The 144,179-nt window shown below is 39.1% G+C and overlaps 8 protein-coding genes across 9 annotated transcripts in view; 2 read left to right on the top strand and 6 right to left on the bottom strand.

Annotated features, from left to right (window-relative positions):
* Positions 1–2,954: 2,954 nt before the first annotated feature.
* Positions 2,955–8,248, top strand: aanat1 (arylalkylamine N-acetyltransferase 1). Its single transcript, XM_026933184.3, has 3 exons — positions 2,955–3,325; positions 4,665–4,819; positions 6,121–8,248. The coding sequence occupies exons 1-3, from the start codon at positions 3,178–3,180 to the stop codon at positions 6,424–6,426; spliced, it is 609 nt and encodes a 202-aa protein (XP_026788985.1). The 5' UTR covers positions 2,955–3,177; the 3' UTR covers positions 6,427–8,248.
* A 1,145-nt stretch (positions 8,249–9,393) lies between these two features.
* Positions 9,394–44,456, bottom strand: LOC113538257 (inactive rhomboid protein 2). The gene is made up of 19 exons (XM_026933180.3): positions 43,980–44,456; positions 35,825–35,918; positions 32,120–32,277; positions 29,377–29,504; positions 28,692–28,875; positions 28,378–28,590; positions 27,734–27,862; positions 27,356–27,471; positions 26,991–27,197; positions 25,605–25,716; positions 25,143–25,217; positions 24,221–24,382; positions 23,067–23,152; positions 22,075–22,138; positions 20,915–21,009; positions 20,454–20,529; positions 19,458–19,558; positions 18,530–18,683; positions 9,394–13,152 (listed from the first exon to the last, which is right to left on the bottom strand). Exons 3-19 carry the CDS (start codon positions 32,255–32,257, stop codon positions 12,733–12,735), a joined length of 2,460 nt encoding a protein of 819 aa, XP_026788981.1. The 5' UTR covers positions 32,258–32,277; positions 35,825–35,918; positions 43,980–44,456; the 3' UTR covers positions 9,394–12,732.
* A 2,269-nt stretch (positions 44,457–46,725) lies between these two features.
* Positions 46,726–67,665, bottom strand: acox1 (acyl-CoA oxidase 1, palmitoyl). Of its 2 annotated transcripts, none has more exons than XM_026933334.3 (14): positions 67,412–67,665; positions 65,440–65,599; positions 59,803–59,963; positions 58,914–59,021; positions 57,877–57,996; positions 56,513–56,628; positions 56,267–56,436; positions 53,854–54,016; positions 52,996–53,186; positions 52,522–52,698; positions 51,923–52,028; positions 51,276–51,419; positions 49,290–49,496; positions 46,726–48,231 (listed from the first exon to the last, which is right to left on the bottom strand). In XM_026933334.3, the coding sequence occupies exons 1-14, from the start codon at positions 67,518–67,520 to the stop codon at positions 48,181–48,183; spliced, it is 1,983 nt and encodes a 660-aa protein (XP_026789135.1). In that variant the 5' UTR covers positions 67,521–67,665; the 3' UTR covers positions 46,726–48,180. The 2 variants fall into 2 exon arrangements, with proteins under 2 accessions (XP_026789135.1, XP_026789134.1); XM_026933333.3 differs by lacking the exon at positions 59,803–59,963 and adding an exon at positions 61,755–61,915 and having other exon boundaries at positions 67,412–67,664.
* A 55-nt stretch (positions 67,666–67,720) lies between these two features.
* Positions 67,721–72,138, top strand: ten1 (TEN1 subunit of CST complex). The gene is made up of 3 exons (XM_026933335.3): positions 67,721–68,017; positions 71,086–71,243; positions 71,342–72,138. Exons 1-3 carry the CDS (start codon positions 67,929–67,931, stop codon positions 71,473–71,475), a joined length of 381 nt encoding a protein of 126 aa, XP_026789136.1. The 5' UTR covers positions 67,721–67,928; the 3' UTR covers positions 71,476–72,138.
* An 8-nt stretch (positions 72,139–72,146) lies between these two features.
* Positions 72,147–93,022, bottom strand: evpla (envoplakin a). Its single transcript, XM_034314899.2, has 22 exons — positions 92,720–93,022; positions 88,785–88,884; positions 88,398–88,552; positions 86,282–86,405; positions 84,846–84,977; positions 84,637–84,678; positions 84,120–84,281; positions 83,916–84,023; positions 83,351–83,446; positions 81,225–81,335; positions 80,828–80,974; positions 79,845–79,999; positions 79,515–79,612; positions 79,221–79,393; positions 78,515–78,693; positions 78,210–78,348; positions 77,846–78,039; positions 77,568–77,718; positions 77,355–77,438; positions 77,150–77,257; positions 76,958–77,050; positions 72,147–76,169 (listed from the first exon to the last, which is right to left on the bottom strand). Exons 1-22 carry the CDS (start codon positions 92,797–92,799, stop codon positions 72,768–72,770), a joined length of 6,033 nt encoding a protein of 2,010 aa, XP_034170790.1. The 5' UTR covers positions 92,800–93,022; the 3' UTR covers positions 72,147–72,767.
* Positions 93,023–100,655: 7,633 nt separating this feature from the next.
* srp68 (signal recognition particle 68) lies at positions 100,656–121,313 on the bottom strand. The gene is made up of 16 exons (XM_026933480.3): positions 121,154–121,313; positions 120,431–120,497; positions 120,227–120,340; positions 118,827–119,022; positions 117,273–117,355; positions 116,277–116,386; positions 114,908–114,990; positions 113,783–113,923; positions 109,242–109,340; positions 109,028–109,095; positions 107,931–108,084; positions 107,255–107,349; positions 106,916–107,045; positions 105,457–105,532; positions 105,238–105,290; positions 100,656–103,230 (listed from the first exon to the last, which is right to left on the bottom strand). Exons 1-16 carry the CDS (start codon positions 121,239–121,241, stop codon positions 103,003–103,005), a joined length of 1,785 nt encoding a protein of 594 aa, XP_026789281.2. The 5' UTR covers positions 121,242–121,313; the 3' UTR covers positions 100,656–103,002.
* Positions 121,314–122,488: 1,175 nt separating this feature from the next.
* On the bottom strand, positions 122,489–132,572 carry polg2 (polymerase (DNA directed), gamma 2, accessory subunit). The gene is made up of 8 exons (XM_026933029.3): positions 131,902–132,572; positions 128,917–129,034; positions 127,623–127,728; positions 125,595–125,780; positions 124,597–124,737; positions 123,952–124,032; positions 122,923–123,023; positions 122,489–122,825 (listed from the first exon to the last, which is right to left on the bottom strand). The coding sequence occupies exons 1-8, from the start codon at positions 132,356–132,358 to the stop codon at positions 122,660–122,662; spliced, it is 1,356 nt and encodes a 451-aa protein (XP_026788830.3). The 5' UTR covers positions 132,359–132,572; the 3' UTR covers positions 122,489–122,659.
* A 3,360-nt stretch (positions 132,573–135,932) lies between these two features.
* The window catches only part of LOC113538329 (probable ATP-dependent RNA helicase DDX5), a 9,061-nt gene continuing 814 nt past the window's right edge, over positions 135,933–144,179 (bottom strand). The window contains exons 2-13 of the mRNA XM_026933300.3: positions 142,587–142,758; positions 142,365–142,461; positions 142,071–142,204; positions 141,619–141,684; positions 141,001–141,142; positions 140,634–140,794; positions 140,351–140,523; positions 140,093–140,203; positions 139,482–139,543; positions 139,340–139,399; positions 137,395–137,616; positions 135,933–136,711 (exon numbers count right to left, since the gene is read on the bottom strand). Of these exons, the coding sequence (XP_026789101.1) occupies positions 136,317–136,711; positions 137,395–137,616; positions 139,340–139,399; positions 139,482–139,543; positions 140,093–140,203; positions 140,351–140,523; positions 140,634–140,794; positions 141,001–141,142; positions 141,619–141,684; positions 142,071–142,204; positions 142,365–142,461; positions 142,587–142,758 (1,795 nt within the window). The 3' untranslated portion in view covers positions 135,933–136,316. The remainder of the gene's footprint in view (positions 136,712–137,394; positions 137,617–139,339; positions 139,400–139,481; positions 139,544–140,092; positions 140,204–140,350; positions 140,524–140,633; positions 140,795–141,000; positions 141,143–141,618; positions 141,685–142,070; positions 142,205–142,364; positions 142,462–142,586; positions 142,759–144,179) is intronic.

Genomic DNA, 144,179 nt, shown 5'->3' on the forward strand with positions numbered 1-144,179 from the left:
CTTGGAAAGACAAGATGATGTTTTCACTATTTTTAGAATTTCAAGCCAAGGATGTGGTCAGCATCAAATTGACATATGCTTTGATTAGCTATTTTAATAAGGTTATAAAACTGCCATGAATAATATCCCATACATTTATGATACATATACATAAAGATTTATATGTAAGTGTGTGGGGAGTTTTGGGTAGAGATAGTACCTTTGTAGCCTGGCAGTTGCACTCTGGATAGGCATACTGGTCCTCATACATCTCCTAAATCTCTCACATGCTAGCTCCAAGCACCACACCCTGGGACACCTGCGGACTAAACAACGTGAGGGGGTTGATGTTAACACTGCATCTCTAGGTGTACAAACTGCCTGGATGAAGTCATTGGCCAGGGCAAAAGGGATCTACTGATCTCAACAGCCAAGTGTTAAAGATGATGGCATGCAACTTCCTTGTGGACTGCAGCTGTGGCCTACCAGCAGATCTCTTCACCTTTGGACAACAATCTGCCTAGAAGAGGGAAACTCTGACCAAAAATCTATGACCTGAGAACCTTGCTATCACCATCCAACTTGTTAGGCCATGGGACATGAACCGAGCTTTTAAAGGGTAGGTCCAGTTTCTCCACCTTAAAGCTCCCCTGTACAGGCATGAAGGAACATATTCACATCCTTCTCCCAATTTACTCCAAGTCCTGCAGCAATGTGTAAGGGGTGAAAATAGCAGGTTGAAGGTGTCACTGGAAGCCTCAATCTTAATCCTGCATGCAGACTCCATAGCTTCCAAACTTGCTGACTTGCCCACAGGTCACTTAAAGAGCATCCCAAGAGTGGACACATGGGCCAAGACTCAGAAACCTGGAAAGGAGTACTTCGGAAACATGGCATTGGGAACTGCAATTACAGTGGGCGCCTCTGTTGGCATTTTGCAGAGCAGCATCTTGTCATTACCAACACCATCTTTCAGCAGGACAGACTGAAAACAACCTGGATACACCCTTGGGCCAAAGAGTGGCACCTCATAGACTATGTTCTAGTGTACCACCGAGACTTAAGAGATGTCCTGCACAACAGAGTGATGCCCATTGCAGAGTGTCACACTGACCACCGCCTCGTGCACTGCAAACTCAACCTCCAGTTCAAGCCTGAGTCTAGGAGAACAAGTGCTCAAAAGAAAAAGTCCAAGGTTAGCCACTTATGGTCAGCTGAAGTCAAAGAGCAAGCAAGATTACAGTCTGCTCTTGAAGATATCAACCGCTCTACACACTCCCCTCCAGAAGAACTATGGAAACACTTGAAAGTCTCTAGCCTGCAGACATCCAAAGAAGTCCTTGGGCTTACATCTAAGAAGAATCAAGATTGGTTTGATGAAAACAAACGGGAGATCAAAAAATTATTGGCAGAGAAGAGATCAGTACGTCAGACTGACCTGGCTCAGCTGTCTTGTCTTCACAGAAAAAGGCAGCCTTCTGCATTGCATGTCTTCAGTACTTCAAGAGATCCAGAAAAATGGTGCACAGACCTGGCAGAGAGGAACCGGCTTTGTGCTGACAATGGCAAAGTGCAGATGGAGAGATGATCTTCGGACTTGTAATCAGAAGACCAAGGAAGAAGACTGAGATGCTCCACCAACCTGCATGCCATAAACAGTACCCCCCTCTCCATATCCTCATCGGCCAGACAAAGTTGAAAGCACCAGTTCACCTACTTGGGGTGTACCATTTCCTCAGATGCCAAAATTCACAAAGAAATTGAAACCAGCTGGCCAAAGTGAATGGTGCCTTTGGCAGTTTCAACAGAGGAGTCCGGAACCACAAGGACTTAAAGAAAGGCACCAAGATTAGTGTGTACAGAGTTGGCATGCTGGCCACCCTCCTATACGGTTCTAGATCATTGCCAACCCAAGATTGTGTTGTATAGCGAGCTGTGTTCTGGCTACTGCAACAGAGGGGTACCACAGAAGAGATTCAAAGACCTTTTCAAAGCATCCCTTGATGCCTGCCACATCGATCTCTGCCATTGATCTGCTCTAGCTGCTGATCATGAGGACTGTTCAGCAGGCTGTATCCTCCTTCTTGAGTGCTCGTAGAGCCAGTCTTGAGGAAAAAAGAGCCAGCGGGATAACTGAAGATACAGTAGATGTACCACTGTAACAAAATACCCATAAGATAAGTTTAAATCATGTACAAATGTTTAAAATTTAATCATTTTCAAGATGTCCCAAATTACCACACATGGTTTGTACAGCATAGTTCAGGTTAATTGGTCTTAAAATACAATAAGCTGAATGAGGAAAAGTGAACTGATATAACTTATATATGAAATACCCCACAACTATGCTTAAAAGATGCAGTGATGGATTTTATGTGCTTTAAGTTATGTTTTTAGGAAGCATCTTAAGAAGCAGGGGAATAAAGCACACAGGGAAATATAGAATTAAAAAAAATCTGTTACTGAAATGAGATTTACTGATGCCATGAGTAAGTATGCAACAAATAACTTGAGGACGAAAATAAAAGCCAATGAATATGTATCCCAAATGACCAAACATGCAATTAAAATGGTTTTCAGCCAGTCTTGACAAAAGGGTAAGCCATGCTTCTTTAGAATATGATATGAATATTTTCCTTCATATGTACATAGTTCACACTTTGAGGATTTCAGAAATGTGTCATGTGTTGGGGGATTTGTTTTATTAACAGTAAGAAAGCTTAGAGAAGTTGAAAATGCAAAAAGTGTCTCAACTCACTCTTTGACAATTAGCCTGCGAGGACACATCATATTTATGTGTGCATACACTTTCCCATTCTGCCTAGTGCAACACTAAAGAACACTTCATTATGCATGATATCTGCAAGAGGAAAAAAACAGGGTTTGTTCAATTATTCAATTTGAATTGCATCCTGCATTTGGTCCACGCGCACAGCTGAACCAAAAGCAGCCGTGTGGGAGTTAAACTCGCACAATGTGACAGCCCTGCCATCACGCCTAAGCCATCTATTAGCGGTGACTAACAGCGTTTAAGCGGCTGAAGCCGTTTATAAATGCGCCCTCACGCGCCGCCCCGCAGCTCACTTTCCACACGCGCGGCGCTCGAGCTGGTCACGCGCTCCTGCTGTGAATACAACACTCAGTACACGGCGAGAACCTGCACGAGTACTCAGGCTTGCAGGAGAGGACAGTGAAAGCATGTCCACGGTGAGCGCGCTGCCTTTCTTCAAACCCCTCCACGCGTCCGTGTCGCCCGCGAGACAGCGGCGTCACACACTTCCGGCCAGCGAGTTCCGGTCCCTCAACACCGAGGACGCGATCAGTGTGTTCGAGATCGAGAGAGAGGGTGAGTGACACACCACACTTCCAGACTTTACTGACTATATTTTCACTAATGATACATTTTTTTAAAACATGTAATTGTAAAATCTAATTCATTGTTTTAACTTACTAATTATCTAAGTTACTAGTCTGATGTTTTATTTTAGGATTTAATGTTTTAACCACAAAAAAAAAAAAAACAGTTCAAACAATAAAAACCTTTTCAAAGCAGACATTCAGTGATTCACAGACTGTACACCCTTCCCAAATGAAATATACTTGTGTGCATAAATAGTATACTGCAAGTATGAAAGGAACTTTTTTTTTTTTTTCAAAAATTACTTTCTGGAAATACACCTAAAACACACCTTTATGCATTTTTCCAAATGAAAACATTTCCAGATTTTAAAGTAATACCTTCACATACTTCAGTATGCTGTGAATGTATTTCTTAACATACTGAAGCACACTTAAACATATGTATACTTTAATCTAGTTAATTTAAACATAGCTTCATTACCATTTAAATACACTTGTCATAAGATGCTCCAAAAATAACACATTCAGTATGCATTAAAGTATGGATAAAGTGTTAACACTGGAAGTATGTACTTCTCATATTAATTCAACTTTTAAAAGTACACATAAATACTTTTCTTTTAAAAAGTCAGGCGCATTTTTGTTCTACAAAACTATAAATATTATATTGTATTAAGTTAATTAATTTATAAATTGTTGTAAATAAGCACTTTGAGATGGTAGAACTAAAATATAAATTGCTATATTAAAAAAAGTTACTTTTTAGTTTTGTCTAAAAATGATCAATTTTATATATATATATATATATATATGTGTGTGTGTGTGTGTGTGTGTATGTATGTATATTCATTTTAATTCTAGAGTATATATGCAAAAGATAGACGAAACTCGATTTTTAAATATGTATATATATATATATATATATATATATATACACACAAACACACACACACACACACCACACATTTCTTTTCTGCCGCTTAATATATATATATATATATATATATATATATATATATATATATATATTATATCGAGTTTCGTCTATTTTTTGGGTATATACTCTAGAATTAAAATGAAACTTTATGAAACTTTAAATTAAAATATTAATTTAAAATTTTTGAATCAAAAGGTATTGCAAGGTAGAAACAAGGTACTCACAAAAAGTACAGCCCTCCATTTATGTACCTTAACAGTCTTTTTTGAAATATATACATTCATTTTCCCAGGTAAATACAGTTTTAAATAAAGGTTCAAATGAGTCTCATGTATTTAGCACCCTTTTTACTGGCTACGGCACTGATTAAGCTGTGTGCCCTCCTCAGCTTTCATCTCGGTGTCTGGTGAGTGTCCACTGCATCTGGACGAGGTGCGTCACTTCCTCACCCTCTGCCCCGAGCTGTCCCTTGGCTGGTTCGTGGAAGGCAGGCTCGTCGCCTTCATCATTGGCTCACTGTGGGACCAGGAGCGGCTCACCACAGTGAGTGCACACTCACACCTCAGCAAAGAGCAGAAACATTAAAACTGAAAAGCTGTTATTTAAAAAAAAAGAAGCACATTATAGTATTAGACAGTAGGTAATTAGGTAAGACATTAAAAAAAAACCTATATTTATGGTTCAGCCTCAAGCAATGGGTTAATTTTAATACTTTAAATTAAATGTAAGAAATGTAAAATAAATACTGCAAAAATAGAATATCTTTTGAAAATAAATTGGTATAAGTGAATAGAAAAATTCTCTATTTTGTTAAACTCTCAATACAGTACACAACGGATACTAGCACTCTATACGGTTAACTGGTTTACCCTCCGAGTACGCCTCCACTTACTCAGACTTCCATTTTATTTCAAAATAAAATAAATACAAATCAGAACGAAATGGATTCAGTGACACGATAAGAGACAAAAAAAGTTAAAAAGGAATAGGACAAGAAAAAGAGCCTGTAGACTGTACACATTAGGAAAACTTGAATGCTTGGAAGAATGAATATGTTTTTAAATTGAATATAAAATTGTCGATTCTGAGGGATGACCAGGGAAAGCTGTGAAAGATAAATTCAGCAACTGAAGAGCTGGGTTTACTAAGCGCTCACATACAGAAAGACAGTATAAAGAAACACTTTATACAATTTTAAAGATACACTTAAGGCAACAATGTAAAATCCTGTTCTCTGTCTGATTGTCCTTTAAGTTTGTCCAAAATAAGCAGTTAGAAGACAGCTGTATTAATGCTGCCTTCTGAATGAGTCCGGCTTTACCTTGGGAGTGCAAACACTGTCCAATAATGCTGCACTGTTTTTAGAAAAAAAAAGTTAAACAGTTAAATCTAGCATCCTAAAATGCTGTTTTGGTTTGTTCCTCTGGAGGAAGCTTTATGCAACAAAAGGATCCACGTAGAACTATCCAACAAAATAACCATTGTGGAAGCCTTTTAATTTAAGATTGTAGGTAGTCTCTCTCTGAATGAAACACAGTATAAAATGATAACAACCCTGCTGAATATTGTGGTTTACATGCTCTGACAGTAGTGTTGCCTATAATTCAGATCACAGAGAACATATAATCGTTTCTACAGACATTTAAGGAAGGAGTCTCCAGTGTCAGTGCTTTGTAACAGTCATGAAGTTTTCCACTTTTCGGTTTCTGACAAGCTGTGTTTATTTCTTATTCACACGGCCACGTCTGACATCCTGACTTGCATCATTAATGTATTGTATATCACTCATCTTGAGACCCTATCAGGAAGTAACCCTATCCTCTTTTGTCTCCCGTTCCTTACAGGAAGCTTTGACGCTTCACAAACCTCACGGCACCACAGTCCACATCCACGTGTTGGCGGTGCACCGTACGTTCCGGCAGCAGGGCCGCGGTTCCATCCTGATGTGGCGCTACTTGCAGTACCTGTGCTGTCTGCCGTACGTGCGCCGTGCTGTGCTCATGTGCGAGGATTTCCTCGTGCCCTTCTACCAGAAATCCGGCTTCAAGGTTCAGGGCCCATGTGAGATCACGGTGGGGCCGCTGACCTTCATCGAGATGCAGTATGCCGTGCGTGGCCACGCCTTCATGCGCCGCAACAGTGGCTGCTGAGTTTACGCAGCTAGCGTTGCTCCTTTCGTTACCCCAGATGCCAAAGCAGGGTGGAGTGGGAGGCTTAGTCTGGCGGGGAAGTTTTGTCACAGCTTCTGCTTCGAGTGTAGGTCATGTCTGTGGTGTCGTTACGTGTTTGTTCACATTTGTAAATGGAAAGTTGATTTAAAAAAAATGAAAGGAGGAAAAGAAAGAAATAAACAAACCATTCGTAACAGCTGGCTTCATAACGAGTACGATAGTGTTGATACATTTTGTTCTTCATTCCATAATCTTTAAAATGATCCAGGAGAATATGTTTTTGTGTCCTTTACATTGAGAAATGTTGTGTTTATCTCATTTGTGCACTTTTGCTTTATTTTTATATCACTTTTTTTTTATATCAGAAAGGAGGCAATGGTGGTAGGTGAAGAGGAACAGACCGTGTGGAGGAAACACTAAAAATTCCAGTTCTCCTCTAATGACATGGTGTTAGGGGTGGGTGATGTGGTAAAAAAAAAAAAAAATCACACTGTGGTGAATTTATAGTTTAAATTATAGTTTTAAAAAAAAAACGACCAGAAAAAGCTTGATAATTGGACATCTGATAACAAACAGCAACGTGATACCACAAATAACAATGCAGTCAGTGATAGAAAATTACCGATACTCTCAGAAATCACACTAGCTATTTATCACCAAATCAGTATTGTATCGTCATATCACCCTGCCCTACATGGTGTACACGTGCGGTTATAAACAGTTCCTCGGTCGTTAAGCTGTAGTGCTATTTCAGCCTTGTTGTTGAGTGTCTTGTGGTTGTTCTAGATGTTTGTTTTGCCGACGCATTAAAGCAGCATTGACTTGACACCCTGCTACTGTGCTCTCTTCTAAGTGGAGACCTAGAATGATTGATTCGAACAAATTAGCAAGTGCTCTGCGAAGGACAACACATGCACAGGTTCCAAATCCTGTCCATGTGAAAGATATTTTTAGACCCTGAGGAACTGCTTAGAATTTTTTTCCCCCATCCTCACATCTAAAAGATTTTAAGAAAGAAATCACTTCATAAATATTTAATTCTATTTAAAAGTTAACTGAAGAAATGCTAGGCAATTCTTTGCTTGCAAGGATGCGTTAATACTGAACCCAGCAAATCATATTTAGCTACAGTGTTTGGCTGTTGCTAAGGTGTAGACGGCTTTATCTGCATTATGGAGCATTACAGGCGGGTTTGGTCCAGCAACCCAAGTAACCTTTCCAAAACCTGTTCATGGAATCCAATATTCACAAGTCACAGAACTGGTCAAGCTAAATATGTCCAATATTATTACCCCACCCCACCCTTTTTTTTTTGCCTTTTGCAGTAGACATCCACCACCTTTGCCTCTGTGGAGTCTTGAATCAAGACATCTATGATTTTTATACATGTTTTGTAAATAGAGAAATAATAAAGAACAGATTTTTCACTATTTTTGCTGCACTATTTTTCATATTGTAGAATAGTGAACAAATTACCACATTTAAAGTTACCAAAAACTTTTTTTTTTCTATATTGAACATAAGCACCTACAGTACTTTCACCTTCTGTGAGAAAACCAGATAATATACAAATGAGAACATCCACAATACTACACTTATACACCTCCTTTCCTTAGTAAAAGTGTTACACAGTCTTAATTTGCATACTGAAACGCGATTGGCTCTTACATCTTTTGATGTAATGACACTGGCCAAATAACAGATTTTTCCAGCTCCACATTTCTTAATTAAAAGCTCTAAAGTCTTACAATATTCGTACTTTACTCAACACTTCCCTCCAACAAAAAAAAAGAACTGATTATATTGTTTTAAACAATATAATTACATTCTATATAATATTGTGTAGAGAGCCATAGAGCTCATTCTAGACATCAAATATGTAAAACAGGAAAGTATTGTAATGACATGACATTTATTTTAAGAAAATTTAATGTTTGGTTGTTCATATAAATATAACAGAAAAGTTACATGAATCAGTTGATAAAGTACAGAAGTTTGGTCCAGTACATTTAATGCACAACATTACATTTTCAGGTTATCAAAAAATGTAAAGATCATCCATTCCCTTTTTACTGATATTTTTATAAGGCACAGTACAATTTTATTAAAGTAGAAAAATTATTTCTAACCAGAAATGTAATGGCAGTTTGATTTTAAAACATACAAAAATGATAACTACACAACAGTAAAAACAATACATTCGGGTTATCTGAAACGCAGTTATGTAAACTTTCGAGTCCATCCAGGAAGTCAAGTGCTGCCTCACAGGCCACAAACAGGACATAGCATTAATTGGTCAGTTCCAGTCAGTGACCTGTATGACACAGGTTAGAACATCCAGTTCTCAGGTGCAGCATTGTGCATTGTGGCCATATGGCAAAGAAGTGTCTGCAGTGTGTCTTCTGTCATCAGATGTGTTGAACAGCAGACGCTAAACCAGCTTTGCTGCATTGCGCTGGTGATTGAACATGACTAATCAAAGCCTTCTGTTGTGAGATTATCACAATCAGGCTATAATCCATTTCGGTCATTGGTTTTTCTCTCTCTATAAGCCAGACACCTACTGAGGCCACAATGTCTCATCACCAGACATGGGTGAGAACGCTGGACAGTTCAGAATTGTCCAGAATGTTCTGAACGCTCAGCTAATATTAGTTGTAAAAACCTAAGATGACTAAATTTCCTAATCAAAGTACATCAAGAGTTAAGAATGCCTCATATCGTAACATCACTATTCCTCATTATGAGAAAGAGTGAAATTATTATTAAAAAAAAAAAAAAAAAAAAAGCATAACGTACACATATGTAAGGAATTAAATAAGTTGGGGTGTGCTGGTCTAAGAAAATAATCAACCCTGAAGTTGATCATTTTCCAATAACACATCCTCAAGTGTTTTATTCCACTTATACCACAGCAATTTTCCAATGCTAACAATGTTTTATTTATTACAAATCAACAAGTGGTACTTTTTATTCATTTATAGTCACATTTAATGTTGTGGAACATCCACAAAACAAGTTCTTGTTAACAATTATGTTATAAACAGTCAATCCCTCACCTGCCTTTCTATTTTCTCTCTATTAAAGTTTAAAGAAACAGCAAAGCCTTCCGTCCTGAAGTCATGTCAGAAAATTTAAAGGAACAGCTTTAACTGTTACAATGCGCTGACACTGGAGACTCCTTCCAAAAACATTAAATAAACGTCTCCTTTTTTAATACATTTACGTGGAGCGTCCACCATCTAAGGCCCAGTGTAAATTGTTACTATGGAAACGATAACAAGAACAAGAGCATTAATATAAACCTTGCAGCAGAAATTGCCAGAGTCGTGCTGTTAAAGAGATCAACACCTTCTGACCAATCAGAATCGAGAATTCAACAGTGCTGTGGTATAAGCAACAACAATTGGTTTGACAATATAAAGCAAATTCCAGCAAGTCACAATATTGTAGTGAACATTTTAAGGTCTTACTACTACTTCTAATCGGAGAAGCTAGGGAATGAGTTTGAGTAAACAAATATCTCCTACTCAGCATGTTAGAAACATGACAGCTAATAAACCTGTATCCTGAAGGGGATTAGTCCTTTCCGGTTAAAAAGCTATCCAGTGAGAACAGATAAACACATGGCTTTTTTGTAAAATATAACACTATGATAATATCAAAACCTGAGGAGATATGTTATTACTGTAATATGAAAATTTTTTACGGTACATGTACACACCATGTTGCCAGTTTATTATACCATCATGCCAACAAGTTCCCATTAGCTTCAAAACACTCTCTTTGACTAAAGTGAACTTTTATATATCTGAGGGGTCCTGATATCTACAAAGGTACACTAAACTAGGACACTATATGGCCAAAAGTTTGTGGACTTGACTATCACACCCATATATGGGACTTCCCCAAGCTGTTGCCACAAAGTTGGAAGCACACAAGTGTCTAGGATCTCTCTGTATGCTGTAGCTTTAAGATTACCCATCACTGGAACTAAGAGGCCCAAATCTGTTCCAGCATGACAATGCCCCTGTGCACAAAGCGAGGTCCATGAAGACATGGTTTGCCAAGGTTGTAGTGGAAGTCAAGTGGCCTGCACAGAACCCTGATATCAATCCCACCGAACACTTTTATGATGAACTGGAACGCCGACTGCGCCCCAGGCCTCCTTGCACAGAATCAGTGCCTGACGTCACGAATGCTCTTGTGGCTGTATGGACACAAATCTACACAGCCACACTCCAAAATCTAGAGGAAAGTCTTCCTAGAACAGTGAAGGTGGTTAAAACAGCAAAGCAGAGATTAAATCTGGAATGGGATGTTCAACAAGCACATATTGGTGAGATGGTCAGGTGTCCACAAACCTTTGGCCATATAGAGTACCTAATAAACTGGCAACTCAGTCAGCTGGGGAGTGTCTTTGCAATTCTCGGTCTCAAGTGACACAAAGGCAAGGTAGTAAAAGGTATAAGGAGTTGCTGCATTGGTAGTGGCATACCTGGTGTCATAAGAGCTAAACATAGATATAAAAAAACTTTATAGGGATGCTTCAGTGTTATACAACGTAATCTCTAACCACTGAATATGTACCACATGGGCTTTTACCTCACACAATAACATTGGCACCTTTCCCTTGAATGAAGAAGGGAAAAAAAAAAAAAAAAAAAAGAAAAGAAAAACCTGTTCATTTAGAATGGAAGACCACTGGCAAAAAATGCAGTAATTTTTTTTTCAATAGTTTTCTTCCTTGTTTGTCATACAGAGGAAATTACAAGTTCATATACAGGAACTCAAGGCCCTATTTTCTGGCCTTGAGTTCCTGTATATGAACTTGTAATTTCCTCTGTATGACAAACAAGGAAGAAAACTATTGAAAAAAAAAATTACTGCAGGAATCTAACCTTGCTTTGACCTTGACCCTGTTTGGATCAATTTCAAAATCCACCACCTAGTAGAAGAGGCACAAAAATTACTAAACTGCACCTTTCATTGTCATTGGGGTTGAACCCTCAAGGGTGCATCTTCTGTTCCTTTAGTACATATCTTTTACGTGGTAACGAATGTAAACTGTAGTGTAACCTTTAAAATAATTTCAAATACATAATTGGACCTTAAGGACCATTCTTGTACCTTCTTGTACTTTAAAGGTACACTACATACAAAAAGATGTACCATTGAGAGTACCACCCCAGTGCCAAGGAAAGTGTATGAAGTGAAAGACGCTATGCAGGCAGCATGGTGGTGCAGTGGGTAGCACTGGTGCCTCACACCTCCAGGTTCCCCAGTTGGATCCTGAGCTTGGGTTACTGTCTGTGTGGAGTTTCACATGCTCTCCACATGTCCACTGGTTTCTTCCGTGTTCTCCAGTTTCCTCCCACCCTCAAAAACAGATAGGTAGCTCATAGGTATACTGCCACTAGGTCTGAAGGATTGTGTGATTCGTATGGTGCCCTGAGATGGACTGGTATCCTATCCAGAGTGTACTCCCGTGTACTACCCTCACGCCGAGTGTTCCTGGGATAGGCTCTGGATCCACCCTGACCAGCAGCAATTACTGCAGCTAAATGAATAATTAATGCAACACCAACCTTATCCATGTCGACCTTCCAACACTGGATTAATACAGCAAAAATTCATTCTTGTTACTTATGCTTTCTGAGCAGACCTACACACCTACGTTGGTAACGCATTACCACAGATACCTTCCTCTTAAAAAAATTCACATCTTAATATATGGTAGATATAGATAATGTTAAATAATGCTGGAGTATCACTTCAACCTAAACATATGGACACAAAAGGCATCATTCAATATCCTCTACAGTGTTATACAGTGTAATAACATGGCACCCACTTGCCAAAGCAATAAACTGCTAGTTTAAGGCAAGGAACCGAGATGTACCCTGATGTAGTATTTGTGTCGATAAGAAATTTGTGAATGATTATAAATATTGTGCCTAAAACCCCTGCAGTAGAAGGCCTGCACAAATCAGTGGATCTCAGAGAAACTGTAAAAGACTTGATAATGCCCCCAAAACTTTAGCAGTAGTACCACTGTAGCATCTGTAAGTCAGCTTTTCTAATCCCTTACTTCTTCTTGGTTCTTTACAGTACTTGGCTTACAGAAACGTATTATCTTGCAGTACTGTTCGCTGGACTAGCATGGCTACAAGAATGCGAGTGCACCACATGGTCAACATTGTAGTGGCCAGGGTTTGCATGCTAGGTAGCACACAGTTAGCAAACCATTTGTCGTCTGGCCAAATGAGCAAAACTGCTAGATTGTTAGTGGCCAAAGCGGTCATTATCATAGCGCTCGCAGAACTTGCTGGTGAAGGGGATGCAGGTGAGATACTCAAGCCAATTCCAGTTGATGGGGTAGATGTAGAACCAGACGATGAGCGAGGAGAACAGCCCCACATACACGAGCAGTGACAGGATGATGAGTATACGCTTGCGGTACTTGTCGAAGGTGCCGAAGATGACGTAGGGCAGGAAGGCGAAGGACAGCAGCAAGCCGCTGAGGAAGCCGAAGATGTGGGCGATGTTGTCAATCCATGGCAGCAGGCCACAGAGGAAGAGGAAGAGAACAAGGCCGAGCAGCTTGAGGAAGGCATTCCATGGCTTCTCCAACATCTGCCAGCCCTGAAAGAGCTCCACAAACAGGCACGCTAGCAGACCAAACTGAGAGCCTGCTGGACCCACCTGCATTACAGAGGAATAAACAGAAAAAGAGAATGATTTCCTGACATTTTTGTAATTTTCTTTCTTGCTTTCCTTCTCTCTTCCTTTCTCCCCAAATGGTTTTTTTCCCCCACAATGTTTTTCTTCTATAATTTTTACTCCTTCATTCTTTCCTTTTTTCAACTTTCTTTCCCTTATTCCTTTTTTATCTTTTACTTCCTTGCTGCTTTTCTACTTCCTTTCTTTATATTTGTGTAATTCCTTAATTCCTCTCCTTCCTCACCTCCTTCTGTCTTCCTCTGCTTCCTTACCTCCTTCCATCTTCTTTTCCTTCCTCACCTGCTTCCTTCTTTCTCTCCTTCCTGTCAGTCTTCCTCTGCTTCCTCACCTCCTTTTTTCTCTCCCTCCTCTCCTCCTTCATCTTCTTTTCTTTCTTCAGCTCCTTCCATCTTCTTCTCCTTCCTCACCTCCTTTTATTCTTTTTCTTCTTCCTCACCTCCTTCCTTTGCTTCCTCACCTCCTTCTGTCTTCCTCAGTTTCCTCACCTAGGTCAGTCTTCCTCTCTTTCTTCACCTCCTTCCATCTTCCTCTGCTTCCTCACCTCTTTATATCTACCTCTCCTTCCTCACCTCCTTTCTTGTTTCTAATTTTCCTCACCTCCTTCCTTCTTTCTAAATCTTTCTCATCTCCCTTCCCTGCCTCCTTCTTCCCCTCCTTCCTTCTTTTAAATTTTCACTTCCTTTCAAAACTTCCTCACATTTTTTGGTTTCTTTCTTCCTTCCTTCTTTTCAAACATTAGAAACAGATGCTTGTACACCAAATCACAGCCATGTGTAAGCTTAATCCATTAGCTCTGACATCATGCTTACGTTGTTATGTTATGTTGTTGACATTAGTAATTCGCAATAAGTGCTCTTTTTATTATTGCTATCAAAAAGCCAGCAGGGCTACATGAAAAACAGGTGCAAAGGTTGTTGATTTCTGATGTCTGCATAAAAGGGATGCAAATGACTGGTGATCTTTTGTTATTAGTGCACAGGGTTGAAGGGTCAAATAGATGACCATCAATTATCTCTCTTTCTGTTTTTTGATAAAATGCACATAGGCAGCAATTACATTCTAAAATGGAAGCAGCCCGAAATAGCAGGATTGAAAAGAAACTGAATATAATGTAATTATCAACATGTGCACCAATCATGCAAATTGAAATAAAAACATCTGCTTGGTGAATTCATCCGCTACTCCCTCGATCAAGCGGCACTAGCGATGCTAGTACACGCTTTCAACATGTGCTTTTCAAAATTCTACTTGTTTCCTTCATTTTTCTTCCTATCAATCATTCATTTTTTTTGCTTCCTTATTTCCCTTTCTTTTAATCTTTCCTTATTTCATTCTTGAGTTAACAAGAGTTTTGTTTGTAACACATCACAGCTGGGCATAGCTTTGTTTCAAAAGGCTAATCATCATGCTAAGAGAGAGAGAGTATATTAACTCTGAGAATCCAGAGAATCCCATAAGTCTGTTCATCAGGTGGCTGTTCCATGACTGATAAGTATGTGCGCAAATGCAAGAGAACCTGGATTTTTAAGAAATGAAACTGACAATTATCATAATTTCACTATATTGACACTTGCCTAATCACAGCACATGTTTTCATTTCATTCCCACAAAACAGAAAATGCTTGGACTAATGGCAGGGCAGAGGACATGCTTGAAGACAAAACCCTCTCACCCCTTTAAAGCAGTAGAACATTTAAAAACAAGCTACTATTCCTGGAATCACTTTAAGATTATGTAAAGCTGTTGACTCAGTAAGACAGACCATAACTGTTCATTTTGACCTGATTAGACTGACGTCAGGGTGGACAGACGGTTAATCTAAGACACCTCGACAAGGACAAGCGAGGTGAAGACACCGGAAAAGTGCGTTTGTCCACACACACACACACACACACACACAAACACACAGCAGGCATTAGCCATTCTTAGAAAAGCACTGACCAGTTACTAAACGACACAAAGTAAGATAATTAGAATAGAGCCTATGGACACTTTGAAGCCATCACAACCCAGGAGAGACACCAGAGAAATTTTCCTTTTTCTTTTCTTTTTTTTTTTTAAAGATCTTTTGAAGTAAGCATATTAATTTCTCTCTTTGATATATGATTGAAGAAACACACCCTACTGCCCAGTAGAAATAAATGATCATAAGCTGAATAAAAAAAATAGAAACGCAAGCAGTTATTGTGACGTGAAAATAAGTGAAATTTACACTATTTTTCCCCTCACGCCAAAGACAGGTTTCATGTTTGCTTTTTTCCTCATATATAGACATGCACAAATCTTCATATACTTGCTTCACAGGCCATCTACCTAGTCTCAGATTTTAAATGAACAACTGAACAAAATAGCTGGGTGGGATAACTTTATTTCCAGTTTATTATGTAGACTTATATAAAGCTCAAGTGGAACGGTATTGTTATCCACATAAATTCCACCTTATAGCTACGATTCTACCTTCATATTTTAGTAGAGGTTTGTACCCATAAGAAAAAAAAAAAAAAAAAAACACAACAGGGCAAACAGTTATAGAATAATAATTAGTGATGGGGGTGGGGGAGGGGGAGTGCATTGTTACCACCAAAAAATTTTCCCATAACAGCACCTTCACTGTTTTAATCCTCTTACACCACCCATTTATGACTTCTATAACTTTTTTTTCCATTTATAGTTACATTTCATGTTGGGGAATGTCTGGGAGAAGTTAGCTCCTATGATCCCTTACGATTTAAAAAAAAAAAAAAAAATGCATGTGTATCGAGAAACTGTAAAGCACAAAATTTACGGTTACAAAGCACTGAAACTGGAGACTCCTTTCATAAAATGTTAAATAAACATCCCCTTCCAGAAAACCTAGCATATCATTGTTGATATGGTGATATTTTTTAAAGAAATTTTTTAATTAGTTTATTATTAGTCTTAGATTACATGGCACTTCCCCCATAGAAGTCTGTAAATGATCTTTTACGATAGAAACTATATGCACTAATATGCACTAATAAACCTTTCATGTGAATTATAGCTGGCACTACTGTCAGAGCTGCTCTTACAGAAAACGAACACTTCTGAGAATTAGAAATTCAATGATTTAACAGCACTGTGGTATAATTGTGTACAATAAAACAGAGAATAATATAGCCACCCTTAATTTTTTTTTTTACGTTTTAAAAATGTGGACTATCCCTGCTATTTCACATTTAATGATGTTGTTTTGAAGCAAATATATGAAGATGAGGCCATAAGTGAAACAAGTTCCACAAATACATTGTGGCTCCTCTCAAGACAAACAACTCTTAACAACCGCATAAATGTGAAGGAAAACTTGAGAGGCAAGAGTAAGAGGATCTCAGTGGGTCAAATCAGGCTAAACCGGGCCGTGCTAACTGGGTAATCCGTCTCAACTGCAAAACATGTGAATGTCCAGTGCTGAGAAATGACAAAGTAGGAAAAGTTGCTTTTGTGCATTTCCTCATGTGCAGCGCTCTGGATCTGAGAATGTCAGAACATCAAATGTGTTTGCGATACTTCACCAACGATCATTAAATCCTTTATGTTGACTGGAAATAAAGCTACTTCTACTAGAGAAGTGGATGGGGGTGGAGTGGTGTAATGACCTCACTTCCTGCTCTAGCTTATTTTAGCCTTTGCTTGTTCAGCATGACATACCTTTTTAACACCAATCATCTAGACGTTACTAATCCATGCTTCTTTCCATCAGCACATGGGCCAGCAGATAAACAGGATTAACTAGGGGTGAACGAGCACAACCGTGCATACTTATAAGGACTTACACTAAGTAATTCTGTTAAAAAAAAAAAACAAAAAAAACACCAAAGTAAGCTTAGTCTTACATACCTAAAGGCAAAAGAAAACATTTTTAAAGAATAGCTCATTTACTTTGAGCAATGTTGTTTATCCATGTTATCAATGTGGTGACATTTTAGCTGTCTTATGAAAACTAACATGCACACACACACACACACACACACACACAACCATTAGGTATGCCATTAATGAAACATCATCTTGTCTGTTACTGATAATTAATTATGCTCGTTAGAGTCTAATTCATACATAAGACAACACCGGAAGATTGGCTTCAATTGGCTTCATCTAGTCTGAAATATTTTTAAGCTAAGTGCATTTAGCTTTCTTTCCAGTCTGCTCTGCTGTTTCTTCCACCTCCCTGTCTAGCTGACAGCTTCCCAAAGCAGCCAATAGCGAATGTAATAGCTGATTACTCTATGCACCCCCTTCTTCTAATGTATAATTCTACCTTCAAACTTTGGGCTACTTCTGTACTTACAGTCTGAGGCTTGCATGAATAACAATAATAATAATAATAATAATAATAATAATAATAGTGCCTTTCTCAGACCCAAGGTCACTTTACACAATAAAATAATATAAGCATAAACGACGAACAAAATACATAAAAAAAATACAATATAAATACAGCCTAAAATCAAAAGAAATTAATAGGTGTGACAGCCAGGCTAAAGGAAAACAGGGTAACTCGCCTAAGAGAAAAAGAAAAGGCTAAGACTTAAAAAGCAAATAAAACAGAGAAAGACAAAAAGAAAGTAGAACCGAGGCTTTACTGGAGGCTGGCAGTATGTTAGCGTAGTGTGAATAGGTGAGTCTTGAGTTTAGATTTAAACAATGACAGAGCTGAACATTCACGGAGGTGTTGAGGCAAGGCATTCTAAAGTTCAATAGCAGCCGCGCTTAATGAACGGTCACCAATGGAAGACATGGATGTGCGAGGAATAGAGAGTAGACCAGTATCAGAGGAACGGAGAGAGTGAGACGGTAGGTAGGGATGGAGAAGTTCTGAAAGGTAGACAAGAGCAAGACCATGCAGTGCTTTCTATGCTAAAAGGAGAAGTTTAAAGTGAATGAAGGAAGTTATGGGAAGCCAGTGTAAGTGGTACAGAACTGGGGTTATGTGAGCAGATTTTTTTAATGAGAGTCAGTAACTGATCAGGCTGCTGAGTTTTGAATGTACTGTAGCAAATTTAAAGAATCTGATGGAAGACCAATAAAGTGCAACCAAACTGTGCTGAGAAAGGAATCGCGTCAGCATCAAGATGGCAGCTACTACTGGCCACTTTCCTACACTAGTGCAAAAAGAAAGGTGCAAACTTGGGACATTGAACTTTAGGGATAAGTGGAATATAGGGGAACTATCATTTTAATGACACCTCAGGAAATGAAGGATTTAGATTCCTCTTGTATGCATGGATTGCCAAATTGTACTCAATATTGTGTGTACACTGTTGCTCAATAAATGATTAAAGCAATAAAAATGTTTAAAAAGTAGGTGTGATGTCATCACCTCTGCTTTGTATGGCAGGAAGAGAGCACTGGCTAGGTTTCCCGTGATGCCGCTGAGGATGTAGATGATGGAGATGCGTAACCAGCCGGCAAGTTTCTCCAGGTCTCTCAGTATAGTCATCTGGAAGACTACGGACACCAGGCAGTGCAGGAGACTGTCAGGAGAAAAGACGTAAAATGAGAAGTTTTAGTGTGATCACACTACAGTAAGAACCACAGCCTGACACTGAGACAATTATTTTAGATTTACATTTATCTTTATCCTGTTTGCTTTCACTTTTTCTCCCAAGTTGTTGCAGTACCATATATTTCATTAAAATTCTATCAAATATAATCCCTAACACAGTGTTAATTGTTGCCTCCACATGACTATCAATTTGCTCCAATGGAGCACACAATATGTTGTTCAAGTGGTTAGTCTTGAGAGCACTGTTGCTAGGCAACTGAATATGAATGAGAAGCATAAGCTAGCTAATGACTGAGTCTTAATCACTGTGTCTCAACTCGTTTACTCGGAGTTAATGAAAATAAAATTTCCAATTTGTATGTTTTTGATACCACAGGATAGGCTCGTTCAAACAGAATCTTGTAATAAAACGCAGTAAACACTATTCCAGTTTAAAATATGGACCCTGAGCATATGCCAGTTAATAACTGAGGATAAAGAGTCTGCTGGCTAAATAGAAGACAGAATCCTGCTTGCCAATTTTACTAGTAATATAAACAGTTCTTCATAGAGAATTCAGTCTTTTAAACCTGACTGTACCGGCAGCATGTTAGATTATAGCTGATTAAATCAATGATTTGTTCATATATTGATAAATTAATTGGGTGATAAACTGAACATTTCCTTATTTAATACATTCACTCATGTATAATTTCTCTTTTTCTTCTTGTACTTGTAGTACTGGGATCAGCAGTCCCCATACCCTGCATGCAGGAACAGAGAGAGCCAGAGCCGGTAGAACTGGTCCGGAATGTCCGGGTTCAGAAACGGCAGCAGGCCACACACCTCGTCCAGGCAATGAACCTGCAATGACACACACATCACATTTACCACAGATGAATTTTTACATACCCTTGGCTAATGGTCAATGGCTAATTTAAGTTTATATTTCACTGGATCAACTTGAAAGAAGAAATAAACACCCGTATCATCTTAGATTTATTAAGTGTAAGCTTTGTCAAACATGCTTATACATGTGTTCATGACATTCTACTTAAGTGCTTCTCATCCCATCCATCCATCCATTTAAGCATCCATCATTCCATCCAAGCATACAGTCAAGCACCCATCCACCCATTCATCCTTCTGAGTGTACATCTAAGCATTCATTTGTTTATCCATTCAAGCATCCATCCATCTGAACATCCAAGCATCCATCCATCCATCCGGGCATACATCCATAAATCAGTGTCCATTACAGAATCCATCCAAGCATACATTCAAGCACCCACCCATCCACCCATCATAGCATCCATCACTACATCCAAGCATACATCTGAGCATCCATCCCTCCAACCTTCCTTCCATCCATCCATCCATCCATCCAATCAGCCATCCATCCAAGCATCTATCCAATCGTCTATCCATTTGAGCATCCATCCAAACATCCATTTGAGCATCCATCTAAGCGTCCAGCCGAGCATTCATCCATCCATCAATCCATTCATCCAAGCAGAAGTAAAGATATCCTATCCAGCAATCACTGTATTGCCATTGCCATCTGGGTTTATTGTTAAACCTGTTATTTGACCACCCACATGTGTTCTCCACGTCTCAGGAGAGTGAGGAAACCAAGAATTACTCCAAAATACAGGCTTTTTAATGTAAATACTAATCCACCGATAGGCTAATGTCATGATGTCATGAACATCACATCATCGTCATTACCATCACCAGCATCAGATGCACTGTGTGTTACCTGAGAGCAGAGCGTGGCCTCCTCATGGAAGTAGCCATGCATGAAATCACAGTACTCTCGCGTGGCGATCTCACACCTGCACACATACAACAAGCAGGAGTCATCACCCATACCATCACCTGTTATGCACACCTGCTTTTGCAATAATATTAAATAAACATCATCAATACTACTAACACTAGTATCAGTATCTGTAAATAATTAATATTAATTAGTCTAGTAATAAATAGTAAATAATTATTATTATTAAATGTGTTAACCTAACATAGAAACATCAAAACAAAACATTATGTAATATCTAACATAACGTCCGAATACAAAAACTAAATACATAATAACATAGTACAACAATTACACATAGTTCTTATGTTTAAATGTTTTAATATAATGAAGTCTGTGACAAAACATTTCACAGCATGCAAATATACAAATACAATAGTAAGAAAATATGGTCGTGTTACCTTCCGTGAGTTCCGATGCAGCATGGACGACCCCTGATGGTGCAGTCCATGTGCCGGTAACCCGTGTGGTTCCATGTGCCTCTGTCTGTACAGATCTGAGAGAAGCAAACAGGACTTCACGACTCAGAAGAACACACAATACAGCAATGAAAATTCTGCAGCAAGCCACATTACTGATATCAGTGCGCATCATTTCCTTCTTTCTTCTTGCTGGTTAAAGAATGCTTTACTTACATACTGAAGGTTTACATTTTACAAGTGACACTTGGCTAGACTTACTGTTTTCATGGGAAAAAGAAAGTACACCCTTTCAATTCTATGTTTTAGTTATCAGGACCTAAATAACAGTTGTGTGGTCCTCATCAAGGTCTATAAGCAAACAAATAACCTCAACAACAGATTTCAATATGAAGTCATTTTTTTTCCAAAAAGTAAACCAACATTCAGAAACCAGGTGGGAAAAAATAAGTACTCCCTATAATTCAGTAACATGCAGAACCACCTCTAGCAACAATAACTTAAAGTAAACGTTTTCTGTAGAAGTTTATCAGTCTCTCACATTGTTTTGGAGAAATTCTGGCGCACTCGTCTTTACAACATTGCTTCAGTTCATTGATGATTGAGGGCATTTGTTTATGCACAGCTCTCTTATGATCACAGCATATCAATGCGGTTGGGGTCTGGACTTTGACTTGGTCATTGCAACACCTTGATTTTTTTCTTCTTTAGCCATTCAGATGTCTGAGGTTCTGAGGTTATTTGTTAGTTTATAAGTTGGTGAAGAACAAGCAATTGTTGTTCAGAATTGAAGGAGGGTATACTTTCTTTTTCCCATGACTGTGACAAGTGAGACAGAATACGAATCACGTATACAGATAAGCAGATAAACCTGAAAAACCACTGCCTTATTATTCAGTTATTCATTTTAAAGCATGTTACTCAGTACTATGAATTATTTAGTAACTACAGTAAAACTAAATTTTTTTTTGCTCAAAGTCTCTCTTACAGTTGTGGGATTTGAGCTCACAACCATACGGTTACCAGCACAGAACCTTAACCCCTGAGCCACCACCATTGAACTGATTCCTCTTTTTTGAGTCTTATTTTCCCCTTAACCAGGATAAAAATAAAACTAGAGAGAAATAGTTAAGATTACTCACTGGCCACCGTGTGATGTCGTCAGGCCATATGTGTGGCTCTGCTGAGGCAGGCTCCTGACATGTCCTAATCCCAAAAAAGAAAAAAAATAAATAAACAGAAGTAAATTAGTAAAATAAATTGACACCAAGATATTCAGTAGTCAGCTAATTGGTTGCTAATTGACTAAGCAGAGGTTCATTACAGGCTGACAAATTACAAGTACACTAGACATTTGCCACAGATACACTATATGGACAAATGTCTGTGGACACCTGACCATCACACTCATATGTGGGTCTTCCCTAAACTGCTGCCACAAAGTGTAGGATGTCTTTGTATTCTGTAGCATTACAACTTCCCTTCACTAGAACTAAGTGGCCCGAACGTGTTCCAGCATGACAATGTCCCTGTGCACAAAGCGAGGTCCATGAAGACATGGTTTGCCAAAGTTGAAGTGGAAGAACTTTAGCAGTATGCACAGAGCCCTGACCGCAACCCCACTGAACACCTTTATGCTGGATGAACTGGAACGCTGTCTGCATGCCAGGCCTACACCGGACACCTCACTAATGCTCTTGTAGCTGAATCCCCAGAGCCACATTCCAAAATCTAGTGGAAAGCCTTCCCAGAAGAGTGGAGGGGATTATAACAGCAAAGGGGGACTAAATCTGGAATGGGATGTTCAAAAGCACATATGGGAGTGATGATCAGGTAAACTTTTGGCCATATAGGGTAACTCTGCTTTTCTTCCTTACTCAATCTTATAAATTTTGCTAACTGTACTTTCCCAGTGTTACATCCTATAATGCAGTGCATTACAGGAATCCCCAAACCACTATAAAAAAAATAACTACTATTTACAAGTTTTGCTACTATCTAGAAATTTTGCTGATTCTGTCTTTTGGTGTTTGGGATGTTTATTTCACTGGCTTCCTTTGTAGTAAGAACTATATATGAATCCTACCCTTTGAAACAAAGCTACAGTTTTGATTTTGCAGCAGGCACACACTACCTGGGGTCCTGATGGCACACCGCCCCCGAGGAACGAATGATATCTACGTTCTCTTTGTTCCACTTAATGAAGGTTGCCAGTGTCTCCTGCAAGAAAGGAGGTTACAAAATAGGTTAAAAAATATTCAGGAATTTCAATACGAATTATTCAGTCAAAGTAAAGAAATGAGAGTGATTTATATAATGTGGAAATATTCACAGCATTACACATAACATTAAGGCTTTGGTAATTGAATATGTTAAATAATTCATAGGTTTGTAAAGAGGATCACAGTCATTGTCTTAGGAAATAGTGTCTTCTCTGATATCTACTTTTACACAAAAAGTTTTACAGGAATAGCCTGGAGTGGGAAAAAAAGCTTATTTACACAATTCTCCCTTTACATTAAAAGTAGCTCATCAGCTGAGATATGCTGGGTGTCTGATTTTGTAAAATAACTTGGATAATTATGCTCAAAGTATAAACACTGTAGGGGTGAATAGATATAAAATTCTTGTGATTGTCCAAGATGGCTGCCACCATGCTACAGTGTTGAGTGTACACACTGCAGGTCACATGATCACATGATTACACTCATTCACATGGTGTCCTAAACCTCATCCGCAAGTCTGAGTAAATACTGAAGAACTGGATGAAGTCTGATCTGAAAGTTCAGGGTTTTTTTGCAGAACAATTACTTGTACTCTGTTTCAAGACATCTAGATCTGTTTTTTTAAATTATCTGTGATATTATCTGTACAAATACATGCGCTTCCCATACTGTCATATTGATATATCATCATAATTCATAACACTGTAATAAAACTGTGTGTTATGATGAATTTTATAATGTAACTGATGTTTTCATTACATCCTCATGGTGGCAGCAAATATCCATAAGGCCAGTGAGACTCCAGGGTAGTTTAGACAAAAGATTTTAAGATCAGTGTCTGTAACAGCGTAATGTATTGTAAAGTGCAGATTAAAACACAATACTATAGCACCCCATCCCAACCAATTACAAGACAGCATGTACAGCAGGTTGCATCAAAACAGGATGTCAACAACACGGATAATACTAAATGCAAAGTAAAAATGGCTGACGAGCCGCTCAGCTGATGTGAACAAGAAGCTATTACATATTTAATATAAACACAGTTTGAGGGCATGTGTACCGAGCAGTCGTCCCGGAGCGTTTGCACACATCCAGAATTATCATTTTGCACGCAGCAGCCAGACTCTTTTTCCTCATCTTTGTCACGTTGCATGCGCTCGGCTATCTTTACGTCTCGTCGAATACAGGGTGAAAACTTCGCTCCCAGGTGGATCAGGTCTACCTGCAATGCAGCACACATGTAAATATTGCAGCAACTCAGTCAACAGTTATCTAGATTAGAAAGTTGACATTGATATGATCTAGGTCATTTACTTCAGTGTGCCTTGAGGCGTCTAATGACTTAAAATAAATACAAGTCCAGCAAGTCAACAAAACAGACAATACGGATCTTTCATAGAGCTGGAAGAGTATTAAAAAAAAGGATATGTTTAGAGATTAATAACACCCTACCTGAAAAGGTCCTTCGTGGCAAGCAGAATAAAAGTCCATGTTTATATCACATCAGGAATATAACTGATTGTTTCACTCTAAATATATTAACATATTCGTTCTGGCTATATTTGTTACTTGTGTTAATGAAGGAACACCTGTGAAATCTAACTTGCATTGGTTTTCATTTCGCAGTGAGACAGAGGCATAGATAGGGGGTGGTTTTTTGAGTGGCTGGGTTCCAGCCAGTGCAGAAAATACAGCTATTAACCAAAGTAGAGGTTTAAGACTATGCTGAGGAATCCAAAACTTAGTGCCAACTTTTATTTTTCTCCAATACCACTTATATTCTCATTAAGTCGTCTTAAGCATTTATTTCTACAATTAACAACTTTTCAGAACTGTATTCCAGGTTTTGACCGGTAGCCTATGCTTTTTAACAATACTGTCTATAATGCCGCTTAGTTATGGCAAAGCTTGCTCGTTTGCTTCTTGTGATGAAGGAGTAAGAAAGGGTTTTGGAACAAGAACTAAACACTGGAGACACTCACGGATCCTGGGCCGATCCAGAAATTCTGCTGCTGAACATACTTCACACTCTCATACACCCCTTTGTTCCTCAACACCTGAAAAACAAAGGTTAAATAAAAATAAAAAAGCAGTGACTCGATGGAGGTAAGGAAGGTGATGGATGAGCCAAACAAAACATTACAACAGTACAGACTGGCAACTTGTTTGTCTCCTTCCGCATACCTCACAGAAACATGAAATATTTACTTACAGCAGCAAATGATGTAATTTGATTCAAAAACAATCCAATGATTCCAAAAATGATTCAAAAAAAGACTCAGTGACACAAAATAAAAAAGAGATTTAATTCAGTGTGGTTTTGATGTGATATAAAGTGATTACACACCTGACTTGCTCAACCAGAACAAACTGTGTGTGTGTGAATCATGGCTATAATCTGAGTAAGAGCTGTGTTTTAAAGCCCAGAAGTAAGTGTTTCTTACTAGTTGAGTGATGGAGTGCTGGGCGAAGCCGATCGGAGCGAAGCCGTACGTACAGCAGGCCAACAGCGTAATGACGATGTGCACGAAGGTGATCCAGTAGGTAAAATACGGTCTGAAAAAGTGCACAGACACAGAGATGATCATACATATGATGTATACTGTAGTAAATAATTTTAAATTAGTGGTTCCCCAGTTCTAATCCACCTCATACAGGTCCCGAGATTCTCCTATGTGCCTCTATCTGAAAGACATAACTAGGTGACGAGTCAAATCAGCCATGTGAGTGAAGAAAATGCTAAGCTTTATCATTACTGTATAATGAAGAAGACTGCATTTAAAGATGAAGTTTACACAATTTCCCCTTAAATATACCTTATAAGGAAATATTATAATATTAGCAAGAGTTTAACATTGTAACAACTGCATGTGACATTCGGCTGAAAAGACATTGTATGGAACTGTACCTAAACAATGTCATTAAGTAAGGAATAAAACATGGCAGAATGTGCTGTTACAAAAAAATAATTAAAGATGCTGGTGTGGTTTTGGTTTAGTGTAATCCTGTTACCACCCTAAAGATTTTCCAATAACATCATGTCCTGAAGTGGTTTGTTCCTTTTATATGTTTACAGTTAAGGTTAGTGTTGTGGAACATCCATGAGACAATTTAATTCCTGCTATAACTTGCATTATAGCCTCTATAGTTGTTCCTTCAACAGCCTCTCTTTTTTCTCTCTTGAAAAAAAAACTGCAGCTTGTCATGTTACTGTGAAAGTAGAAGACTTTCTCATGGCAGAAAACTTACTGAGAGAATGCACTGACACTGGAGACAGCTTCCATAAATTTGAAAAAAATGTCTCCTTTTCTTAATGACATGTTTTTAAATTAATTTATTATTGGCCTTAGCTTATGTGGAGCTTCTGGCATACACACCTCTTGAATAAGTTGTTGCTACAGAAACGATAATATTAGAACGAGCGCATTGGTATAAACCTGTGATTTGCCTTGGAGCTGCACTACTGTCTTGCTGTTATAGAAAACTAATCAACACCTTCCGACCAATAAGATTCAGAAAGTCAGCAACGCTGTGGTATAATGTACACTTTTCTCACAGCTGATACCAGGCTGCGTGTTGAGGAAGTAAGTGGTTTAACTCTGTGATGTCTATTGCATATTTTTAACGCGTAACAATGCTTCACACTAATAGCTAAAGAAGGAAATATTAGGCATGAAACAATTTTTTAGTATGACTATCACTTTAAAGTTAATGCTGAATATCATCAGGTCCTACTCCAAATTTTAATGTAATATCTAATATCTGTTTCTGCAATACACAGCATCTGTGTTGGTGTTTCACATAGTGTGTGATATCATAAAAAGTGATACCTGTGGCTGTGGAAGTCATCCAGCTGTTTTTGCACTTGGCTGCTCAGGCTCCGCCGGTACTGACGGTCCAGCCACTTCCCAACCATGCCCAAGCCATACTGACGCTTGTGCTTATCAAAGGCAAAGTGCTTTACTCGGGACGCAATGCGGCCTCCGCGCCGAAGGGCGGGGCTTACCATAGCAGCTGGAGCTCTGCTGATATCCTTACTGAGCACACAGATAAGAGGGGCAAAAAAAAAGGGGGGGGGGGGGGGGGTATATATACAGATAGGGAGATATTAGTGATGGTAAGAAAGCGTGATAAATTCAGTTCTGCATTGTGTCTAAACTCAAAGTTTGAAATGGCAGACTTTTTGGGAACTCACAAGCTGGGGTAGCGTCCTGCTTCATCTACCAAACCATCCACGGCCATTGAAGCGGAGAGGGGCGGGGACTCAAACACATCATCTGCCATTGAGTAAAAGTCCTCATGTGCATCCATCTGCCATAAATACACACAATATTTCAAAAATGCTTTCCAGCAAGTCTCCCACTCATTCAGACAAAACAAATCGATGCAAACTATTCCAACCTGTTCTGCTTCTTACTCACATCCACCCACAAGCTGGTTGTATGTGCGTTCTCTCTTTGTTTTATTATTATTTTTGGATATTTATTTTGTCTCCTATTTTTTCCTTATTTCATGAAAACCGTACCATTAACAGAATGAATAAGACAGAAGTATAAAGATGGCAGACTCTTGCCTTGCTAAAGAAGACAGAGTCGGAGGTGTCTGCTGTGTCCACTGTGTCCTCTTCCATCCAGCTGGGCCGAACAAAACTCCTCCGGGGAAAACTTCGAGGCACCTGGGTGCCATGCAGGCCGGGCCGACCCTGCACACACAAAACCCCATGCATACACACATTCATCTCACCTATGAATACAGCCAACAAATCCAAAAAATAAAAAAACTGCATGCAATATAATAGTATAATGTATAATGTAGCAGGAGTACATACATGAAAGCAAAGATAAAAATAGGACTCATTTTTAAATAAGTTTTAAACAAGGGCTTTGGGAGAATCCTAGTGGGAAGGACAGGCCAGATTGGAAAGAGTTAGTCCCCGCCCCCTAATGGCCACCCATGTCACAGGTAGTGTCGCTGTGATAGTAGTCAGTTTTAAGCTAATTTGTGTCACTCATGTCCATGATACAGCCGTGGACTAGATCAGAAAACATGTTCAGTCTTTCTGATCCCCATGATTGCTGACCTAAAAACCACACCAAGTGGAACTTGGATCCCAATATTAATAATGTAAACCCTAAATTTTACCAGCACTGACAGTCTTGGGACATACGCATACATGCAGAAAGATATACACAGACAGACACACATACACACACACACCCTGAGTAGGTTGGAGGCTGCGCGGATGCTCATGCGGGCCACAGACTCTCTCTTCCTACGTGGGAACCGAGAGTAAGTTGAGCGCTGGCTGGTGAAGGAGCACAGGGAGGAAACACCTGGGGTCTGAGGGGCAGGAGCGTGAGAATGTGGCGTCCTGGGCCGATCCACATCGTCGTAACGGAATTGACGTCCACGGGCCAGAGGGTCCACAATCTGAGACAAAAAGAAGACTTATTAATAAAAAAATGCCTTACTTTCCTGTGTAAACACTCCAAGTACATACTTTCAGAATGACTCTGTAGTCATTTTAGTACCTTTGGCATCTTGTGAGTGGCAGGCGAGTCGAGGCTGTGGTCGATGCTTGCTGCCTCCTGTTGGTCTCTGTACTGAGGTTTCAGACGGCCATAGCGCAGGCTACAGTGGCGCAGACTCTTCCTCTGCCACACCTGCTGCTGATTTTCACAGTCCGTACCGACGCCAAACCACTGTGCCGTGTTCCTGTAGTGTACGCACAAACACACACATGAACAGACACACACACACACACACACACATAAGAGAAAGAGAGGGAGCAAACACAGTCTCATAAGATTGGTTTGCAGGAAAGTGCAAATATTTGCATCCAAATTTCTCTTAAGGTGCAACTGACAATATTTAAATTGTTTCTAGACCTGTAATAATGATATACCTCCCAGCGCTCGTGTCTGTGCTGGTTTCTATGAACGTTTGGTGATTACTGGGTGTTTCTATAAACTACTGTACTGTTTAATAAACAAACATAAAATAAAAAAAAATAAACAGGCAAACACACAGTCATGGAGAGACTGCAACTCACTCACCATACATTCTTCCCTTTATTTTTATCTTTACAGATGCTATCTTGTCAATGCCATATTTGTGATCTGAAATGTTGCATAACAGGTAACAGGGAAACCTCACTAGTGAGATTAATATGACTTTGTGTCTGGTTAGAAGGCTCGTGAGTGTGTCTGTGGTTACCTGCGGATGCTCTGAGAGAGAGACGTCTGTCTGCGGAACGTCGCTCTCCTCTCATTTGTCCCGCTGTCTGACAAAGCCTCATTTGATTGCTGCATACTGACGCTTTTCTTTACTGATGGCCTTAAGGGCTGGAGAGTGCACACACACACACACACACACAGACAATTCTTAAAAATGGAATCATATGATGGGAATACAGCAATGGGAGCAAAACACAAGAATATGGAGGTACACACAGACCTAATGAAAGGAAAGAAAACAACAACAACAACAAAAAAAACTAAGAGTGCAATCAATAACACACAGTATTTCACTGACACTGGTGATTCTTGAACAGCACTGGCTTTCAGGCTTAAGGACAGCGGTTATATCTGGGGGCAACTCATGACTAATGGTGACTAAAATAACAATGTAATACAAAAAAAAAAAAAAAAAAAATTGACAAGCAAACAATCTCACTATATTTGAGTGACATTAGCGTTACATAAGTGTTATATCCTAAATCTCTAGGTAACCCCAATTTAAATTACTGACTTTTTCTGTATTACTCACATTCTTGTTTTTTGAAGTAATGATTATTCTGTCATTTTACCCTTATAGTTAGTCATAAATCCATAAAGGAACTCATCAGTGTGTGTTATGTAGCAAATTGTCAGCTGTTACTGTAACGGTTAGAACTGAGCTGTGCACATGACACAGGCGGAAAATAAACTCAAGCCTCACACATCCTTCTATCTACCCATCCATCATGCTGGCATGTAGGACTAACTAATAGCTTGTTTTTGTGACTGACTGTCAGCTTGTGTCTGTACATTTCTGTGGTATTAATATCCATCTCTGGGGAAAGTGATCTGGGACGCATGAGGCCACATAACATTTGTTTTGTGAACGCAACGCATCCTGATGCATCCCGGACAAGCCATGCTCACTAGTGTTGCCATGTTCACAACTTATACACCGATCAGCCATAATATTAAAACTGCCTACTTAATATTGTGTAGCTTCCCCTTGTGCTACCAAAACAGCTATGACCTCGCATGGGCTCCACAAGACCTCTGAAGGTGTGCTGTGGTATCTGGCACAAAGACATTAACAGCAGATCCTTTAAGTCCCGTAAGTTGTGAGGTGGGGCCTCCATGGATCAGACTTGTTTGTCCAGCACATCCCACAGATGCTTGATCAGCTTGAGATCTGGGGAATTTGGAGGCCAAGTCAACACCTTCAACTCTTTGCCATGTTCCTCAAACCATTCCTGAACAATTTTTGCAGTGTGGCAGGGAGCATTATCCTGCTGAAAGAGGCCACTGCCATTATAGAATACTGTTGCCATGAAGGGGTGTACTTGGTCTGCAACAATGTTTAAGAAGTTAGTATGTGTCAAAGTAACATGAACGCCAGGACCCAGAGATTTCCCAGCAGAACATTATCCAGAACATCACACTGATTCCGCTGCCTTCCCTTCTTCCCATAGTGCATCCTTGTGCCATCTCTTCCCGAGGTAAGTGACGCACACGCAGCCTGCCGTCCACATGATGTAAAAGAAAGCATGATTCATCAGACCAGGCCATATTCTTCCACTGCTCCATGGTCCAGTTCTGATGCTCATTGTAGTGCTCATTGTAGGCGCTTTCGGCGGTGGGCAGGAGTCAGCATGGGCACTCTGACGGTCTGTGGCTACGCAGCAAGTTGTGAAGAACTGTCTGCTCTGACACCTTTCTATCATAGCCAGCATTTTTTTTTTTTTAAAAAAAACAACTTTTTAAGCAATTGGTGCTACGGTAGCTTTTCTATGGAATCGGACCACACAGGATTTTCTTCGTATTCCATGTGCATCAGTGAGCCCTGGGTGCCCATGACCCTGTTGCCAGTTCTCTGGTCACTTGGACCACTTTTGATAGGTATTAACCACTGCATACCAGGAACACCCCACAAGACCTGCTATTTTGGAGATGTCCTGACCCAGTCGGCTAGCCATCACAATTTGGCCCTTGTCAAATTAGCTCAGATCCTTATGGTTGTCCATTTTTCCTGCTTCCAACACATCAGCTTCAAGAACTTACTGTTTAATTCCTGCCTAATATATCCCACTCCTTGACAGGTGCCATCGTAATGATATAATGAATGTATACACTTCACCTGTCAGTAGTTTTAATGTTATGGCTGATCGGTATATACACCTCATAGAAATTACACCTCCATGCTCGTCATGAATCCCCCATCTTACCACGTGCTGCAGTTTCCAAACCGTAGTTCCAGAGAGTGCTGCTTTCATGTTGTTTTGTTTTGGGTTCACATCATGTGAGTTTGTCTGTTTTGACATTTTTTTGGTTCTAGTCTTTTTTTATGGTTTGTTATCCCACTGTGTTCACCTGTTTTGTGTTAGCCCTTATTTAGTCTGTCTATTTATATCCTGTGTTCGTGTTTTGTTGTGAAGTCTTGAGAATTAAATTCATGCATTTCGGAGCCTTATGGTTTCTAGTTTCTGTTCCATGTTCTGACCCTCACTTGTGTTACTGTTTATGATTTTGGGATTATCCTAGTTTGTTGCTGCCTGCACTCTGACTCGCACTTTCACTTCTGACTATGACTCCCGGATTGCCCCTCATAAAGAACATGTGTGTTTACACATTTGTATCCTGCCTGTCATCACACTTTATAACAGGATGTTTAAATCTGCAGAAAGTTTTCTTGTTTCAATCCTTCAGAAAGCTAAAATAGGGATCTGGAATATGCCAGTTTATACCTGTGCCTCTGTTAAAGTTCTCTCTTGATCCTCGCTAGGCGGGATTGCAATCACCAGGCTGGGTGGCTTCTTGTTCTTCAACCTACTGTCTGATTGACCACTGTTGTCATTTGGCTCCTCCCCTTCCTGGGATGCCATTTCAGTTACTTCTCCTTTCTCTAAAAGCAAGAGGTGAAAAAGAAGAGCATATTCAGTGCTCTAGTTTGTCATTCATACAAAAGACTCTTAATAAAAGTCCAGAGTAATGCCTTCATCTATTCATGCCATACAGATTACAATAAGCTGTATGATATTTGAGAAAGAAATTTTCACACACCTAAACACAGTGGAACAATAAAAGTGTGTAACAAAACAGGAAGTGTAAATTTCTGTACATGGTATCCAATAGAAGCCCTGGGAGATCTAAAAAGACCAGGTCAGCAGACCACAAAATTTAAATTTCAGCTAGTGAATTTCATAGCTTTGAAAATGCAAGAATTGTTTAACTGTTTCAAGTTTTTAATTAATAAGGCTTACCAGATATTTCCATGTGTTGCTTTAGTTTTGTACTGGATCTACACCAATATCGTGGCTAATAAGTATAGCCTCCAGGTCAGCACAGTAGAAACTACATGTCTAAATTCAATTCAGTTGTATTTTTACAGCACTTTTAACAATAGGCTTTGTCACAAAGCAGCTTTACAGATATCCAGACAAAGATATAGATTTTTAGCAAGCTAGAGTTGTGGTAAGGAAAAACTCCCTGAGACTTCATGAGGAAGAAACCTTGAGAAGAACCAGACTGAGAAAGGGAACCTGCTCTGTTCGTGGGAACCCACTCATCAGAATAGTGGGAGTTAAAGGTTTTATATGCTGCCTTAAGCCATTGGCACAATAGTCACAGTTTATGTATCTGTGTGAAATGGGCTTGACAAGAAGAAGGAGAAAGTCCCATTCTTCCAGTTTCATAAAACAGAATTGAACTTTCCTCAATGTCCTGTGTACACACAAAGTTTTATACTTTGTGAGTTTATCTACCTTGCTTGTCAACCTGTCCGTGTTGGTAATTTAGCTAACTTGCCAACCATCTTCAATAAATAAATAAATAAAATAGAAGTTGTACACATGGGGTTATATACTGTACAATTCAGCCCTCCAACAGACTGTAAAAAAAAAAAAAAAAAAAAAAAAAAAAATTAGAAAAATTGAACCAATTAGATAAACTACAGCAGCACACTGTGTAAAAAGCTTTAGCAGGCGTTCTCTGATTGCAAAATGCCAAAAGCACTTACCCAAACCCAATTTCCTTCGTAGAGATTATTCAATAACCACTTCCCTCACAACTCATAAGGCGCCTTCAAAGCTGATTCTTAAAGAAGTACATCATTGTAAGAGCCCTCTCTTCCCGTCTCTATAACACAAACATCGTATCAGCGCCACTCGTGAAAACCAAAAGCCAGAGATCGATAGCAAGCCCTCAGCACTGTCCCTCAGAGACACATCAACATCAGCAGCTTTGCAGTAACCTGACACGAGGGCGCTCAATGTCAAACTGTTCGCTATTACAGCATGGTCAGGGTCAGTAATGAGAGACTGTCTGCACTGTATTTTCCACACTAGAAGTTGCATCAGAGCAGAAGATAAACAGATGTTGCTACATTGTATTAGCTGCATTAATATACCCGTCGTGTCTCTTTACAGGACAGCTTCTACGCAGCATCAGTGGCAACTTTGTACATGCAGGAAATATTTCACATACAGAACCGTTCCTCTTAGAATTAAGCTTTCCATTTGAACTTTTCTATGAGACCATTTAGGCTATAATTCAAACCTGATCTCTCTCACATTATCAAACTAGACTGTCATAATCAGGGTGCATGAAAGAGTATGACAGAGAGCATGAGAGAATATGATAGTGTGCATGAGACGGTATGATAGTGTGCATGTGAGAATATGATGGTGTGAGAGTATAGCAGAAGAAGCCTTTATCGGTCACATTACAGCACAATGAAATTCTTTTCTTCGCATATACCAGCTTGTTAGGAAGCTGGAGTCAGAGCACCAGATGTCGGTCTACTTCACTAATAAGCCATCCAGAGGCAACAATGGCAAGGAAAAACTCCCTGAGAAGAAATGAGGAAGAAACCTTGAGAGGAACCAATAGCAACCCATTCTCTTCTGGGTGACATGGGATTGTTGGACTGTCATTTATGGTCATATAAAGAAAAGGCAAAAAGTATGTTGAAAGGAATGTTGCATATGGTCATATTGTGAACTGTGAGCATGAGGTTTTTGTTTTTGATTAGAAGTCTACACTATCCAGTTAAGGTGGTCTTGCTCAGGTTCTAAATGAACTCTAGCATTGTTTTGACTGCAATGAGAAAGTGATATGACCCGAAATCAACCCGACCGCAGGAAGTGAACCAAATATGCTGCATATTACAACTAGCAGGCAGCATGAAGTGCAACTGAAGTGCTGCAGAAATTCGATTCTGGATAGCTGGACCAAAGAACAGCCAGAATGTGTTTAAAAGAGAGGCAGTACTAGCATGAGCGTGGGTTTGGACATATGGGGATGTGTTGGCATGTGGGTGTTGGATGTTCAAGGATTCAAGGATTCAAGGATTCAAGGATTCAAGGACTCGTTTGTCAAACAGCAGTTTTAAACTCCCTAATGAGACACCTATTGTTGTTCCCCAGGACCAGTCCATGGCCCTGTGTTTGTTACCAATCTTACCAATTTTAACCATATTGGACAAATATTTCCCTGAAATAGGATCCATCAAGTTTAAGATCCAATATGTTATTGTTCTGCATCCATAATGCATAGCATGTGATCAACCTTATGAATCGGAAAAGCATTACTTTCTACATTACCACATGAAAAAGACTTTTCTTAAAGACTAACTCCTTTCCTTCTTAAAGGCTGTAACCTGTTGAAACACCATTTGCGTCACTGACCACTGACCAGCCTGAAATAATCGCTGGAAAGGCGCTCCATGTTATTTATTTACTGGTAGAAGCTGAGATTGAGATGAGTGTTGAATAAATGACGCTTTCTCTGAAGCAGATTTTGCCATGGAAAGGCTGGTTATTCTTCTGCACTGAAGCCAATGCAAAGGGAGTGTTTACGTGCAGCACATGTATGTGTAGTCACACTGACATTCTGAGTGTGACTACAAATACTACACATTTTCCAAAATCCAAAACGGCAGCTGCCTGATTCATTGCAAAACCAAATTATTGGCACCTATTTGTACCCAGTTCAGCGCGTTCAGCGATAAATTTGGTGATTTGAAGACATTTATTTGCACTGCAAATCAGCTAGACCTTTTCTCGTCTATTCTGCCTTACAAAGGCAGACGGCAGTAACTATGGCAACATTTAAAATGAGACAAATAGCTCCAAAGATAAAACAAAAGTTTCTTTTCAGGTCATTCGATTTGGACCAAAATTTGACATACAGCACTTTGTCTTTGCAGTGTAGTATAATGCTTCATTGTGCTTATTTTACCGTACACACATGAAGAAAAACTGAAATAGGAGTACAGAATTTCCTGATTGGGGAACAGACACACACACACCACACACACACACACACACACACACACACACACACACACACACACACACACACACACACACACACAGTGCAGTCGACCATTTCTCTCACTCTCTCTTTACATAGCAACACAATCAGATCTGCTAGATTTGTTTCACACTTACTTTTTCTCACTGAGGGAGCTGCTGTCGCGTCTGTTAGTTCTTCATCCCCTCCTGCAGCTTGTGACTCCTTAACGTTGCCAATCAGCTACACACGCTGATATAGAAATAGAGAAAAAACACACACACACACAGACAGACAGACATGCAACATCACAGAAGAATTAGTCAAGAGGAAGATCGGTCAGAGATGTGACAAGAGACAGTGCTCATTTACAGAATTAGATAATATTTATTAACATTTTAGTTTCAGGCCGTCTTGAAAAAGCAAACACTTTACTTGAAGGCTGTCTACATAACACTTTCGAAAGACGTGCATAAGCACTGAATAACATTTATAGGATAATGCATGAGGTATTAGGCTCAAGCAATATTGAAAACTGTGTTATGTTACTAAACACTGGCATAACTGTTTGGTCAGTAAGCATTAGTTATAGAGGGCGTCACTGATATGAATCTCATATAATCCTTATTTCCTGTCTGAGCACAAATCACTTGTCTAAGGAATACGTGGTTTTACAGTAAGCACCAGGCTGCCATTCATCTGTCCTCATCACTAGAATATTTTTATTAATGTGAAATAAAAATCTCTGTTTGTCTTGACAGGAAGCGAAGGCGCTGCATCGTTCAAGCAGGAAACTTGAGTCAGGACGGGAGCACAAGCAAAAACATTACGAATGTCAGATTGGGAAAGAGGGCAGGGCTTCCACATGGTGTCAGTTAATATCAGAGCAGTGAAAACATTTTGTGTTGGGGGGAGAGAAAACTTGGCATATTATTCTGCCGTCTGTTGGCAAAGTTTGCGAATGGATGCGTACTGTTACTGCGTGATCAGAAAATTTTTACACGGACTCTTTCTTTCTTCCTATTCGAGTAAAACGATGTTACATATGTGTGAACCTAAACTTTTCTAATGTCTACTTTTTAACTAAAGACAAGTACATACACACACTCCAGTTTGACCAGTTTCAAACACACAATTTTACTGACAGCCCTATTAATTATACTGAGCTGATGTGAACTATATTCTTGTCTAATGTTAGCTAAATCCAACAAATTGATAGAATGTTTTGACTATCAATGTGAAATAAAAATCTCTGTCTTGACAGGAAGTGAGGGTCTTGACTTGAGTCGAGACGAGAGCATCAGCAAAAGCATTACAAGTGTCAGATTGGGAAAGGGGCGGGGATAACCACCAGGCTGCCACTCATCTGTCCTCATCACTAGAATATTTGTATTAATGTGAAATAAAAATCTCTGTCTTGACAGGAAGCGAGGGCGCTGCATCTTTCGAGCAGGAAACTTGAGTCGAGGCGAGAGCACCAGCAAAAACATTACAAACGTCAGATTGGGAAAGGGGGCGGGGCTTCCACAGGGTGTCAGTTCATATCACAGCTTTGAAAACATTTTTTATTGGGGGGGAAACAGAAGACTCTTCTGGCATATTGTTTGTGAGGTAACTCACAGCAACATACTCTAAGGTTAAAAGAGCCTGTATGCAAAATGTGAAAAGGTCACCAGGTCTACTATTTACATGTAGCAATATGTTTAATCTCCATGAAGTCTGACTCTGTAATTTAACAAACTAACCACTGAATAATTATTTTAAAAAAATAGCAAACAGACTATCAAGTTGTTTACTTGCCTAAAGACATACTCGATATGACGTATTGTTTTCATGACCTCCCTAACCAAACCCTAAAAAATGTCACCCTGTGCAGCGTCAAAGTTTGCGAATGGACGCACAGTGTTACAGTTGAGGCCGGCGTGATCACATGACCTGACACGAGACAGCAAGAAACAGGAAAAAACCTACAAGTTTAAACGGATCACTGGAGAAATAACCATAATACTATTACGATGTGGGTTAGTTTCATTTCAGAGCGAACCTGTTTTTCCATCACTGCTTGTGCTTTTATTAGGCTATCATTATATTATCTCTAAAGTATATAAAATATAAACGAAGTGGTACAAATAAAAAAAAAAAAAAAAAGGGAAAAAACTTCATTTCTACGGTGATCAGCAATAATACCAAGTGTTACTGTGCATCGAGTGCAGACGTGTGTGAGTGTGACTCCATCTGACTCTGACTCAGCATGACATCATGTGAAAGCCCATGAGCTTGAGGTTTCTATGAAAAAGGTTTCGGCTCTCTGTCGCTTCGAAAATGCGTCGACTTCAACAAAGGGACACAAAGAGGAAACCGCACTCACACAGAAACACAAGCAGAGTTTGAATCATTTCCCTACCGCACTCTAAAACCAAAAAGTTAAAAAAAGAAAACGAAAAAAAACACAACGAGTGGACATGGCGATGAACTGATGTCTTTATGTGCTTTCCCACTAGCCCTTGTTTTTCTGCACTAGCACACATTTTTCACGTGATCCTATAGGAGGTGGTGGCAAGGTGACAAAAAGTAACCTCCAGTGTTTTCTGGACACAGCAGAGCTTATAATGTTTAAAAAAAAAAAATTTTTTTTTTAAATTTTTTTTTAATCTCCGAACCAATCAGGCCACAGCTCAAAGGGCAAGTGAGAAGAACAAACAGACCGGTGAATAAATATGAGGAGATTTATGACACTGAAATGAAAATATTGCATTGTCTCTATTCCAGCATTGTAGGGGTGTTACGATTCACTCGTTTTCTCGATGTAATGATTACTAATCCTGCTGATCCATATGCATCGATCTTGAAGTATGATAGTTAAATACTGTTAATAATATATTTAAAAAAGTTACTGAATCGAAATGCCGAATCGAATCATTGCCAAGTGACTCGAATCGAATTGAATCGTTCTGAATTTTCCAAAAATCACTTCTAAATTGGATCGAAAACCAATGAATCGTGAATCGATTCGATTCGATTCTCTATCAACCCAAATATTCACAGTGCTATATAACAAGAAGCTAGGAAGGACTAGAAAGAGCGTTGTTATGGTTACAGTGTATACGTCATGCAAAGTGGGCTTTTTTCCATCTCAGCACAAACACTGATCCACCCAGCACTTTTTTCTGGATAAAAAAAAGAAAAAGAAAAAAGCATGAAAGCAGCCTTATGCAGTTTTTTCCGCTCACACTGTGGAATTTTAATGTTGATTCTAAAATGCTACTTTACATCTGAATTACAATAATTATGAGCTTCTGACATGTCAGGAACCTGTAATTACTACATAGCGTTGACAGCTGGGAGATCGTTCTAAACAAACACAATAGAAAAAGAGCTCAAAAAAAAAAAAAAGATCAGCTTCGTAGTCTTGCTCTTTTAGACACGATCTATTTGTTTTGGTGACACACTTATAACACTCACGTCCTGCAGTGTAGCTACGCTGTAATAATAATTAGCTAGCGCTCTCTGATTCACCTGTATTCATTTCCAGGCTCTGGGACACAACCGTAACTGAAAGTATGCTAGCTGGGAGTCTGCAGCAGTAGGAAACTTGTGCCAATAGATTATGTACATCTAACACTAAAAGTCAGAACTGAATATTATTCTTCACCTTTTTAAACAATCTCCACACCTCAGACACTTTCATGAGTTCCTGATCTCGCTCCCTGCTTCAGATGGATGTAGTGATCTAGCTAGAATGAATCGAGCAGTAGAGGAGAAACCATTTCTGTGCCAGGAACACAAGATATCACTAACAATTTTACAATTTTAACAATTTTACGTATATGTGCAACACGAAACCGCAATTTCAGTGACCGAGCGACCAGTGATATGCAAAGGTATGACATGGTAAAGCAACAAATCCCAATGATTGGATAGAATGATTCTTCAGACCAATCATATGACTTGTGTGGTCCGACTCACTCTTTAGTTCCTACCTACAATTATGCTGCGTTCGACTAGAGGTCGTAACTTCGTAATTCCTGACCTCCGACCAGGAAAAGCCAAAGAGAACGCCCCCTCCACTCAAAATTCCTACTCAGGAACTCGAGGTAGTCTTCTCAAATACAAGTTCAGTGAGTGACATCAAATCAACATGGCAGCGCACAGCATCAGAAGTAAACAAAGTAGCACTTCTTACCTTTAAATGAGTTATTCTGTATATATACACACACACAGGTATTTATTTTATATAAATCAACATTCACTTGTTATTTCTACAGTACTGACGATACAGTTTGCTGTTTTGAGGAGGTAAATATATACAACACAGTTAGCTGGCTAGCATGTTGCGAACAAAAGATGAACATGAGGCGTCCATGTTTTTTTTCCCCCACTTTGTGCCTCGAACGCGAGGTCAACAACGACATCATTCCGAGTTCCGACATCCCACTTCTGAGTAAGTCGAATACAGCATTAGTTCTCATTTACTGTATGATGGACTGTTTGAGCACAAAAAAAACATAACCATGCTTTCATCTTATCCTGTCATATACGACCCATCATTAATTGTATATGACCTGAATTTGACTTTATGAAGAAAAATAAAACTTGGAAGGAAGCAGCAGTTTGTAGTGCCTCTGGTGAAATGTATGCAAACTGCCAACAAAGTTAGTACGATCCCTAGCACATAACATGGAAATCAAACATCCAGTTGTCACACTGATTAGTGCATTAATTAATGAATTACTGATTAACTGGGAAGCTATATATAGCTACTACCATTTCTCATTGCTGAACAGTGCCCGCCCACAAGCGCCAACAAGACACGCCCACAAGAGAAACTACAAGCAACATGAGCGACTTGTCAAACGCTGGTGTGTCAGACCCTATGAGGTCGGATTACAGGTCAAAGGTCAATAAGATCATCTGAAGCCCATGTGACATTCTGTCCTCCGAAATGCTTTCAATTTCGTTCCTGTGTTTTCTGTGAAGCGGATCTGATTTACCGTATTTATTAGAGTAGAAGTCACAATCACTTATTTGTGATTTCAGTAAAACTATAGTTTCACGTTGTTACTTTTTAATGTTTTTTTTTTTATTTATGTCTTATAGAAATAACATATATATTGTTTTGATGTGCAAAATCTAAGCCCCTGTGTATAAAAAGCAAAAGACAGATTCATTACACATTATATGACACACTCTTCTACCGCGTTACTCAACAGAATAAAACAACTCCTGCGTCAGTTTCATCCCTATACAGATCTCTTTGTCTTCAGGGGAAAAAAAAAAAAAAAAAAAAAAGCTTCTCTGGTTACTGCATGTCTCTTAACAACAGCATTTTCACTATGATTGTGCGAGTCCAGACCTGCCTGAATAGAAACCAAAGACTCTTGACAGTAAGCACACTTACAGAAAGCAAGCCTAACCCTTCATTTCTGGAATGCGAGGCTTAGATGAAGAGACAAAAATAAGTGTATTATGGTTCGTATACACTGAGCTGCCAGTTTGGTGGATGTAAGACTCTTACTGTGGTTCCAGAATGTGACAAACTCAACTTCCATCACACGATTCCCAGCTCCGGGATCTCTGGTTTCCTCTCACCTCCCAGAACATTCTGGTAGGCCGACTGACTATGCTAAATTGCCTCTAGGTGTGAATGTGTGTGTGTACGGAGTCCTGTGATATACAGGTGTACATCCAGGGTGTATTCCCATCTCATGCCTAGTGTTCCCAGGACAGACTCAGAATCCACCGGGACTCTGACCAGGATAAAGCAGTTACTGAAGATGAGTGATATTTTTGCTTCATTTTGACGTCATCTTTTTATTTCAGTTTAAACCCATCCATCTATCCATCCTCCATACTGCTTATCCTACACAGGGTCACGGCGGGGCCTGGAGCCTATCCCAGGGGACTCGAGGCACAAGGCGGGGAACACCCTGGACAGGGTGCCAATCCATCACAGGGCACAATCACACACACATTCACACACTACAGACAATTTTGAGGACGGAAACCGAAGTAACTGGAGGAAACCCCTGAAGCACTGTTCAACCTTCACACACACGGCAGAGGTGGGATTCGAAACCTCAACACCGGAGGTGTGAGGCAAATGTGCTAACCACTAAGCCCCCCTCAGTTTATTTTAGTTCAAAGGTATGAATCTAAAGCAAAATAAGAACACATTCGCCAAGTGAGTGAATCTTTAAAATGCTAAATGGAAACACAACTAGACTGTAAATCAATCAAACGAACAAACACACAGTAATGAATTTGCATCTTCAAACCAGTCTCAAAAGAAAATGTAATAAAAAGTCTAAAATGGGCCTTCTGATTTACATGCTAGTGTGTTACAGTTGGTTGGTAACATTAACAACCTTTCTCGAGTGCAGTGACGTTTCCAGAAAACTCTTCTGTTTTTTTCCTGTGCTAAATTAACACACGATAAATCACTCAAGTGTACATTTATTTTCTTTGATCGTTTTCATAAAAAGGGCTCAATCTGCACAAATTTCTTAAATGCCCTAAAACATTCCAGCTATACCTTATTAAAACTGCTGTAAAACTGCTCATTCTACTTCAGTAAATCCTGGTCAGGGTCAGGTGGATCCAAAGCCTTTCCCGAGAACGCATCATTCCATTGCACACACAGTGACACACTCATTCACGCCTATGGGGCAACTGAGAAGCCACCGATCAACGGGTATTTGGGTGGTGGGAGGAAACCCACATAGACGGTATTGCGAGCTCAGGATTATATTTCATTCGTTTTTGTATTCTTAATGAGAGACAATGAATAAAACTTAATTAGCAATGCAACAAACTAACTACCAAAATGAACACTACAACACATCCCACGTACTGCAGGTGTCACAGTGTTATATGGTGCAGCTGTGGTTTACATTCAGTTTCAGTGAACCCTCTCTGGCACAGTGGCTTATTTATCACAACACTTGAGCATTTTGGTTACAAAAAAAAGACTTTATCTTGTAATGCATCAACCATTTGTACTGCTCTGTTGCAAAACAGGAAAATGTTTCATCTTTTAAGGTCGTTTAAATCTGAGACACATTTTGAGAAACTGTCACAAAATTGGTTCCTAAAAGCTCAAAGTCAAACTTTCATCCGCCCTTCTTTATTTCCAGTTCACCGGATATTTTTTCTGCTCTAACACACAGTTAAGGAGCTCTTCATAAGGTTATGAGAGGTGTTGGAGCAGGAAAAAACACCAAGTAGAGAGACTAAAGATACAGGATTATAGAAACTCTGGTTTCATAAGCCCGTGATAAGCAAACAGTTACAAACAAATACTTCCTTTTTTTGCTTCTTTTTTTTTTCTTTCATACCCACCCCAAAAAAAATGTTGTTTAGACTGATAACAGTCCAAAATCCCTCCAGCCATTTTCTATATTGCTTATCCTACACAGGGTCACCTGGAGCCTAATCCAGGGAACTTGGGGCACAGGGCAGGGGACACCCTGGACGGGGAGCCAACCCATCGCACACACACTCCAGAAAATTTAGAGATGCCAATCAGTCTACACCACATGTCTGTGGACTGGAGGAGGAAACCGGAGTACCCAGAGGAAACCCCTGGAGCACGGGGAAAACATCCAAGCTCCATGCACACAGGGTTGAGGTGGGAATCAAACCCTCAACCTTGGTGATGAGGGGCAGCCGTGCTAACCACTTAGTACTAACCACCGTACTAACCCCACCAATCCACAATCTTTTCCTCTAAAGTGAAAGTAGTTAAATTTGCAATTAAATTAATGAGCTAGGTTAATTATAAGCTATTTTTATACTTGGCAACAAAAATGGGTTGTGTAAACTGCAATAATGATATAGACAAAGTGAACTGAAACTATGAATGAAAGAACAAAACTGCAGGTGAAACAATAATCCCAGACTCTGCTGTGAATCAAAGGAATCGAAACCCGCGAGGTTCGATTGCATTAAACGGGTCGGACCAAAAGAATCGACTCAAATGACTCGTGACGGTCAGTTACTACTGAACCGAAATATTGTTTCTAGCACAAAGCGTGTTGAGGCAACTCAAAATTTCAACTTGTACAAATCACCTCACATTCCCCATCCCCCGTAAACAAAAGAGGAATGTGAAGAATTTGAAGATAAGACTATTGAGTGCACTGCATTGTGAAAAGCTTCATTAGTGCTAGTTACAAAGCCGTTCTGTGGAAGCTAACGTTAACGTGAACGTGTCAGAGCTGCTAATACAGCCCTGTTATTGATTCCCTTACCACTTCTGTCCTAATTTCATCCAGTTAACCGATTACCTGAAGCAAACTATTCACACTTTCTCACCTCCTGTATGTGTCTAAATCCTCCAAACGCCTCCAAGTGTGAAGTTTAGTCCAAAAACCTCGTTACAGGGTGTAGAGGTGTTGCTTTGCAGCGTTAACGCCGGGACATGCTACCAACGCTACCACACTCACTTCCCCTAACTGGAACTTCACCTAAAGAAAAACACACAGGGAGGGATTCAACATGTCGGCCCACCTTCCCAAGAACTGACCGGGGTTTAAAAACCACTGAGTAAGCGCGGTAAACCAGAAGTAGGCGTGTGGAATTCCCTCAGAAGCCGTTTTCGGTTGTAATACACCCAAAAGGGAGCGACAAACAAGTATGGAAGGCCATCAATGTCACAAATGTCTAAACTCACTTCTTGGACTCCTCACAGAGCCATGCTAATAACCACTGAATGTTAGCTTATGTAGCTAACAAGTTACAAAAGTTTAACACTAAATCTTTTCCAAAAATAATAATTAAAAAAAGACTTGACGGAAACTTCACCCTGAAACATATCAAATATGTTTATATTTGTTTTATATATGTTTTTTCGTGATATGTTTAGCAATTCCGGTGCTAATTTGTTAATCAGTGCTGTATTTTCATTATTAGCGGTTGTGTTAGAGGTCGTGCGGTCTGCTGTCACAGGAGGACATTATTGCATTATTAGCACATTTACAACAGTGTTTTACTTGAGAAAATTTTCAACATTTACATTTATGGCATTTGGCAGACACCCTTATCCAGAGCGACTTACAATTATCTCATTTATACAATTAAGCAGTTGAGGGTTAAGGGCCCTGCTCAAGGGCCCAGCAGTGGCAGCTTGGCGGTGCTGGGATTTGAACTCTCAACCTTCCGATCAGGAGTCCAACAATCTCAAACATAAGGGAAAACAGTCCGATTTCGCTGATAGCTCCTAAAAAAAAAAGAGCAAAGTTTCTTATTACAATCACCATTTACCAGCAACCTAAACACGGTATGCCAGGGTGCTCATTACGTCGATCGCGATCGACCAGTCAATCACAAGATCTCCACTGGGCGGTATTCTTAATAGGTGAATGTATAACCCTGGTGTGTGAGTGTGGGGAGGAAGATTCAGGAAACAGGTGGAATTTTTGCTGAGTTCCAGGCTTGCATTTAATCAGTCCAATCTTTTCAGCACACTTTCAAATACTCAACAAACCCAAAGCTACTCAAGTTCAAGTTCATTCTTCGCAGTGTGTCTCGTAAGCTCCACCAACTATATCACACTCTCTCTCTGTTTACGGCACAAAGAGACACACGTACAGTAAGTAGACTGGAGGTAATAAGACACAGGTGAGAATCATCACACATTACCTGTCGGTTCGACCCGCCTCCACTCCGTCCACCGCTAACGCTCGACCACATCCCCACTGCTGTATATTACTTTTGCGATTTCTTTGAATGAAAATTGCTTGCATAACATTATTTGAATAAAAACAAAATCTCTCAAAATAATTTCTCAGACTCTAAATTTAGTGTGCGTACATATATTACATGGTGGATCTTACCATAATAATAATATGAAAAAGTAGATCTCTTGTCATAGAAGTGTGAGCACCCCTGCACTATACACTCTGTGTTTTCCTAAGAAAATCAGAAATATGGATCCCAAGTGTAAGCTAACTATACTACCATGTCTTTTAAACAAAGAATGTAAGGATGGCATTTAAAATGAAAGAAAACCACCAGGAACATCAACATTTTCCTGAAAAATGGTATATTGGTTGGTAAGATACTGTAAATACACTTAGCATTGCCAGCAAAAGGGGTCTGTAGTGAACTGTAGATTTTAATAATGTATTATTACCGGTTGATAATCATGATCTTTATGAGTCTTTAAACAACACTTAAAACTTTAAAACTTCCACAACTCTTTGTGTCATGTTGTACCAATGCTCATTTTATTGGCCTTTCTTTTTGAGGATTGAGCCAAAACAACTTCTGTATAGTCAGTTTCTCAGGAAGTCTGTCCTAAGAAAAGAACGCTCGCCCTCCCTATGCTACATTTTATCCACTGTAAAATATTTAAATCAGAATCAGAATCAGTTTATTGCCAGGTACAGTAAAGGACACTTTACAGTACTAGGAATTTGTCTTGATGTCAGGTGCAGACACAGAATCAAAGATATAAAGTCAAGGGGGATACAGAGATAAAGAATACAAAAATGTGACAGTAGCGATTATATAGTGATTTCGAGTTTTACAGTGAATGCCTCATGCAGTGAATGGACTGTTCATGTGAAATTATCTAAATAGGGTGAACACATCTCATTTGAATACAGCATATGTTATCATTCATATATAAATTCTGCCTTCATACTCTTTTTTTTTTTTTTTTAATTATTGAGTACAGTAGGTTATACTTTTTCCTAAACTATGTGTACAGTAGTAATACATTTGCTCTGAGGGCAAATATTTACTCGTCCCACTTTACATGAAAATTTACATAAATTCTAATGAAGTACATGTAGTCGGTGGAAAGTCGCCCAGTTATTCAATTTTTTACTGTGATCTGCCACAAATTTCGGTTTCCTGAAGCTTTAAAAACACGTGTAAATACATTACATAATAATTTAGCATTATATTCAAAGTGTGCTGTAAATATTTGCCAACATTGTGACCTAAGTAACAGAACATTTCCCCCAACACTGACACCTACTGGGACAGTTCATCTAGTTACTGATTTTTTATGTTGTGTGATCAGTAATAACAATAAATAACAAAAAAAAAAAAATAAACTTGATTGGAAATATTTTATTTGTCATAATCAAGTGATCAACCTTGACAAAAGCTATCAGAATTAAAATCATTTCTGTGGTTTTAGCATTTTCCAGAGTTAGACTGTAGTTTTACTTCTAATTCATTGTAGCATAAATCAAACTATGGGTCCAAAATCAAAAAGTAAGCAGGACTAAGCCATTTAATTGACACAATGGAAAGTTTCCTGTAGAACAAAAGACAAAAATGCATTGGCCTTGAATAAAACTACAACATCAACAAATTAAGGCAGGATATTATAAGGTGATGAAAGTGCAAGCTGTGCCTTCAACAGTCACTCAAATATCCATAATTATATAACATTCCAATCTCTAGAAATAGGGAGCCGTGACAGTGATTCAAGACACATCCATCTAAATTCTGTCTGGTGAGAGAAGAAGTATTACACATGTGGCTCCGTTTTATAAGGTGCTTTAATGTACCAGGCAGTCTCATTTTATATTTGTACTGCTTCTGATAGGGTATTTAGTCTTGAGTTTTCAAATACTTCATAATTCTATTAGCAATTTTTATTGCTGAAAAATTACACATACTGTGAAAATTCCTTATGAAATCGTGAAAACGGACATGTTTATGTGAAATCTAGAAACTCACAGCAGTACGCATTGTTGTGAATTTTTAAAATTAACAAAACATTACACATTTTTACATTATAATTCAACAAATGCTGAGTCTCATCAGGACCACCATACAATTTCAGTACAGCAAGTGCTGTACCTATTGAACAGGAAAACATGTGGGAATAACATTTTACAGATGCAATATCCATCACATTTCACTGATATTATCAATGCTAGTATCAAATGAAGGGCAATATCACCTTTTTTTCCCAAAATAAGCCAAAATGAGATGATGTGCAATTATAAAAAAATTGATTCCAACCATACATGTAACTTACAATATAGTACACAAATCTGGACATCTAAACAGTGGTTAAAATTCAAAGCACAAAGTCAATCAAAGAAATTACCAGTGTCTCCTATGCAGTGTTTCTGTTCCACTGTGGACCATGTACAGTGTATCTATCCAGACCCATATTTATCACGTTCTGACCTGGGATCAGCAGCCCTGTCTACATTAGCATATTAACTTAAAATGTAAAAGACAAAAGATGGCAGTAGGAGCTCACGGGTTACGTTTCTACTGTAGTGACGGGATGGTTCTGAATTTACATCCCAGGAATGCCATAGAGCCATGACAAACTTCCTCACTTGTAAGTCACTTTAGATTACAGCATTAACCAAAAAAAAAAAAAAAAAAAAAAGAGAAACTGGTCCAAGAGCAGCACTGATTTATATGGGCTGTAACTGCAGAGGCTCTGTCAGATCAATTACACGTGATTGAGAGATTATTCTCCATCTAGCAATTAGTGCCCTTATATGTTAGTTGAAGAGAAGTCCTAGCTTCACGCTCACAGTTTGGACTGCAGAGGTTTCATGTACTTGTAGTATGATTCATGGACCTAAAGCGGAGAAAAAAAGGAAAAATAAATAAATAAATAAATAAATAAAAGACAGATTCTGAAGTGTAAATGGAGTTTTACATGCGTTTCAATATGCAAATGCAATGTGATTTCATGTAGGTGGAAAGACACATAATTTAGAAGTTTGAGATGTTAAGACACCTTCTAATTTACAATCCAGTGAATGAACTGTGCAGAATGTACAAGTAGAATAATAAATACGTTCTTAAGTAGGGAATAAAACATGACAGGGTTTATTATTACAGGAAAATAATCAACAGTATGCTGTGAGATGGCCCAACATGAAGGGATTTATTTATTAATGAAGTGCATGTTGCGTGTTTTAACCATTTATAGTTACATTTAACATTGTCACATGTCTGCAAGATAATTTATTTCCTGTTATCACTTACAGTATAGCATTATAATTTCCTCACCATCCTCTCTTTTTTTTTCCTCTCTTGAACGTAATAAGACAAAAAAAATGCAGTTTGTCATGTTACTGAGAAACAAGAATGGGCAAAGCCCTCTATCCTGAAGACATTCCCATACTGAAAAAAATTATTAAATCAATCAGGTCACAATATGCTTTTCTGAGATATTGTGGTTATTGTGATATCTTTTAAATTTTTTTTTTTAAAAAAGCAGCAATTTTTTTACTTATTCTTTAAAAATCATCAAATTTTCTCATTTTTAATGTTAAATATTTATTTATTTATACACATTTTAAATATAATTTTTTTATTTTGCAGACATTAAAATACAGTATCATCAAACAATTTTTTTTTGTGGACAAAACTATTGTGCATCATAGAAATGCCTTTGAGAATCGTGAAATGATATTTCTGTTCCTACTGCATGGTGTAGTGTTATTTGCCTCCACCACATGAGTAAATATTTAAATGAACCATGGTAATAAAATGTTTGAAGCTCCTGTGAGGTTTATTCCAGGTAGACTCACTATATATAAAGGATCTTCGTCAGGTCAGCTACACTAAACTGCATTGTTCAGGTTTTAATAAATAAAACTATAGTAAAAGTCTACATTGTTCCCTTACCTCTGTACGGTTGAGTGGAGATCTCTTGGCCCACTCGAACATGCTCTCGTAGACATTCCCGTCATAGCGGCCTAGCGCCGAGTTCAGCATCTCGTCACGGTAGTCAAAGGCGTCCACCAGAGCCACAGCGTTCGGACGGATCTCAGCCATCAGGGCCTTTATCCTCTGAGTGATCTGAGACAGCTGAGGAACGGTCAGTAGACCAGCCTGGAAAAAACACACGGAAACAGAAAAGAAGGTTTCACTATAACTGACTGTACAGGGTTGTGAGTGTGGTGGCCTCTTACGATGGTGCATTAATGGTACAGTGCTGCAAGAAAGAAATAAAGTGTGCTCAATTTCCCCCTTCAAATGTAACTGATCAACAAAATGTTAAATATAATGTTAGGTGTTTAACAACTGCTTCTTTAGTTGAAGTACAATGCAAATGCACTCAATGCTGATAAGTAATGTTAAGTCTTTCTGACTCTAAATCTTTTCCGTAAACATCTGCAACCAGTTCATCGGTAAGTCTATATAGTGTGCCTTATTGTAATCTATAAAAAAATTAAGCAAGCTAAGTAGCGTAGCTGAATGCTGTAATAATATGGTGGCAGCCATCTTGTACAACCATAACTTTTTTAAGCCTGGTTTATACAGTATGTCTTGATCTGCAAATTTCTAAACACATCAGGGTGTTGTGTGTGAGAGCTCAGACAGGAGTCTGAATTTATATTTGCACCCAACATGAACATGTCCAGTAAGGGCCAGAAAATGAAAAACAAAATTAAAGTCTTGAATGAATGGAGAAATAAGCACATCAATAATATTTATTTGTTTGAAATCACCGATAGCAAGCTACTGGGTATTAAAATCGACCAAATACAAAACAGTTTGGGATTTTTCAGATTTTCTCTACAGAAGAAGACAAGTGTGAATATCACATATTATAAGCTCCACCCACTGAACTTCTGAAATGCACTTTATTTTTTCCACCTAACATTCATTTGAACTACCCCAGTACTAAAAGCTAACTAAAATGAACTGAAACACTATTTTTAGTTTTACATACACAGTTATATTACTGTATAAATAAAATACTTACGCATGAGCTGCATTTCACGCCCACAGTGACAGAGGAGCTGCAGCTAGACACATTCTCTCCCTTGAACCTCCTACACATTAGCACTTTGCTGATACTTTGTGCTTGCTGTAGCACTGCATCAGAGTGATGCTAGTCAGATTTAAAAATTATATTACCAATATGACTCGATCAAATCCGTGGAAGAAAAGTCATAACATCTCATCACACAACACCTTGTTCAGTGTTCACCTGATGTACAGTAGCTGGTTGACATACAGCATCGTAGATATGTAGACATTTATTAAAATATAGAATTTCTGAGGACAGCACGTCAGCCCATCAGTGCACCTCTGCGTGCCACGCTTTCCCATAAATCCCCTCTCTGCATTGCGACACAAATATGCTTCAGTGCAGAAGTATAAACCAGGCTTCAGTGTGATTTCATGTCATTCTACCCACCAGGCGTATTATATCCGAAAGTCACTGATAATATAATTCCACTTTGAACTGCTATTATACAAAACAGAAGCACATAGTACATGAAGATGAGGCAAATGCTGGATGAACAGACTTCTGTTACTCATTAGCCACACAACTAAAATCTGTTTGGATGTCATAAGGAGAAAAAACTGTCTGTGTTCCTTTTTAAGTGAATTACTCCTTTATAAGCTGTGTGGGCCTGATTCTGACTCACTTCTTAGTCACACTGAATGAAAGCACCTAGCAAATTAATAAATGTTAATATTAATATATTCCTATGGCCATCGTGCCATGTGTGTGCTTTCTCATCAGGTCCAGTGCTTTCTCTGCTCCAACCAGGTGACAGACAGATTAAAATGACTAGTTTTCCAGTGCTGTTTCGGAGTACATTTCATGGCTTATAAATAAATAAATGTGTGTGTGTGTGTGTGTGTGTGTAAAACCTGCAAAAAGTCTCCAGAGTTGCTGGCAACACCGTGCAGGGCATAGAGCAGAGCGAGAGTGCTGAGGACGGAGTACACGGCTGTGTTACTGATCTCACTCAGCTTGGCAGCAAACAGCTTCACCACTACGTAGTGACAGTGGGCCTGGACACATATACATACACACATACACACACACAGTGAGACAAAACACCCACAAACTCATAGGTATCAAGAAAAGATTCACACGGGCACATTAGCCTGACATGCACTGACAGCCAGAGACACTTGTCAAGAATGACCTGAATGCACTGGCTACATATTATAGGAAAATAATCCATGTCACGGTGGTGTAATACAGCTTTAAACAGCAACCACACCCTCATTAAAAAGGTGTAGCTACACTATATCTGCATGATAAAAGCATAACATTCATGAGAGAGTTGCTTAATAATGAAATCGGCATTGTTTATTACAGTTCCTCAGCCTGAAATATGGTCCATTGTGGAGCCCTATCCAATTCTAACCACGTTTGCGCTAAAAAAAAAAGAAACTCATGCTTAGGCCATTGCAGTGTAAGCTGGAATCAGGTATATGAGACATTAGGAAACATAATTCCACCCGATTTTCGCAAAGGTATCAAACCAAAGAAAGCATCAGAATCATACATCAGAGGCTCGGACGAGCTCTAAGGAGCTGTTGTTCCAGGCGTCCTCCTGGCTCTTGCTGCGCTGGAGCTCTGTCTGCAGGCTCTTCGCCGCCGTTTCCACCAGGCTACGATCGATTACATACACAACAGGCTGCGTCAAGAACACGCTTTACAACAATCAAAGCTTTAGAAATTGCATTCTTTCTATACTCTCTTATCTCTAAATCAAAGTACATTAACAACGGTCTTGTTGTTTATTGACATTTAAAGCCCCAAACTGTTTAGCTTTTGCATATCTTGCTGATCTCCTGAAGCAATAAAGCCCATCCTGAGCACTTCACTCAGTTAAGATCTGCTGTTAGTAGTGAGGTTTATATTTACAAAGTTCCTATATGTTCCTTTTATTGTGACTTGTCTATGCTCAGCTAGGCCTGCACTGATAAATGGTTAGACAATACAATATTTGACTTTTTTTGTTTTTTCAAACATGGACTCCACAGTGTACAGTCACTAGTCCTGAATTGTGAAGGCACTGGAATGAGACAGTCACTGTTTTATTCAGAAGACAACACGTAAAACTCCAGTATTTAGTAAAGCAGTGCTGTGTGTGTCACTCACTTGGCAGCACGGAGTTTGTAGGCCTCCACGAGGCTCTGCAGGTCGTTGATGTTGATGACTGTGGGTCTGGAGCCAGTGGGTTGAGGCTGAAAACGCTGGTGAGATTCATTCAAATATGAGACAGTACCACTGAGCTGCTTTCCATCACGCACTTGTCTGTAGCTCTTCACCAGGTACCTGAACCGCAGGAACAAACACAAACACAAGAAACTATTACACTGTTGTATTGCTTCAGTTTATGCTCAGGCACACAGAACAGGGAAAATTTGTGAGAGGTGTGAGGCAGGTGAACCTTACAGACACTACGCTATGTGCTTACTCGCACTTTTACTGGTGTACAGTTCAGCAAAAACAATGACTAAGTAATGAACTGAGTAAAATGATTCAAACCTAATTTAATATTATTCACCAGGCATGATTATGAAACTATCAGCAGTATGTGAAGGTAAATCTGCATGTGTCAGGTGTGTGTACCGGGCCGTCTGCAGCATCATGACGGTGTTCTCGCCCTCGTAGGTGCACGTGGCTGTAAAGGTGACGTAGATGTCCGGCAGGCCGCTGCTTTGAGAGTAACCGTGACCTCCGCATGCCATCCGACACACTTCAATCCCTGCATTCACACTCCAGGTAGTGAACGCTTTCAAACCTGCAGCTAGAGCGTGGAGCTGAGAGAGAGAGAGAAAGAGAGAGAGAGAGGGAGACAGAGAGGAAGACAGTCAGTGAGTTTATGGTTAGCTAATTGTTGCTAGGTAACATGTCTAATATTAGCTGTCAATATTATCACAGACAGACACAAACACAACCGCAACCTCATTGTATGCAATGACTGTTTTTTTGGGACACAAGGTATACAGTATTTTATATTATCATTATTATTATTTTTACTGTCTGGATGAAAAATAGTGGTAATGTGACTGAAAATGTTTGAATGGTAATTCAAACAGAGTGGGCGTGGCCTCATCAAGAATAACCCAAGGATGTGATACAGAGAATCAAATGTACAGAAGAAGCCAATAGCAAGCAAAGAAATAAAGTTAAGAACAAACCTTGGTGTAAATATTCATTGAAGTAAAAGTATAGTTGTCTTTACAGATTTACTCATGTAAGGGTTAAAAAAAAAAAAAACTAGCATTAAAACTGGTATTTTGTTCAAAAAGTTATTCATAAAGCATGTTATTAGCCACCTCTGTTTACAAGGACATAATTAATACACTAAAATCTTCTGTAAAGTTGCAGCCATAATTATCTGAAAGGTTCTAAAACATACAATACCTTGACTGCGTAGGACTACAAATCGTATTAACAGCACTGACTGATCCCTCATCCTCGTACCTCAGGCAGCTGGCTAAAGTCTCCCTGGTTGATGTCTCCAGTGATGCGATTATATGTGTTCTTCATGTACTGGCCCACAAAGGTGAAGGCGTAGGCCGTGGCTAACAGCGGGAAGAGCTTATACTGCTGAGCTTGGTAATCCAAGATCTGCGGCTCAGGCTCTCTGTGTGTAGAAGACACCCGAGAACAGTGTGAGCTCATACAACTCAGACTATTAAAAGTACTTTAAACAATCCAATCAGTGTGATTTACAACTCAGTATCGCTTCTTTAAAGTGAAGTTTGTTGTAGATCCAATATAACTAGCACAATATCTTCCTTACACAAAACAAAGTCAATTAGAAGAGACATGTTTACTGTCTGATGTTTGCTTCTGTAGTTTTACACTAGAATTACATCGCTAGTTTTACACTAGAATTACATCGCTAGAATTACATCGCTAATTAACCCAAAAATCTGCTGCCTCAAATCATTTTCAGTTCTTCAGTAATGTCACACACATGATGTGATGTGTTCAGGACACACTGAAACCTCAGTGTCGCTGAATTTTGTACATTACAGGGCAGCCATCTTGGGTAACCAATAATCACTTTTACTCTTAGTGCAATTTAGTATGACTAGACCCCCAAAACACCACTTCCAGAGTCTGAATAAGGAATGGGTTACTTGCAGAAACACTTCTGCATTATTAAAAAAACACCACTTCTGCTTCCGGTTCATCTGCTATAATGACAATGATGCTATTTTACACCCGGTGTCTTCAGGAGCTCCGAAAATGAACATCAACTTTCATCATATACGTAAGAACACTTCCAAAGCTTGTTTTAGTGAGCTGGATAAAGGCATCAGACTGTAAGCATCGTCATACATAAACAACCATGGAGGTAAGAAAATACCTATTAATAGAAATGAACACCCAAACTAATATTAGTCCAACACTACGACTTTATTGTAAGACTGAGGGAAATAAACATTAGACGTTGCTGTCTTGCTGCACTGCTGAATGTAAACAGTGCTACCAGAGACGTGAGATTCGTGCTATTTCAAAGCAGAAATATGTCATAGCCCTGAATGCAAGTAGCCCATTGTACTGTAATGCTAGAAGTGATAATATAGTTCCAGTTTGAACTGAAAATACGGACTGTTATTTTCCAAATCAATTTATTTACCAATGTTGACACAAGTATATGAATTTATGGAAAAGATTTTGGGTGAAGGGGGAGAAAAAAAAAAAAAAAAAAAAAAAAATGGCAAATGTTGGACATCAGACTAGGCCTGTCACAATCATACAACTTAAGCTGACAAATAATTGTGATTCATACAACTGCAGTTATGATTATTATGACACAACCAAAAACTGTAATGTAATATAAAGAACAACCATTAATCAACATTGAACTGACATGAATTAAATGTGTGTGTCTTTTAAAGTGGAAATAGAAATTGCAAATGGCATACATGGCACAAATAATAACTTAAAAATTCAAAACCTATTCATGAATTAAAAAAAAGAAAAAAAGTTACTTAACAGTAAACACTAAAGCCAAAGGTATGAAAATGAATAATGTACTAGGGCACAAGCAGGACGTATTTGGTCAACTACAGCCATAGTTTTAGCAAGAGTTAGGATTCTACTAAATATTACTGTTACATGGCCTAAGAAGAATGTGTCTGAATTATTGATTGTGCCTTGTGTTTGGTGATATGTTCTAACACAATGGACTACATACTGTACATTTTTATAAAAACAATTGTGGAATAAAAGGGCTAATTAAAATTAGCTCAAATATTCACAATCCAATCAAATATTTGTATATTTGTATATTATTGAGTATATTTGTAAATATTAGAAGATAATTGTAAAAAAGGTCAGAAGGTTTTGATTAATTTTCTCTATCAGTAGCTCTGAAAAAAAAAAAAAAAAAAAAAAAGTGCTGGCTTCAAGACTTATAACAGGTTTATAATAATGCTCCACATCTAATTTTAACACATTATTGTTTCTATAGTAACAACATGCACAGGGACTTGCATGGCGGAAGCTCCACATAAACAGATTTAAGATACAAAACGTGTGTAATTGTTGATAAAGGGAAGATTTCTCTGAGGTTCTCTCATGTTTATGTAATATTTTGGAAGCAGCTTTGCGGTTTCTTGGTAACATGACAAGCTACTTGTTTTTTGTTTTTTTTTGCCTTATTCACTTCAACGGAGAGAAAAAAAGAAAAGAAGTAAGGTAACGAGGATTTATAGCTGTTATAATGTAAGTGATAACAGTAAATAACTTGTCTCAGAGATGTTCCACACTATTAAACATAACTATAAATGAATAAAAAGTGCATGTTTTTTCATAACTTAAAAAAAGAAAACAGAGCACTGTTGTGGTATACGAGGAATAAATGTGTCTGATCCCTCACCCAGCTCGTAGTTCAGACTGATGACGGACGGCGCTGTAGCGGATCGCGATGGTGCAGGATTTGGACAGAGCCATGGCCGACTCTCCTACAATCATGGCGCGGATAAACACCATGGTGCCGTATGTCAGCTTATCACTGGGGGGCTTCACGTACATGCCGTCAGGTTGGACCTACACACACAGCGTTATACATGTTTCATGTCCTTTTATATCTACGATAGCATTGGGTATAACTCGTGCCGCTCACCTTGGCGTACTTCATCAGCATATTCTCACGTGGAATCCGAATGTTGTCCAGCTTCAGAAATCCGTTATCCACCTCGTGAAAGCCGAATTTGGGGCCAATGTCGCCTACAACCACGCCTGCACACATGGTGGACTCAACAAATCACAACTCCTGCAAGACGTCATATGAATAGTGAATATTCACAGCCCCTAACTTCTGTCTGTTGAAAGGACAAAATCAATATCATACATCGTTTTGTTATATAAAAACACATTAACAAGCATTATAATTGATATGGAATTTTTGGAGTACTGCAGCTAAAACCAAATGTCACTGTCTGGTCGTCAGGTTTCATTTTTGTCCCGTTACGTTTGCTGTAATTCAGCACTATAATGTTTGAAGTCTCCTGATCTTAATCCCTCTGTCAGGCCTGGAAAAGAAATTCATCCTTACAGAGAGGTCACCAGCAACAACAGATGCTCAAATTCACATTACAAGTAGTTTTTTTGTCTGATGTTCTGTATCAATACTAATCAACGTCAGTACTGACTGGGGATTCATACCTACCACAAACAGACTACAGATTAAATAGGCAGATTACAGTTAAGCTAATGTCTTAGTGTCTTAGTGTCTGAAAGTGTTTTAGTCTGATAAACACAAAACTGCAAAATACACACACACTCCATTGATGGTCTGATTTTGACCATACAATACTATGTGGTGAAAAAATGCAGAAACCAACAAAACTGACAACTGTATTAAACAACAGAAACTCACTATATATTTATAAATATAGAAACGAGACACTTAAAAATTTTGACCTTTGAAAAGATAAGCTTCTATCAGACGATTCCCTTATTTTAAGATACTGAGCTATAAAGTTCTGACCCTTAATAAGATCATGTTATATATTTTTGGGCAAAGTGGCAAAAGTGAATAAGGTTTTGCCTTATCATTACAGCATGCTTTATTTAGTTCTTTATCAGCAGGATTTCCACAGAAGTCTGTGGAACCTTAAAGATGCAGTTTGCAATGTAAACATTTTTATTGACATGTAGACATATCTTTAGAAAAACGGTAATTTTACAATATTGCCAGGCAGTTTATCTTTTGTTAGTTGGTTCTTTAATGGGTTCTGTTTATATTTTTCTGGCCCTGAAAATAGCTCCACCCCTGAACGAAACTGAGCTGCTCATATCTGTCCCTTACTTTAAACAGAATAGTGGGGTCAGTTAGAGAGAAGAGGGAGGCTCGTCATTTTTTCCAGTTCAGTTTACAGACAGCTCTAAAAAAATACAAACTGATTCTTTAACATTGGTCTATTTTATCAGCATTTACTGGTCATAGCTTTAGTTCTAAATAAAAGGAATATAGCACAAACATACCTGGCAGAGGCTGGTGGGTTTTCATACACCGGATAGGGACGATGAAGGCGTGGAGGCCGTGACACTTGCCCTGTGTGTAAAGCTGGGCCAACACAATGGCGTGATTGGACGTCTTACCCACTACAGACAAACACACATACACATCATACTTAATTGTCCTTTCTAACACAAGACCTGGCACAGACTGACAGGAACTGGACAGCTGAATATTGGAAAAACTGTGCATGGTCTTTTTCCAATCTTCAGCTGCTCAGTTCTGGTGAGCTTGTACTCAGTGTAGCCTCAGATTCCTGGTCTTGGTTGAGAGGAGTGGAACATGACACTACTGTTGCAGCCCATCAGCCTCAGGATTCAGCATGCTGTGCATTCTGTGATGCTTTTCTGCTCACCACAGTTGTAAAGAGTGGTTACGTGAGTTACAGTAGCCTTCTTTTCTCATAAACAAGACATTTCCGTCTACAGAACTTGCTTTTGCCATTTGGTGCCACTGTATTTCTACAAAACATTTCTCGCTCATTCTTTTAAAGTACTGAGACATTTAATTGCTTTAATTATTTAACTAGTAAAAACGTTGTGATGTGTCTCTTATTTAAAGACCACTAAATACACGTCAAGAATTATGAGACTAAGCTCTCTATGTGTTATGCTGCCAGGTTAATTCAAATTGCATGAAATGAAATGTAAAATTTGATTAGCTAATTTAAAAAAAAAATAAAAATCAATTAAAACAGTGAATTCATTTGAATAAGATTTGCTTTGAGCTGCTCAAGTTTGCATGCAGTAGGGACCCAAAAAGAAAATCCATCTGTGGTAGGTTTAAAATTATATTACTCTGTTATTGGACTGCAGTCTTTAACGCTGTCCTATATGAAAATGGCCATATTCTTTATGCAGTTATCATACAGTGAATTTTTTTCAAACCTTTCCACCATAAAAGAGACTAATGCATTGATACTGCTTTTATGACATGGTAATAAACTCCAGCATTATTTTCACATATGATGTATTGCTGTGTGGGTTAAATGAAGGTCACTCACATCCTCCTGGCCACCACTTGATGGAAGTGACCGTCGGGCTGTTCAGGACAAACTCCTGCGTGGAGGGGTCATAGGTTGCTGTGGTCTCGAGTCCACGGATGTGCGTTCCTGAAGAGTATGCAAACAACAACACATTGACACAAATACATAGACATCACACACACAAACAAACACAGAGAGAACAGGGTACGAGTTAATACAGGACAAATGCAGTGTAAATGAACATTAAACTTTAAAACACACACACAAATCTGTTGTTGAGAAGAAACAGGGGATGTCAAAATCTCTAGCTTGCAGTCCAAAGTATTAAATATGACAATGAACAAAAGCTGAGAAATAATTTAAAATGATATTTCAGCCAAAAAAGAAACCCCTTTAACCTAAACGTAGTCAATCAGCCTAGAGAAATGTCAGAAGCTTATAACCCGTAAGCTAGTCCTTTGACTACATTTGCGGTAAATTAGAATTTTTTTTATTTCATTCCTCCGTTTCTTCATCTTTCTTTTTTTTCCCATGTTTATCTATTGAAGTTAAACAGCTAGTACATCTACTAGATGTTTGACAGCTGTAATGCAGCCTGATCAAAAAGAAGCCTGTTCTGAGAGAAGGATTTGTAAAACTGAAAACTCAGAGAAAAATAGATATAAGGAGACTAGCAGGGTGTTATGGGTTAGCGTTAGATGCTGGACATGATCTGATTATTTCCAGGCATACAGAATGCTCGGTTTCACACCAAAATCAAGTCAAAGAGACAAAACAGGTAAGAGTTAAGTGGAAGAGTTTTTTGTGTTTTGTTTCCTGGCTTCTGCACTAGGAAAAGTGGATTACATCTAGACATCTTATCCCCGTAAATGTAAAGCAGGCTCTTGCGGATTGCTGGGTTGTTTACCGTGCCCGAGCTCTGTCTGGGCATAGGTGCCGATAATCTCCAGGTTCCATGCGGGTGTGAAGAGGGTGTCTAGCTGATTCGGCGAGGCCTGGTTTAGCAGCGTGGGCAGAAACATCCCCAGGTGCAGGTCCAGAGGATTCGAGCGTCCGTTGTGTACACATCTGGGGTCGCGGGTTAAAGGGTTCAAGCAGAGCGGGGAGTTTTGGAGAGCCACGCAGGAATTAAAGATGAAAATGAGGTTTTTGGCAGAAGGAGGGTAGTGATTAGTGAAAAGATAGAGTAAGCAGGTTGGATTAAAAAAAAAAAAAAAGGATGAATGGTTAGAGTGAGGGGTGAAGAAATATGGAGAGAAAAACAAATCTTGAATCTTGGTGTTGATTAACCATAACTTATCATCCATAACACATCATTATTACTGGTTTAATTAATGTGAACCAATGAGTAAAGTTATTATTATGCAGATAATCAATAGCAAATAATGCAAATAAAAGTATTTCAATGGTGGAAAGTCTGACTTTTGATTTTAAAAGTCAGTGACATTACTATAATATCATAATTATGTGTGAAAGTGTCAATCCTGGATCAACAGTGTAAAAAAAAAAATAAATAAATAAATAAAATAAAATCATGACATGCATCATTTAAGAAAGGTGTCTCCGTGCCTGAATTCTGGTTTAAATAAAAAAAAGATTTACAAAATCTGTGTCCTAAACATTTGTTTGTGTGAGGCAGTCTGAGAAAAATATTATCTGAAAAGATTTTGTCTGAGGCAGATTTCCTTTACATGTAAACAAAATGTACCTTGTAGCTACTCAAACACCATCAACTGATGGACTACATTTGGAAGAAGACGGAATTTAATACAAAGGTAGATTTTTCTTTTTTAAACAGTGTCAAACTCATGCATAGAGAACTTTTGCAGAGAGGCCAGAAAACTTGCAGGAAGGTATAATGTAAGTCAAATTAAACCCAAAACCATGAAACAAAAGAGGGAGATAGAAGCCCCGACTTAAGTACTGAAGAAAAAGAGGATTCTACAGACAAAGGTTTTTATTTATTTCCCTCCAGATACTTCTCTCTCGAGCAGACGACCACACATCCAGTGTGAACTGACGGAACAGTGAGCGATTGTGCTAGAATGCTTTTGGAATGCTGTCAAACACCTACACAGGCTACTAAGACTGCTTTCAATAGTCAAGGCATTCGCTCAGTGAAACTATTTACTTTGGACCGCAGTATTCCAGAGAGAAGTCCACTACCAAGACCTGTGCTTACTCCACCAGCTATTAAATAAACTAATACAGTTTTAGCCAATTATGCAGTTGTATGCAAATGTTTGGGCACCACTGGCCAAACCTATTGTTTAAGTTCATCAAATATAATGCACCTTATACGACATTTGCAGAAAATGATACTTTTTAAAATAGTTCGCCGCAGAGAGGGTGTTTAAATCAAGAAAATATGTCATTTGGCGATGGGTGCTCAAATTTTTGCATACAACTGTATTTCTCAAATAAGATTCCACTAATATAAGAGATGCACCAATCGGATACTATGTGCTGTTAATGGACCGATTTGGTTCACTGGATGGATTTAGCACATTATGCATTGCCATATTTTTGGGCTGATGTGTATAATTTTTTTTAAACTGACTGTTAGGAGTAGGGGTGGGCACTATGACAAAAAAGATCATATTCTTGAAGACATTTCTATGATACACAATGTGTATCACAATATACAGGTTTGCTAACAATCTCCCAGAAAAAGGAGTCACTTGTTACTATTTCAATAAAATACACACTGCTGCTACAAATAGAAAAATATATTTCAAAAGTATTAATCAACTTATTATTAGTTTTGATGAAATAAGACCAGGTTCTGATAGCAGACTCATGTCACCCTGTGGATCTGAACGGACATATCCCTAGATTCCATGAGTGAGAATGACTGACCGTGCCCCAGTTCAGTCTGCGCGTACGTGCCGAGCACCTCGCATGAACTGGACGGTGGCAGCCATTTGTCACGCTGCTCAGGGGTGCACTGGCTGGACAGCATAGGGATGAACATCACGAAATGGAGACCAAAAGGCTCGGTGGTGCCTTGTCGTGCCACTCTGCAGGAATGCACACACAACTTAGCTACACTGCACATTCTTTGTCCTTTGCTTTGCCCCAGTTGAATGATTATCAATTAGTGGTGCGGTTATATACCTGATTTATAGCTCTAGAGTAAAGGGTCTGATGTATTTACGCATGCAGGACTAACTGCCTTTTTGCATAATTCTGAATGTTTACTACTAGTTGCCCCACACAACCCATAAAGCAAACTTTTGTCATACTGTGTGTATATATATGTATATCTCAATTTTTATCTCAACCACACGCACAAAACTCTAGCACTTTAAACATCTGTTATCCCCAAAAGTGAAAGCAGAGAAAACCGCATTTAAAAATTTCATTCCAATTCACGTTAAAGACGCTGTGTCTTCCTCTATATATAAAACCTAATCTACTTTGGAAAAACAACATTACTGCCACACTGCAAAAAAATTATAAGTTAGAAGTTTGATTATCAACACCATCCACACAAGAATCCGTCTCATCACCTGAGAAAAATTCACTCGTGCCATTTAAACACAAGCTTCATCAGTCTTTTCATTTGACTGATCTCTGTTCACTCTAACATCTGTGAGGAAACTGAATGCTGATTCATTCAGTAAGTCCTGCTGTCTAAATTTCCTGTTATTAATGCCTTTATTGTCATCTGTACTGAGTGTGAAAGTGCTCTTCTCTGTTTTGATGTGACGGCACATTGCGGACATTTTGACAGTCTGTATCTGCTTAGACTTGTATCTATGTTGCTATTGTGAGAAAATCACATCATTTAGTTTTTAAAATCAAGTTTTTAATGACAAGGTTTTAAACATTGTCGCTGTCAAGCCGTTGATCAACGCCTTTAAATGACTGGCCACATTCTTGTCTTCTTAGATTCTGCTAAGTGACTAAAGATGAAAGCGTCTTTCAAATGAATAAATGCAACACGAGATGCTCCCAGCTGCAAAGGAATAAAATTTCTTCTCTGCATGGTGCAATGTCTATATAAGGCTTCATAACTTCATAATTTTTAATGATCGACGCACACTGTGATTACAATCTGACAACCTTTAGCATAGGTTTAATCTCAATACAACCTTTGTCCTGATTGTCCTAGTGTACCCTCTCACCCTCTCTGGTGTCATAGTTGTTTGGGCCGCAGCCAAAAACCTCCAAGGCAAAGGTAAAAAAAAAAAGTCAACCGTTACTGGCAAGCTTTAACCCAAAGGGAAAAAAAAAAAAAAAAAAAAAAAAAAAAAAAAAAAAAAAAAAAAACTGTACTGTGAAATAAACAAAGTATATGTGATCCAGTTAAACTGAGCTGCTGCAGTTTTATTACAGGGTTGGTTTTGGAGATGTGTGGTATTTCTGTCTGATCATTTTAAATTGCTGCACTGTACGTTATAATATACATGAACAAGTTCAACAGCACATAACATAAAATTAATGTTTGTATGACATCAATGTTAGGTTTGAACAGAAATAAGATCTGTGTGGGAATGACAACTAACATTAACAGTGGGATTAGTGATTACGCGGTAGTCTTTATAAGTGAAGCGAAGTGACGTGTAGCCAAGTATGGTGACCCATACTCGGAATTTGTGCTCTGCATTTAACCTATCCAAGTGCACACACACAGTAGTGAACACACACACACCGTGAACACACACCCGGAGCAGTGGGCAGCCTTTTTTGCTGCAGCGCCCGGGAAGCAGTTGGGGGTTCGGTGCCTTGCTCAAGGGTCTCACCTCAGTCGTGGTATTGAGGGTGGGAGAGAGCGCTGGTCATTCACACCCCCCACCTACAATCCCTGCCGGACCTGAGACTCGAACCCACAACCTTCAGGTTCACCTTTGGGTTACAAGTCCAACTCTCTAACCATTAGGTAATGCATACTGTAACTTACAAAAATTTTATAACACGATAATTGCATAAGTTTATGATGAAAAGTTATGTGTTGAAATAATGCATGAGAAAGGTTACACGCTGAGAATAAAGGTTAGCACCGTCTAGCACCAGGACTTAACGCCTTTAGAAAGGTTGAACCATATGAATCACTCTTGAGAAACTCTTTTATTTAAAGAGTGTATGCACCACCAAACTGCTACTGTTGTCACGGTAAAAGGAAATTTAAACATAGTGGCATGAAAATGTTTGACAGTAAACATAGATAGATAGTGCAAAACCTCACATGTACAGATTCCCCAAGACGAAGAAATAAGATCCAGAAAATGCAACACATACAATGTACATTGTCCTCCAGAATTATTGGCACCCTCCATAAAAATGAGCAGAACAACAAACCTGTATTTTTCACTCTAATAAAAATATCCTCATAAGAACACACATGAGAAATAATGCAATTTCAAGGAAAGCCCCTAAGGAATATTTAAAATGCATGCAACAAAAGATCCCAGGAAGTAAAGAGCTGCATACATGTAAAATCTATTACGGGGAAAACCAAGGAGCATTCAACACTAAGTAACAAATAACTGTTGATCTGTGCAAGTCAGGAAATGGATATACAATTAACTAAATGATTAAGCACAATAAGAATCATGATAAAAAAATTCAAAATGCTGGCGCAGTTGGAAATTTACTAGGAACAATGTCAGTCATTTTGAAAGCAAGAAATTAGTTCTGTATGAAAAAAGGCACTGCTTAAGAAAACGTTTGGTTTTGTATATAAGTGCCCCTGTATGTTTGAGCTCAAAATACCACTGACTGCACTTCTTATTCTTTTTATTTACATTTCCAAAGGATGCCAATAATTCTGGAACACAATGTATATGTATTATCTTTTCATTTATTTCACCTAAACCTGATCTCCTGTCCTAGTAATAATAATAATAATAATAATAATACATCATTCAGTTCAGATCATTTTAAAGAGATTGTTCTTCCACTATTTTCCAGATTTGGTTTTCTATCTTAACCACTTTCTCTCAACCAGTTTCAACCACCAGCAATGTATCTTAACCTACGAGTTCCTGCAGATTTCCTGGAGTCTACGAGTCTTTGTTCCCTCTTCCTTGATTGACTCCTGAGGGCTGAACTAGGACAAACTTCTCCTGTTTATCGACAGCATATTTATTTCCGTGCTAAGTAACATACTCATGAGTCCCAGTGCTGAGCTGAGAAGAATGGGCAGGCTTCTTCCTCCGAACTACAGTGTAACAACTTCTGCTGTTATCATATTATCCGCAAAGCCATACTGAGGGTTTTATTCTTTTTTTAATGCATTACAGTGGTGAAGATTGTGATCAACTGCTAAGTGAATTATTATAGTTATAGCGTAAAAGCAAGTCTAGATCTAACAATAATTGCAGTTAACTCCACATTTTAACATTTAACTTCTTTGGGATTGTGCAAGAAAGGATCTGTTGGCTCTATTAATATAATGGTGCATATTTGCAAGGATTAAAAAGCTTGGATTTACTCTGGGGGGAAAAAACTAAGACCAGTTATGCAGGTATAGAAATGGGAGACTGTCTGTAAAACTGAACAAAAAACAAAAAAGGTTTCCAGGTATCTGTATCAGTACCTCTTATAGGAGTATATCTCCTCAGGATCAGAAATGCCATAATCCCTGAGCTTCGAAAACATCAGGACACTCTTCTTCACGGCCGCGTCATAGCGCTCACTGCGGGACAGGAAGTTCAGGTCTTCATGCTGGAAGTCAGGGTCATTAATGACCAGAGATTCTGTGGTACAGTGACAGAGCAGCAAATAAACAACAGCACAGAGTCAGACCAGTTGAAAGAAGCAGGGAGCGTTATGGAAAATGTGACAAACACTCTTTTCTGGTTAGGTGGCTTGTTTAGGGAATGGATATGGAAAGAAACCAAAAAAGCCCAACTTTATGAACAAAGCAACTGAACCATTTATATCAGGGGTGTCCAATATTATCCACAAAGGGCCAAAGTGGCTGCAAGGTTTCATGAAACATGGTTATTTGGTTTCATATCAACCAAGCTGAATCTTTGTGGAGAAGTTTGGACATCCTTGATTTATATAATGCTACCTTTAGTATCATACTATAAACTCTCTGATATATAAGAGCTGACAATGATATCAGTGAGTTTATAGTATGACACTTCCATTTACTTCAGATTATGTATATAACCGATTAGACCGAAGACATATTGTGCTCTAAACAAATGCAGATATGAACAGGAGGTGCACTGTCCACATTTTTTTAAAAGCTTGCCACAAAGGTTCACATAGCATCTGGTTGACACTAGAGATGTGTGAACATAAGGGTTTTACTTTCACACAGTCACAAGCGAGAGGTCAGATATAAATCTTTCACAACAAACAAACACCACGCTTATTAATATGAACATACAGCATTCATTCATTCATCCTTAGTAACTGCCTGGTCCAGGTCACAGTGGTTTAAATTAGGCTACTGGTTTGCTTCTAATTTTGGGGGAGGAAACAGAACCAACAAAATTGCTTAGAAATATTGTAGACAGGTACAAACTAGAATAACAAGGTAGGCTAGATTTATTAAAAAAAAAAAAAAAAGGGCACATCTCAAGTTAACACCCACTATGAACAGGAGTGATGTAGAGGAGTTTGAGGAACTGTTAAACCACAATCCACACACCATGCTGAAAAGATTGCCATTTCTACCTCAGACATTTTATTCCTACTGTTTTTGGTGGCATAGTGTTATTAAAGAAAGTTCATTTAAAGAAAAAAATACGTTTTTCCGCAACTTCCACTTCAACTTCATGTTTAAATGAAAATTCAGATATGGATATCTGGAGCACTAACAAGATACGGATACAAATAGCAGCGTTGATTTATGCCTGTACTTCAGATATATTACACAGACTATAAATACCTTTTATAGGTTCTTTCACTTTAAATTGAACCTTACACATACTACAGGTATAATAAAGGTTATTTACCATTATTATACCTGTAGTAGTACCTGTAGCAAAGGTTATTTACCTATATCATACATGTAGTATGTGTAACGTTCAATTTAAAGTTAATTGTCATGCAATAGGTATCTGGAAGTCATTTTTTCTGCCCATCACCCCTGAAACAAAAAAACTAAAAGCTAAAGCCAAATTTTTTGTCCTTTGCAGTTGATTAAAATGGAAATATAGACTAAACCAAGTGTAAACACAAAGTAAAGACTCAGGTAAAGCTAGGGATGAAGCAGTACATCTGAAGTTCAAAGCATTCAAAGGGGTAAACATACAAATAGAGTACAAAAGAAGTACTTAAGGAGTAGTGTGTGCAGATAATTTTGCAAAATTTACAACTCACACCAGCTTTGGCAAGAAAACTACAACACCACAACACGATAAAACTCGATACTGTGAATGAACTGTTCAGCACAAGACAGTAGAGCTGCAACTGCAGTCCAGAGCTGAATCCAAAATGGCTCCCTGCTGCACAGTACAGCGTCAAACAATACATTCAACAGCCTATATGTGAATTCTTTAAAACAATAACACAGGAAGCTGTTTAATTTAATTCAGCCCTGTAAAGCCGACCTATTTCTCTTCTCCTGCGGGTCTTCTCTACACCTCCGTCCAGGAAGTTTGTAAGAATTTCCGACTCGAAGGTAGCATTTTCTCTTTCTCGGCGAAGGTCAGGATTCATTGCTGAAAATCTGTTGCTCTTCTCCTGATAAAAACACACACGACGCTCACACAACTGAACGGTATTTGTGAATGACGTATTGTGTAATGTTTCAACTCCGGCCTAGTGGAGGTGAACTTCGCTTCCGCATTAGGGGCGAAGTGCGTCACGTGCTTTGACGTCTGACACTTTGCAGCCAATAAGAACCCTGGGGAGGAAGGGGCGGAAGTTTAACGGGTACTAGCCTCTGTTTGTGTAGCATAAACAGCTTCAGTTCAAACATGCCAGTGTTTGAGGAATACACTTAATGTTTTATTACTCGAGACTACATTCAGACCAAGGCTATACTCTTATCCAGTGGAGAAATAATTACCCAAAGTAAACGTTAGCCAAATTCACAAAGGTTGTTAAAGCACTTTTGATATAGTAATGCTTCCTGCAGCTGCAGTTTTTCACTTCCCCTGGGAAATCAGCTCAGATCTGGTGAAAGATGGAGCCTCTATCCGGACATTCGGCAGGTACATTATCTGTGTTTAATAACAGACTGATTAGAGAGGGTCGATATGCAAAACAGGTCATGTGACTTGATGACATCACAATATGGCTCACGATATCTAGTTTTGCTAACAAAGTGCTAACATGGTAGTTATTAGAAAAGGTTCCTTTGAAACTATGGCTATGTGTTTTGTTTTGTTTTTCATCAAGGACCATGTACAAACTTATCTATCTTTACACTAGAGGTATTCAATTTTCATACAAAACATTTAAAAAAATAAATTACAGATCTTTATAGTTTCAGTTACTGTTTTTTTAAAGAGCCTTCAAACATGCCATCTCAGAATGTACATTTATGTATATAAAATATAGCATTACTATAAGATTTATCATACATGCATGTGTATGTACACTATATGGCCAAGTACACATGGACACCTGACCATCGCCCCTATATGAGCTGGTGAATATCCCATTCCCATGGTGGCTTAGTGGTTAGCACATTAGTTCTTCCAGGTACAAAGACATGTGTTGTAGTCTGATTGGCATTTCCAAATTGTCTGGAGTGTGTGAATGTGTGTGATCGTGCCCTGCAATGGGTTGGTACCCCGTCCAGGGTGTTCCCCCGTCTTGTGCCCCGAGTTCCCTGGGATAGGCTCCAAGCTCCTTATCCTGTATAGGATAAGCGGGACAGAAAACCATGGGCATTAATATGATTGATGTCCGTCTGTCCCCCGCACTTATAACAGCCTCCACTCTTCACAAAAGTCTTTCAGGACTTTAGAGTACGTCTGGGGGAATTTGTGCTCATTCAGGCAAAAGAGTGTTTGTGAGGTCAGGCACTGATGATGGATGAGAAGGCCTGGCACACGATCGACTTCCAGTTCATTCCTAAAGGTGTTCAGTGGGGTTGAGGTCAGGGCTCTGTGCAGGCCACTGGATTTCCTCTACACCAGACTCATTAAACCATGCTGGAAACATACAGTTGTTTAAAATGGCTTTGTATGCTGTAGCATTAACATTACCCTTGACTGGAACTAAGGGGTCCAATCTCTGAAAAGCAGCCCCAGAATATTATTGCTCCTCCACCAAACTTTACTGTTGGCGCTATCCATTTCAGTAGATAGCGTTCCCCTGGCATCCGCCAAACCCAGATTCCTCCATCAGACTGAAGGACGATTCAAACACATTTCCACTGCTCCTGAATCCAGTGGCGATGTGCTATACACCACTCCAGCCAACGCTTGTGTGCAGCTGCTCGGCTATGGAAACCCATTTCATGGAGCTCCCAATGTTGCTTCCAGAGGCAGTTTGGAACTCTAGTGAGTTATGCAACAGAGTAAAGGTGATTTTTACATGCTATGCACTTCAGCACTTCAGGCGGCCCTTCTCTGTGAATTTGCATGGTCTACCACTTCATGGCTGAGCTGTTGTTGCTCCTAGACGCTTCCATTTTACCATAATAGCCTTTACAGTTGACTGGGGCAGATCTAGCAAGGCAGAAATTTCATAAACTGACTTGTGACAAAGGTGGCATCCTATGACAGTGCCACGTTTATAGTCACCATTCTACTGCCAGTGTTTGTCTATGGAGATTGCATGACTATGCACTTGATTTTGTGCACCTGTTAGCAGTGAGTGTGGCTGAAACACCTGAAGTCAGTAATTCAGAGGGGTGTCCACATACTTTCGGCCAAATAGCGTGTCTTTATGCGTTTTTAGGTGACCCGAATACACATTTCCATAATAAACTAAAATGTTCATAAATATTTTTAAATGATAAAAGCACAAAGGTTTTGACAGAAAGGTTTTGGCACAAATGGGCAGTACCAAATAAACAGTCTCTGAGCATTTATTATAAAAAGTACAGTTTTATGCTTTTTCTGAAATTTTATACAATTATTAGCTGAGGGCGGCATAGTGGTGCAGGGGGTCGCATTGCTGCCTCACAGCTCCAGAGTCACCGTTTCGATCCTGAGCTCAGGTTACTGTATTGTGTGGAGAAACCTCGTGTCCGCACGGGGGATCCGGTTTCCTCCTACTGTCCAAAAACATGCAGGTAGACGGATTGGCAGTACTGAATTGCCCCTAGGTGTGAACGTGTGTGCGCATGGTGCCCTGTGATAGAGTGGGATCCTATCCAGGGTGAATTCTTCCACCTTGCACCCAGCGTTCCCAGGGCAGGCTCCGGATCCACAGTGATCCTAAAGTAGTTACTTTAAAGAAGTCATAAAGTAGTTACTGAAGATGAATTAATGATTAATTATATATATACGCATATATATATATATATATATATATATATATATATATATATATATATATATATTTATATAGGTGAATGACTGGATAGATTATGTGAAGATGTTACTTCCTTATCTTTGTTAGTGATAAGATACTGATTCGTTGTATGCCAGGCCTTCTTCCATAATTTGGAACATGTGGTTCTTTCTGGAACACAGCTCTTATGGACATATCATTACAAGAATGAAAGATGGGCATTTGACTGCAGTATTTATATCAAACATTATGTAATACGTTCACTTTCTGACTTTGTGGAAGGTCTCAGTATGTATGCGTGCACACAGACAAGAAGGTATCCAGGTGATGTTCAGTGTTTCTGCCGGTTTTCCACTGTACATGCAACCAAAGAAACCTATGTAACTAGTGTTTTCCTACAGAACATTTAAAGCACTAGCTCCCAGTTCCGGTCCTGAAGTACCCCCTAACATGTACTCCACATTTTATTTTTTGTTTTCTCTGGTTTAACACATCTGATTCAACTAATCAGCTAATTCACAGTCCTTCCTGACTTGAAGTGACTATATGAGAGCAGGGAAAACGTACAGCACAGAGGGTGATCCAGGACCAGAGATTTAAATGGGCTTTCTTGGTATGATTTCCACCAACTCCAATAAATCTAGGGAACTTTAATAATTTTTTAAAATGAAATATCCATCTGATCAGTGCTCTAAGAATGCTGAGAATACCTCCATGTAAATGACCATGATAGTAAGATATTAATATTGCTCACCCGCTATTTCCAGCTTGACAGTGTTCTGTTGTGCATGTTTGAATGTTCTATTCCTAGACTTACAAATTATCTGCCGGAGGAATCCAAAGCCATTCTTACATCCCATCATGCATCAGTGCAGTACCAGGTATCAATACAGACTACCTTTATTGAGCCTTTTGATCCAATAATTGGAGCTCAATACATTGTACTTGGAGAGATCGAAAAGTCAGAGGGTATGTCTGTATTGTGTATTCGTTGTTTTTCGTTCATGTTTAATACATTATGTTATCAAATGACTCAACAGTCCTGCTTATCACATTTCTGCTTTCAGGGGAAGGTGAAGCCATTGTGCATGCACGGGTCTTTAATTGTGTGGACGGCGTCGATGTTGCACTGCTACAGAAGGCCGTAAATGAACAGAGGAAATTTTTTAGGGAAAGAAATGATGAGGCTGGTGCACGGTAACATCGGTTTCCCAACAACCATATCACCTGGAGAGATAAAGTGGGGAAGATCAGTCTGTGTCTGGGGTCAAATAAAATAAAAGCAGAGATACAATCATGGAGATAAATCCCTGATTGTTAAAATGTTATTATAAAATGAAAGAAAATGTCATTATTAGCACTTCTATTAGACACACTAAGGTTGTTTAAAGTAATACAAGAGAAATACATATGCATAAGAGTTAATTAGTGGTGTACAGTTTTAGTACTATTATTTTTACTTTTTTTTTTTTTTTTTTTTTAGTACCAAATAATTTTCTAAAAACGTCACTCATTAACCGTATTGGTGTGATATTAGAACCAATGCTGACATGATGATGTCTTAATGACATATAGCTATTATACAAATTTACATTGGAAGTAGTAACCTTGAAAGTAATGACTTTTGGTGTAACCCTAGATTTAACTTCGTCAAGGTAAAATGATACTGGGTCAGGTGTAATTTAATATGGGTAGCTTGAAGTACGTCAGATTTTCATTTGTGTGTTAGGGATGGAAAAATGGATCCAAAATATTGGCATTTATGTACAGTTAATGTAAAAGTCATATTTTCCATGTTTGTGTGCAATGTTCAGTGTTCATGTTTGTGTGCAGTGAATAAACTGTATATTAATTTCAAACCACACTACAGTATTATGTACTGGTTGTTTTATTTGGTTCTGGGTTAACAAGACAAGACCTTTTTTTTATTTAACATTTGAATGCACAGTGGTATTTTTTAAGATTGTCATGATGGGTGAATTTCTTAAAAACAAGATTTAAATAGTTATCAGTAACAGGAAAAAAATACCCAGCCCATCATCCCAAGTAAAACAGACTTTGAAAGATATTTTTTCATAACCATTAAGCTCTTCAGATGAATATATATGGTTCTTATTTCTCACATCATGCAAATAAAGTAAACAAATATTGCCACATCAGCTGTCAAAGCCCTTAAATGAATGCTGTTTCTCCAAAATGTGCTAATAGTTATTTATATTAAAAAGAGCCAGTGCATGCCAGATAGCATAATAAGCAAAATGCTGAGTAATCCCCATTAGCTGTGACATATTAGTACTAACATTAAGACACTTATGTGTGCTCAAATATTATTACAGATTATTAATGTAGTGTGATTTGGCAGCTTTTTTTCCTGAGATTTACAACAATCTGAGCATTATGAATATAAACATTAATGGTTTGCACTGAATTACAGTTCATTTGAAAAGAATCTTCAGAAACTGCTATGCTCTTCACTTTGGCTGTAAACATGTCTTAAGAGTAGTTGCTGTATCTGTGGCTCCTGTACGAAGGCATGTAGCCATCATCCGTTGATGCTGCAGGAAGCAATGGGAGGCCTGAATATGGGTCTGGCTTGCAGAGTGCCATCGCCTGCTTGTAGCTGATTTTCTGCTTTGTAATTGGATCCACTAGGTCCTTGATGTAGTTTGCCTCTTCCTGAAGCTCTCTCATCATTGCACTGTCGATCATCTTGCCTTTGACTGCATCTACAATGCTTACTCGGCCTGCTTGGTTGGGGCTGACAAGGCCACCTGTCAGGTACTGCACCTCCATGTAACGCATGGCTGTGTCTTTAGGCAGCCACCCCTTCTGAACAGCCTCTCCAATTGACAGACGTTCTTTAGTTACTGGATCTTCAACCCCAGTGAAGGCTTTCTGGGCATTAAGCAACCTCTGCAGCTGGGTGGATTCGATCAGGCTTCGATCCGATGCTTTGTGGACTGAATATCTTTCTCTGTTGTTAACATCCACAATACCACCAGTGGCTGCTTGTGCCTCCAACAACCTTTGGGCTGTAGTGGGGTCAATCATCTTTCGGGCCAGGGCCGAGCGCACTGAAAGGCTTGTATCGGTATCTTTGTCGTAAATTCCACAAATAGGGAGTTGCTCATCAAGGGAATTGGGGTTGCTTTTGGTATATGAGGGGGGTTTCTGCGAAGTCCTTTGGCTGGTAACTGATGTGATTGTAGATGGCTTCTTCTTTTCTCCAGCCACGAGAAGGGCAAACTCTGAGATGGGCATCTTTCCATCTTTATATTGCTGTAATTGATATTGGGTCAATTTGCCATCTCTGAGAGCATTTTTGATGGAATATTGCTTGCCGCTCTTGCGATCTTGCAATACAGACGTCTCCCCATCAGGTGTCATTGTAGTGATCTCCTCCCAGTCACACTCCAACTCCTGCAAATTGATGTACTGGGTACGATCAATCAGCCCTTTAATGTAAGCATCATATGGTGACATGTCTTTACCAGTCTCAGGGTCCAGGATGCTAATTCTGGTGGAGACGTTTTTCTCCTGCGTACGGGTTTCTGAAGCACTTTCCTCTTTTTTCAAGCTGTTTCTGAGCTCTGTGATGGTGTTTTCCCGCTTGTAAATCCTATCCTTCTCGTCCAGAATTTCTCTCTCCAAGCGCTGAACATCAGACTCCATCTTTATGCTCTTTTGCCTGCTCATTTGGGATCTTTCACTCATTAGCCTGGACTGCTGCTGGAATGAGATGCTGATTTCTTTCTGATCGCCCTCCAGAGCTCTCAGTTGACGTTGGAGATCCTGTTTTTCTTTTAGAAGGGAATCCCTTTGATGTATAAGATTAGTCTCCTCTTGAGAGGTTGTTGTTCTTCTGGTTTGCAGTCGCTCCTGTTTCTCTTTAAGACGACGGATTTCATCCTCCACGTCTAATCTGGCATTTCTCTGCTGGAGCACATGCTCTCTTAAGCGAGAGAGCTGAGTCTCTACTGCTGGGTCTTTTTCTACCCTGACCACCTCTTTGTAGACTGTTTTCTCAAAAGATTTCTCTTTTTGTAGGATGTCTATCTGGATTTTCAAATTCCTGATGTCTCGCTCCAGCCGCATGACATCATTGCTCTCTTTGTCAAAGTCTGTCCTCAGGCCACTGGTCAGTTTTTCCAGTTTTGGATCCCTCTCTACTTTCAGAACTTCCTCCATAACAATATACTCCTGAACTGGTGGTGGTGCATTCTCTAGCTCATTGATACGGTATTTAATTTGTGACAACTCAGTCTCCACCATAATCTTTTTTTGCCTCTCATCACTTTCCCTAATAGTCCTCTCCTTATCCTCTATCAGAGCTCTTAATCGCTGCACTTCCTGATCTGCCTTCCTACGATTGTTTACTTCCTCATCCAGAGTCCTTCCTAGCCTCTCAAGTTCTATAAGCTGCCTTGGATCTTTCTCTAATCTCAACACTTCTTGTACTACCACCTTCTCTTCTGGTCTCTGTCTCTCCAGTTGTATGTATTTGTTCTGAAGATCGAATACCATTTCCTCTATGGTTCTGCGTGTTTGTGCCTCGTCGCGTACCTCCTTCCTTAGACGATCTGCTTCCTTCTCCAAGAGTGGATCATTGATATGCTTGACCACATCTTTAGTGACCACCTTAGTCTCTATCTTTGACTTCTCTGCCTTCAGTTCATCCCGCTCTCTCTTGAGACGGTTCAGCTCATCTTGAAAGGAACTGTAGGATCTTTGCAGGGAATAGACTTGATCAGAGAGCTTTTGAATCTCTCTCACGTTCTCTGGACTACGTTCTTCCTTCACCACCTCTTGAACCACTTCCTTATACTCGATTGTTGGTTTCTGAGAACGGACAGCTTCCAAATCAATTCTGACCAAATTGATCTTTCTTTCATAATCAGAACACTGCCTGGCACCATCCTGGAGTTCTCTCCTCAGTCGTACTATCTCCGCTTCAGTCTCTGGGGAAATCCTGTAGATCTCGTTAACAATCTCCTTGATGTCTATCTTTGGTTTAAGCTGCTCAACTTGGACATACCGTGCCTGAAGATCAGTCAGTTCGTTATGAAGCAATTTATTCTGGTGTCTCTCTTCATCTATGCTAGATCGGAGTCTGGTAGACTCATTAATGAGTGCAGGGTCTTTTTCAATCTTCTTCACTTCTTTGGTCACATACTTGGGCTCTAAGGTAGGGATGAGTCTCTCAAGAGTGGTAATTTGACTCTTTGTTTGGACAATTAGATTGTTCAAAGACCGGGCCCTTTCATCCTCATCTTCAATGTCCATCTTTAATGACATAACAGCCTTCAGCATCTCAGGATCTCTCTCTACTCGAACAACCTCCTTCTGTACCACCCTTTCTTTGATAGTGGGCCTCTTTTGCTCCAAGAGTATCATCTCTGTTTTCAGTTGACCTCCTTGACTATCTTTAACTTTGACCTCATTCATCAATTTGCTTATCTCATCCCTCAGTCTTTTAGCCTCCACATCCAACTGAGGGTCTCTCTCATATTTGGTCACCTCTCTAGTCACCAGTTTTGGCTGAGCACCCTTAAGTTCTGTTTCCATATTAGAAATCCTTCTGGTGAGCACCTCAATCTCACTTTGGGTTCCAGTTCGTCGCAAGGCCTCCTCGTGGACTTTTTTCTGAAAGTCAATTAAATCAGCCTCAAGCTTTGGATCACGGTAGTATTGTAAAACCTCCTTCTCTTCCACACGTTCAACGCCTCTTCTGCTCTTGAGGGACAGCATCCTATCCTGAAACACTCTAAGCTCAGATTCAACATGGCTGCGTCTGCCAATTTCATCTTCAAGTTTCTTCTGTAGACCATCAACCTCTGCTACACTTTTTTGTTGCAGTTGCTGCTGCTGCTGTACAATGGCTACTTTCTCCTCTTTCTACAGAATGAAAACAACAGAAAACATCCAATCATACAGAAAATCTTGTATGTATGTGACATCTCTAATAATTTGAATGGTAATGCCCAAAATGTATCACATATTTTTTTTTAATATTTTTCTAGAACCACATGACGTACAGTCAGACATCAGGGTAAATCCGTTTTTTTTTTTTTTTTAAATCTGATTTGTAGACTGAGTGTTTGCATTGCAAATTATAAGTAAAACCAATTTGTCTGTTTGAACTGCAGTCACTTTAACTCATTGGTTGTCATAGTAATTTGGCAGAAAGTTGGGTCATTAAAAGTAGAATATGGGATCTACATTTGCATAAATCATATAATGTTTTACATATCGGAACTATCCAGTCATGAGTTCAGCATGGACCATCACATCAAAAAAAAAAAAAAAAAAAAATTTGGTATGCCGTTTTGTGGCTAATTTCAGATTCATGGGAACTGCAGTTATGCAAGATTCTCTCCAGGGATTGTAAGTATGTATTTAGTAAGCAGTCCCCAATCTGCCTTTAAATTAGTTTTTTCTGTTTTTTTATTTATTTATTTATTTTCAAGTACCTGATGTCTAAGCGCCACACATCGGTTGAGTTGCATGTCCTGAAATACTATTTCAACCAACATAGCTTGATTTGAAAACGTCAGATTTATTTATTTTTTTTTTGCTGTTCAGTCACCATAAAATCAGATTTGGCCTGCTTGTCTGAACATATCCTTAGGCACACATCATAAATAATTTACAGATGTATAAGTTTTTATGAGGCGGATTTATACCTGTGCAAGAAGGCTCTTGGCTAAGTCCATCTGGTTGAGAAGCTGGTCATTTGCCGCCGCTGTGTTAGCATAGCGGTTCACTAGAGCTTTTTCCTATATTACCCAAATGAAAAAAAAAAAAAGAATTTAATGAATGTGAAATGCATTTGATTTGGTTAGGTAACATGATGTTACACTTTCAATTAGTCTCACCTGTTTTGCCACAGACTCGGCCAGGGTAGGTGTGGACACCCTTCTACTATCTACTGCATCAGGGTTTTTCAGAGTCGCTCTGTACTTGTCAGAGCTAATATCATATTCCTATACAGAGAAGGAAAATAGATGTACATTTTGAATTCATGGTATTCAGGGTTGGTTTAGATGGTACACTCATCATTAAACATAAATTTAAGCTTACACTGAGGATATCCTGGAGATCCTGAGAGAGATCGACCATCCTGTCCACTTCATAACCTTTCCTTTTAATGTCCTCTACTACTCTCTGTGGAAAACAAAACATAATATATATTTTTTTATTATTATCATGGATGCTTACTATTCATAAGCTGTGATTTGGGCAGATAAAGTATTGTTGTAGTAATCATTATGTATATAGATTAAGTCCACTGGCCTCTTGAGAACTCTGCTTTGCGCTGACTTCGGCTATATCATCCGAGGGTCTGACCTTGTTGTTGGGCAAATTGTCCAGGAATGTGTCAAGTGATTGGGTAGCATTCTGGAAGTCATTATTTTTGGTGCTAGCCCCTTGCAAAAGGCTCTCCCTATGCATAATTGTGAAATAGAGTTAATTACAATAATAATCTTATACTCACATTTCAGTTAGAACAAAAACAATTCACTTGGTGAGAAGATGCTAATTCCCTTCATTTGTTTGTAGCTACATCATACCTGTCTACTAGCTGGTTGTTTAGGTTAGCATAGCGGTTCTGCAGGCTTTTAACCTGAGCCTCCTGCCTGCGTATGTCAGGGCAGTACTCCTGATATCCCTGCTGGAGGGAACTGCACAGTTTTTCTGTCGTCTCCAGGTCCTTGTTCAGCTTCTGCATCTCAGGTTGGGCAGCAGACACATCTTTCTTCAGATTCTGAGGAAGTTGGCAAAGGGTTAACAAGATTTATGGAAGAAATTTGATGACTAGCAAGAGCTTCAAGGTTTATTATGTCAAAGCAGTACAAATGCAAGTGTAACGTGTAAGTCCACCTTACAGCATCGTGCATTTCGTTTGGATGGAAAATGCTAAAATTCCTTGCTTACTTGCAGTTCGTGGATGCGGTTCTGGAGGGAGTTGGGAAAATCTAAAACAGGACCATCTCTACACAGCTGCTTCTCAAAACCAGAAACAATCCCATCCACCTTTCTTATTTGGCTCTCCAAGTTCAGGGATGCATTAGCCCTGCAACAACATCCATTCATTACAAGGGTAAGATCTTTTATTAAGCAACAGTAGCTCATATGACTGTACACTACAGTTATTTACTATATCATACTACTAATCTGCAAATGTTTTACAAATCCTAAAAGGATTAAATTATGATTTATAAGCTAGATTTTTAGCCTACTTCTTGGTGTAGAGGTCATTAAGAGCAGCCAGGCTGTCTTGTTTGTTTTTGGTCTGGTTCAGTCTCTCGGGCAAACTGGATGACACTGGGCCATTGAAGTCCTGGGATACAAGTGGATCAAGCTCCTTCTGTACAGCTGCCTTTTGCTGCTCCAGCTGCCGCAGAGCTGCTGCAGCTTTCTGCAGGAACATGGAATAAAATCAATACATAACTGAAACATGTCCCTTTTAACATAACCATCACACCTGTATGTGATTTTTGGACATCCCATTCCAGACTTAGTTCACTTTTTGCTTTTAGAATAATCTCCACTCTTCTGGGAAGGTTTTGCACTAAATTTTGGAATGTGGCTGTGGGGATTTGCCCATTCATTAGTTCACAATTCACAAGAGCATTAGTGAGGTCAGGCACTGATGTTGGGTGAGGAGGCCTGAGGCACAGTCAGCGTTCCAGTTCATCCCAAAGGTGTTCAGTGGGGTTGAGGTCAGGGTTCTCTGTGCAGGCCGCTTGAGTTCTTCCACTACAACCTTGGCAAACCATGTCTACATGGAGCTCGCTTTGTGCACAGGGGCATACAAAGACATTCTATACAATCGTGTGCTTCCATCTTTGTGGGAACAGTCTGGGGAAGACCCACATATGGGTGCGATGGTCAGTTGTCCACAAACTTTTGGCCATATATAATTTTTTTTGTGTATTTTCTTACCTCTTGTTCCTTCAGGCGGTGTGCAAGATCTCCACCAGGGTTGCTGCTGTCCAGTGGAGCTCTCATTCGGTTCAGCATGTCCAGTTCTGCTAGGGTCAGGTCTTTGTCCAACTGATCCAGACGTCCACTGAGTTCTGTAGCTTTAGGGTTCTCCAGAGATTTAGATACAGGAGCTGGAGCACAAACACACACATAAGAGGTTGGTGTGTATATACTGTATTTGCATTTCCTCTGTGTGTTTGCTCTTGGTGTGTGTGTGTGTGTATGCGTGCATGTGCTGTGTGTGTTATTCACCTGATTGCACTGCTCGTGCGGTTTCAGGGACCTGAGTCTTCAGTGAGGCCCTGACTGCTGCACGCCTTTTCTTCAGGTCTTCCAGCTCTTTGCCCAACCTACACACACAGACACACAGGTGACTTTGACTACTGCATTCTCAAATACCCTTTAATTAAATACTTATATTATGTTCTGAATATTTATCTGTATTAACATGATTATCATCTTGATGTTTTTTTTGTTGGCATGACACCAGATTGCTCCCATGACAAATCTGCTGGACCTCAATGACACTTTAAAAGCTGTCACACACTCTAGGATGGCTTCATCATTCAAAATCAGACTTACAGATCCACTTTGTTAATGGCATCTGTGTCGGGTGGAGGAATCAAGAAGCACACTCCAGGAAAGGAGTTGATGGCCCCGTCAGTCGAATGCACTTCCCATTTTGCGTTGTTGCTGTTGGACTTCAAGGTGAACTTCTCACCTCTGGATATGGAGGCCTGGAAATTAAATCACGTGTGTGAGAATACAAAGAATACATAACAACATGCAAAGTTAAAAGAGAACATCTAAAATTAGAAAATTAACAAACGCTTGTTGGTCTATGAAAATTTCAAAGGTTTTACAGTAGAACTAGGCTTAATCCAGAAAATCTTTATGTGGTTATATTGTGAGTTTTGGATCAAAACTGGTGCCTTGATATGGCAGCTGTAGATTAATGGTTGAAGGAATAATGAAATTTGAAGTTTTCCATCTTCTCCTTTTTAATGTAGACTTAACTGACTATTTTCTGAAACTTTTTATTTTGCCAATTTTATGAAACTGAGGAAAGGAAAGAGCACAGGATGTAAAAGTCTCTAATTTTCGTTTGTTTCTATTAGCACTTACTTTCACCTCATGCTGACTTTATCTAGGTGAACTATGACGTGTGAATTCACAAGCCTTAAGCTTGTGAGCCAATAGAAAATAATTGGGGTGGGACTGAGATCTCTTTAAAATAAAATGGAGGAGCTGCTTATTATTAAGTTTTCGTTTGCACACTGTTGTTTAGTGCTGAGAAAAAAGTTATGCAACATATCATAATATGCAACTTATGGTAGGGTTTTTTTTTTGTTGGTAGAACTCTTTTTTTTCTCTGCCTGCTATGTTCCTGCTAGCAATGTTGCCAGCTTTGAACTGTTTATGTGCAAATAGTATTGAGATGAGTGTGTGGTGATTTAGACATGCAGTTTCCACGTTGGTCAAACTTCCTGTGAGGTTCTGCCTCAGTTGCCTGCTATGTGAATGAATGTAAACACATCAGTGGGAAGTGTGTTAAATGAAGACACCTTGGGTGTGCTCCAGTCACACAGAGACTCGACGGTGACGGGTCGGTTCGGGGCTGTGCGGCGGAGTTTGAGAGGAGCGACGGTGGTGCTGCGCTTTCTCAGATCTGCTAAGAGTTGCTCACAGCGCTGAAGAGGCCTTTCCTCTGTCTGAGAGAGAGAGAGAGAGAGAGACGAGGGATTAAGGGTGAAAAAAATAATAATTAAACCACACTCTACTCCCTACATACACTATCCACTACATAGTGCCCTTCTGAAATCTCTCAATGCACCAAACCAAGTAGCTTAATGACTACAGAAAGCCTTATGCTCGACTTGATTATTTTATATATCACACTTTTTCCTCTTATCTGATATCATACTGATGTTTTAAAGTTAATAGGATTTTATAGGATCTTACCTCTAGCTGTAGCTGAGTCTCTGTGTTGGACTTTTTAGAGAGAGATTTGGGGTCCAAAGTGGAACTGAGGCCTGTTAACGATTCGGACAAAGTCTCGGCATCCAATTGGTACTGTGCACAGAAAAGATGGTATAAAAAGATAAATATGTATAATATATCTAAATATTTTATACAGCACATATGCTGCGTGAATTAGAACAGATATGTTAAACCAGAGGTACTCAATGTTTACCGTCAATTAAGCTTATAACTATGAACTAAATAATATGTAGATACTGTACAACTCTAACGACATTAATAGTGGCTGATAATAATCTCTCCCATTCCACTATCAAAGCATGGACCCCCTGGCTATTCATCACAGATCCCACTTTGACAACCACGATGTTATACAAGAGGAGAAACAGAAAACTATGTCTAATATCCACTGCCTGTCAAAAAAAATTTGCCAGTGTATCAGTAATTGTGGATTTTTGGTTAAACGTCAAGAAAGAAAGGGATGAAGGGAAATAAAAATCTAGAATTATAAAATCTGAAAATAAGTTTTACTTCTAACCTCTTGTTTGACTTGTACTGGAAAATATAAGTGGGACAAAAGAATCTGGATTAGCCTATATAGGCACTTGTAGCACACAAGTCTCATTTATCTTTACCATTTATATGAACTCTGTCTATAGATCATTTATCTATAGGCTTAGAGTAGCTGGTTCTCCCTGCAAGTACAATGACCTTTAATAAAGCACTCATTTAGAGACCTATGATAATTTATGTTCAGATATTGAGTCCTTAAATTTAGGGATTATTTATTAGTTGTTTTTTTTTTCAAATTACACTTATTTACTGCAAAAATAGACAGCTTATCAAGTGAAAATATCTTGAATATAGTCATAAGTATCTAGTATTTCCTATTATAAGGTTACTATAAACTATAAATATAAATATAAAATTATTAAATATAAAATATTTAATCTATTTCTAGACATTCTTCCTAATGTCAAGCTCGAGACCCTATTTCTGGTTGGAGTTCTCATCTCTTGGGAACAGTTTTGCTACAATGGCTTAGGACTACAGTTGCTATGATAGCTTTAGGACTGCAGTTCCTGCAAACAGTCACTGAACAGTTGATAACTTCAACAAAATAGACTTCACGTGAAAACTATAATGAATTTTCATGGTTACACAATTGCACTTTCTGACCATATAGTATACACTTATAGAGGGGAATTATTTATAATCGCACTATCCGGTGTCACCCGGATGAGGATGGGTTCCCTTTTGAGTCTGGTTCCTTTCAAGGTTTCTCCCTCATATGATCTCAGGGAGTTTTTCTTGCTACAGATGCCTATGGCTTGCTCATTAGGGATGAATTCATAAATTTTTTAATTTATATCCAGAATTTATATATTTCTGTAAAGCTGCTTGTGACAATGTCTGGTCTTAAAAGCGCTATACATATAGAATTGAACTGAATCTTTTTCTATTGGCAGATGATTTAGGTAATTTTAAGCAATTATTTCACTTGCTAAGATGCTAAGACTTTTGCAGCCCTGAAAATATGTTTAGCTCCTTTTAACTTCTAACAAGTGAGGACTAAGGTTCTGCTTTAGAGTATGGAACACATCTTGAAGTATTAGTGACTTAAAGAAGCTCTAACGTACTGCACGTAACACACTGCAGCAGCCACTTGACACTAGCTAACTAGGACTTTTAGAAATAACATGATGTCAATTAAACATTAGTAAGATATGAATTTAGATGATCAATTCATGCTCAATATTTTGCATAATAGAGTCTTAACAAAGCGTCTATTGCGCATTACCATGACTAACTTTTGTCAATATTTTTCCCAATAGATTTTATAGCTCATAATTTCATATGCATGGTCCATAAAATCATGCTTGTTAATCTTGTGAAGAAAATTAGATGTCTTGGCTGACTGCTACATGACCCCACCACGAACAACCCCATCAGAGAGCCTCCACTATGACTCCCAACTATCCCTGACACGTCACCACACCCAGCGTTACAAGGCTGGCTCACTTTCAAGATGGCTGCTCAGATGTTCAAAGATGTTCAGGGTGAATGTGCTGTGCTTGTTCTGCTGGACTCCTCCTGTATCACTTTACCTTTTTGTATTCCTCCACATTGTCCAGGTGTGTTTCTTGGCAGATACAGAGGTTCAGAAATTTCTGCCATTCGTTCCTCAGCGTGTCTCTGTGGTCCTGAAAGAGGAAACAGCTTACACATGCTGAAATTGAAACTGATGCTGTAAATCACTGATAGTGCAATTAGAGCTGAAGTTACTGCTGGTGTCACGGGTCACACTTTGTGTTTCTCCACTAATGTGGAGAACAACAAACAAAGAATGTGGTGATCACCAACAGTATGTTAATGTTTTACGCAAAAAAATGAAAAAAAAAAAAAAAAGTCATCTAAACATTATCCATGACCTCTTATATTTTATTCACTGAGAAATTCTATAATGTAAATTTCAATATGAGAAATTCTATAATGTAAATTTCAATATCATAAACCCAGACCCATATATTTATTTATTTATCAAAATACACCACAGCGCTGTTGAATTCTCAATTCTGACTGGTCAAAGGTTTTTTAACATTTTCAATATTGTTCAGCAGCTCCGACAACAGTGTCAGTTCTAATTCAAATCACAGGATTATATCCTCTCACCTGAATGGTGCTTGATGCAGGGTGTTTCATCTCTATCAGACGATCTCCATCATCCTGCAGTTTGTTCACCTCGCTCTCATGAGACAGCAGGCTGTTGTTTTTAAAGTTCTACAGCAAACCACAGAGCAGGAAACACTCAGGCTTCTTCAACCCTCCTTTTAAAGGCATGATCTAGATGAGAGAAATGTGAATCCAGAGCCTCACCTCGTAGCGGCGCCGAACGTCCTGCGGATCCACCATGCGGTCGCTCCAGTCTTGTTGGAGGATCTTCGCCTGCTCTTCGCTCAGGTAGCCTACCTCTTTATTACAGCTATGCATGTACTCGTACAGGCTGTTCAGGTAGTGATGGCGCCATTTTGAGTTGTCCTGCATGACGACGACAACACACACACGTATACAGGCCTAGTTAGTTCGAATATTTTGATTAACAGGCGTTAAAAGCACATGAAGCAAATGTGGAAAATTGTTAATGATAAATACCTCAGAAAATAAAACAAATTCATGTCATTTAATTTTCATTACATAATTCACATTATTTAAAGTAATGGTTCAGCAAAAAATATTTTGAGTGACACTGATTTAATTGACTATTTTCTGAAAGTTTTTATTTTGACAATTTTATGAATATGTTCAGATTTGCGAAGAATTTTTTTTTGCTGAACTGTTCGTTTAATATTCTTTACTATCCTGATTTTTTAAGACTGAAAGAGTAATATCTTACCAACAGATTGGAGTATTGCTTCTTGAGGGCAGCATGTTCCTCCTAACACAATAAAGCAAAATATCAGTATTTATTTACTCAACGTATATTGTAAATCTGAGGTAGGTTAACACGAGGGATTGAAATTCGCCTCACAGATAACAGAGTACTCTAAAAATGACAAACTGCCCCTTTAAAGAAAGATGTCTGCTGGCTGGATTATGGCTGACCTTAGAGCTGGTGCTGTCTGGGCTGAGCTGCGTGTTGTAGGCTTCGATCTCCTTGTGTAGTATATTGTGGGCTGCGATCTGTTTCTCCAGTTCAGCCATGGTGGGCCCATATGCCTCTGAGTTGACCTCTTTCTGCAACACACACACACACACACATACACACACACGCATATAGTGAGGCACTGAGAAACAGTCACATTTCCAGTATTGAAGCCTTAGTAACCTAAGAGGCTAGCAGAAGAAATTCCTGGTCCTGTTTGGCACGTCTGATCCAAATGCTCATTGAGAGCTACACACTGTTCTTCTAAACAGGTACAAATGCAACACAATCTTGGATATGTAGCCATTTGGCTCCAGGTCATATGCTTCCCTTGTTTTTCCCCTTTGCAGGAAAACAATATAGAAGAAAATGATATTCTGTTGTCTATTATTTTTTAACCACAATTGCCCTGAATTTGACAATAAACCATATCTTGATCATTAGTAGTAAGCACTAGTTACTAGGTACCATTAATTCCTTGTATCAGGTAATATAAAAATGTATGGCAGATTTCCTACAAGTTGCTGACGTGTGATGTCACACTGCCAAGCGTTATATGTAGCTATAGCACCTTACACCTGAAAGGAGAGATATTTTTAAGTTTTGACACATTTTAACAGTGTGATAATGCCATACATTAACCAATATCAAACATAACTGTCTTATTTCTAAATGTGTGTGTAAAATAGGCAATATGATAAGGCTTTAAAGCTATATCAAGCATGCCATGTATCATATTATACCACTGCGCTACCAAATGCTCAATTCTGATTGATCATAATGTGTTGAATAATTTCTACGACAGCAGCTCAGACAATAGTTCCATCTGCAAGGTTTATATCAATGCACTCATTCTAATATTTCGCAAACACGGATCAAAAATTTTTTGGAAGGAGTCACCAGTGTCAGTCAGCAGTAAAGCTGTAACTTTATGTTTTCAGACATGGGGAAGCCTTCAGAATGGAGCAGTTTTGACTGTTTATAGCTGCTATAACGTGATAACAGGAACGAACTTGTTTCACGGGATGTTCCACAATAATAAACATAACTATAAATGGATAAAAAATATGACTTGTCAGTCTTCAATTAATAAAAATTACTGTGGTATAAGATGAATAAACACCATTTTCAGAAATTAACCTCTGCTTTGCATCAGGCCACTTGACTCCACACTGTCGTTGATTATTTAACTATAACAGCATGTCCTATCATGTTTTATTCCTTACACACCTTCCAACCAGAAATAATGACTTGATATAATGATATTATAGAGTACCTTTCCTGGTCTTTTGGTTTGATAATGACCTGATCTGTTAAGTTATGTGCGTTTGATCAGGGAAAGAGTTAAAGACATGGTGAACATGAAGAATGAGTGATTTCCACCGTTGCTGTTTACCTGTTTCTGGTTGAACACTTGGATCCAGTTGATGCGCGGCTGCAGGCCGATCTCACTTATCTGCTTGTAGAGTTCACGGTAAAACACGCAGTCCTTCAGCCAGCGCTCATGAAGTCGACTCACACTAACACACAAATACAAAACAGCTTCAGCATCACAACTTATAAGCCATGCATACAAAAGTTAATACTGATACAGTACTGTGCAAAAGTCTTAGGCACATGCAAAGAAATGCTGTAGAGCAAAGATGCCTTTGAAAATAATGAAATTAAAGGTTTTTGCATCTAAAAAATGCTATAAAGAGCAGTAAACAGTAATAAATGAAACAAAGTCAATATTTGGTGTGATGATCCTTTGCTTTAAAAAAAAAATAGTAGTCTCAGGTACAATGTGTGCAGTTTTATAAGGAAATTGGCTGTAAGTGTTACTGAGCATCTTGCAGAAGCAGCCACAGTTCTTCTGGAGACTGTGACTGTCACACTCGCTTCTTATTTTTGCAGCAAAATCCAGCAGCCTTCATTATGTTTTTGTCTGAAAAGTGGTCTCTTATGTACTATGCTGCTTTCTTTACTGACATACAAACATTTTTCTGTAACATTTCATTTTGTGCTGGAAAACTAACATTTGGAAATCTAAAATGTTTTTTATACTGACTCAGTAATGTAGAAGTCATAAAAAAAATCTATAACAAAGTTTGTACTAAAAAAAAATTAGGATGCCTAAGACTTTTGCTCAGTACTGTATCTGACCCTGTGACTGATTATCCATGTCTTTTCAAAAAACAAAACCTGCTGTGTATGTATTGAGACATGTGATGCGCCATCTAGTGGCCATTCAATGAACTAGAGTGTAACACACTTCAGGGTTAAATTAAATATTGTGAACATTTTGTCAATGAATGCCTATTCTGTAAGACTTTTTCATATAGCTAAGCTGAGTTTTATTAATGCTACTCAGATTGTGTGTATTATATCTAGTAGCTACTGTAGGTTTTATCTGTAGGCTGCTATTTCTAGTATTTCATAAATAGATTAATGATAAATTATTTGTTTGTAATTAATCAATAGCTAGTTACATTTATATCTAAATTAATTTCAGGGCAAACAAAGGAAAAATTATCTAGGGTATACTAGACAAAATATTTCTGTTTTGCAGATAAAATAATAAAATTTATATATATATATATATATATATATATATATATATATATATATATATATATATATATATATATATATATATATATATATATATATGTGTGTGTGTGTGTGTGTGTGTGTGTGTGTGTGTGTGTGTGTGTATATATATATATATATATATAGTGTACAGTGTATATCTGAATGGCAGATATTACCAATTAATTCATGAATTCATTAATTAATTCATTATAATTAAATCCTGTAAAATAATTAAACATAAACAAAACAATATTATGATATTCTTTGACAAAATTAAACATGTTCTTAAAAATGAGGAGCAGAAAGACAAGTATAGAAAAAATCTATAGAGAGACTGTGGACAGAAAAAAATAATAGTCCCAAAATGTGTGATAAAAAATTATAATGCTTTAAAAAAAAAAAAAAAAAAGGTTTTCACTTTTTTCACCATATGGTTAAAGGTTTAATTATGAATGAAAATTATGAGAAATTGAAAGGGATTGAAAATTAAGTGTTTGGTTCTACAGTGATTACACACTGAAATTTGTTTCAGTATTTGCTAAATATTGTCGAATCAGGAATATAATTTGCTAAATATTGTTGGATCAGGAATATAATTTGTCTGGATTGCTGAAGAGGAAAGCTTCAAACTTGAGGGGGCAGTTTAGTGGGTGTGTTGCATAATGTTGTAACACAATGTACCTGTGCTCAAACCACCCCACCTCTTGTTGTCTTACATGGAATGATATCACTACATGGTGAAGCTTGTTCATTTTTTTGTGTATTGTATCATATACGTACAAGTAATGTCTATGAGACCTTACTGAATAACTGGATGCAATTTGAGGAAGATATTTACAAAAAAAAGATTTTAGGTGAGACAGATTTTCCAAACACATCTTGTAGGAAAATTGTCATTTTCATTTAAGGCAGCTGTCACTTGGTGTTTGTGTACTCACTCTTTCTCGATCTCTCCTGTCTGTGGGTGTTTCATTTTCTTGGCTTTGTCCAAATCCAGGAAGAGATCCTTGAGGAGCCCTTCGGCCTCAGACAGGCAATCAGAAGTCTCCTTCTGGTGTTTAAATGGAACATTGTTCTTGTCGTTTTCTGCATCCTGAAAGAGATACCGAGGCAGAAATGATGGTTGATCATCAGTCTTTGTAAACAGCACTGGCTCATGCTCTGTTCACATTTTCTAGAGCCCTTTTGGATCAAGCCATAGAGATAGTGCGGTTGAGTTATGTCCTTATAAGAAACAGATGATGGGAAAGAACGAGAGAGAGAAGGAAAGATGCAAGAGTGGGATTAGCAGAGACAGAGAGAGATAGAAGTAAATGTAGACTCACAATGACCAGCAGGTCTTCAGCCCTCAGCACGTCTTTTTCCACTGTGTCAGCATTCTTCTGCATGCGTGCGATCAGTAAGGTCAGGTCATTCACCTGAGTCCTGTAGGAATCAGGGTCAAAGGTCATGGTTAGAGTTCATCCTTCATCCTTCAACCAGCATTTGTGCTTTTAAATAGTAATCAGAGTTGTTGATGTAACTCTGCAAAATGTTGCTTGGTGTCAGATTAATGCAGCCAAAGAAGTGGAAAAAAAAAGAATGGTGATGTCATATGATCAAGTTGCGAACTTGAACCACTGTCACGTCAGGAAATCAGGACATGCTGGCATTTGTCTCGAAAACTGCTCTACTGGGAATTTTCTCCAGCAAATAGCATGTGTCAAGACATAACACATCCATCTGTGTGCATAACAGGACAACACAGTTCCTGAGTGTTCAGCGTCCCGTAGTGAGGATGTGACAGAAGCACCATGGACACATGCATGGGTGTTACACAATCAAAAACAGGAAGTGAACAAATAAAAATTCATCGATGTAAGATTCACTGTACGAATCACACTTTCACACGTTCTCACACGCCATTTTATTAAGTACAACTGCCATGTAGATTCATTTATATACATACGTATATGTGTGTGTGTGTGTGTGTGTGTGTGTATATATATATATATATATATATATATATATATATATATATATATATATATATATATATATATATATATATATATATATATGGATGTTAGTTGGCTGGTGGCTTATTCTCAGCATCAGCATGTTAGTGTGTGTGTTTGTGTGTGTGGTAGTATGAGTTGACTTTATCAAATATTGCAGTCCTGCTGTGGTTATTAAACATGAAACACCAATGTGCATGGGAAAATATTGCTATAGTCTCTCTAACCTTACATCTACATGACATACCAGCAAGGTAAGTTTGCTTAATAAAGTGATAATTTATTCATTTAATGCTCATAGCTGAAACAAATAATAGGAAGTATGAGATTTCAAGGTGTTTCTGCTTAACATCTAGGCGTTATGTGTATGTGGCAAAGTGGCAGAACGAGCTGTAGGGGTTATCGCTGACATGTTAAGCTGGTATGTGCAGTTTGGGTGTGGGGACAGTGAGACTAAAGATACCTGAGTTCTGTGAATTCAGTGAATGTCTGACATTCCACAACTTCCCCCTCCACTTTCTCTCAGTCTGTGTCTGTCTCTCAGTCTCTATCTCTCTCTCTTTTCACTCAAACACAGAGCTGTGGCTGGATTTATTGTATTTCATTGTATCACAGAGCGCATATGGGATTGTACATAAGTAGAACTTTTTTTTATTGCTAAAAGAGCTGTAGGACTTTTTGTACATGGGCATACAATACCCTTTGTTCATCTACTCACAATCATTCACTTTCATAAGTCGCAGTCACAGTAGCCATGCGCTATCTCGTTTTTTGTCTTGTGGTTAATGCTGACCTCCTGCATGAGAGGCAACGCATCCCACACCCACCACATTGTTGCTGTTCTAACACACACTTCAACCTGCGGTACCTTGCACTGCATGGTTTTGGTGAGCTAAGGTAGTGTGCTAGAGCAGAAAACATGATAGTGCGTGATGATATTGGCCTGTCGAATAGCATTACACACCCTCGCTCTAAGCCAAACCTCTCGGAAAACACCAGCAATCAAAGCCCAGTTAGCTAAACCGAGACCAAACAGTGCTGTAATCATCCTCCCATTCATTGACTAGGCTGGTTTTGTTCCTTCTCAACAATGCTAACAATGTTCCACCGCCCTCTTGTCATGGGCTCTCGCTTTTCTTCTGTACCCACCCTGGCAGGTTCCTCCCTTGGACACAGATCTGAGGAAAAACCCCAAATTCTCAGAAGCCCGAGGAACTACATCGTCTCTGAGAATGTCAAACATGTACAACACAATTCCGCTGTGATTAAATCCCCATAATGCTTTGGAGCACCATTTGAACTGTTCTATTTGATCTTTAAATACACTCGTAAAACCTGATTCCGCCTTGCTCTGAATTGATTTACTCTGAATTGTTATTGGAAAACAGTTGACGCTGACTTCATGTATTCGCTTCATTCATATATTCATCATTCACATATATTTTTCTAGCAATCACACAATTAGACAAAGACATTTTCTTTGTGGCTTGACATATTTTCCCTGGATTCTGTACATATACAGTGAAGTTATTTTACTTGGTTACACAAGAGGTGTGTCTAAACAAACATTAACGGAAAATATTTGTGGTGATACATAATTGTCAAGCTCATCAGTCCTGTTATTCTGGCATTTTATCGATGAAATTAGTTAAGGGCAAATTATTTAAGGAAAATGTGAAGCTTTTCAGTCATCCAAATTGTTTTCGATTTCCTGATATAATCATGTTTCGCTTGTACCTGGCATTTTACTTCTAATTTAGCAATTTTTTTTATTTTACTTTTTTCCTTAACTTCTTTGTCCTGCGTCTCTGTTTGGACAGTTTACAGAATTTATTTATTTAGATTCTGATTTCCATGATGGTTTCACGATTAATTTCTTGGAGTAACATTAAAAAATGATTTTGGAAAGACAAAAATGAGACATTTCACCATTCTAGACAACTGGCCTTGATTTTCTACCCGTAGACTGAATGTCCCGCTTGCTTTGTTCTTCTGGATTTTGCCATATGACAACCACATGATGTCACTAGCTCCTCCTGGAGGAGTGTGTGAAATGCGTCTCATCCACGGTCATGGCTTGCACACCCATATCCCGCACCTTATGTGTCATGCTATGCCGTGTCAGCCACTTATTGGCACGAAGTCAACACTGACATTCAGGGTTGTGTGTTACAATAATTATAAATATAAAATCTCTTGGAGCCATGGTTTTTCTCAACCCAAACAGTGAAAACATGAAGGCCCGCAGTGCATCAGGAAGCCAGGAAAATATTTGCTGTATATTGCAAACTGAAGAAGCAAGTTCCTCTGGAAAAGCTACATTTGCAGAACCATGACTAAGAGCTGGCCAACACCCACTGGAGGAAAGAGACAACCTAACCACTCCAACCGTTCCTGGGTTATACTTTCACCTCTACCGACAGTTATTTCCAATTAAAGTCATTGTGGCGCCAGGGTGCTACCTTGAGCCCACTCGTTTCTAAAGGGTATGTTTACAAAGCAAAGTGAGCTAATGCTTACAACACCACCTCTGTAAGGGTACAGTGGGAAGTCCTGATAACTCATCGCTCAGCAAGGGTCATGCTTTGGAAATCTTTTCATTAATTATCTCTGAGTGTTAATCTGGAATTAGCTTTTGTCTCTCTTACGCACAGTGCAATTAAGAGAGTTATATCCGCAGACAAGACCTGATCTTGTGCTCTGTATAGCAAGGTGTCAAGCTGCACAACCAAAACATTACAGTTCTGTCTGTAGGCATTTGGTAACTTGCCATTGAGTTGAATCAGGTGATAAATGAAGACTTATTGTGAGGCAGTATTGTTGCCTCCAGGACTGATGTCTGACACCCGTGCTCAAGTCTAAACTATCAAATATCAGCTGTCATCCGGAATTTGACACTTAGCTTAAGATGCCAGTTTGAGCTCAATTGCAATAAAAAACAGTATGTTTTTTTCCCCAAATACAATCCAACTAACATACATTCTCCACTTTTTTTGGTTTTTAGAACTGTTTGCAGTTTTGTTATGCAAAGAGAAATATTTCAAAACATCTACATGGGATATCTAAGCAGAATTACACAAAGTTTAAGAACAGTTAAGATAATCTCATCTATCTCACACTCTCCCAAAGTGAAAGGGCAAGTGTGAGATCTATGATATAGACCTGAGCAGCCAGAAGCTGACCGACTTTAGCCTCCGCCTGAGCTCCGGTTACAAGCACCTCCTCAAAATCAGTCACTAACTCACACTCACTAACACACTCACTTGGTCATCTTGGACGAAGCCTTGAGGGTGCTGCTGTCCTTGGTGCCATCCTTGACACTTGTCTCTTTCTTCTTAAACATCCTGCAGGTTCGGGGTGAGGTGAAAAGTCACCTGTGTGTATAAGTGTATATTTCTCTCAGCCACTCAGCTGGTCTTAAATCCCTCTCGCACACTGTTTGGCTTCTTCTGCGCTGTATCTATGTCTCGTCTAAATCACACAGGCATACGCACACACACACACGCTCTATGTGTCTCTGGTGGTGTGTGTCTCCTGAAGTGTCGCGAACTGTTAAAAGATGGAGATGTTTGCTTGTCTCTGCTCCGCCCTGAGGAACAGGTGTCGGACGACACCCAGGCGTACCGAGGGACCGGGCAGACCTGTTCTGCGCTCCCATTTCTCGCATACACATACACACACACATACACTGAAGTTTGTCATACATTCACAATGTGGGCCAACAGAGAATGCCTTCTGGAAATGTGTTTAAAATGCCAAAACCTGTGTTGCATGCATGTCCTCATTCTGATGACTGTGCTAATAATTTCTAACCTACAGAGTTCTTTGGTGTGTTCTGTTAAGGATCATATGTAGAACTCTACAAAACAGGGTTTCCCTTTCAGAAAAGGTTCCACATAGAACCTTCTAGAAAACTACAACCATTAAACATCCAAAGAACTCTCAACTGAGGCTTATTCAAATTAAAACATAATCAGCTTGCAATATTTTGTTTAACTTAGCTACTTTATAGAGTATATATATATATATGTATATATGTATGTGTGGTGTGTGTGTGTGTGTGTAGCAGAAGATGCGTATAGGCATTTTCTGCTGTTGTAGCCCATCCTTTTCAAGCGTTGGGTTGTTGCACATTCTGACATGCTTTTCTGCTCACCACAGTTGTAAAGAGTGGTGATTTGATTTATCATAGCTGTCCTGCCTGCCCAAACCAGTCTACCCATTTTCCTCTGACCTCTCTCATTAACAAGGTGTTTCTTGCCGCACCAACAACCATGCTGTGGTCAATGTCGCTGAGATCACATTTTCCCCATTCTGTTATTTGGTGTGAACATTAACAGAAGCTCTTGACCTGTATCTGCATGACTATATGCACTGTGCTGTTGCCACGTGATTGGCTGACTGGATAATTTCATAAATCACCAAGTGCTTGTTCTCCCCATATTGCTCCGGAGATCTTCTGGGATTCTCCGGTTTCCTCGAACCTCCCCAAAACAAGCTGGTGGTGGATTGGCTATGCTAAATTGGTGAGTGTGTGAATGTGTGTGTCCAAGGTGTCCTGTGACAGACCAGAGTCCCATCCAGGTTGTATTCCCACTTCACACACAGTGTTCCTAGGATAGGTACCACAACCCTGACCAGGATAAGGCAGTTACTGAAGATGAATAGACAAATTTTATACATATGAAAAATTTTAGGCTTATGATGTTACAGAAAAACCTATTTTCAGTTCATTTCAAGCTGAAAGTAAACCTAAACTGGTGATAAATTTCTCATTGCAATATTGAGCAATATTATATTTATCATTTTAGCAATGCTTGTACAGCTGTAAATAGGCCTGTTCCAAAAGACCTTAAAACACTGAAAAAAAAACCCATTTCTTTATCTCTGGAAGTTCAACAAACCTATCTAGGACTAAATCTTCGATTAACTTTGGTATTTTTTCTGTGCTTTTAAAGAATGCAAGGGTTTTTTTTTTTAATGCATGTCACATACATACATTACATGCATTTCTTGTGAACATAGTAAATGTAAAATGAAGGGTGGCTTATGTTTCGGAATGTGGCACAGCCACTTTCTTTCAGCTGGGCCGTGGCAGAAAGCCTGCATTTCTAACACACTCACTCATCTGGGTGAGTGAGTGTGAGTCACAACTCATCTCTCTTTTCCTCTCACTCCCTTCCACACTATCTCTCTCACTCCATCCACATTGTACGGGAGTGTGCCAGGAACTTGCCTTTCAAACCATAATCATGCTCTGGGCTCAGAATTCGATCCTATTACTTTTTCTATTGATGACGTTTAATATGTATGTGACCAAATATTCAGTGTCATATTAGTCATGTAGAAGTAAAAATACTCAAGGGGCGTGTGCAGGGGTGGCCCTGGGTGAAAATTTACTTGTACCCACCCCCTCCGAATCCAACCAAGTTGAATCATTGCTTCCTAAGTTCTAAAAATAAAAAAAATAACATGAGCCTTAACACATCATTTGCAAATTACAGTTTAACTCCTCCTGTTTTTTGTTTTATCCTGTGAAGGTATGCGATATAAAACAGAAATAAAAACATTAAGCAATTGCAGGCCATTACAAAATATAAATTAATTTGCTCTTTTTCTTTTTTAATCCAATATGTCCAACCAATAACATTCAAGGAAATAACTGTAGTCATGAAAAACCTGCATGGGGTGGTGTGACGCGGCCTGAAGCGAAGTGGGTTTTGCAATAACAGCACATCACCACAGTTTTTACTCCTCTTACACTACACCAATTTGCCAAAATTACTTTTTGTTAATTAAAGAATAACAGGGCATACTTTTTTTTTATCAGTTTATAGTTACATTTAATTTTGTGGAACATCCATGAAACAAGTTAGTTCACATTATCACTTATGTTATGGCAGCTAAAAACAGCTGTTCCCTCACCAACCTGTTTTTAATCATGTCTTGAATTTAATAAGACAAAAAAAATACAGCTTTTCATGTTACAGAGAAACTGGAATGCGTAAACACCTCAGTCCTGAAGATCTCCCATGGCTGAAAACTGATACAAAGCACTGGAGACTCCTTCCATAAATGTTTAAGCATCTACATTAATACAAGTTATGTGAAAGACCCAAAAGGATTAACAGATCAAATGTTCTAGTCAGGTCTACAAGTTTTCTGGCTATTTTTCTGGCTAGAGTCTCCAGACCTGCACCATTCAGAAAATCTTTTACTTACTTAAAAAAAAGCTGAACCTAAATCCAACCTATTGTTGGCATTAATTAGTAATTACACACAAAAAGGTAACCAATGAATTCAGTTCACTTACATCAAAACCAATTCATGTTTTCTTTCTTTCTTTCTTTCTTTCTTTCTTTCTTTCTTTCTTTTAAATTTGTGGTTCATTTCATCATTTTTCATTTTGGTCACTACAGAATTCAAAAAGATACACATTCAGTTTTCTTCATGTCTTAACTATGAGATCATCATGGGAAAATCAAACTCGCCCTTTAGTCAGAGCTCCCTCCATTAAGATAGCTAGTAAACACCTCAGCCAGGAAAGCTAACACTGTTAAAGCTAGTAGGGATCAGTGAGGCTTTATGCTTCTTTGGGTTCCTTTTGTTTGGTTAAGTAGTGGTCTGCTTTCATTCCTACACTCACTCTATCTTGAACTCCATTTTTCATTGCCAGCATTTCTAAATGAAGTATTTGTTCAAAAGCACCCTTGACATGCGGTTACCATGATAGCGAAGGAGTGTGTTTGCTTGAAGGATGCCATGTTGGGGTGTGTCTCGTACCTGAGAGTTTCTTCTATTCAGTGTTACACATTCTCAGTTGTTAATCTGACAGCCACAGAAATCACATCAATATTTTAAAATTTCAATATTTTAATATTTCAGTAAGTAAGTTGGTTATGCTAAATTGCCCCTAAGCGTGACTAAGTGTGTAAATGTGTGTGTCCATGGTGCCCTGCATTCTATCCAGAGTAAATTTCTGCCTTGCCTTGACTCGACTCGGTCTCCACTGCAACGCTGACCAGCATGAAGCAGTTACTGAAGATGAATGAATGAATAAAACTCAAGTTTTTAGCAGTTGAAGTAGCCACACATTCCTACAGTCAGGAATTGGTGGAAAATACAACAAAATGTAGTTTTTATAATGAATACAAAATAGCCCAAACATTATTGTCTGAAAATGCATCACAAAATACTGCAGCCAAAATATATTAACGTAAAATACAGCATTTTGTACTTGAAAAATACAGAAATGTTTGTTTTTGTAAGGGGGCATGACATAGAGCTAGCAAGATTTTAGCAGCTTCACTTGCTAGCTAGCATTCAGTTCACAAGCTAGCTAACATTATGATGAATAATAAAGGACACTGCAGATCGAAGGTGTTAGTCTTAAATTGTTTAATAAAACCTTACTCTATCTTCTGATTAACAAAATAACATTATACTTTGAATTGTGTATAAAATCTATTTAAATAAATGTAAAAGCCATAAGGTTCTACTTAGTCATTCATTTATTCATTCATCTTCAATAACCGTTTTATCCTGGTCAGAGTCGCAGTGCATCTAGGGAATACTGGGTGTGAAGCGGGAATACACCTGGCATACACTAGGCACCATGCACGTACACACACACACACACACACACACACACACACACAAATAGGAGCAATGTAGAGGCATCAGTCCATCTAACGGCATGTTTTTGGGAAGTGGAGGAAACAGGAGAACCCAGAGGAAACCCACACGGACACGGGAGAACATGCACAGAAACTCCGCACAGACAGTAACCCAAGCTCAGGATCGAACCTTGGAGCTGTGAGGCCGCAGTCCTACCTGCTGAGCCACCATGCTGCGTATGCATATATATATACATATATATATATATATATATATATATATATATATATATATATATATATATATATATATATATATAAATATATATATATATATATATATATATATATATATATATATGCACTTAACTTTGATTGAAAGTAAAATTCCTTGTACCTTTATCCTGATAAACTTCTATCCTTTTATCCCCAATGCACTACATACTTTTTTATAACAAGCAGAACCTCAGCTGCTGATGAGGATATTGTGACTCTGTAGATAAGCGAGTCAGGCTCCAGTGTAAAATCTTCTAAAAGAGCCAGCACAAAGAGACGACTAATTCATGGCTGCATATACTGATTTTATTTTTTCTATGACCCTCAAAGTACAAAACAGACTTTTGTATTCCAAATGTTTCATGCATGTATCAGAAAATTATTCCATCCTTGCAGGCATTGGTGTTTTTGCATATTCATCAGATCGAGTGTGTGTGTGTGTGTTTATGTGTGTAAGTAGGTTTGCCTCAGGCCCAGAAATCATCTTGGCTGCAAATGTACGTTTTGGAATGTGTAAAATGCGTCTTAAGCCACCACGATAAAGATCTGTAGTGGAATTCTGGGAGGGGAAACAGAAAGATGAGATAGTCAATGAAAGTAAAAATGCAATAAATGCACGCGCACACACACACACACACAAAGAATGATATGTAAATCATTCAAGGTCAGTAGTCTAGTAATTTCTGGATGGTCTCTCAGATGTGGTCCATGGACAAACCACACACTAAAAATAGAAAAGGAAGTTGTAGTAACAAGTTAAAAGCAACATAGTTTAGTTTAAAGCTGACAGCTTAGTGCATTTTAACATTGTACCATGGGAGCTAGAAGTTTATAAAAATGTTACAAATTAGATATATTGAGATAAAGAAACCAGCAACAAATGGAGCAACAGAGTTTGCGAGTTTCAACTCCAATGACAGTTCAAGTGCAAATTGACTTACTGGCATGGCAAACGGTGTCACCTTTATATAGCCAAAGCTTGTGTTACAGAGTGTGTGAACAAATGAATATAAAGCTAAAAGGAAACAGTACCATAGACGTTCAAGGGAGTGTAACTGTCCCTCTGTTTGGGTGGGATGGACAGCCTTTATCTCTGCCCTGTCAATCAGTATCCTTCACTCTTGCCCTCCCTGCCCTGTCTATCAACAACTGTTCATAACCCTCCCCCAACTCCTACCACACCCTGATTCCTTTTCCTCACTTCCTCATCCTCATGAGCCTTGGAATTAGTGGCACAGCATGGCAGTGGTTTGCTTTCTACCTGGTCATATGACGTGGCATGCAGACTCCACTTGTGTCCAGCAAGGCTCAGTACTTGATCCTCTTTAATTCATACCCTCTATACTTGCTCTCTCAGTGAAGTAATATCCTTGCATGGTTCTTCCTACCAATGCTATCCTGATGATACCCAACTCATCCTCTCCTTTCCCCCCGATCTCAGTATGCCATGACAAACATGGCAGCTCAACAGCTGAAAATAAATCCCAACAACCCACAAGACTGATCGGCTGTGTATCCCTGGAGATGCATCCCCATGTCAAGATCATGCCATGTGGCAACGCACACATCCTTGGGGTAATTCTGGACAATCTGGACTACCCTTCTTTAATTATCTGACTCTGTCATGCAGGTTTCTGCTTTACATCAGGAGGATCTGGACATTTCTACACAGGGACACCTCTCAGGTGCTTGTTCAATCCTTTGTCATTTCAAGATTGGGCTACTGCAGCTCATTCCTGCCAAGTCTGCCCCTGCATATCATCTGACCCTTGCAATTGATCTGGAATGCATCTGCAAGACTTGTTTTCACTCTCCACAAGATCTCCCACATCATCCCATTGATACTTTCCCTCCACTGGCTTCCTGTAGCTGCCCGCATAACATTTAAAACACTGATGCTTGCCTACAAAGCATGGCTCGACTGGCCCCTCCATCCCTCAAGGTACAAAGAAGGCATGCCTCAAGATTCTTCTCTGCCCTGGCACCCCGGTCATGAAATGAACTTCCCCTGGCTGGCTTCAAACAGACTTAATATCTACCTGTTCACCAACCAGTTAAATGAGCACTAATTTAATTTTTAAACAAGTAGAACTCAACACTGACAATGGCGTTGATGGGGACACCTCCACTGCCTAGTCCTGCTTGTGAATAATTTGCATTGAAATACCCTTTAAACATAGAAGGGAAGCTGGCAATCTCTAAAATTAAGGAGCTGTTGTAATTGATTTAATTGTTTTTACATGTTTCACATGTAATTGATTGTTAGATTATTTTGTTATTATTTATTTATTTTTCATCTTAAATTGTCATCTTATTGAATGGTTGTGATATTATGTTATTATATGTATTGTCAATAACTGAACCTTAACGTGTTATGGGGGAGTGGGATGGGGGGATTGGGGTAGACTACATAGTCGCCATGGGTGGGTGGGATGGAACTTAATAAGGGTAAGACTCTTCGGAGTGTTGTACCTTTATTTTACACCAATGTATCTTTGTACTTTGACCCTGTGTGGATTAATTCCAAAACTAATCAGATCATCTGCTGGTTACAGTGATGCAAGAATCTCGGACAGACTGACAGACAACTATCTAGTGGCAGAGGCATAAAAATCCCTTGACTGGTGTGTTTTCTTGCTGTACTACTGTACTTCCTGCACCCTAGCATAGCTATAGATGTATATGATACATACTATATGGGGTTACTTGATACAGTTTATATCTATGCTATGCATACATTTCTACATTTAAAGTTAATTATATTTTTCAATATTTTCAATATTTATTTTACTTTATCTTATTTTATCTTTATTTATTCTTACTTGTCTTTTATGTATGCTGCTGGAACACTCTAATTTCCCCTTGGGAACAACAATTGGGTTTTAGCTCAATGGTATTCTTAGACACTGACCTATTGAACTAGCATAATGATCTTTTTGAAGGAGACTAGAAAGCACTTCTATAAGTCACTTAGTGTAAGGACATCTGCTAAATGGTATAAGGGTAATGTAGGCAGTAGTGGGCATGCATTAGCTCATGTGTATATGGAAGTGGGCCGGTAGACTACGAGTAGTTTGAGATGATGTAGTGGTTAGCTTAAATGTGTCTTAAAAGGATGAAGTTGTCCCAGCTGTGCAAGAGGGGAGACCCAACTAAATGGTCTAACTAGTGAAGAAAATTGGTTAAGGAATTGAAAAAAAATAATAAATAAAGGTGTAATTAGTTTAAGCTGTATGTAATGTTTGGTGGTTGTAGCAAAATTCAATTCTACCCAGTAAATACTGTTAAACAAAACAACAGCATTCAGTGCTTCTTCATTTATGGTTTATTCTTTTAATTAGGAGCACTTAAACCAACTTTCATTTCATGTATTATCTTGCTGACAATTGTAAATGAGATCACAGCAGAAAACATTTTCAGCCATTCAGCCCCTTCCTCCTAATAATCGCCACCATTTTGCTCATAAAACATTTAAAAAGAAAAAATATCAGTCAGGGTACAACAAGTAAGCCAGAAATTATCAATAACAGATAATAAAATAGAAATAGTAGATGAGACAGTAGAGACGCTGTCAGTAAGTGACGAGACGCAAAAATGACGGCAGAGATTTGCTTTGGTACGAGTCGATACGAGCAACAGCAGCACCTGTCTACAGTCACGCTGAGAGAGACCAGTAAACTTAGTAGTCATGGGGAAAAAATGTTAAATTTCCTCTGTAGGTTCTCAAAAGTGAGGACAAAGAAAACCTATAGGACTACTCTAACCTAGGAAAAGTATTTCCTCCCTATATATGGCCAGCTACTGAAGTCAGTCTTTAAAGAACATGTATTTGATAAATGCTGACTGTGTACAAAATGATTAATGACTATTTTCAAAGTAATGTTACAGATTATAATTTAATCTACAAATCTACAAATTAAGACAATACATATGTCTGAGGAGACTGATGTATGGATTTTAAAACCCTCCATTCCATACTGACATATAGTCATTTTTGGCCACAGCCAAGGTGCCAGTGTTGGTGCTTAATCTGGCATCATTCAATGCTCCTCTACCGGATAAGAAGCTGGTACCAAATCAGTTCAGTTCCAGCATTAAAATGCAAGTTACTTTGGAAAAAAATGGATGTGAGCAGGGATTCAAAAATAATATTGTTGTAAAAGGCAGCAAAATTCATATTGTAGCCATGAATCAGTGGTCTGTGTAGGACAATCATTTTACTGGCAAATGCAACAAACACGCAGTGATTAGGGATGCATCGATACACATACTGGTTTATACTCATAAATAAGCGAAAATACCATGTGATACTACGTATCGTAGTGTACACCGCCGTGCTAATGAACAGACGACATGAAATGACAGCCATCTAGACGTGCTTCACAAAGCAAACTGTGCTTTGTGAAAATATCAAGATCCATCATCTTCCTGCAACACAGGTGACCTGATTGTATCATCAAAACATCTTTATGGGGCTTCAATATTATCTTTAATAGAGAGTTCAAGGGTGGCTGACCTGAGCACGCAGAGCTGTATAAGCACACATGGTCATTTAATAAGACTCTGCGTAGAGCAGTAAAATCTCTTGTACTCTGTATTAAAGATACTGTTAAAGCTGAGCACGAGGAGCTCACTGCTAGCAGCCACAGCAGCAAATTACATAAACAGAGTTAAATGAAATATTCCATGATGCCCCTGATTGCTTACTACTAAGCAGGTTACTCATTTTGGTATTTGTATCAATGAGTACCACAAATCATTTACTGGTACTCGATCTGGGGTTGGGGAAGGTATCGATGCATCCCTAGCAATGATCTGCAGCATACTTGTTGTCCATCGCTCTATCTTTATGCTTTATGAAAAGCTTATGCTTTATGCTTTCATAAATCTATCTTTATGCTTTATGAAAACGTAATGATTTGGATGGTAAAAAAACCTCCTTCATGGTGTTTTTTTTTTTTAATGCCGTGAACCAGCACCGGCTCTGTGTTTGAGTTCTTTCCACATTTGCCGGATAATTAACCTGCCAGTTATGTCAGTTCCAGATGCAGACTGACAAACTGCCTCTTCCTGGTTTACTGTGTCTAGTGTACATTTCTCTGTACCTGTGAAACAAAGGCTTACTTGTGTATTAAACCTGGTCAGCTGAGTTTAAAACGAAACAAAATTCTTTAAAGGATACTAAATTAATATCATTTTTTGCACTAAATGGAGAAAAGACATGGACCCTTGAGCTTGGAATAGTCCGAAATTGCCCCCGACCCTTGTGCCCTACTCCCTTCTTGCATAAATAAAATAGATCTAGACATTGTGGTAGAACCCACCGTGAATATGAATTCAATACCACTACTATACACACACACTAGTGTTCTTTTCTCCCAAACCTATATGGCCACATTTTTGCACATAAAATTGCTTCCTTGTTCACCACACAATACAACCCATTGCGTTTGCTGAGTTGATTTGGGCTTTGGTGAATCAGGTAAACCCTTCACTGTGCACATCTGTGACCCTGCAGGTCATGGAGTGAAAGACAGTGACAACTGATTTCAGAAGAATATGACAAACAGACAGGGAAGGGATTAAGGGAGCAAGTCCAGATCGTGCTCTGACTCCCTCCAGCTCTCAGGTTCGAGGCCGAGCGAAGCCTCGATTTAGCTGCCAAAGCCGAAGATGCCCTTGATGTAGCCGGTGAGACCGCCCTTGCCCTTCTGCTCCACCTTATCGTCCAGCGGTGGAAAGGCCACGTGGTTGAGGGCCAGGTCGAAGAACAGAGGCTTGCACGGGATTGGCTGGAAGTCCGGCGGAAACGGGACAAGATTGGACTGCTTGCCGAGGAGGGATGGGTCAAGATGGAAGGTCTCCAATCGCTCAGAGAGAGGCTGAGGAAGGATAATGAAGGATAGATGAGTTTGAGAGAAGGATTGAATGTATGTATTAGGGCTGGATGATGTGACAATTGTGATAAATGGATACCCTAAAGATTTGCAATTGCCAAAATACAGTTTGTGCCCAAGTTTCACCTTTTCTTCAGTGGCTGCTGCAGTAATCATAAAGACTGTCCTTTGCTCATCCCAAGACTACTCATAATACTCTCACACATAATTTTAATACACTTAGTTCTGCTTGCCTTTACTCTTCTACACCTTTATACTGTAATAATCCCACTATCCGGTGTCACACACAAGACGACAGGTTCCCTTTTGAGTCTGTTCTCTCTAAAGGTTTTTTGGCAGGCTTGCTCATTAGGGATCTAAACATACATACAGAGTATTGACTACTTAAAAATATAACACTATTTTTTTGTTAAAAAAAAAAAAAAAAAAAAAAAGATATTGCTTATGATATCAGTTACACATCATGTGTTAGATGTGATATATTTACTGAGTCTTATAGTTTCTGTGGCAGTACTATAAACTTAATTCTTAATATGAATATAAAATAGTGAGAGTTTGTGTTTTGTGACTTGGGAAGATATGGCAGGGCAGATTGAGCCAACGAGTACCAATACATTTGTGTGGGAGTGTGTTTGAAACCTGCCAGAGATGCCACTTCAGGGTGTGTCTCTCATCCATGAGTTGTTTCTATTGTAGCTCAGCAATACTTTTACGCCTTCTACAGATTAACATGGATGCCCATTTAATTATAAACTTTTAATAAGGAGGAATTTGACGTCAGCTGGTTGTTCATTGGTCCATATCACCTGGACATAATGAGTAATTAGGGATGGAGTGATCTTTCACCCTGAAACAACAACAAACTTGGTAACTAAAGCTCCAAGACAAATAAAATGTAGATGATCTTGCCTACTTTGGCTTTCTCTGGACTTTTTTTTTTTTTTATAAAATTGTTGACAAAGAGAGAAGACAAGAAGAAATTTGTATGAAGAAAGTGCAGATGATTTTATTAAAATCGAGCCTGCTCAAAGGGAGTGGTCGAAATCTGGTGGTCAAAGGAAGTATACAAGTCCTAGTTACGATCAGTCTTAAAGAAACTATCCATTTTGCATTTCACTCCTCAGGCATCTAGTAACATTTCTGCACACCAAATCATGGGCCAGACAGATTCTGTTTCTGTTACAATGTTCCTCACTGGCTGCATTCATGCTGTGGCCTAAATGGGCGTGTCTATTTTAGTTTTTCTAGTAGTCTGTCATACTGAGAATGCATTCTGGGTAATGGACTGTGATGGCACAGTAAAGAAAAAGTAAACATAAGCCATGGCCAGATATCAGATGAGGTGTTTCTTTAAGTAACAGCATGAGTGAATAATTATTTCCAACCTCCCACATTAACACCCTGAGACATTCGTTTGAAACAATATTAAACAAAAAGCAACACTCTACATGACACTGGAACCCTGCCCTGTAGCAGCACCCTACACACATATCTGTGTCTTTAACACACCGAGATCTGCCCGGCAACATTCCACTGATCTCCACCCCTCGATAGTAGTGTTTGCAGTTGTGTGCGCGTGTGTGCGTGTGTGTGTTCCAGAATTATAGATGGTCATAAAAAGTTATGTTGTTTTGTGTATACACTATAGTACACTAACATGAATTCCATGTTTAGTGCTGGTTGGGAGAAGGTTTAGCATGGACATGCTGGTCAATGGCTAAAACCTCACCTAAAAACTGCTCTTTCTGCTGAAACGATCACGTTCGTGTTTTCATGTGTTACATGCAATAACTCTGACTCTGCATATCTGCATATTTCTGACCCAAGAAACAACTTTAAGCATGGCTACAGTAAATAGTAGCTTACAGTAAAGTTTTTACTTTGATAAGTTGTGAAAAGATCCCTAACGTCATAGTTGGGATCATGGGGTCAGTAAAGGTCGTACCTTAGATGGTGAAAAAAAAAAATTATGGTTTTTGGACTGTTTCTTACCTTGTTATCTTTGACCTGCTGCTGAGCAGGAGCTTCAGTCACATCCTCTTTATCTAAACACCACGTACACACAAAAAAAGAAAAAGTCACGAGACAGAAACATCACTTATGAAATACCTACAGGTGAATGTGTGCATCCTCTTTTCTGCAGCGACCCGTTACACATATCGAAACCACAACAGCCGCTGCAACTAGATGCTCAAGGAGATGAAGACCTACCCAAAATGGCTGCCGCCTGAAGGGAGTATTTCTCAGAGTTGACTTCAGCTATGAGTTCCTGAACATCCGGAAGATCCTTGTGACAGTGACACAAGGAAAGCAAAGTAAGGCAATGGCATTCTTATCATACTACACGTCAAAGTGCATAAAAAATTAATTAATTAAAAAAAAAAAAAAAAAACCTGTCAACTAGAACTGTAAATCATTCATTCATTCATCAGTGGGCTAGACAAATGGTGCTCGGTTAAGTTGAAACAGCCTTTTAAAAAGAATAAACGTCTTATACCATAGCAATTTGCCAAAAAATGTACATTTTTAATGGAAGATACGTCAAAGTCGTGCCAACGAAACGAGTTAGTTGCTGTCATCATTTACCTTATAGCAACTATAACCAGTCATTCGTTCACGAGCCTCTCTATTTTTCCTCTCTCAAAGTTAATCAGACCGAAAAAAAAAAAAAAAAAAAAAACAGCAGGAAACTGAAGCGCAAAGTCCTGTGTCAAACCGCTTTCTCGTCGTGGAAAACGTAAAGAGCCAACACTTGAGATTCCTTCCATAAATGTTCAACAAACATCTCCTTTCAGAAAACTTCACCATATCAGTGATTACATGTTTTCTTTCTTAAATAACAATTTTTTAAATTCATTTTTTATTAACTTTTATGTGGCAAGTTCACTGTACAAGTCCTCATGTAAGAGCTGCAGTTATAGAAAATTAATCACCACCTTGTGACCAATCAGAATTGAGCCTTCAACAATACTGCTGTATAAATGATAATTACTAATAATGATAATAAAAGTCTGACTCGATTGCAATTATAAATCCAATCACAAAACTAATCTCAGTAAACCTACCAAATATTACGAACGATAACTACGATCTGAGGTTGAATAAAAGGTCAATATTTTTCTTACTAGGAAAATAATATTAATAAAAACTGTTTAAGCTATTGTCTCAGAACAAGTGTATTACTCGACTGAAAAAAAGTTTGTATTTGGATTTATATGTTTGTATTTGGATTAACTTCTTGTCAGTCATTTTATAGACACGCCCCCAAGGCCCCTTCACATCCTCATAAATCACTATGAGACGGTCCATGCTAATGCTAACTCTAGATGAACCACCCTAAGTTTTAGGGACGGAGCTTTATGTACATGGGTGCGAATTGGGGCATTCTGAATGAGTTTAAAAAATATTATTTTACTATTCAACTCCACCGACTCAACTCAACTCCTCACCTCTAAAGAGAAGCTAAGCAGCATTAAACTGTAATAACTAGTAAACTCTCCTCATAGCCTGCCTTAACTCCTGCATAAAAGCCTCACAAATATAAACACATTCTCTGAGTACTTCCAGGTTGGTTTGTTTTGATGCGTAAATGACTGCTCAAGTCTTTCCAAGTACATGATACCGTTTGTATTATGATGAGACAGAAATCAGCACTGTGTAAATGCTATACCTTGAGGCTGTTATTGAGGTTTTTGGCCTTGGACTGGACCTCTCTGGCGTATTTCAGCACTCTTTCATACAGAACTAATGCCTCGCTCCACTTCTTTACCACAACATATGACTGGGCAATGAAGAAGCACCTGCACAAGTACAGGACAGGACAAAGACAGTCATTATGTGTATTAAAGACAAAAAGACATGTTTCTAATGTGTAACAGAATTTCAACTATTTCAGAAATGTGGTGGCATGTTGCTTTCTTAAAGTTAAGGCTAGATAACACTGCGAGGGTGTGTCAGTAATGAGAGCGTGTGCGTGCGCACGCGCGCACACACACACACACACACACACCTGTAAGCTTTGTAGACCAGCGTCTTAAGGGCCACCTCTTTCTGGAAGGCATGGTCCTCCTCCAAACCCTGCAGGGTAGAAAGCTCTGCCAGGCTCTGCCCAAAAAACAGATTAAAAAGAACAAAAAAAGGTAAATTATCCATGAAAAAAATAAAGAGAAGGCAGCTACACAACTATTTCCAGTCAGCTTTCCAATGTGTCAGATAAAGAGAATTGATTGTGCATTCTCTATGTGCAACCAGGTTTTTAACCTAATGATAGAGATAAAGATTTAGAAATGTGTAAAGTCGTCCTAAAGTTTGTGTAGGATTTAATTTCTTTGTGGGGATTTAGTCAGAGTACACACTGTGTGAAACAGGAGGAGCTAAAAAAAGTTCAGTGGAAAATCTGAGTAGTGACAGGCAAGTTGTATTGTGTCATACAATATAAAAGCAAATAATATTCCACTCTGTAGCTGATTTGTGACAACAGTCTGTTAATAAAGGTGCTATTTAAATTCATTGAAGTGTCCAAATAAAACAATTTGGTCCTGCCAGGTTCTAAGAGCAATATAGGTAAAGCTGTAGGACAGGTAGAGCCAGATAAAGTCTTATTATGGTACTCTGTATGCACGTATTTATGTATGTGTATGTGTGTGTGTGTGTGTGTGTGTGTGTGTGTGTGTGTGTGTGTGTACCTGCAAAATGATCTCGTAAAGCCGGATCAGGTCTTGGGGTCGTGGTCCTCTCTTGTTCTCGTCCGTCTGTGGCTCCTTCAGTTTCGCCTGCAACGCCCGAGCCATGCTCTCATTCCTCTTCACCACTGTCCACAGCTTTATGTAGGTCAGGTAGCTGCACACACACAAACACTGTATTACTACACTTGTGAGAGATTATACTGAGTCCACCTACACTGTAACAATGATTCAGTTTGAATAGTAAAAAGAAGTAAATAGAACTTTTCTTCGGTTGAATTCAAGCGCAGACCCACAGAGAGACGCTCCATGTTATTAATAATAGCAGCTATATATATATATATATATATATATATATATATATATATATATATATATATATAATATATATAGCTACTATTATATTATATTTTATATATATGCACACACACACACACATTATATATATATATATATATATATATATATATAAAATATTAGGTGCACTTTGCTGCCATTCGTGCTGTATTCCTGCTATAAAAATGACCAAAATCTTTGGTTGTTCTGTTTTCACTCTTCATATGTTTCATTAAAAACAAAGCGATGGAGTGTGGAGCTCTTTGAATAGTGATACCCAGTGCTACTGTAATAAACGCTCATTTTATAAACGACGTGCACAGTAAAGAATGATTACAGCTCAATTTCTGAAAATATATATTTAATTTCAGAAATCACAAACACGCATCAGTTATGCATTAAGACAAATAAAATACCTTTCATCACTACCTGGCCTCTAAATCTATACATTTATAAGGTCTGATTTAAAGTCTTCTCTCACTAGTGTGGGCTCGATCGCTGTGTGTTTGTGTCAGATAAGCACAAAGATGTGTTTTGACAATGTATTTTGCTGGAGTTGCTCAGTAACTATTAAAGTCAAATAAATGCGAAGGACAGCTCGTGAAAGTAAGTATGATCAAACACATACCCTTACAAATTAGAACTATGGCATTACGGCAGAAATTATTCTCTCTCTCACACACACTCTCACACACACACACACACACACACACACACACACACACACACACACACACACACACACTCGGGCAGGAAAGACTAACCTGTGCAGGTACTGCAGGTTGGAGACTTTTCCACTCTCTGCACTGTCTGCAGCCCTCTCTCTCTGCTTCTGTCATGGTCAAACACACCAACACGTATATTTCTGAATTCTGTGGTGTTTTTCCCCACATGGTGTGCCAATAATTCCTTCCTCTGTCTCATTATTCACACAATGTGATGCTAGCATGTGTGTGTTGAAAAGCAGCGTGCTCTTACCACATCAGTGCGCAGTTCCTCTCTCACAGCCTGGATGGTGTCTCTGCACTCAGCCAACAGAGTCTCATACAGGCGCTCTTTCGTCTCATCATTGGCTGCCTGACAGAGAAACATACAGATATACATATTCCATGAGCTATTAGACAGGGCATTATCACATGTTATAAATACCAGAAGGAAATAAATAGTCTGCACACATCTATCTCTGTTCAGTCGTTTTCTTTAACGGAAATAAGACTCGGTGGAACTCATTGTGAACAAGAAGGGTGGAGCACGCCATTTAATATTGTATGTGTTTTGTCCTTGGAAGTGTTTGTTGTAGTAAATGACGAGTTACGTGAACCTAAGTGTTGCTGGCCATCATGTGGTGATCTAAAACCTTGTTTTAATCAACGTAACGTCTTAAGTGGTGCTTTGTAGCCTGTGTATGAAAAAACATAACACACTGATGAAGGATTGAAAGCCAAAACTTTGTGTGATCCTTTCTGTTAAAATAAACGACTGAACAGTGCCAAGTGTGCGCCGATTATTTATTTTTTCAGTTATTTATACATTAACCAGTTGACTGTAGTGAAAATAACAAACAGTGTTAGCCCTGTTCTTAAACTCTCACATTATACCACAGCAGTGTTGAATTCTCGATTCTGATTGGTCAGAATGTGGATTCAATTTTCATATCAGCAACTAGGACACTAGTTTTGGCTGCAAGGCAAATCACAGGTTTATAATAATGCATTTGTTCTAATTATTGTTACTATGGTAACAACATACACAGTGGATAGGCGTAACTGTTGATATGGTGAAGTTTTCTGCGAGGAGATGTAGCATTTTTGGAAAGAGACTCCAGTGTTAGTGCTTTGTAACAGTCCGAGGTAAAGGTGTAACCAACACAGGACGGCTTTGAGATTTCCTGTTTTGTAACTTCAAGACGGAAAAGAAAGAGAGAGAAGCTGGTGAAGGACCGACCGTTTATCACTTATAAAATGTGATAGCAAGAACCAACTTATCTTAAAGAAGGTCCATGACATAAAGCGCTAACCAGCGTTAAATGGATAAAAAGTACCATGTGTCACTCTGAAAATAAAAATTGCAATGTTTGGGAAATTGCTGTGGCGTGGTAACGGGGCATCACTCCACCCTGTCATTGCTCATTTTTCTATTCCAGCATGTCCCGAAGTGTTTTATTTCATTCTTCAGTGTTGGAGACATGAAGTGCTGTGCAAGTTAATTTTGATTTCTTAAATAATAACCTTTATATGAAGTATACACCACCTCCACCCCCTAAAATTTGGAAAGGAACCGGGATCAGAGCACAGGTTTGTCCAGATAACAGCAAGGAGTTACAGGCGAAAGCATCCCTGCTGTGGAGTTCTGAGATTTCTGTTTCTCACCCACCTCCTCCAAACAGGTCCTGCTCAAGGAATCTGAACTCCTGGAATTTGAATTCCTGAAATCTAACTCAAAACTTTCCACTAGGGCAGAACTTGAGCCTCTGAGCGCCTATGCAAGGCTGCAAGCTTAAAACACCAAAGTGTAACTGCGAGTCATGTTTAAGAAGAGTATCCGATCACGCAGATAAGAGCTGATGCTGACAGCAATAGTGTTCAAGTACGCTCTCCTTACACAACGTGATCCTCACATGCAAATCACACCCAAACCGACACTTCAGGTAAGCGTCAAGCCACTCGCATACTTGAATCAGACACAGACGTGCTTAGTGAGAGAGTGAAACCCTGAACAAAAAGATACGAAGACTGGAATTGTGCTGGGGCAGACAGAAATGAGTGTGTGCAACCAAACAAACAGTAAGCAGACAAAATAACACACACACTAATCTGAACACTGAAAAGCATTTGTGGATGGGGGTGTATATACTTTCTTTCACCATTTATATGCAATCATTTATCCAGATGCCAGAAGAAAAGAGCCATTGCCACCCCAAAGTTGATTATTTTCCACTAACAGCATGCACCAAAGTGTTTTATTCCTCTTACACAGCAAGCTATCCACAGTGACCATTCTATTAAAATGCAACAAGCTGTACCTTTAATCCGTTTATTGTTACGTGTACTGTTGTTGAATGTCAAGGAAACAAGTTCCTGTTATTACTTACATTATAAATCAGTCTTTCACCAGAAAGTCAGAAAAATGCAGCTTGTCATGTTACTGAGAAACCACAAATCCGTCTGTCCTGAAGACACTCCCATGTCAGGAAACTTCAAGTTACAGCTTTACCCCCGACAGTTTCAAAGCGCCGACCCTGGAGATTCCGTCCAAAAAATTTTAAATAATAATCTCCTCACATAAAACTTCACAATTTTAACAATTACACACATTTTAAATTTGTATATATGTGGTGCGTCCCCATCCAAGTCCCTGTTTTAGTTGTTACTATAGAAACAATAATGCCTCAAAAAGACGGAGGCGGGGCTTGCAAATAATTATCCAATTATTGACTAGACTGTAAGGAAATTAAACCACAAAACCTAAATTCTTTGAATATTCAGGTCAAAATACCACACAACTCTGTCACCCCGCCATTTTTTTTTCCTGCATTTGTGTACCGGAACACAATAGGCTTCATGACACAATAACATCCAAGTGTTACGTGATCAATTTTCTTTCATCCTTTCCTATTAAGTCTCAAAAGATTGCAGCCAAACATCTGCAGTGCTAATCTTCATACTTTAACTTGTCTGTGCACGCAAATAATCACCTTTTATTTAAAAAAAAAAAAAAAAGTTTTATATATATATTATATACACACACATACACACACACACGTATAACACTAAACCAATATTAAACCAAAAGATTGGTACCACTATAATGATTTTCTGTACCAGTGTACACCATGAATTTGTTTTTAGTATCATTCTAACGTTCTTTGTTTGTGTTCTATTATTTACGTCATACATATACACCTAAAAATTGTTGGCGTGATCATTTGAGTTTACAAAAGATCTAAATTAACATGATTATGACTGTCTCTCTCTCTCTCTCACACACACTCACTCACACACACACACACACACACACACACACACACACCAAGCGGTTGTGGTCAGGTGTGTCATAAATACACCTCGGTAACACCTCACAACGGTAAGAAAGACTGGGGGAACCAGTTCCTCAACTGGAAAGAGAGGAGAGGGAAAGAGAGGAGAGGGAGAGAGAGAGAGAGAGAGAGAGAGAGAGAGAAAGAGAGAGAGATTTATTTCTGCATGGCGATCGACTCATGCGTTGAGTCTCCATGCTGACACATGGTTCCTCCATGATCATGTATTTATGAATATTACTGCTCTAAAGCTCTAAAAGTAGTTGATTGTTAAATTTGGAGAAAGCCCACTGTCACATACACTGGGACACGATTAAAAGGTAATAATTATCATGGGCTTGCTGAACTGGTCATGTATGTTAGAGTTGCGTAGGGAAATATGCACAATTTAACCCACAAACACCAAGACGCACTAACCAAGATGCAATAAATATTCAAAATTTCTCAAACACTTGGAAGAGTTTCTGCACTGATCAAAGAACATGAATATGATCAGTAGTGCGTGAAGCTGGGTGTAGCGTGCAGAATGCAGTTTAGTGGTGACAGAACAGCATGCCATGAGTCTGAGGAGTGGCACGGGTGTGGTAGATACTAATTACACCCACAACCACATACCAAAGCCACAGCCAAACAGATCAGCATGGCACACAGCTCCCTCCAGTGGAGGAAATGGGAAACTGAACACATTTTCTGTACAACAAGGCCAAAATGTATTTGTTTTTTTCTTTGGACTTCTAGCAGATGTGTTTTGCCATTCTTGACTTAAACAAGTGTGCCTACTACATGTTAGTTAGAATTTCATAATCAGAATATGGCAGCTTATTCATAATTTCAAGTTAGGCAGGCTATTCCGGCGGTTATGACAGTTAACCTCACCATTCGAGAAAATGAGCATTATCTTAGCAGCAGTGTATTTAAAGTGAATTATAAGGTTTCAGCATCAAACCTCGCTACAGAATGACTATACTTTTGGGGGTGTGTCTTAATGATTTAATTCATAGATGCTATAATGATGAATTAACATGCTGCAGGAATAATAAGGCTGGAAACTGAAAAACACAGAAAGGCCATTTATTCTCATTATTATTATTATTATTATTATTACCACCTCAAGATGAGATCTGTCACTTATAAGTGTGTGGAACCAATAGTAGCTGGCCACCACATTTTAGGCGATGCTGGGCAAAAATAATGGCGCCAAGATTCTTTAACAGGCTGTATCCTGTTACCAGGACTTTATTTAAAAATCTTTAGATATATCAACACAGTCAAACAAATCTTGATCTCACAGTGTATTTTCTGTGGTACAGAAAAAATAATGAGGCCTGGAGTGATAGAGTGATAGAGATTCAGTGATAAAGTGTGTGTGTATAAGTAATTAAGCATTCTCTCTCACACACACACACACACACATTATATATATATATATATATATGAATAATGAGTAGTGTGTGTGTGTGTGTGTGAGATCATTAGTCCTCACCTGTGCAATGGCAGCCTCGTTGTCAGCCAGCCCCAGGAGAAAGATCCGGGCTTTATCGATTTTAACGGGAACAGCGCGACCCCTCCACTCCACCTCGCTCATGGTGGCTGCCTGCTTCGCTCGTGTCTGAGTGATCAGAGCCTGGAGAAAGAGAGGTAAGTGATATACGATATGACAATATAAAATAGATAAAAACATAAACTATGTTACAATATGCTTTTCTCACTGTATTGTAGATTCTGTCACTTCTAAAACATCCACCAGCTGCACAGTTTGCACGAAACAGTCTGGTATATTGTGGCATTGCTGTTTTGCTGGGTTTTGTTCCAAACAACTCGTATGTAAATATTGTTACATATGTCATATATTGTGTTATATATTTCTGCCATATCATCCAACTCCACATTCAGCTATCATTTATCTACAGCAGCCACATTTCTTACTATTCAAAAGCCCTGAAGATTTAGGTGCATCAACAGAGCTGAATATACAGAGCTGCCCATTATCATATTACTAATAAGCCGTGTCTTACTGAGAGGAGATCCTGCAGCACCCTCTCCAAAAAGACAAACCTGCTCACTGCTAAGACATTTTTAATAAAGAAGCTAGCTAAACACGGATATCATAAAAACAGGTCCAATGTGCTGACCTGAAAGAGAAAAGCAAATCTATATATGTATGTGTGTAATGTATGCATGTTTTAATATATAATATATTAAATATATTAAAGTATATATTAAAGAATATATATATATATATATATATATATATATATATATATATATATATATATATATATATATATAAATTAAAGAATGTCATACTTTTTATCTGTTTATAGTTACATGTAATAGTGTGGATGAACATAATTAATGTTATGATAACAGGAGCAAACAGTCGATTCCCTGCTGTTCTTATTTCCGCTTATAATAAGATATAAGAAATCAATTTGAATAGACGTGGGCTTTAGAGGACTATCCCTGCTCATGACGATCTCACAGGTGATCAGGCTCATCACTAGTTTTAGGAAAGTCTTAATACTATATTTTAAAAAAAAAAAAAAAAAAAAAAAAAAAAAAAAAAAAAAAAAAAAAAAAAAAACAGTCTGGAAGTGTGACCTCTGACCTCAAGCTTCTCCGCCATCATGCCTCCGCCGCCTCCTGCACTGAGCCTCATCTGCATGAGGTCATTTATAGCGTTCTGGTCACCTTTAAAGAAAGGAAATACAATCATCCAGTGTTACAGCGTGTCAGAAAAATGAAATGTGTGCACAGTACGGCTCTTATTGAGTACAGAAACAGCTCCAGGAGCGACGTTTCCGAAGCACTGTTCATCATGGAAAGGTGTTCCAGCATTTAATATCTGCCAACCTGAGAGCAACTGATGACTCAGCTTCAGCTACATGCAGACAAAAGCCTGCAGACGAATGAGTTCATGGATTTTTTTTTTCTGGTTGCGCCTTAAATGCTTCAAGTAAAACACAGCTAAGTGTTTCCCTGTTGGAAAAGCTAACAAACTAGAACCTTTTTAAGAAACTGAGAACCTTTAACTATGCAAAGAACTTTCCGGAATCAGTGCAAACACTCTTTTTGGTAACCTCAGAATTGGAATTAAATTAGCACTTATAGAAAAGCAATAGAATGGAAGAGACACGAATAGAATGGGACAGAAAGCAATGGAATGGAATGGCATAAAAAGGAATGGAATAGAAAGGAAAAAATAGGAATGAAACTGAACAGAAATTAATTTTGATGGAAAAGAATGACATGTAAAAGAATGGAATAGAAAGGAATGGAGTAGAAAGGAATGAAATAGAAAGGAATAGAATAGAAAGGAATGGAATAGAATAGAATAGAATAGAATAGAATGGAAAGGAATGGAGTAGAAAGGAATAGAATAGAAAGGAATGGAATAGAAAGGAATGGAATGGAATAGAACAGAAAGGAATGGAAGAATATAACAGTTAAGATGAATTGCAATTCAAATTCTATATATACACATTTGATCATATAACATTATATTGGTCAATATTATCGGTAACAATATTTTCCAGGTAACCCTCGCTGCAGAACCAAAAGTCCAGATCCAGCTACTCCTATCTGGATGGAGTCGAACCAGCAGGTGGAGACAACTCAGTGTGTTGTTAAGGGTGGTACTCGGTGTTATAGAGTATCTCGTGGGTTCGGGTTAAAAGTGGAATTAGATCAGGTCCAGCTCCACCCCCTGGACTTCTGGTTCTGCAGCAAGGACTATTATTACGGTAATAATGCAGCAAGTCATTATTACGACTGGTACTACTGACGATAATGAGATGATGATGATCAAGATAGAGATGACCATCTGAAAGCTCAGCTATAAACACTGTTCGAGCAGATGCACAGATACTGCAATGAGTAAAATCACTCAATACCAACACTTGGCTGAAGTCTGCATATGCTCATTTAACAATCAGATGCAATGGTGGTGTTTTTGTGTGTGTTTGAGTGTGTCTCACCGATGTTGTATGCACAGTAGCGGATGTTGGGGGAGATCTCCTCCACTCTCTGGTGGTACAGAACAGCCTGCTCCTCAGTGAACGCACTCGCCAGCTTCAGGTAAATAGTCCTGTAAGTTCAACAGTCATTCAAACCATCATACACTTGAGAAAACTCCACTATAGTCCACTATAAAGTGTCCACTATAAAGTGCGTTACAGCTAATGGTGCATTCAAACTGAACACATCATACACTCACCATTCAAGCAGTGAGGATACAGTTGCTAGGCAACTGATGCGGAGTATACTCTAGCTAATGATGATGTAAAGGCACCATGACAGTGAGAACATGATAAATCAGTCAGAAATGTCAACACTGTTGACACCTCAGCTGTGTGGGGGAAGATTGAGACACGACAAAAAAAGACACTGGAAATAAAATTAGCATCACCCGCAAGCTAAAATGAAAATATATGGATTCGACCACAGAGAAAAACTCCTGACTCCTGAAACAGTGAATAGCCCAAGAGTGTGTTATTTATATGGAATCTTCTCGTAACCAGAGTAAATGTGACCCTGTTTAAATGTAGGATGTGATGCTAATTATAAGATTATCCAGCTGTGAGATTTCTAACACTATCCAGCTGTGAGATTTGTAAGATTATCCAGCTGTGAGATTTGTAAGACTGTCCAGCTGTTAGAATTGTAACACTATCCAGCTGTAAGACTGTCCAGCTGTGAAAATTGTAAGACTGTCCAGCTGTGAAAACTGTAAGACTGTCCAGCTGTGAAAACTGTAAGACTGTCCAGCTGTGAGAACTGTAAGACTGTCCAGCTGTGAGAACTGTAACACTATCCAGCTGTGAGAACTGTAACACTATCCAGCTGTGAGAACTGTAACACTATCCAGTTCTTTGAGCCACAGTGTTAAGACCATCTATCGTTTCTTAGCTGTTTCAACACGTGTGATTAAATAAAAATCATGGAGCTGCACTCGTCTGAAAAGAAACACTCACTTGCATTTGTTGAAGGCCTCCATTGCAGATTTCCACTCCTGCATTTCGAACTGGACCATGCCGGTCAGGTAGGCAGAGTACGCCTGCACACAGCGACAACCACACACTGAACTTTTACACTCTGTTCATCAACAGTGTGAACAACATCTGACTGAACACAGATTTTCACCAGTGGCAGTAATAAATACCAGTATTCAGCAGAGTGATAGTGGATCAGTGCTGAGAACCTTAAATGCAGTATTGCAACAGGTTTGCCAAAAAAAAAAAAAAAAAACACTACAAAGATTGCGTAAAATTATTTACTCCATTGTCACTGGCGTACGAATCCTACCGCCTGCTACACTGTACACATCGGATGATTCTTTTTACTAACTGGAATCATTCTCTTCCCTGAATAACAGATGATATTTTCAGAATGAGACACACAGGTACGAGGAAATGATTTGCTAACCATATCATGAGACATCATGGGCATCACTTTGGAGCTTTTACTTCATTCTTCTATTAAATGAAAGATATTTGTTTAGCGTCAGCGGGATTCTGAATCAGGCGGGGGAACAGGGTAAGAATGAAGCATTGATAACTGGAGAACAGCTGCTTATGTTTCGTTCGGATCATGCTGAAATGTACCATCTGTTCCACTGACTTGTCTACTTGGCCATGTGGATGATGAATCAGCATGGGGGTGGAAAATGCATTGAGGTAAACATGCTGATTCAACTGCATTCCTCTAGACTGTTAGAATCAGTTCTGAATGATTACAGTCAATCATACACTGATCTCACGCCAGCGTTATGATGATCGAAAAATACGTCATGTCAAAGTAAACATGATGGTATAAGAACATGCATTTCAGGCTGCACCTTGGTCTTTGTGTAAAATGCCAAGTTTTGTCTCTTGTTTGCCATGTAGGGACTTGATATTGTTATCACTTGTGGGCGTGGCTTATCTGAGTCCCAATACTAAGTGCATACAAAATCTATAGGATCCACAGGACAGGGTTGGCGGTTTGATCCCCGGCCCCTCCATATGCCCAAAGTGTCCTTGGGCAAGACACTGAACCCCAAGTTGCTCAAGATGGCAGGCTAGCGCCTTGTGCATTGGTGTGTGTGTGTTTGTGTGTTTGTGTGTGTGCGTGTGTGTGAATGGGTGAATGCAGAAACAGTGTAAAGCGCTTTGTAGAACTGCTAAGGTTAAAAGGTGATATATAAGTGCAGACCATTTACCATTTTCCCCCAAACACACACTGTAAGAAGACATACAGAAGGTTTTCCATAAACTAAACCCAAATAGGACCTGAAGCTGTGGCAGGAAAAATGTTTACAGCAAAGAACTGGCCTGAGAATATTTTCATGCGAGCCAGTTGCTGGACTTCACCATCATGATGTCATAACTGAACTGCGCAAAAGTGAGACTATCACAGTGGAAATATTGTTCTTGCCAAACTCAAAGCTCCATGTCATAAACTTACATTAAACATAGAAGACACTGTAGGCGCAATTTTTACACAGCAGCATACAGTATATTCGTATTTAGAGAAACAGGCTTGGTTACCTGGGCCTCTAGTTTGGTCTTGGCATCGACGCGCTGGCTCTCACACAGCTTCTCCAGCTTCTCTCCGTGCTTGGCTGCCTTCCGGAGACGCGCCATCAGGTGGAAGCGTTTCCGTGGCTCCGTGTTGGCCTCCTGCTTCAGCTGCATGGCGTAACTCCACGCCCGCTCGGCTTCCATCACAACCAGCAACAGATATCTGTGAGGTAGAGAGAGAGAGAGAGAGAGAGAGAGAGAGAGAGAGAGGGAGACATACAGAAGAGAGAAAGGAACAAAATGATCAAAATCATCACAGTGGGACTTAACTAGAAAAATAAAATAAAAGATAAATACATTAAAAAAAATCATAGGAGAGTGAACAAAAGAGAACGGAAGCTGGAGCTGATTGATTTCACACCATGGGAAAGTCTGATATCACTCGTACAGCTCTTATTACTAATGCATTATTACTTAAGAACTGTGTGTTTCTCTGTTTCTCTCCATTCAGCATGAATTAGAGCCAGGTCCTGGACTAAACCTGACCTGCATAACCTAACTAAGTAATTTAAAAAAAAAAAAAAAAACCTCTGAGGAGTGCTGTTACAGTAAAACACTCAATGCACAGTAGTGTGATGATATGTTACCAGCCCCAAATTGATTATTTCCCAACAGCATGTCCCAAACATTACAATTTTTTAAAATTTATTAAAGAATGACATGTCGCACTTTCTATCTATTTATAGTTGCGGTTAATGTTTTTGAACAACCGTGAGTAAAATTACTTTGTATTATCGCTTTAGTTATAGCAGCAGTTACACTCGATTTTCTCTCTTATAAAGTTAGTAATACAAAAAAAGCATCTTGTCAGAAGCACAAACCCCTCTGTGTTGAAGGCTTTCCCGGAGAGAAACACATTACTGACTGCTACAAAGAGGTGAAACTGCAGACTCTGGACATAAATGTTAAATAATCTTCTCCTTACACATATTTCACACCTAATTAAATGTTTAATTGAATGTCTCCTCTGTAATAAAACTCACACATCGGGCATCTATACATTAACAGCACAAGGGAGTCTATCATGTTTTCCCCTGCATTTAATGTTAGTGTTACATGTGACATTGTGGCAAATATGGCAGATTTAATCAGGATCACACACTGTACTTTGCTTTTTCTTCTGAAGTGAGATGAGACTTTCAGTCATCGGTTCACTTCCTGTCAGTGGGTTGAATCGTGTCCTTATTGCTTCTGAAATGCATTAAGCTTTGCATGCTCTGCTCTCTCGCCTGGTATCGGACTAGACTGTAGGTCAGCGATGCTCCAGAGCCAGGGCTTAAAACCACTGGAGGATCAGATATCACTGAATCCAGAAACTTAGCACATGTGCAGTGTCACTACTACAGTTTTCAATGCTGCTTTCTCACCGACTGTCTGACAGGATCTCCACGGTCACTTTTTTGCCCGTGAACTTGTGCCGGTTGCCCATCCTGAAGCCCAGCGTCTTGCGCAGACGACGCAGTCTTCGGGAGCAATATCCCCTGAGACAAAAGAAAATATCAAACGTGACGTGTCAAAAACACGATCACTATCACTGTAGAAAAGTAACTCGCCATGTGGTTAAGCCTGACCTGTAGCGCTGGTAGTCTCCATGCCTGAGTCCATGCTGCTGCTGGGAATCTTTTATGATCTGGAGGACTGGAAGAAGGCGTTAAGAAAAAGCCAGAACATATGATCATGTCTGTTCTAATCTAATTATATGGGCATCCAAGTACTACAACCACAACATGGTCAAAATCCAACCGAACCTAGTGATTTGGTGGCATCTGATTGAACTTATCTACTAAACCAGAATAATTATTATTATAAGTCAGAACAAGAAAATCCAAAGTGCTGGATGTGAAAGTGCAGGATGTGATCTCTGGTCTAACATCTTCCCAGAACATCATTAATCAGGGCTGATTTGTTGCTCCATGAAATAAGACAAATCTCAGATCATCATGTAACATCTTAACACTGGCTCAGAAAATCCCTCATTTCAACTCAATATTAAACAATAACATTCTGTCATCTAATTAACTTCATTAACATTAAATTAAAGAACCACTAATTGATTACTAACACAAATGACACGTATGCTTAAGCGTAAATCCCCATAGAGTCCCCATTGAACAGAAAGGGCACTAGTTAGGGTGCACACGAGACCACTGTGAGCACCCTATGTAGTGCGCTTATACAGGCAGCACAGAGACATTTGGGATGCAGCTACTAACACGCTGGCTAGCTAGTCAGCTAAACTAAGATAAAGAACTGCATAAATTCCTAAAACCGCGTCTTTCATTCGAGAAGGATACTTTCTAGAGCAAGGCCCTCGTCTATTTTGTTCTCCTTATTTTCCTCCATCGATGGTGTTTTCGCTTCATTCGCTTTCTCCACGGCCATCTTTTCCACACTAAGTAGAACACGTCTCGTAAAAAAGCGGATGTAGAAAATCCTTGACCCGGAAATACACAAAAAAGCGCAGAGGCGTGGTCAAAGAGAAAGTACGGGCTGATTTTTTTTTAAATCCGACGAATGAAATGTTTTTAATGTGTCGTGATGAAATGTACAAAATATAATTAGTTAATATAAACTATATTAACTGAGAAATATAAATATAAGACGTTTTCTTCTTAGGTAACGCCTCCTCTTGTAGTGCTGCATGCCGATTGGACAGTCCAGATGTCTTTCACATCACTGTAGCAACCACGGAAAACGGCGGGGGAGAGGGGAAGCGAGGAGCTCTGTACTATTAACCAATCATAGCGAGGAAAACGGGATACTATTAGCCAATCACAAACGAGGGGGTGGGGTTTATTGGAATGCTGGAGGAAACTATGCCCCAGAAAGGATTCATTCATTCATTCTCGTTCTAGCATTAAAGCTGATGTGATATTCAATTCCAATTCACTTATTTAATGGTGTAAAAGTGCAAAACACACAAAATACATATTTTCCTGTGTTTATGTGTACATCAAAATGTGTGGACCATAATTTACTTTGAGTGCTATTTCACAATAAAGTTTGAAAAATGCTTTCAAATGTCTGACATAAAGTAAGCCTCTCAGTATAATGTGTGATCTTCAGTGGGACAAATGATTTATTTTATGGTTAAATCCTGAGTTGGGATTTTTAGTTTATACTTCTTTCATCAATATGTTGGTCTATCTGTGCACTTTGGTGAACTGTTTCCTATATTACTCATAAAACTGATGCAGCAGCGCTTTAGTCCTTCAGTCTGTCCGGCTCTTTCATTTCCTCATCTGTACAATGTGATTAAACAGATCAGGGTTCCAAGCTTCAGCGTTCACTGTCCCCTCCAGCATGCTTACCATCTCGTAGATGTGCTAACTAACCCAGTCGAGTCTCTGCTGTAACTGCAATGAATTCTGGAACTTGGAGTCCAACTTTTATTGCCACCCCTATTAATGGATTCCTCTTTAATACACGCTCTTGCTCTTTTTTTTTTAGGAGCTTACAGCAAAATCTGACCATTATTACTAATGTCTGAGATCACTGAAATATCGTCTCCTATTAAATGCCATTATAACTGTTCTTGCAATGTGTCATATCAGAGTAACACAACCACTAACTTCTCCCAGGAATAACAAAAATAAAATAAAGCACCATCCAACAAATTAATCCCAGAGTCACCAAACACATCTCGAATATTTTAATATAAATGTATTTATGTTATGTTTTACAGGGGAGCTTTCCTTTAGTAACAAAGATTTAACACTGATCATTTTCAAAGTATCAGAATGGGTACAATAAGCTTCTGGATCAACAAGTCCGTCAAATATAGTCTGTTAAGTAGCGGATCAGACGTTTTCCGCAGTCGATATGTATTTGAGAATAAACTGTCTGATCTCGGAGATGTGCATGGTCTCTCTGATGGTGGTGTCGCGGTTGCGAACCAGCAGGAGCCCGTTCTCCAGAGTGTTCTCTCCAACCATCACTGTAAACAGCACGCCCATCTCGTCATACCTACACACAGCACCAAAGACACATGACTGACATACAGTACACAGTATCTGCAGTGGGGGAAACGTAAATGCTGTAAATACACTGAAGATGTTCTCACTTGGTGTGCAGTTTGTCCATGGAGGACTGCGTGGTGTCCATGTATCCAGGCCAGGCGCTGATTTCCATGTCTAGGAATTCGTGAAGCAGACCCTCACACACCTTGGGGAAGATATTTGTAACCCAAATAAAATGTGTGCGGTTGTTAAACTCCTGATGTTAACTTATGTCAGGGCTGCTGTTTTCGAAAATTCATCAACACTTCCTGACCAATCAGAATCAAGAATTCATCAAGAACTCTCCTGATGTAAAGATTTATAACAGTAAGCTACGCTCACTAGGCTAGCTGTACTTGCTAGTGTGTGTTTGTTTGCTGAGTCGCACCGGCTCAAAGACAAAGCTGGGTTAGGAACGCGTAATTGTTGTTGTCGTTGAAAAACCTTGCGAATTCAAACAGGAAATAATGCCAGCTGGAATGTGGTGATAGTTAGACAGAAGTGTCTGAGACTGAGACGGGAGTTTTGCTATAGTGTTTAGACCAATGCCTTTAAAACACAGTCACTTGCCTTTAAGCTCCAAAAAAAATGAGGGATAGAAAATGCGGACTGTCTAATAATATGATGTAATATGATGTGATATGATGGAACATTGAAGCAAGGGACAAAAAAAGACTAATACAAACGCAAAGATGGCAAAAAAGTGAAAAAAAGTGAATTGTGAGGGCATGTTTAGCCCCGCCCTCTTTACATCAAAAGGGGACAAACGGATGTAGGAAAAACAGACTTTGCAAAGTCACAAATTATTATGAAAAACACTGTACTGCATATTTGTGAGACAAACACTAACTTAACATGAAAGCAGACATATTTAGCTGGGAATGTAATCTTAAATTAAGACAAATCAAACAGCAGGTCTGATGAATATTCTGAAGAGGAGAAACAAGATAGCGGCGAAAGAGCACTGCACCATTTCTCCATCGTTATTTACACCATAACGTCATCTACGTCATCTAAACAATTTGTCACTCCCATTCAGGTTTTCGTATGCAGATTTATAGATGAAGAAAAATGAAATTTCTGGTATTCAGTACCTGTCTGAGCTCAGAGGTGGATCCTTTGCCCATGTCCAGGGCTACTTTAACAGGCGCTAACGTAGGATGTAGCTTCAACACCTGGAGGAAACGGAAAAAATCTGATCAGGTGTGCTGGTTTGACTTTTTTCCTGTGCATGCTTATCCTATGCTAAAATGTTCAATGTCTTCACATTTGCTTTCTATTTAAAGCTACATGTTTGTCTTTTTTTAACTGTCTCTGGCAGAAAAACACTATTGCGAGCTACTTGTAGAAAATATTTCACAGTGTTAGGGACATGGGAATGTTTCCACAGACGTTCATTTGCATATTGCATATCATCTCTTAACAGCTGAAGACTTTTCAGCTTTTCAGCTGTTTCTTCTGTACACCACTGGAATAATCAGCAATTATTATATGAAAGCAATTTTAAGATAAATACTATGAGTTTAATGCATGAACTTGGGCAGCGGTTAGGGCTCTGGATTTCTGGTCGGAATTTTGTGATTTGTGAGTTCATATCCCCGTACCGCCACCCCGTCCTTACCCGAGACCGTGAGCATCATCTTCATCACTCAACTCTAATTCGCTTTGAGTAAAACTGTCTGCTGAATTTATTAAAAGGTAAACGCAGATAAACTTTCGTCACTTGCGCACTGACGTACTGTTCTCTGATGAAGTCTCTGCTTGCTGTCCACTTTCTGGATGTGCTGTAAGGAGTTAAAGAGGACAGCCAGGACTCCCCTGTCCACATTCGCACTGAGGGAGAGGATGTGAGGCAGAACGATTTTCTTCCCGTCTCTGCACTGTAGGCAAAATGGACAAGCGTGAATTAGAAAGATTGCAGGAAAGACTGGCACTTTATAAACGCAAACCTGCACATTCAAACAGGAAATAATGACAGCTGGAATGCGATAATTAGACAGAAGTGTCTGAGACTGAGACGGGAGTTTTGCTATAGTGTTTAGACCAACGCCTTTAAACACAGTCACTTGCCTTTAAGCTCCAAAAAAAATGAGGGCTAGAAAATGCGGACTGTCTAACGTAATATGATGTAACATTGAAAGAAGAGACAAAAAAAAGACTAATACAAATGTAAAGATGGCAAAAAAGTGAAACATACAGTACGAATAAGAGTCTAGTATATCATTGCATCACATGAATCACTGCAAATTTGGTTTAATTTAACAATATGGCTTCCATTCTCATTATTCAACAGTCCATAAAATAGCACTTGATCCAGCACATTCTATTATTATGCATTTTATTTTTTTATATAGTGCTCCGATAGCAAGTCACTCGTGTGCACTAGCTTAAAGTCCCAAGATACGAAATCAAGTTTATGAAGCATCATGCTTTGAATTCACTAAATCATGCTTTGAATTTTGGGATTTTGATTTGTTGAATGATTAAAATCATGTTTTTGTTAATTCGATGCGTTCACCTATAAAGAAAACTGAAAAAGATAAACTGACCAAGCACTCATCCTCTACACTTACAGCTCACTTTACATGTTGTTCATAGTTTTAGCCATAAATAATTCAGTCCTTGAAATAAGCAATGTCTTTCTGATTAAGATTCTCTGATTTAATGTGCGAAAAACACTTTTAAGCAAGTATTTTGATCTGAATATGTATTCAGCAGGAAATACACTGCCACTCACCTGTAGTTCAGCTTGACTGCCCGTGTGGTTCCTGAGCAGCTCAGCGTCACTGAGCATCCACAGTGTTTCCAGCGTCTCTGTGCCCCAGGGGAACTGATAGAGCACCTTCACTCCACGGAGCGTGCTTTTGTTTAGCTCGTCATCCCGAACGTCACACACGCTGAAGTCAGATGGCCCTAAAGCAAACTGTAGCAAAGGCTTAATGGCTTTAATCACAGGATATGGAGTCAAATCAAGTGGCTTTATTGTCATTTCAACCATATACAGCCAGTTAGTACACAGTGAAACGAAAAAACGTTCCTCCACGACCAAGGTGCTACATAAAACAAACACAGAACTACAGGAGACCACATATATTTACATAAAGTGCACAGTGTAAACGTGTGCAAACAGCGCAAGACAGTATAAAACTACCAAAACAAGACAATGGGCACAGTAAGTTACAGTGCAGCACTGACTAGTACACAGTTCTAGTAGAAAGTCAATCAGCTGACAGTAGTGCAAAAGAGTAACAATATGAGTTGCTGTAAATGTAAACATAAGGAGTAGCAGCCGGGTAGAGAGTATAAAGTATAAAGATTATATACAGAGAGATTACTTTGTGCCAAAAGTATTACCACCAGGAAAGCATTTCCGAGCCCTGATAACAAAAACTGCACAACATCGAAGCAGCTTCTTTCCACTGGCAAGCATTCGCTGATCACCACAATGCCGACCTGCCAGTAACAAGCAATCTGCACTAAACGTTATTACGAATAATTCTCTTTCTAGTTCCTGCACTAGATACTTGCACATTATTATTATTATTATCATCATCATTATTATTATTATTATTATTTATTTTTAACTATTTTACAAGTTAAATATTATTCTTATTTAAAACAGCATTAACAGAATAGTACTATTTATTAATATTTACTAAATCCGCACTGTATATCGGTACTGTCAGACTGCTGCTGCCACCATCCATATATCCATATATATATATACAGTTAAGTCATATATATATATATACAGAAGGCAGAAAGACCCACAAACAAGCAGCAACTGAAGGTGGCTGCAGTGAAGGTCTGGCAAAGCATCTCCAGGGAGGAAACTCAGCATTTGAGTTTTGTGAACATGGGCTCCAGACTTCAGGCAGTCATTGACTGCAAAGGATTTTCATCCAAGTATTAAAATTATGGTTATATTTACAATTATGTCACTTTGTCCAAATACCTCTGAGCCCCTGAAAATGGAGGTACTTTGTTGAAAACGGCTGTAATTCCTAAATGGTAAATGCCATATTTTTGTGGAATCTCTTAAAATAAAGCTGAAAATCTACACTTCGATCACATCTTGACTGTTTTATTTCAAATCCATTGTGGTGGTGTATAAAGGCAAAATCACAAAAACTTTGTCATTGTCCAAATACCCAAATACTTCCAGACTATATATATATATATATATATATATATATATATATATATATATATATATATATTCTTATACACTTTTTTTAAAAAATCCCTTCATACATTTTTATGTATATATTTTTATGTATATATTTTGTTATATTTAATATTTTTCTATATTTTCTTTTTTATGTCAGAACAGTGGTATAAAGCATTTCACTGCAAGTCATACTGTGTATGGTTATGCATGTGACAAATAAAATTTGAATATTTTATTGATTAATATTGTCATTATTATATATCACTGCTATATTATACATCACAATTGTTCCACTCTATTTAATGCACCCTGAATTGCATCCAGCTACTATTTCTATCTCCACCGTAATGTAATTACAACTGAGCCTACCATTTCCGCTTAAGGTGTAATATTTGTATATTAGGATGGTAATTGTGTTGTGCTGTCTGAGACGTGTGTGTCGAACGTATCATGTTGTGGCCAAACACCACCAAAAATTCCTAATGAATGTAAATGTATATGGTGAATAAAATGATACTGATTCAGCAAAATCCACAAGTAATATATCAAATTCTCAAAAAAAAGGACAACGTGTTTGTGTTCAAGAGTGTTCACCTTTCTCCACCACTGCAGTCTGTGTCGTGTCCAGTAGTCGAGCCACTGTGAGGACGTCCGGGGGGAACAGAACCACGTCAGCGACGCCTCCGTCACCTCTGAAGAGCTATCACACAGCAAGACAAGGCAAATCTGCTTTACATGACCGGGTCTGTATTACACAGATTCCCAATTAGCCACTTCAATTCTAATTACTGGACAGATTTAGTATTTGAATGAATTTGAATATTAATGAGCCTCTCTTTTATTTTCCTTCCGCAGACAGTACGAACATCAGAGTTTGTTTTTACTTAAACCACACAAACCACATCTTTCTTAAGCAAAGTGAACCACGAGTCAAAGTCAAAGTCTTATTGGTCATTTGCACAGGTGACACGTTGAAATTCTTATGGTAGCTCCACTCACAAATACCAGACATATATTAACATATAAAATTTACTAAACAATATATACAAGTGCAAATGCAATATCAAGGATATCCACGGAAAAAAAAGGATATACTTTCAGGATGCAAAAATACACAGAAATACACAAGAGACACACAAAAATATATATAAATATGGGTGGGGAGTCAATACTATAATTTTAGCGTCAGTCTTAAGATGGAAGATCTTGAAGAACATTAATTTTATTTATTTATCCATGGTGATGTTTAACATTTCTTGCTCTAAATTGTAAAAAGGTACTTTCTGCTATTAAGTATAATACCATTTTTAAAGTGTGTACTTGTGAACTGACAAAAATCAATACATAATAATTCAAAAAATTCTACAGGGTGTCCCAAAAGTCTCCATACACAGTGGAAATTAACACTTTTTTAGCAAAACGTCTTCCAAAATGTTAGTTTTAGTCTTAAAATGCTAGTTAGTCTTCCAAAATGCTTAGTTTATATTATATATTTTTTTCAGATAGCCTTTAAAAATGCCTTTGACAGAAGAAGAATGTATTGAAATTATTCTCATGGCTGGATCAGGAAGCTGTCACAAGGTTGCTATGGACTTTAACAGGAAACATGGCAAGCACATCACACACGACACTTATTAACAAATTCAAAAAGACCGTTAGTGTTGCAGAGAACCGAGAAGTGGACGTCCATGAACATCCACTGACGAGGACACAGTGGACGTGATGCTGGAAAACATAGTCCCCTATGTATGGAGACTTTTGGGACACCCTGTATATGTATTTTCTGTCCATTATCCTCGGCGAGGTGAGGCTCATATCCACACAAGCATCCAGGTTAATATTACAAATCAAGGTTGATTGTGAGAAAGGTGAAAAGCTGAAACCTCACCAACCGATTGCATCCGAGTCGCCGTCTTCAGGCCGGTAACACAGACCAGTTTCAGCCAGACCAAACGGCAGCTTCCTGTTCGTGAGCTCCAGGGACGGGACGTACTGCGCCAAAGCACCTGCAGATCCCAAAGCAAAGGAACAAATCATTTAAACAATGAGCTTAATGAGTTTCAAGAGACTCAGCTCCTGCATTCTGTAAACCGCCATAAGCCGTGTTAAATATTTCTCGCTATAATGCAGACAATTTCAGCATTCTGGATGTGACAGTTGAACTCAAACTGACAGCTTGCCCGTTAGGTCATGTGATCGCATCCAAATTTTCAGAATGAAATACGATTAAATGTATCGTTTTAGGAAAATAATCCACAAAAGAGATCTGTGATGCGAACTGACGCAAAGCAGAGTTACTGTTACCACCCCGAAGGTGACTATTTGCCTAAAACGAGTGTTTTATACAACTTACACCACAACAAATTGCCAACAGTTACACTTTTTGATCCATTAAAAAAAAAGGAAATCATACTTTTTATCTGTTTATAGTTACAGTTAATGTTGCGGAACATCCACAAAACAAGTTAGTTCCTGATATCACTTACGTTATAACAGCTATAAAGTGCTATACCTTCTCCACCTCTCTTTATTCACACTCCTGATGGTAATGTCACAAAAAATTTTTTTAAAAAAAGTCGCGGCTTGTCATGTTACTAAGAAACCAGCAAGCACTAACTCCTCCTTCCTGAAGATTCTACCATTTCAGAAAACGTTACGCAGCACTGACACTGGAGACTCCTTCCATAAATACTGAATAAACATCTCCTTACAGAAAACATCATCACCATCAACAGTTACATGTTTTCCTTTGTTAAAATAACAACTTTTTATACAGTTGTTTATTATTAGCCTTAGATCATGTAGCGCACACAACATGCAAGTCTCTGTGTACGCTGTTCCTACAGAAACGAGAACATTAACGAGAACGAAGAGCACATTAATACAAATCTTGCAGCAGGAAATTCTGTCAGAGCTTCTGTTGTAGAAAATGAATTAACACCTTTTTCACCAAGCAGAATCGAGAATTCAACAGCACTGTGGTATGTTACAGATTCATAACAGTTTATCAGAGTCATATAGGTCACATGACACAGACAGGATTATTAGGAGGCACACTGACATCAAATTCTCTGATCTTTAAAGCCCTTGACACAAAACGTTACATATACATAATAATTAAAGAGACTTGAGCGAACTTTTGAAGTGCATACATTATGGAGCAAACGTAATACGTTTCCTCCTCAAGTATTTCATTTAAATCTTACACTTTATATCGAGAAGTGGTAGCTCAGTGGTTAAGATGTTGGACTTCTGATTAGAAGGTTGAGAGTTCAAATCCCAGTGCTGCCAGGCTGCCACTGCTGGGCCCTTGAGCAAGACCCTTGAGCAAGACCCTTAACCTTCAACTGCTCAGTTGTATAAAAGAGATAATTGTAAGTTGCCCTGAATTAGGGCATCTGTCTTTATCCAGAGTGTGCTGTAAATGCAAATAGTGAAAATAAAAGGTGTAGAGCACCATTTCTCAACTCCAGCATCAAGGTTTCCTCTCTGCCAACACGCCAGAGCATCACCTAATTACTAAACACTGGGTCAGGTCAGTATGACAAGGAGGATCAAAATATAATGACATATCATGACTGATGTCAAGATGTTACTTCCTCTGGCCTAAATCCTGGAAATGCTTACATAACAAAATGTGGATTCGTTTACCTATAAAGACAACGAAATGTGTCTTTGAGCTGCTTCGGGGAATTTCTATCATCATGTGACAGTATAAATGATGTCTGATGTTTGTTAAGTGATGCCTCTGCAGCTATGTGTGGAGCAGGAAAACCTTATTTATAAACCTTAAGCTTATATAAGTTGATAATAGTTAATATATACTCTATCTGATAGAGCTGGGAAAATGAGTTTTTTTACGCTTTTGGCAGAGTGTGGTTTTGTTTGTAGAGTATCTTCTGCATGGTTGCCATTTCTTGGTTGGCATGCACAGGGCCGTCTCTCGCTCATGATGGGTTTGTGTTGGCACTTTTGGTCTGACTGCGTGCCCAGCTGCAGCCTTGCGATGGCCTCTTGATCTAGCCATGACAGTGATTTTGATGCTTTTATCCTTTTGATATAGATCGAGTATGGTGGCTTATTGAGGACATTTTGCTGGGGAGTTTTGGCTTTACCTATGTATGGACACTCTGATACTCTGTGTTTTATACAGAAATTTCAACACTATTATCATTATTATTATTATTATGTGAAACATGATCTCAAAGATACTTTTACAGAAAAATACTTTGTATGATGTGTAATTTTGTGTAAATATTATCTAAATATTGTGTAAATGTGTGTATATGTACAGATATCTGTGCACTACATACATACTTTGTGTTTTGAATGGTTGTGTGATTGTTCAGAATCAGAATCAGAATGAGCTTTTATTGCCAAGTGAACTCACACACACACACACACACACACACACTCACACACACACAAGGAATTTGACTTGGTATGAAGCTTTCAGAACACACATACCAATAAGACAGTGAGACATATAATAAATAATAAAAATTAAAAAAGTAAAATAATTATATAATTAAATAATACACATTATAATAATAATATGAGTATGTATGTGTGTGTACATATATATATATATATATATATATATATATATATATATATATATATATATATAGACACACACACACACACACTGTACAGTAGACACAATAGGCTTAAACGGAATGGATATATGTACCGACGTGATATGATGTGATATGATGTGATGTGATATGTTGGTAATGAGTGTTGAAATGATTCAGTAGAGTTTGGTTTAAAAAGTACGAAAAGCTTAACTCCTGCAGAGCCCTGAGGTTCTTTAGGACTGGAGTTGAGAACCCCTGGCTCCTTTTCCTCACTGTTCCTTGATCTCACCCACCTTGAAGGAGACTGGTCCGAAAAGGTTGTCTCTGCTGAAGAAGCTCACTCACTCTCTCACCCAGCTGCTCTTTAGTCAAATCCCTTTGGTTGAGAAGATCCTCAACCTCTCCTGCACCCTTAGCTCCTATCCCATGAAGGGTGCTTATCCCAAACACCTGAGGTCTTGATCTGACCACTGCAGACCACCACTGCTCTAACATGTTCCTCTTCAGATCCACTCCTAAGGGTCCATATGCACAGGTTTTGCCTTTGAGTAAAGACACAGCATGATGGTGATCTGGAGGGATGAAGAACCGCCGCTGTAACAGCTGCAGCATGCCACTGGCTGGATCAGACCCTCCATCACTGCTCTTCCCGTACTGTTTATATAACTGCAGCAGCTCATGGAGAGGGGAAATGTTACAGTTCACACGGCTGAAAACACTAAGTCGCCTTCTGATACAGTAAGTAAGCATCCTGGAGTCTGTGCTAACTTAATTTAACTCCAGCTGGCCTTCTTCACCATCTCATGTCTTATCTATTATAATACAGAGAAAAGCTTTTCACGTGTCGCCCTCAAATATGCGTCACAAAGCGAGCGCACAGAACCGAACTTTTTAACCTGACACTGTTTTCATAACACTACACGTGGACGCAGAGACCGTAACGCGACCCGGAAGTACTACGTGACTTCCGGATATGTGACTTTTATTATTTATATGTGTTATTTTTCTTGGGACTGTCTTCAATGTACTTTAATTATACTAAATATTAATCTAACTGAAATTATACCTTTTATGCTTAGTCATAATTGTGGCAGGAGGGAAATTATATATTTGCAGTAATTAATTAGAACAACTGCTTTGAAATGTTTAAAAAAATAAAGTAACATATTGAAAAAGACTCATGTTAATGTTGGAAAGAAAATAGTTTGATAAATTAATAATAAGCTCTCTAAGCGTTCTCATCTGTCATGTTTAGAGAGCCAGACTAACAAAATGGTACTGTAATATTTCTTATCTATTTATGTTTTATCTATACACAAGTTCAAGAACTGTCATTTTGTGGGTTAGTGACTTGCTCCTGACGGTGAGTGAATATCGCCATCTAGCGGAGACTCTTTGCCACTGCACGAGCGGTTTAAGATGGAGCAGAAATCTCGAATAACAAACCTGAGTGTCCTGGAGGCCGTGTCAGTGCGATCCAGAGCCGTGACCACCACAGACACTCAGGGAGACACGCCCCCATCACCCTCCCATATGGCCACACAGCCCTCTCCCCCGCCCCCCATAATCACATATGGCCAAATTCCCCCCTCCCAATAATCACATATGACCAAACTGCCCCCCTCAGTAATCACATATGGCCAAATTGCCCCCCTCAGTAATCACATATGGCCAAATTGCACACCCCCTCAGTAATCACATATGGCCAAATTGCACACCCCCCTCAGTAATCACATATGGCCAAATTGCCCCCCCTCAGTAATCACATATGGCCAAATTGCACACCCCCTCAGTAATCACATATGGCCAAATTGCACACCCCCTCAGTAATCACATATGGCCAAATTGCACACCCCCCTCAGTAATCACATATGGCCAAATTGCCCCCCCTCAATAATCACATATGGCCAAATTGCACACCCCCTCAGTAATCACATATGGCCAAATTGCACACCCCCCTCAGTAATCACATATGGCCAAATTGCACACTCCCCTCAGTAATCACATATGGCCAAATTGCCCCCCTCAACAATCACATATGGCCAAATTGCCCCCCCTCAATAATCACATATGGCCAAATTGCCCCCCTCAACAATCACATATGGCCAAATTGCCCCCCTCAATAATCACATATGGACAAATTGCCCACTCCCAATAATCACATATGACCAAATAACCCCCCTCAATAATCACATATGGCCAAATAACCCCCCTCAATAATCACATATGGCCAAATAACCCCCCCTCAATAATCACATATGGCCAAATTGCCCCCCTCAGTAATCACATATGGCCAAATAACCCCCCTCAATAATCACATATGGCCAAATTGCCCCCCTCCCCCCAATAATCACATATGGCCAAATTGCCCCCCTCCCAATAATCACATATGGCCAAATTAACCACCTTCCCAATAATCACATATGGCCAAATGGAATGCTCTTAAACTAGATTTTCAGTCAAAATTGACTGTCAGCAGATCTTAAAAAAATAATAATAAAAAAGAAAAACTGAAAAATGCTGTTTGCATAAGTATTGACCCCCTTCAGAGCAGTACTTGGTAAAACCACTTTTTGCTGCAGTAACAGCTTTAAATCTGTTGGGGTAAGTTCCTACCAGCTTTGCACATTGTTTGGAAGTGATTTTTTCCCCCGTTCTTCCTGGCCAGTTTGCTCCATATTCGTCTGGTTGGTTGGATGTTGTTTTTGAGTGCAGTTTTCAAACAGATGCCACAGATTCTCAATGGGATTCAGACCACTGTAGAACATTCACCTTTTTTTTAACCACATCTGCAATGCTTTGGCCTTGTGCTTGGGACCATTGTCTTCCCTAAAGGTCAGGTTTCTCCCAAGCTGAAGCAAGTTCTCTTGTAATATCCCCCTGTATTTTGCTCCATCCATTCTCCCTTCAGTTTTGACAAGAAGCCCAGGTTCTGAGGATGAAAAGCGTCCCCAGATCATGATGCTGCCACCACCATATTTCACTGCAGGGATGGTGTTAATTGAGGTATGTTTGCACCACACACAGTACTTTGAAATTTGCCCAAATACAGTATCCGAAAACCGCAACTTCACTGGGTCGATCTTGTGCTTTCATATGGCTCTTCTTGAGCAATGGTTTCTTTCTAGCTATCCTCACATGCAGTCCTCAATTATGTAGAGCTCTTAAATGGTTCACTTGGTGCACCTTCACTCCACTCTCAGCCCTTACACTCTGTAACTCCTTCAGAGGGACTGTTGGCCTCACCGTGGCTTGTTACCAGTCTTTGTCTTATGTTTGCACTGAATTTGGAGGGGCTGCATTGTCTAGGTAGTGTGTGGATGGTGTGATGCAGCCTCCACTTCCTCACCAACTGAACAGTGCTTACGGGGACGTTTAACCTCTTAGATATAATTTACACCCTATTGCTAAGTTATGAAATTCTATTACGTTATCTTTAACGTCCTTAGAATGCTACTTAGCCTTCACTCCTTTCTTTCAGACTGACAGTCTCTTATAAATAAAGAAACATGAATCTGCAGCTACATATGTCAACTATAGTCTCAGAGTCCAGCTCTTGGATGTCAGGAGTAGAACCCGATGAGATCTGCTGTTGTAGCTGATCTACCTCAAGGCACAACGTGTGTGTTCTGAGATGCTTTTCTTCTCACTACAGTTGTAAATGGTGGTTACGAGTTACTGTAGTCTGTCTGTCAGCCCGAACCAGTCTGGCCATTCTCCTGTGGCCTCTCATTAACAAGGCGTTTCCACACACACACACACACACGCACACAACTGCTGCTCACTGGATGTTTGCTTTTCACACCATCCTGTGTAAATTCTAGAGACCTTTGTGTGTGAAAGTACCAGATGATCAGCAGTTTCTGAAATACTAAAACACTGTGTATTTTTTAAATTCAGCTATTTCATGGTTTATTACTTGTTCTGTGTATATGATGATTTAAAAAGTATCATTCCTGTATATAACAGTAAGACGTATTACCAGTAATATAATCCTCACATCATAGACGTCATGGACACAAGTTCAGCTTAAATGTAATGATGAAAATTGTGATTTAAGTTCGACTGGCTTATTGATCACATGACACTTAGACTTGGAGCCAGATGTTTTATGAGCCTTGTACGCTCTGCCATGAGCTTTTGTTCCATTAGATATCTCAATTATGTTACAGTAGAGCTGCTCTCCCTGCTCCCATGCAGACATCAAGTTGGACATGACATTTATGACATGTGACTAATATGAATGAGTCAATTTGGACTTAAAAGCTGGTGTCTTAACATTTGAACTAGTCTTGATTGTAAAAGAGGAGTAACACAGAAGTCCTTTAAGTTTTTTCCTTCTTTATTTTGAGGGTCCATGCATGGCCCTCGAATTGACTTTGTAAACATACCGCAGTGAACATACACTAAATCAAAAAAAATATATATACATTACCTAGTAAAAATAAATTACTGAGGAATGTAACAAAACAAGGACAAAGAAAAGAGGTGAAGGGTGTGCAGCTGTTTCTCAGCCACACCAAGATCACTTGGACTCAAAAACGGTTGGGTGCACTAATAAGCAAGCCTCCAACCTCACTGTAAGCAAAAGAAACAGTACAAAGGGTAATAATAATATTAATCTTAAACAAGACTAACAGTTACTTCAGTATCTGTGTGTGTGTGTGTGTGTGTGTGTGTGTGTGTGTGTGTGGGGTCTGATTCGAGGCTACTGGGGGAAAGCAGGGGGCATGGGGTAGGGCACCATGGGCTGTGGAGGCTGTTGGGGGGGTTGGGGGGGGTTAAACGGGAATGGAGGGTGGTTCATTCCGTTCTGGGTTGGCGCCTGGTTCCCCTGGAATGGCTGGTTTTGGAAGTTCTGGTTTCCGAAAGCGTTTGGGTTTCCCCCACTGTTGTAGTTGTTGCTACTGTAGTTACTGCTACTACCGTTACTTTTGTTGTAGCTGCTGCCACCGCTGTAACTGCCGTTCTGTGCTTTGGGGCCACTACTGTAACCCCTGTCACCATCTCGATCCCTATAGCTACCAAAATCTCTCCTACCCCCACTGGAATAGCGGTCCCGACGGTCGTCCTTGTAGCTTCCCCGACCGCCTCTGGAACGACCTGCGGAAGAAAAAGTGGCACAGTCAGTTAAATTGCTAACAGATTAACGAAAGGCAACTGCAAAATCCTTGTCCTGCTCTCTCCATTATTGCATCAGCAGTGTAAATGCCAACTAACCAAACATGTTACTGCAGTAGAGTCACCAAAGAAACCTGATTATGTATAAAGGCTTATATCTCAACACTGCTGAACTCTCAATTCTGATTGTCAGAAGGTGGTGATTAATTTTCTATAACATCATCATTGACAGTCTCCAGTATCAGTGCCTTTTACTCTTCAGTATATTTTCACCATGGGACAAAATTACATGACAAGCTGCATTTTATTGCTTTATATTATATTGTCTTAATAGGAACTGACTTGGTTTGCAGCTGTTCCACAACATTAGATGTATTATAAACAGTCAAAAAGAATGCGTCATTCGTTAATAACTGAAAAACTGTTATTGTTGCCAAACTGCTGTAGTATAAGAGGAATAAACCACCACAGGGTGCGCCTTTATCGGAAAATAACTTGCTTGTCGTCAAGCTGCATCACACCGCCCCATTGTTGATTATTTTCTTATAACAGCATGCTCCATCATGTTTTATTCCTTACTAAAGAACTTTAGCAAAATTGTGATTTCAATATTATAATTATAATATTGCAATATAAGCAAAATAATTGATCATTTTAGTTTTTACCTCCTCGGTCCTCTGCCATCTGGAGCAGTTTGGGGTTGATGGCTTGGTTGGCCTCGCGCAGGACCGAGATCAGGTCGCTGGCCTGTTTCATGTTGTTGGGCGTAAAGAAGGTGTAGGCCGTGCCCGTTTTCTGACTGCGGGCCGTGCGGCCAATTCGGTGGATATAGTCCTCAGAGGAGTTAGGGTAGTCATAATTGATGACAAATTTCACATCCTCCACATCTGTAAAGCGTTGCAGTGTGGCAAAAAAGGTAATGTGGCAACAATTTTTTTGCACACCACAGCCGCCACACCAAAAAAAACACAAGTTAGCAAAGACAGTAAAGAAATCAGAAAATTACTGGATACTTAGCTGGGCTGGAAAAAACAGGAAAGTGTTAAGGCACAAATCCTAGGATCAAAAAAGCATAACTGTCTCAGTGGGAACACTACCATGGGAAGAGAGAAAGGATGCACACTCCATTTGCTTCAATCCCAAAATTAAAAAGGAAAAAAAAAAAAAAGCAAACAGAAAACAGACCTACAATCACCATCACCCTCCCTCCCTCTTTTTTGTTTATCAAACCATGAGAATAAACGTCTTACCATTAAGGAGTATGCATTCACTAGTCCTTTCCCAATGCAGCCAACTCCCCACAAATTGTCAAGTGACATCCAGGTGCTTCTAACGCAGTAGGGCCACTATGCGCACTCTTGCCTCCTCGTGTGCCGACACACACAGGACCGTTCGGCTTGGCTTTTTCGCTCTATAGGTCCCTTTTTTTTTTTTTTTTTTGTTTTGTTTTTTGTTTTGTTTTCCCCCCCTTTCAGCACACTCATAAGAAGCTCGCTAATAAAGGCCACACTGCTGTCTTGCCCAGACCAAACAGACCGTGGCTAACGTGAGGGGACCCAAGAGAGCCAAAAGTACAAAAACGAAGAGGGGAAAAACAGTGTTGCTTAGTTGCTTCCTCCCCCCCCCAACTCTGTCTGAGGTTATTAATGAGCGACCACAAAATCCCTCATCACAGTCTCGTCTAGGCAAGATGCTCCCAGAAGCCAGTGTTCACTTGAGAAAATGTCTCTCGTTGGCAGGTCTCGACATGACTTTTTGAAAAGAATGAAAATGCAGGCGAGGGAGGAACTTCAATCGTGGAATTGGATAGTCACTGCTGTCGATTTACTCTCTTTTTGAATTTTTTTTTTCTAAGATTCAAACGTTCTGCTCCACTGTCTACAGGTGTCCCAGAGCCCCTTTATACATGTGCCAGTCTCACCAATTGAGATAGAGGAAGTTGAAAAACTGCTCTCTCCATTCCATGAACACCAGCGCTTTGAGTCAGGAAAAAAAAAGTGACTAAACCTCTAATTATTGCTTGTAAACTTCCATGCATCATGAAGGATCTTTCCAAATCTCAAACAAGCGCCTACTTGCCATACAACGCTCTTACAAACTGCATGCAAGGCAAAAACAAACAGCATCAAGCTTTAATTCATTGGTAGTTTGAGATAGAAAGATGGCTAGATTAACCGTTACCAAAACGTGTATTTGTTAAAGATAATCCATGGACAGAGAACAGGTGTATATTATATTATTATTAACTAGGTTATCATAGCCAAGGCTTAGCCACACTGCCTTATTGAAGGTTACTGGCACACAGAGCTGAGCTCGGACATTTTTTTGCTTTTAATAAATTTCACCTCTCTAAGCGACTGGGTGGCCGCCAGTCGCTCACTTCCACTTCTCCTTCCCCCTCTGCCGGCCTTGGGGCTTGTCATGCCTAGGCCCTGCCACAAAGACTGCACCTTTAGGTGAGAAAAACTCAGAATGCATAGAGAAGAAGTTAAAGAAAGCAAAAATCACTTTCTTTAAAAGTGAAACAATGTTTTTTTTCCTTGGGGTTTTGTCTAAAGAAAAAAGGAAAAGAGACGACACAAAGACAAGGCCATCTCGAGAAATACTGACCTAATCCGCGCGAGGCCACGTCTGTCGCGATGAGGATGCACGCTTTACCGTACTTGAACTCTAGAAAAGGGAAGAGGATGATTATTTGAGGAAGGCTGATACCCATGTGCTGAATGCTTAGAATGACTCGTACACGTCTTACCGTTCAGGACCCAGTCTCTCTCCTGCTGACTTTTATCTCCATGAATTCCCATGGCAGGCCATCTGGAACACACAATATTCTCATATTAGGCTCAGTGTCAATGCAAAAATAAATATTTATTTGCTAGTTATGTAATTTCCCTTCTCAAAATCTACACATTTTTCAGATAGCTAAACATTTATTGTAAACACTTTTTGAGCTCTGTCCTATCCGCCAGCAGATTATCAATCTGTATTGCTAATATAATCATTCAGTTGCGACTGCATAGTATACACGATCATGCTTATTGGTGCTTATGATTTATTTTCTCTAGAAAGAGAACCAGTGCAGACTTCAGTAAATAAGAAAGTCTACTTATTTACTTCCAAGCACGTCTTGTGGGCTCTTTCACACAGGCTGACCCGATTAACTAGTATTAGTGAAGTAAAATAAAATGAGCTGGCAAGACTACTGTGATTACTGAATGAAAAAGTACAAACACATAATGCTCCATGATTAAAAGCCAAGAGACTAAACGAATACACTTTGGGTAAATGTGCAACTTTTGTAATAGTCTGTTGTTTGAGGACAGACGGAAAACAAAGAAATTACCAAATCAAATCTGCTCTTACCCGTCTCTCCTCATCCTCCGGGTCAGTTCATCACACCGTCTTTTGGTCTCTACAAAGATGATGGTCTTATTCTCCTTCTCACTCATGATCTCCTCTAGCAAGCGGATTAGTCTGATGGAGGAAAAAAAATAAAAATACTGCAATGTAGTCTTTAACTAACATGAAAACATTGATTCATGTAAAATGCAGCTGACATTTGGACGTTTCAGAATCTCAGAAGCTCTTCGTCCTTTATTTATTTATTTTTTTAAAACTTACTTGTCATCCTTCTCTCCGTCATTACAGACGTCGACTATCTGCAGGATGTTGTGGTTGGCGCTGAGCTGCAGAGCTCCAACATTGATCTGAACATACTCCTTCAGGAAATCTTCAGCCAGCTGACGCACCTCTTTGGGCCAAGTGGCGCTCCACATTAGAGTCTGCCTGTCAGGCTATGGGTGAGAGAGACAACAACAGAAAAGAGTCAAAGTGATGTTTTCTGACATTTCATCCAAAAATAATTATTCACATTGACTGGAGGGTGCATGCACTTCACACTTACGCGGATCTGATCTACAATTTTGCGGATCTGTGGTTCGAAGCCCATGTCCAGCATGCGGTCAGCCTCGTCCAGCACCAGGTAGGTGCAGCGCCGAAGGTTGGTCTTTCCTGCCTCCAGGAAGTCGATCAGACGACCAGGGGTGGCAATGCAGATCTCAACACCTGAAGGGAGAGGGACAACAATTGCATAAATAAACCAGTGCTACTATAAGGCACTTATATTTATTTGAACTTATTTGAACTGCAAAATAATGTACAGCCATAATAAAAAAAAATATAACACATACACAACTGTAAGAACAAATCAGAATTAAAAATAGTTTGGTTATGAAAATAGTGTAGTTGTAAAAGCTGAAAGCCTGTTTCACCTCTCTCAAGGTCTCGGATCTGGGGTCCTTTAGGAGCTCCTCCGTAGATGCAGGTGGACTTTAGGCGAGAGGCACGTCCATACTCTGCAGCAACCTGCTGCACCTGCTGAGCCAGCTCACGAGTCGGGGCCAGCACCAGGCACTGAAAAAGGGGATCAGGTAACAAAGGTTAGGCACAGAACAACCCACCTGCCACAGACAACTGCTTACAACTGCTGGGAGTCCAACTCTAATCCTGAAGAGCCATAGCCATAGTCCAGCAGTTTGTCAGACCTGATCCACTAGTTAATACTAGGTTAAGAAGTGTGTTGGGAGTCAGACTGCTCAGGATTAGAATTGGGCTCCTCTGGTCTAGTGATCAAGTGGACCTGTAGTTTGGATGGCTGGCAAAAAAGGAGGCAATGGGAGTCACCCAGAGTCTCCCATTTAGTCTTAAATTATATTCTCACTTACACCGAAATTAAAGGTGTCTGCCAAATGAATAAATGTAAGAGAAAAAACATCAATATCATAAGACCAGTCTCTTTGACGTACTGTATACATTTTAAAATGACCTGGAAGAATTAAACTGATGCATGATTTTGGAAGCCTGAAGGAAGTGAAACGTGGAAAACTTACAATAGGACCATCTCCATGCTCGAGGAAAGGCTGGTGGTTAATGTGCACGATGGCTGGCAACAGGTACTATAAAGACAAGAGAGCATTTTTTTTTTTTTTTTTTAATCTTGTTCACTTTATTTGTCTGCAATTATAACAAACTCAAGTCAGGTATTCAGAGAGATGCTTCAAAATTAAATACCCACTTTTGTGTCAAGGACCAGAACAATAACATTTTACAAGCACCACAAAAGTAATATAAACTAGGCTATTGGATGTCATATGTGAGCAAAGGAATATTATGCTGTTGGATTATAAGACTATCTTTTGACCACAAAGAGTGTGGTCCTCCCACCTGGTTATATGTTTTCTTGAAGATTTTCAGTAACTTAAATTTCTAGCTAAATTCAAGCACTTCCGGAACCTTAAACAAATCCTGAAAACTGCAGACGTGAATGTTTCAGATGACTTACTGCCAGGGTTTTTCCAGAGCCGGTTTGGGCGATGCCGACCATGTCTTTTCCACTTAGCGCGAGCGGCCAGCCTTGAGCTTGGATGGGAGTGGGCTCAGCCCATGTCTGCTTCTTGATTACATCCATTACATAATCTGTAACATCATAAATATATTGTGTTAGAGATCTCACATATACACTCTAGTACACAGGATTGCATTAATATCTTGGGTTAGTATGCTAACTGCTTTATTAGAAGTTAAAGCAGGAAAACCAGAAATTACATGGTAAATGGAAAAAGTACCGTATACTCACTTGGGAAGGTGGCTTCATGAAATTTAATAATAGGCTTTGGGCAATCTCTGCCTTTGACTGTGACTTCTTTTGCCCTGCGGTACTGTTCAACCTCTTGCTGTTTTTCAAGAAACAAAAATCAAAGATTAGATTTGACACAGCAAGGTAAAGGACTCACTCATTCAAAAAAAAATTGGTATAGTGGAATGACTGGCACAATCAACAATTTAAAGACTGACTAACCATTGATCTCCGGGTGACTTCAGGATGCTCCTTGTAGAAGTTTTTCTCAAATTTAGGAAGCTCGTCAAGGTTCCAGTGTCGTTTGCGCAGTCTGTCGCCGGGATTGCCGAATTTTCCAGATGGAGGAGGTCCACTGCGGCCTCCACCAAATCGAGGAGCACTGCTGCCATAACTGTCACCGAAAACACAAACGTTAGAGTTATGCTCTGGTGTCACTGTTAGTCACAGTGATTGATCGGACAGTTAGCTCAATGGAGACTTTTTCAAAATACTAGGTGAAACGCATTTCTATCCATTACTGTCTTCCCCTTCTTTTTTCAACCTGATCAAGTTCCTTAATCCAGTGGTTCTAATCAATTTTGTATACGGCTGTGACTGTACAAAAAATTTGCAACCCATTCCCTCTGGGCTCACCTATATCATACTACAGAAACCTCAGTTTCTCTGAGCAGGGGATGCGGACTGCACTGCAAACCCTTTGGCTGTGTTCCTACTGCAAACACATTACACTGCTCCGTCTGCTGTTCCTAACTTTATCATACATGACAGCTACCAAACACACAGAAGAATATGGAATTACTGACCAGAACTAAACAAAAACAATGATCTATTATTGGCTAAGCAGCACTGCACACAGCCGCACTAGTTAGATATTTTTTGGGCCCAGCTCACTGCCTTTCCTCAGGGTTCCTGATGGTCTAGCGGCTAAGGATCCCGCGCTATCACTGCCGCAGCCCAGATTCATTTCATGGGCAGGGAAGCAACCCTGCTGCCGGGAGAGCACTCTCAGTGCCGGTCCCAAGCCCGGATAAAACAGGAGGTCAAGAAGAGCGTCCGGCGTAAAACCTGTGCCAAATCAAAGCATGTAGACCAATGAGCCGCTGTGGCGACCCCTAACGGGAACAGCTGAAAGAACAACAACACCGCCTTTCCTCACAGTCACTCTCGTTCAGCTTACAACAACGTGATAAATACCGACAGTGCTAGAGATCTTCTGGAAAAATCTTTCTCTGCTGTCAGTGAATACTTTGTTATTTTTAGACGAAATTATCACCTCATCTAAACTGCAAACCCTCTAAAAGTTGTAGGTTTCCCCTCCAAGGACTACTTAGGCCAAACAACGTCCAGTCAGGTTGGATTACACCGAGCTTCACAAATTACTCCTTTACTCAGTCAGGTAATATAAAGTAGGGCAGGGGTTGTCGTGTGTGAGCTTTGAGATGTTCATCTGTGGGAATTTACTGCCGTGTTTGGACACAATTGCTGGATTTGGGCTACATTATCAGATTTTATGTTGACATATTACATATTCATTTCTTAAGCAATTCTAATGCAAAAAAGAGGCCACTTCCTAATTTTTTCAGTAATTCAATTTCAAAAGTCTCAATTTTGTGCCCAGAATACACGTTAGACAGAAAGATGTAAAACATTTCTAAAAGGTGGGACTGAAAGAACATCATCATCCATAACCTAAACAAACATGGACTAGATCTAAAAAGGTTTCCAGCTCCCTGTGTACAATAATGCACCAAGATCAGTCTTGAATTATTATTATTATTATTATTATTGTTGTTGTTAATAATAATAATAATA

This window comes from Pangasianodon hypophthalmus, chromosome 2, assembly GCF_027358585.1.
Source record: "Pangasianodon hypophthalmus isolate fPanHyp1 chromosome 2, fPanHyp1.pri, whole genome shotgun sequence".
In the NCBI taxonomy this organism is placed as follows: Eukaryota; Metazoa; Chordata; class Actinopteri; order Siluriformes; family Pangasiidae; genus Pangasianodon; species Pangasianodon hypophthalmus.

What these genes read in the sequence shown, in the direction of transcription:
- aanat1 (XM_026933184.3), top strand. Translation starts at nt 3,178, where the DNA reads ATGTCCACGGTGAGCGCGCTGCCTTTCTTCAAACCCCTCCACGCGTCC. An exon ending in GTTCGAGATCGAGAGAGAGG is followed by an intron (nt 3,326 to 4,664) that starts GTGAGTGACACA and finishes TGCCCTCCTCAG; the next exon opens with CTTTCATCTCGGTGTCTGGT. An exon ending in ACCAGGAGCGGCTCACCACA is followed by an intron (nt 4,820 to 6,120) that starts GTGAGTGCACAC and finishes CGTTCCTTACAG; the next exon opens with GAAGCTTTGACGCTTCACAA.
- evpla (XM_034314899.2), bottom strand. Translation starts at nt 92,799, where the DNA reads ATGTTTAAGAAGAAAGAGACAAGTGTCAAGGATGGCACCAAGGACAGC. An exon ending in CTGAAGACCTGCTGGTCATT is followed by an intron (nt 88,553 to 88,784) that starts GTGAGTCTACAT and finishes TATCTCTTTCAG; the next exon opens with GATGCAGAAAACGACAAGAA. An exon ending in ACCGCCTGAAGGAACAAGAG is followed by an intron (nt 78,694 to 79,220) that starts GTAAGAAAATAC and finishes ATGTTCCTGCAG; the next exon opens with AAAGCTGCAGCAGCTCTGCG.
- ten1 (XM_026933335.3), top strand. Translation starts at nt 67,929, where the DNA reads ATGCTTCCTGCAGCTGCAGTTTTTCACTTCCCCTGGGAAATCAGCTCA. An exon ending in TCTATCCGGACATTCGGCAG is followed by an intron (nt 68,018 to 71,085) that starts GTACATTATCTG and finishes TTCTATTCCTAG; the next exon opens with ACTTACAAATTATCTGCCGG. An exon ending in AGAGATCGAAAAGTCAGAGG is followed by an intron (nt 71,244 to 71,341) that starts GTATGTCTGTAT and finishes TTCTGCTTTCAG; the next exon opens with GGGAAGGTGAAGCCATTGTG.
- srp68 (XM_026933480.3), bottom strand. Translation starts at nt 121,241, where the DNA reads ATGGCCGTGGAGAAAGCGAATGAAGCGAAAACACCATCGATGGAGGAA. An exon ending in AGGAACTGCGCACTGATGTG is followed by an intron (nt 109,096 to 109,241) that starts GTAAGAGCACGC and finishes TGACCATGACAG; the next exon opens with AAGCAGAGAGAGAGGGCTGC. An exon ending in TCAGGCGGCAGCCATTTTGG is followed by an intron (nt 105,291 to 105,456) that starts GTAGGTCTTCAT and finishes CGTGGTGTTTAG; the next exon opens with ATAAAGAGGATGTGACTGAA.
- LOC113538257 (XM_026933180.3), bottom strand. Translation starts at nt 32,257, where the DNA reads ATGGCATCCCAGGAAGGGGAGGAGCCAAATGACAACAGTGGTCAATCA. An exon ending in ACTCTGTCTTCTTTAGCAAG is followed by an intron (nt 27,472 to 27,733) that starts GCAAGAGTCTGC and finishes TATTTATGGCAG; the next exon opens with ATGGATGCACATGAGGACTT. An exon ending in GTGTGCCATCAGGACCCCAG is followed by an intron (nt 22,139 to 23,066) that starts GTAGTGTGTGCC and finishes TTTTGGGATTAG; the next exon opens with GACATGTCAGGAGCCTGCCT.
- acox1 (XM_026933334.3), bottom strand. Translation starts at nt 67,520, where the DNA reads ATGAATCCTGACCTTCGCCGAGAAAGAGAAAATGCTACCTTCGAGTCG. An exon ending in AACCCACCAGCCTCTGCCAG is followed by an intron (nt 56,629 to 57,876) that starts GTATGTTTGTGC and finishes CCATGTGTGCAG; the next exon opens with GCGTGGTTGTAGGCGACATT. An exon ending in CAGTCTGAACTACGAGCTGG is followed by an intron (nt 54,017 to 56,266) that starts GTGAGGGATCAG and finishes TTCTACACACAG; the next exon opens with AGAGCCTGAGCCGCAGATCT.
- polg2 (XM_026933029.3), bottom strand. Translation starts at nt 132,358, where the DNA reads ATGCTTACTTACTGTATCAGAAGGCGACTTAGTGTTTTCAGCCGTGTG. An exon ending in GCAGTCAAGCTGAACTACAG is followed by an intron (nt 124,738 to 125,594) that starts GTGAGTGGCAGT and finishes TTTTGCCTACAG; the next exon opens with TGCAGAGACGGGAAGAAAAT. An exon ending in CCACCTCTGAGCTCAGACAG is followed by an intron (nt 123,024 to 123,951) that starts GTACTGAATACC and finishes ATCTTCCCCAAG; the next exon opens with GTGTGTGAGGGTCTGCTTCA.